This window comes from Capricornis sumatraensis, chromosome 5 (genome assembly GCF_032405125.1).
Source record: "Capricornis sumatraensis isolate serow.1 chromosome 5, serow.2, whole genome shotgun sequence".
Taxonomy (NCBI): Eukaryota; Metazoa; Chordata; class Mammalia; order Artiodactyla; family Bovidae; genus Capricornis; species Capricornis sumatraensis.
Window position 1 is genome coordinate 123,928,562 of NC_091073.1, and position 102,177 is coordinate 124,030,738.

At 48.5% G+C, this 102,177-nt stretch overlaps 1 protein-coding gene across 1 annotated transcript; it reads right to left on the reverse strand.

Annotated features, from left to right (window-relative positions):
* Positions 1–6,747: 6,747 nt before the first annotated feature.
* Positions 6,748–87,681, reverse strand: ESYT2 (extended synaptotagmin 2). Its single transcript, XM_068972752.1, has 23 exons — positions 87,370–87,681; positions 51,342–51,383; positions 49,980–50,114; positions 47,618–47,694; positions 43,823–43,895; positions 43,515–43,604; positions 35,287–35,342; positions 31,190–31,310; positions 28,282–28,458; positions 27,310–27,392; positions 25,780–25,828; positions 24,651–24,740; positions 24,163–24,258; positions 19,429–19,491; positions 15,772–15,846; positions 14,894–14,980; positions 13,000–13,149; positions 11,477–11,862; positions 10,443–10,541; positions 8,464–8,595; positions 7,394–7,499; positions 7,025–7,074; positions 6,748–6,933 (listed from the first exon to the last, which is right to left on the reverse strand). The coding sequence occupies exons 1-23, from the start codon at positions 87,679–87,681 to the stop codon at positions 6,888–6,890; spliced, it is 2,595 nt and encodes an 864-aa protein (XP_068828853.1). The 3' UTR covers positions 6,748–6,887.
* Positions 87,682–102,177: the final 14,496 nt, after the last annotated feature.

The following is a 102,177-nucleotide window of genomic DNA, read 5'->3' on the forward strand; positions in this document are numbered from 1 at the left end:
TGCAGCGATGTGTAGCCCATGACCGGGCCCTCGTGGCTGGCACAGGAAACCCTCCTGGGGTTGCCCTGGTGCTGCCTGGCCTGGCCCCCGGGCCCTCGTCTGCAGTTACTTCAAGTAGAACCCACCAGGCCTCAGAAGGCAGGCACCGCCCGGGGTGGGCATACGGCCCAGGGTGTGCAGGGACCTGGTGGAAGTCTCGTGGGCCAGGCCAGGCATCCTGAAGGGCATCTGGGTCGGGGGGGGGGGGGGCACCTGGGTGCTCTTGGTCACTACATATGGGGCACAGGGCAGCCAGTTTGGGAAAGTTCAGGGCAGAAAGATTAGGGCTTCTGCACATATCTGTATCTTACGCCGCGATGAATGAAAACAGTATTTATAAACTGGCCTGCTTGGGCCGCGGGGAGCGGCCCTCGGAGGCCCCGGCCCACAGGCCTAGGCAGGCCGCGGGCAGCAGATGGCGCCCGTGGGACCGCTGCGCGGGGGCCTGCAGCCGGCGCAGAGCCGAGGCCGCGGAGGCTGCCCCCCACCCGCGCGCGCCAGGCGCCTTCCCACGGACCCCGCGACACGGCCCCCGCGTCCCGCTCGCTCGCCAGGCACGGCTGCGGCCGCTCCGGCCCCCTGGGTCCGCTCAGCCGAGGCCGAGCCGCGTGGGGGCCGCGCGGGCCGCTCTGACTGGGGCTCCGCTCTCGGCCCGGCCACTCCCGGTGGAAGCAGATGACCGACTCCCACGGGGACGGCCGGAAGCAGACGTGCGTCCTCGGCCGGCCCTCGCAGGGCAGGTGTCGCGGTGAGGAGAGAACGGGGACACGCCGCCCTTCCTGCCGTGGGAGTCCCGCTGGAGATGGGCGCTTCCAGCGCTGGGCACGGCCTCAGGCGTTGCGCGGAAGCCACTGGCGGGACCTCACCGCGCGCTGGTGGAAGGCGCCCGAGCCTGCCTGCCCTCCTCACGGCGGAGCCGCGCCCGCGGCGGCGCCTGGCGAGCGCCGGTCACGAGGGACGTGTCCGGTCACCTGGCTCCTTGTGCTTCCGGGTCCCGCTGCCCCGCCCCTCCGGGGCTTCGCGAGCGGCTCCTTGTGCTTCCGGGTCCCGCTGCCCCGCCCCTCCGGGGCTTCGCGAGCGGCCCGGTCCGCGCTCCGTCCTGCTCGCTGTGCTCACGGGAGAGGAGGCGTCTGTGACTCGGCCCCCAGCTTCTGACTCTTCCGTCAGCTCCAGCCTATCGCTGAACTTCAGGGACATTTACATCTCACGGACTGTGGTTTACACTCCAGAGTTCTCCTTCATTCTTCTGATCATTTCTCTTTCCCTGAAAATCACTCTGCTTTCTGTGAATTCTTTGGACAGTTTTCTTTGAACATACTTGCCTCGACTCAGATATTTTCCACTTAGTAGCTTCTTGGATAAATTGTCTAGAAGGCATGTTCTTGTTCACATGCTGCCTCTGAAGTGTCCACTCAGCCAATTTGGTCAGCTAGTGACCAGTCAGAGGTTTCTTTAATACTTTGGGCTCCTCTCCCAGTATTCTTGGGCTTCCCTGAAAGCTCAGCTGGTAAAGAATCCGCCTGCAATGCGGGCAGGGTTTGATCCCTGCCTTGGGAAGATCCCCTGGAGAAGGGAACGGCTGCCCACTGCAGTGTTCTGGCCTGGACAGTTCCATGGACTGTGTAGTCCGTGGGGTCGCAGAGGCACGACTGAGCGACTGTCCCTTTCCTGGTACTTGGGGAGAGCTGGGGGTGGGGTGGGGTGGGGGTGTGTTCAGTGCCCCATCACGTGGTCCTGCTCGGCCCTCACCCCGGCGACAGAGCCTCAGCACAGCTGCAGGCGACCGGCCAACTCTCACGCGCCTGCGCATGAGCACACCTTGCTAGGCGCCCAGGGACGCGAGAGGTTTCCCAAGCCCTCTTTGACATCTATTTCCCAGGTTTTCCTTTAAGATTGTTTGGTCAGTCTCCTGTTGGTCCCATCTGGCCTCACCACCCCAGGGAGCTGCAGCGTGAGAGAACCACCACTGTTTTCGACACGGTGTCCCCAGGACCCGGAGCAGCACTGCTCCGGGGTGGGTTCCGGGGAGCGGAGCCCAGCCGCGCCCGCTCCTGGTCGGGCGCAGGTCTCACTGCCAGTGTGGCGCCAGGCCTGCTTAGGATGTCTTCCATTTTGCTTTCTAATAGCTATTATTGGATAAGACACATAAATTTGTTTTTATAACTGGTCCTTTATGAAATACTTGTTCAAGAGTTTTCATACGATTGCTTAGGTTTTTCACGTTGACAATCTCGTATTTCAAAATGACCTTCTTTCCTGAGACAAAATTTATAACCTGCTTCTGTCCTTGTATTGCCCAGGGTTTCCAGATTAAGACAAAAGCAGACTTCCTGGTTCAATTACTTCTCAGACAATTATACACTGGCTTTTGTCTCAACAGGATTCTTCACTGTGTTCATCAGTATCTTTCTCTTTAGCCATAACTAAGAACTGCCAATTGGTTTTCTTTAAATGGAAACTTATTAGGACAAATTCATGTTATTGTTATTTAAGGTCTGCCAAGTTTAACAAAGGTCCATCTAGTCAAGGCTATGGATTTTCCAGTGGTCATGTATGGATGTGAGTTGGACTGTGAAGAAAGCTGAGCGCCAAAGAATTGATGCTTTTGAGCTGTGGTGTTGGAGAAGACTCTTGAGAGTCCTTTGGACTGCAAGGAGATCCAACCAGTCCATTCTCAAGGAGATCAGTCCTAGGTGTTCTTGGGAAGGACTGATTTTGAAGCTGAAACTTCAATACTTTGGCCACCTGATGCAGAGAGCTGGCTCATTTGAAAAAACCCTGATGCTGGGAAAAATTGAAGGCAGGAGAAGGGGACGACAGAGGATGAGATGGCTGGATGGCATCACCGACTCGATGGACATGAGTTTGGGTGGACTCCGGGAGTTGGTGATGGACAGGGAGGCCTGGCGTGCTGGGATTCATGGGGTCGCAAAGAGTCGCACACGACTGAGCGGCTGAGCTGAGCTGCAGTTTATACATCCTTTATTCAACAGATACCTTTTCGTCACCTGTGTGCCAGGAACAGGGCTAATGTGACTTTGTTTAGCTCACTGGGAGGTAACCTGCCCCCACCCCCACCTGTGAATGGCCCGTGGCGTTCTAGAGTTTCTTGCGTGGGGAGTGGAACCTGCTCACAGGTCACATTTGGGGTCTGAAATGACAGACTGCTAACCCGTTAGCTCATCCTTGTTTATTGATGCGGCAGAAAATATTCCTTCTCACACCACGTGTGAAATGGCTGTGAGAAGATGAAACTAACACATCCCCTCGCCCGAGGCTTGCCACTCTAGGAGCCATTCGCAAAAATTAAACGGTCGTTTCGTTTTGCTTTCTCGCCTCCCACCATGTCTGACACATAAAAGAACCTGGCATCCAGGCCTGGTCCAGGTGATTAGTTTCAGACATTAGCCTGCCATCCTCTAGGTCCGCCAGCTCTCTGCATCCCTTGCCTCAGCGCGCCATCTCCCGGGTTTCCCGGCCCCTCCAGGCGAGCCTGTACTCAGTGACACTGCCTCCGGGGGTTTCCCTCCTTCTGTTCAGACCAGACTCTCTTAACAACTTCGCAGAGCTCTGGCTTTAAAGACTTGTTGTTTCTACTCATGATTATCTTTCAGAAGAGCTGTTTTCAAAACTCAGAGTCTGAGAGAGGCAGAGGAGTCAAGTTATGATGGAAACTAAGGAGTAATATCAGTGAGCTGATACAGTTTTGAAAACAAAAGAATTCACAAATAATATATACAAGTACTATACTACACACACTTCAAACTGCCTGGTTCCACACTAACAATTTTACTTCAAAAGACAAAGGAAGAATAAATCCCAAGCAAGATAACACAAAAAGTTTTATTGAATAAATACATGCACTGTCATGTAAAATTAGTTGAGCAAAAAGGGCATTTTACAATAAAAAACAAAACAAAAAAACCCTCTGCTGTGTTCCATCTGCAGGGGGTGGTCCAGCTAGAATGACCTTAAAGCAACAACCGTGTACAAACAGCCACTATCTGCATTTGGCTTCAGTTCCTGACAAAGGAGGGCTGACCCTTGACGAGGAATAAACTGTGGTGAACTCGGCTGCGAACTCGGCTGCGAGGCGTGTTTTGTTTTAACCTGAAGCAATGCCTCACGCTTCATACTTTAAGGCACAGGATAAGCAATAAAGTAACAATTCAAATTAACCAACATTAATTTTCCTTCCATTGGTTTGGGTCAAGGTAGAAAAGTTGAAGTTCCCTTTTCCCAGAAGAAGCAGTTAGTCAGAACTGGTGACGAAGGTTCTGAGAACTGACTGTCCATCGCCAGGATCATGGAGCCCGGGGTCTGGCCTAAAGCCGAGTCTCAGCTGCCCCACTGGGCACAAAAGGTCTCCTCTGAAGGCCCGTCGGCCACAAAGGCAGAGTCCCGGCCTTGGAGTCATCTCTTCCCTTTACAGAGAATGGCGCTGGCTGCTGGGTCTGTGCAGGCCCCACCGGCTACACAAAGGGTGGGCATCGTGCAGCTAACTGGCTTGGTTTGGGTTTTGCCGCTTTGGTGGCATTTATTTTGCCTAATTGCTTAAGTAAAGTGTTCCACGTAGAACGTGTACTAGAACACGCTGAGCAGGTGAAGTGCGCCGCTGCAAGCCCCGAACACCGGGGCTGGAGGCAGAAGCCACGGGTGTGCTGAGCTTCAGTGGGTCTTTCCCTTCTTTTAGGAATTATGCCAGAAGCCCTTCAAAAACCCTGATTTTTGGGGGGAGCAGCAGGTACCTCATGGCTTGTGGGATCTCAGTTCCTGACCAGGGGTTAAATCCAGGTCCCTGGTAGTGAAACATCCAGCTCTTAGCACTGGACCGCCAGGGAATTCCCACAACAAACCCAATTTTTAAAAAGTCTCCAATAAATCTAAAACCACGGGCAGGCCACTGGATTTAGTAATGACCGGTTTTTCTCCTGCTGCTAAAACACCAGTTAGGTGTTTTCTGTGCGGTCGTCAGGTCTGCAACGCCTCCCACGCTGACGGAGGAGGTGGTCTCCGCTGGGGCTTCGGAGAAGCGTTACGGCCCAGGAAGCTGCAAGGGCACCGGGTCTGCACGGCTGCGTGAAACGTGTTGCGAGGCTCCGGGCTCCACCACCCCCCAGGGTCAGAGTGGGACGGGCCAGAGCTGAGCCCCGAGGGCAGGAGAGGCAGAGCAGAGGCAGCGTCCACAGGCACTTGGGCAGTCAGGCCCCGCGAGCGTCCAGGAGTCACGCGGGACGCACGGTGAGGTCGCTAAGCTCAGAGCCACATTTCCCCCGGTATTTACACAGGGCTGGAGGATGTCCTCATGGCTCAGGAAGTCATCTGCATCCCGCAGCGTCGAATATTTAAAGCTTTCTGCACACGTGCACCGTGTTTGGGGCACGCACAGCTGCCGCAGGCTATGGAATCTCACTTCCCAAGAGGCTTGGGACCTTTATATACATGGATATAAAACATGCTTTTCCTAATCTAAGAAAAAATACTCCCAAATAAAAGTTGTACAACAACATCCCAATACTGAGGTCAGTCATGGCATGAGGTGAGGAAACCCAGTAGGAGGTTACTGACAGCCTGCGGCCGCCGTGCCAAGACCCCGGGTCCCCGCGGTGGAGGCGCCGGCTCCGCCCCGTGCGCATCACACGTGCACCAGCCCCGCCCCGTGCGCGTCACACCAACACGCCTGCGCCGGTGGCGGCTTCCCGCATCATGTCCCATCTGCTCACCCCGACCTGTCTCACAGCCTTTGCAGAGACAACCTGAGTTAGTCTTTCGTTTACAGCTGAGAAAACACTGAAAATTCCACAACAGACTAGCCGCTAACACTCAAGTACTGTATTTCAGGGAAAGCATTATGTATCTGTACTGTTTCATGAATAAGTTGTAACAAGCAACTGAAAATAAACTTAAGACATTCTATTTTATGTGAGAAATTTCAGATTAGTGCACTGTGAACCATGACAATTCTTGTGATATTTTATATTGCTCAGTTATACAACATTTTTCCTTATAAGCGCTACAACTGACTCCTTATAATACATCTTTATATTTCTGAAAGTGTATTTTGCATATATTCTTTTACCATTTATAACGAGCAGAAATATACTAGCATTTACTAATCTTTCAGCTTTTCTTTTTTAAAAAGAAACACCACAAAATAGGTCACTGAGAACTTTTTCCTGCAAAGACAAAAATGATTATTTGTAATAAGAATTTAATAAGTTTTAGAAGAAAAATATATATATATTTCCTTGATCCATTTTCTCTGAATTTCAAACCAGCATGTAGAGATCATAAAAAATAGTCCATTTATATAGCATAGTACACCTCAGTGATATACAAAACAAGGCAATAAGAAGCAGGTCCATACATCGGCTTCCTAGGAGAGACAGCCGACATATAGCTTTACACACACAACAGCTGGCCGCTATGCTATGCACACCGTGACAACTGCTGAAATACTAGAGGAAATTTAAACATACAAAACTTAATGCTAATATTGGCCAAATACGCCTAAAATACCGACATTTTATAAAACCATCACGGGGCCAGTAACCAAGTCCGTGAAATTATGAGAAGAGCATGGGTGTGTCTTTGGGGGCGGGGGGAGGGTGTGTGGGGCGGGGCAGCGTGGGTGTGTCTTTGGGGGCGGAGGGAGGGCGTGTGGGGCGGGGCAGCGTGGGTGTGTCTTTGGGGGCGGGGGGAGGGTGTGTGGGGCGGGGCAGCGTGGGTGTGTCTTTGGGGGCGGGGGGAGGGTGTGTGGGGCGGGGCAGCGTGGGTGTGTCTTTGGGGGTGTGTGGGGGCTGTTGGTGCAGGGCGGGCAGGTGCAGCCGGGGCTTCTTGGCGGCGGCCTACGTCACCACGGGGGGCCTCGTCCCGTCTTCTGTGAGGTCGTACCTGAGACATAGGAAGACAGCAGACACGCGGTCACGGGGGCCAGGCTCCCGAGCAGACTCGCAGGCTCCGCGCCTGTCGGGGGGACACTCACCACTGGGTCCAGCCTTTGGCGAGCTCGTCAGATGCCAGGCCAACCAGCACCTGTCGGTTAGAAAACGCCTACAGAAGTGGCTTCTGGCAACTTGCATTTTGGGTGCCTCGCTTTTCAATTTTTCCACCCGTAAGATCCACCCATGACCTATGGTCGATTATACCCAAGAGGCCCTTCCTGCAGCCAACAAACGGCCTTGCTGGCAGGTTAGCACGCAGTGTCAGTGGAGACGATCCACATCGACCCTGACTCAGACCACTCACAGCAGCTTAGCTGGCGTGGGTCACCCATGTGCATAAATCCAGTCTAAAACGCATACTTTGGGTCAAGAGTTTAGTTTTTGCAAAATGCAGAACTTTTTAAACGTACTTTGCCAAGAAGCCCTTTGTCTTTGGACAGGAAGCCGCCGCTGTTCTTCACGGCCACATCCAAGGTTCTCCTCTGCACGTCTGGCAGTGAGACGCTGAAATCAAAGCTGAAGCAGAAAAAGAGGATCACCCTACACTCCTCCACCCTTTTGCTCTGTTTTATTGTGACTAAAAACTGACATTGGTTTTTGAGTCCACTCCAAACATGATCTTTGTTTCTTTATCGTAGAAGTGATCTCTTCGGCTAGATGTTTAAACCTGGCCCTTCAGGAAGACTGTTTCCCGCGTCCCCCCCCATTATTTCCCAAACACAACAGGAGACTGGAGCCCTAAACGTGCGAAGCTGACCCTGTGGCCCCGGTGTGCACACAGTGCCTGACTCCTGGGGAAAAACCTAGGCTGTGGTGTGAGACACCCGGGCAGGCCAGGCTAGTCCCTCCCCTGCAGACCGAGGGGTGAGAGCTCCGAGCCCCGTGTGAAGAAGACCAGCGCCCTCAAAGCAGCCTTGTGGAGGAGGCATCTGCAGGCAGCTCCTGGCGGCTGAGGCCAGAGGCTGCCGGACAAGCCTCCAGCAGCCAGGCTGGCAAAGCAGAGGACGAGGTCGGAGGCTTCGCAGGGACACGTGGATGTGCTGGTCTTCCCAGAGTGAGCAGCCTGACCCCCGGGTTTGCAGGTGGGTCCCCAAACTTGTAGCGGCTGTGGCTGACCGAGACCGGCGCCTGCTCATTGGTCTCTGGCCTCGGTTTAAGTGCAGCCACAGGTCAGAAGGCACGGTGAGCAGCTAGTACTTTCAGCGACGGAATGTAAACTGGATCAGTGGACGTCAGCATCATTCAACTAGTCGTCTCCCCAGATGCCGGCGGTGTTTGAGCCATGTGGACTGGGGTCCAGCCACATGTGTGCAGGCCAAGGCTGCTGGGGTGTGGTCTGAGGATCCATGTGGTACTCAAATCTATCAACAAGCCCCCGACTGCTCACAGGGAGGTGTTTTTCGGTCAGCCTCCCCACAGGCACCACCAGGCCTTCCTTGAAGGGTGGTGTGGAACGTCCGCCCTGCAGCGTGGACCATACCTCTGATCAAACACGGGGTTCAGCGTCTTCTTCGACACGTGTGTTTTCCTCCTTCCCGACCTCCTCTTGTCTGGTAACAAATACAGGCGGACGTAGGGATCAGAGCCATCCTCAGAGAAGGCGATGAGGTTCCTGGTAACACAGACCAGGGAACACTGGGTGTTAGGTCTAGAAACACGGCAGCGAGCGAGTGAGCAAGCGAGTGAGATCCTGCCCCACACTCGCACTGATCCCAGCGCTGAGGACTCGGGGGGCTACTGTCCTCTCCCCTGCCCCCACGCTCACACGGATCCCAGCGCTGAGGACTCGGGGGGCTACTGTCCTCTCCCCTGCCCCCACGCTCACACGGATCCCAGCGCTGAGGACTCGGGGGGCTACTGTCCTCTCCCCTGCCCCCACGCTCACACGGATCCCAGCGCTGAGGACTCGGGGGGCTACTGTCCTCTCCCCTGCCCCCACGCTCACACGGATCCCAGCGCTGAGGACTCAGGGGGCAACTGTCCTCTTCCCTGCCCCCACGCTCGCATGGATCCCAGCGCTGAGGACTCAGGGGGCGACTGTCCTCTTCCCTGCCCCCACGCTCGCACTTATCCCAGTGCTGAGGACTCAGGGGGGCAACTGTCCTCTCCCGTGCTCACGGGCTTCCAGCAGCCACGGAGGTGGCCTCAGCCTGTCTCTTCAGCCCAGAGTCTGGGGGACGCTCTGACTCCCTGCTCTGCTGCCAACAGGGAAACCACAGCATCGCCCTGCACACTGCTTCACTGGCCCTCCCAGAGAGGGACGCGGTCACCTCCCGGGAGGCCCCGGAGAGGAAGGGATGCGGTCACCTCCCGGGAGGCCCCGGAGAGGAAGGGACGCGGTCACCTCCCGGGAGGCCCCGGAGAGGAAGGGACGCGGTCACCTCCCGGGAGGCCCCGGAGGCCGTGCAGCTGCAGTCCTCAGGACCACTCCCTGGCCTCTACTCAGGCCAAGGATGCCCTCCTCTGCCTTTCGTCCCCCTGAACCCTTCTGTCACAGACACATGCCCACCTCCTCCTTGCTGCTCTTGTCCCAACAACCGGGCCAAACACACCTAGTATTTAACTACAGCTGATCTTGAACTGCACAGAGGTTAAGGACCTATGTGGTTCAGAACCGGCTGATCCCGCGGAGTCAGCCAATGGCAAGTGGTGTAGAGTGGTGATATTTAGGACTGAAAAAAAATCTTCCTGTTGGTGTAGCCACACTGCTCAAACCTACGGTGTCCCAGGCTCAACTGTCCCTGCAGCCATTTCCAACTGCTCACTCATCTCAAGGAGCCCGAAAGCCCAGAGGAGGGTTGTCTGGCCAGCCTGCTGCTCTGGAAGCTCTCCGAGGAAGCACCTCGGCAGCAGGAACACAGGAGGTGCTCAGTAAATAAGCACGTGTTGAACTGACCTACGCGCTCACATAATCATGTTTCTAAACGTTACTAATTTTTCTTCCCTGTTTCCAATACTTTTTCAGAACATCCAAATTTTCATGTCACCTACTTATATCAGAGCTACTAGTGAGACCAACAAGTCTCACAGCAGAGACTCAACAAGCCTCATACAGAGACCGACACGCCACATAAGGGAGAGCGACCAGCCAGCTCTGCACCGTCGCCACTAACAGCCAAGCACGCACAGCGGCACTGCCGTCGCGTGCTGTGCTGAGTGAGTGCACCCCGGGCTGCCTCGGCCTGCTCATCCTGAAAGGCTACAGCTGCTCCTGCCATGACCCCACAGACCCCCCCTGGATCTTCTGAACTGTTAGCTGCTCTGGAAACTGAATCCCCAAAGACACTTCAAAAACAGAAAAATACACCCGTTATTGTGTCTAAAGGCTCAGTAACAGGGGGCACTTAAGGGAGTATTAAAAGCAAACAGAATGGTTGTGAACAGAAAATGTCATGAAAACCAGGATCACAGTCCCTACTCAGAGCCCGCCTGCCCGCTCTGCTCGGCAAGGACGCTCACCTGCAGGCGTGCACGACCACCACCAGCTTGTTCCTCTGCGAGCTGTGCCGGATGGTCAGCTGGATCTGCCCCAAGGGGGACTGTCCCAGGGTGGTTCCGCTGGGGAGACACAGCGGACAGTGAGCTCTACAGACGGCTCAGAGGTTGTGAGCACATTCCTTCCCTCGCATGAGGAGGTGGCAAACCGACGAAGGGGAGCCCTGTCTAAACTTCTGGCACAAATGGACCAGTAGGATTCACATTCCACTCAAGGGTTCAGTATAGCCCAATTCCTAAAAGCTGGGGCCCAAAGTAAAATCAAGACAGGGGCTCTCCTTACAGACATCAACTCTCTGTCTTCCTGAGGCTCTGTCTACCCGGGCGCTGCCCGAATCTGCGCTCCTTTCTCAGAGGCCCCGGCCCCAGCCTCGCGGGTCATCTGATGAGGTCATAGCCCCGGCCTGTCTCAGGCTGAAGCACAGAGCTCGCAGGCGGAGGGGTGCTCTCTCTGTACCACCTGGCCCACCTCACACTAAGCGTAGCAGGGCAGCAGAGGAAGCTGCTTCAAAGGGCAAGTCTCTCTTCCTGCCGAGAGGAAAAGGCTCACATCTGAGGCTCAGGGTAACCACAGACTCTGTCCTTATCTAAGGGAGCCAAGGACACACCTGTGACAAATGGGCGTGAGTAGGAAATCCACACAAGCATCCCCAGACAAAGCGCTGGGTGGTGCAGCGGGCGTGAACCCAGCATGAAAGAGCAGGGCTGTCCTCAACAACAAACACGCCCCACCAGGCCTTTCCGTGACCTGGGCTAAGGTCCAACAGGTCCGCTCTAGATGCTGCCTTCCTGACCTGAGGATCACCCCACTGTTCTTAACTTAAGCTTTAAGTGAGCCAAACACTAGGCACCAGAAAACAGCAGGTTTACTCTGAAAGGCAGAGGCTCAGGGAGCAAAAGGGCCACACTGCCTGAAACCGTCTGGTTAAGACTGCATTCCCCCCCAGAGCCCCTGGGGCCCGAGTCAATTCCGCAAGAGCGAGGGCACGTCTAGTTACTTCTCAAGCTGCCGCAGCCTCTGCCGCAGCTCCTGTGTGGCGATGGGCAGCGAGATGTCTGAGGCGATGCTTGGGGTGGGCTCCTTGACGGAGATGTGGCTGGGGGAGCCGGCGGGGCCCGCCTGGAGGCTGGAAGAGCTCCGGCCGAGGTCCCTTGGGCCCTGCAGACCGGCCTCTGTGGGCAAGCCTTGCTCCTCCATGCCAGGCCTCTCACCACCCCCGGCGACCGGCGTGGATGGGGCCGTGCCGCTGTCACCCGAGCCTGGCGACGCAGACATCTGAGGCCTGGCAGAGACTTTCCTCCCTTCCTTGGACACAGAGGGCCGTTTTACTTGAGCTGAGTGCTGGTGGTCTGGAGGCCTCTCCTGCTTCTCAAGGTGGAGCACCTCGGGGTGAAAACAGACACAGGATGAAAACCGCTGATGCTGGTCACAGGCTCACGCGTGAACAGCTTTAGGGATCCTCATTTGCAAAGTTTCTTTAAACCCTGGCACAAAACATTCAAAGCATTCGACCTATTTAGCTACCCTACCACGTCACAGAAAGTGTAAGACAGGAGTGTGCACACCACTCAACAGTGCAACGCACTCTGGCCTCTGCTGGCAGCCACTCTTGGCAGGGTGGTGGCAGCTTTGTGGAGGAAGAGCCCAGGTCATAGCTCCTCCTCCACAGACCCCCATCCCACCATCTTACAAGTGATCACGGAAAGAGAGGCTGCCAGACTCTGAGGGTCGACGTGCAAGCAGCCCCACCCCGCATGCTCCTTCCGTACCTGCTCTGTGTGTGCACACATCCCCCGAGCAGCCTACACGTGAACACCTGGCATCGGGGGTCATCTCGACAGCCTGAGGCCTCTCCCCAAGTAAAGCTGCAGCCAACAGCCCCAGTGCTATGCTGGCCCCAGGAGTCGGGCTTCCGGACATAGAGCTCTATGATTCGCCACTGGAGACACTGTGGTCCCACCTGGAGGGGCTGTGACCAGGCCCAAGGAGACTGCTTCTACCACACCCTCCACAGACTACTGAATTTTTTAAGAAGTTGGTTCTTCATTTAAATTTGCATTTTAAAAATTGGAGAGTTTTAGCACTTTCCCATATGTTTGCCAGTTTTATTTTCAGCATTTCCTTAGGTACTTACAAATGAATCATTGTCTATTTTGGACAGAATTTGTCTTTCCTGTAATCTCTACCATCTTACAGTTTTATTAAATTCTCCCTTCTGAATGACTTTGAAAATTTAACAATAGCAGAAAACTTTATTGATCCAGATAGCAATACTTTCTGGGCCAAAGGATAAAAAAAAAAAAAAGACTGGCTGGATTCATCTGAAAGTGTGAGGAATGGCTCCGGCCTGCTCAATAGCCAGGAAACACCGCTGCCCTCGGTGTCTGAGCACAAGCCTTGGTCACGGCTCCCCTGAGCTACACAGCCCTCAGCAATCGTCTGCACACTGCCCCTGCCCTGCGTCTGGCACTGTGATGTCCACCCGGGACCCCTCCCCCAACCACTCTGGACACTCAGTACCCTGAGGGCAAGCTTCATCTTCAGAGAGCTGTTGGGACCTGAGTTGCTGAGCTGGAACCGCTGGCTCAGGGTCATGTCCTCGCGGGCGAGCAGCTGGCTGAGTGGGATCCTGAGGTTCCCCAGGGAGCACTGGTGCTGCTCATCTCGCACCTGCCAACACACAGAGCGCTCAGCGTGGAGACAGAGACAGGCCACGCAGGGGGCCCAAAACCTGGGTGCCGGAGACACGGCTCAGCCTCCCCTGCTCAGCCATGTGTCCATACATGGAGCAGGAGGAAAGCTCCTCAGGGAAACCCAACACTGTATCAAGTGGAGCTACAGGGCACCCGTGTCACAGGGCGGCCATCTCCTCCTCACAGGCATACTGAGAATAAGAGATGGAAAGTCTCGTCCAAAGAATCTGCTGCAAAAGCCCTGAGCCGGAGGCAGCGGTCCATGCAGACCCGGAGCTTCGAGAGAAGCGTCTCAAGTCCTGCGAAAATGGTGACGACACCTATTCCTAGTGCTGTGCCAAGTCTCTGCTGGGTAAACATGGGCACTCACGGAGAAGACACATTTCTAAGTTTCTTTTACGCTTTCTATTCAGAATCCACAATACCTGCTTTAAAGGCGTGGCAATATCTGGCTGCTGAATAATAACTTTCAGCTTCACCTCTACAACAGGAGCTATTCCTGTTAAGATTGTCACGCTACAGACCGTTTAAACAAAAAGAGTGAGAACTTTGATGGTTTCATAGACTACACAAAAATGACCAAATGAGTTAACTACACATGAAAACCTAAAAGCCTCATTGCTTATTTTTTAAACTGTAAACACAAAAGCATTTTAGAATGAAATAACTAAGTTTACAGAACTTGAAAAGTTATTGTTGTAAATTCAAGGTCCAGTTACTATAAATTATTTTGTGAGTGGGCTTCCCAGGTGGCTCAGTAGGTAAAGAATCTGCCTGGAATGCAGGAGACACAGGTTCAATCCCTGGGATGCAGTGTAAAAATTATCTTTTAAAATTATTATCCCGTCTTATTCTTTTTCTTAAATTGAAGTACAGTTTGTAACATTAGTTTTAGGTGTACGAACGTGACTGAATAATTTTACAGACTAGACTCCATTTAAAGTTATCACAAAATAATGGCTCTGTTTCTCTGTGTTGCACCACACATCTTTATTCTTATTTATGATGCAAAAATTCTTAATACAATTTTAGCAAATTAAATTGAGTATGTAAAAAGGATACTACATCACAAGTAAGCAGGGTTATTCCCCAAAAAAGGTTTGCTTGCAAGGCTTTCTAATGTTAAATCTTGAAAATCAATAGAGGTTTATAAACTTTAAGATTTGAAAATCAGTACTGCATTTCACCATATTTACAAACTTCAAAAGGAAAAACCACATGATCATCTCAAACATCATAGAAAAGTCTTTGACAATATTCAACATCCACTCATGACAAAAACCTATAGCAAACCAGCAGAAGTAGAAAGAAACTTCCTCCAACATCAGCCTTAGCAACAGGGAGATATCCAGGCTGTGCCTCAGGACCTGAAGGAGGCAGAGGTGTCCACTCGGGCCGAGGCCGGGCGGGCAGTGAGGCAAGGGAGGAAGGGCGGTGCCCTGACTGGGAGCAGACAGCATGCAGCAGCGCCCGGGGCGCCCGCACAGAAGCTACAGAGCAAGCCCGCACAGCAAGGCTGATAGCGACGTCAACATACAAATGCCAGCTGCAGTCCTAGACACCAGGAACAATCAGCCAGAAGGTGAAGACTGAAAACCCTTCCCGCCCTGCTGCTCACACGCACAGCAGGGACACATCTGGTGGGTCCGTGGTGGCAGTTCTCTGCATGCTGTGTGACGTGGAGATATAAACACATCTATGTAAACATGCGAATAAATTACCTCCACTTCGAGCTCCTGGCGCTTGGGATTGTGAATGAAGAAGGTGAAATTTTCCTCCCACACAGGTTCGTTGGTTTTGTACCGAATCTGAAATAAATATCCTGAATCAGCTCTAGGATGTCTTCTGTGGACAAGTGCAGCCAGCACCGCGTACGGAGATGACACCTGTTTTCTGGGCTGTGCTGTGCTTAGCCGTGTCTGACTCTTTGCGACCCCATGGACTGTAGCCCGCCAGGCTCCTCTGTTCTTGGGGATTCTTCAGGCAAGAACACTGGAGTGGGTAGCCTACCCCTTCTCCAGCTGGGCTGTGCTGCTAGGCATCAACTATGCAAGCTGCCGTGTGTCAGGGGGATGACTGCCAGCAGCTCCCAGCCCAGGTCCCGGCCCCGCCACAGCGTGTCATCTGCATGGACAGCCCCCACTCCCCTGGCCTGTGGAATGCTGCTTGTCAGGAAGTTTCTTAAATTAATGGTTAGCAGTCAAAAAAAGGGAGGAATTCCCAAAATGTTTCCTGAAGGTAGCACATGTTATAGCAACAGCAATGTCTTCTATTCAATTCTCATTTCTTGAATTTTAAGTACACCGTTGTCTTTTAAACAAAATATTAGTAGTGCATTCAAAGGAAACTGAGAAGTTTGTCCCATGTCATCTACCCATAAAATCAAGCAAAAACATAATTAACAAATTCATGTCTTTTTCATGTTATTTTTAAGTGAATATATTTTATTCCAAATTAAGCAGCTCATTATCAAATGATGGATTTGAGAATACAAAACAAAGACGTGGAAGACAACAGTCTCAATACCTGCACCCCCCCCCTCCTCAACGGGGCCTGTGGCAGGAAGGTCGCAGGGGCAGTCAGAGCGTCACCACCTTACCTTGCTCTCCTGGGCCGTGTGACCAACGGACATTTGGACGAGAGGGTTTGGGTTGCTGTTTACTTTCTTCCCAGACTATCCGAAAAGAGAAAATAGATAAAATCAATAAGCATGTCTTGAAATAGGGATTACTAAAAATGGAATTCCTGCTTGTATTAAGTCACTTCTATTTACTTCTGATACTTCAGCTACAGGGAGTATCTAGACACGATTTAAGTGGAGAACAATTAATTGCTAAGCACCCCCCAAAGCCATAACTGTATCTACATAAAGCAATGAAACTTGTATTTGCAAACAATTTTAAAACGCCAAGGCATTTTACGTTTAAAGCAAGCAACCCTGGAAAAATGGAATCTTCTGAAAATCTTTCATGTTAATCCCAGCTCTGAAAACTCAGGTAACGAACGGAATAAAGAGAGACAAATGGAAAGAGAAAGGCACAGGAAGGACGAGTGCGAGAGCCTGCGGTTCAGAACAGGTTTTTCGGTTGGAATCTTAAAAATACTAACGTGTCAGAGGCATGTTTTTACATTTTTAATTTAGTATCTTCTGGTTGAACATGTAGCAATCATCAAATCTTGCTTACCAGCTGCTAAGTAATTTTGACTGGAAGAATAGACATCAATCTAAACTGCATTTAAGCAGATACAAATGCAATGAGAAACATTCAGGAATAAGTTAAAATGGTAAGAAGCATACTTTAGTACAGACAGCTGATAGAAGAAAACACGGTAAAATGCAACATATATGAGGTTTATTTATAACTTAGCCCCACAAGAAGATGCAGTTAAACATTTGTGTTAGTGGAAATTAGAAGAAAGTCACAAAATGTTTTTAAGTTAAGTAATTTTAGAGTCAATCCTCAACACTGTAGCAATGACAGACGTGAAATTTATGATTATTGGAATAAAACATTACTAGCCCGAACCTACTGTGATAATCTAGTTTCTGGTTCAGCTTTCTGATGTGAATTAATTCTGCAAAATGAAATAAACACTGTTAAAAAAAAAAAACAAGGCTACAGACTACTTCGGGAGAATACTAATTTCCCCCTAAATCCACTCCTCCTTCCCTTAATGTGAGAGCCCTGGGGCCGTAGCTGAGCACACATCCTGTGCGACAGCGATACTGTTTCTGAATCTCCCTTGTGGGAGGTGTGGCCCCATAATGGTCTAGGGGTCTTGCCTTTGCTGTGTGCCCCTTTTGGCTGGAGGTATGGAGCACCACAAGCCACAAGTCAGCATTCGGTGGCATCCAAGGGAAATACACTTCTGTCTCACTTAAGCTACTGCTACTTTTGTGTCTTTGATACTGAAGCTAACTTTATACACTTAATTAGTCTCTGAAAAAGTAGCCAATCGTCCCTATTTACTGTAGCTTATCAATTTAAATACATTCCCCCAGCCCCTTGTCTAAACACTCTAACATTTCTGAAAACAAAATGAAATTTACAATGGTGACTTTAAGTGCCTGCTTTGGGGCAGACCTATAGCAGAATGGCAGCTGTCACTGCCTCCCCCAATTTATTTTGCTTATATTTTCCTTTTATGTGTGTGTGTGTGTGAATGGCATCCTGAAAAACGTTTATCCTAAGTCTAAAAATTCTTTCAGTAAGTGTAAAATAAACGCTATCAAACCTTAACTGGCACCTTATTTTCTTTCTTTGTTGTTGTTGTTATTTAGTTACCAAGTTGTGTCCGACTCATTTGCAACCCCATGGACTGTAGCCTGCCAGGCTCCTCTGTCCATGGGATTTTCCAGGCAGGAATACTGGAATGGGTTGCCATTTCCTTCTCCAGGGGATCTTCCTGACCCAGGGAATCAAACTACAGTCTCCTGTGTTGCTAAGTTGGCTTTTACCACTAGGCCAGGAAGGAAGCCCCTGGGTTCTGTCTCAGTCGCATACAGAATAACAGTGTTGAGTCATCCCTCGGTATCTGCTGGGGCTTGGTTCCAAGACCCCGTCAGGATGCCAAATCCAAAGATGCTCAGATTTCACTTATGAAATGACCTAGTATTATCCTCTGTATAATTTACGTCGTCTCCAGATTATATGCACTACCTAATAAAGTGTGTAAATGCTACGTAAATAGCTGTAAACACAATGTAAATGCTGCTATTTGGAGCTTTCTGTAGATTTTTCCAGGGTATTTTCGATCCTAGATTGAACTTGTGGATACAAAATCCACAGATACCGAGGGCTGACTGTCCTGAAATGGATGATATTCTGGATGCTATGAAAAAAGGTTACATCAGTGACTAAGTCTTATCTCAGGACGCAATATTCAAAATGCTTCAGCACCAGACAGACACACAGGGTATAGTGAAAACAGGAGCTTTTAAAGTCAGACTGTCTTAAATCTAAATCTTAGCTTTTCTCTACTTGATTACTAAGATCTACAAGTATTTCATTTATTTGAACCTCAGTTTTCATGGGCGTAAAACCATTTCCAGAACCGAGTTGTTAGGCTTAAATAAGGTAACACAATAGCAATTAAAAATATACGGATTCTGCTAGCGACACTGGGCACTTTAAATGCACAATCTCAGTTAACAAACTCGGCACTCCCGCAGGGGTGAGAACGTCAGCTCCGCTCCGCTCCGAGGAGCAAAGCAGGGAGGCCTCTGCTGCCTACTGCAGGGCCCACTGACGAGCGGCTGGCTGTGCAGGGGTTCAAGCCCTGCAAGTCTAGTCTAACTGGAGAGCCTTCATTCTAGCCATCACGCTCTGCAGGTCAATAATCTTCCCTTACCAAAGAAGCGGTGAGCCAAGGCTGTGGAGATGTTCCTTCCCAGTGTTCTGGTAAGGAAACACCCCACTAATCAACTAGTACTCCAAAGGAGATCCACCTCCCCTCCTCAGTGGAGTGTGCTAAGGGCTTTCTAAATCCTGTATCAACGCAGAATGCTAGTCTTCCTCTTTTGAAGTTTAACTTATTCTTCTGGATGAAACGGATCAAAACCCACTGTTGATTCCTTTGCATAGAATTAAAAGAACTACACTGAACTCCTCCCGCATTCCCCTAAATATTTAAGCTTAAAATAAGGCCTCAAAGAAATCAGAAAAAAATAGTAAAACATTTTTAATTTAGCAAGAAAATACATGCGCATGTCGTTTTAAGAAGTGGAGCTTAGTTTTCAATAAACCTCATTCAATGAGATTTACAGCTTCTTGAAAGATCTGCCACCCAGCGAGCAGCACCAAAAGCCCGAGGCCACCGACCCAGAGATGGCCCTGGTGTGGCATATTGGAAGAGGCGATTTTTTAATGGGAAGTCACAGTGCACTGGGCACACATTCTAATCATAGTCTAAAATTGGTTACGATTTTAAACAGAACTTCTATCTCAGCATTTTCACAAACTCAAATCCAATTAAAGTACAGATGATTTAAAAGCATCTTAGACACTGCTGCCTAAGGCCAACAGGACAAAAGTCTAATTGACCACGTTGATATCTTACAAATTTATCATCAAAGTTGATTTAAATTCTTCTAACTACTAAATTCTTTAACAATAAAAGTAGCCTCTCTTCAACCAAACAAGCAATTATTACTCTATTACTTTGTGAAGAATCTGTCAATAAACCTATATGGGTTAAAGCATCATCTCTTTCAATATGTTTTCATCAACTTTCGAAGGGAAAACTATTAGTTTACCTTTAAAGCTTTCTGAATTGCAGCCTTCTTCAAGACATCAGGGTTAAATTCTAATGGGTTACTCTTTCAAGTCAGAAGAAAATGAATATACCAAGGGTTAATAAACATGCAATGAGGAGTTTATGTTAAGGTTAATGACATGAAAACTTATGAGAACAAAAATTTTTTTAAACAAAACCCACAAAGAATTACACAAAGAAACAGTAAATATTAGCTGTAAAAGTATCTTTATGTCCAAGATTTTCTTAGACTAAACCTTTAATCTGTAAACATTAAAACAGATCAGCCTCTACATCACTGTTCTTTTATTCCCACCCCTCTCGTCTTTGGGATTTGAAAAATCCAAAAATGACACCTGAGGAAAGGGTTCTGTTTGGTCTCCTTAGCTCGAACAAACCCTAGGATTTGTCCCTTGAAAAAAATCGTAACGTTTCAACCATAATTAAGCTGAAGGTTTCATCTAAAGTACAAATCAATGGGCCAGAGACGCCCCAACTGCTCTCCAGCCAATCATATCCTGGAAGAGCAAATGGTACCTTTCTTCCTTCTGAATTTTATCCTCTCATGAAAAAAAATCACAGCAAAGATGGGACCTGATCTACCTCATCCCCTCTACAAGCAAGCAACGCAGAAACGGATCAGACCATCTCAGAAGCTCCCCTCGCTTTAAAGTTGTACTATTCCATTGTAATTATTTTTGTGGGCTTCACGTCCTACTTTTATTGGTTTTAAAAACTCATTACTTTATTGCCCTCAGAAAGGCAAGATAGAGTTGTTTTGCAAGATCCTTTGAGGATTACCATTTAAGATGAGAGATTTTATCACCCGAGTTGGAATTAACTTCAAATAGAGTGTTATTCTTTATGAAGCACCCTGGAACAGTGGGTCCAGCAGATCCCCTTGGGGTGGGGCTGGGCCGGGCTGGGAACTGCAGCCCTGAGGCTGAGGAGAGCTGAGTGCAGACATCGAGAACCCATCCTGCAGCTAGCTCCCTCTCTACAGACGTGACCTTACTGCATGCGTGTTACTCCAGCGTGCACCAGCTGACGTGATGCAAGGAGAGAGGCTCTGGTGTGGGCTAAGCGAGCAAGAGGAGCCATGTGAGGGCATGGGAGGCTGCCCAGGCCTGGGGCGAGACAGAGCTCGGTGGGGGCCCAGCGTGAAGCCTCTGGACATCACTGCCGGCACTAGGGCGACTCACCACCAAGTCACCTGCGCTGTTCCCAAGCGCGAGCTGAAATTACTTTTGACAGAGTGCGGAGGAGCACCTCGCCCAAGGGCTCCACGTCACACAGCCAGCATCTCTGCAGGTGGAGTGGGCATCAGTGCAAACAGCACTCCTCCCAGACGGACTCCATAGACAGCACTATGAACTCACAGTCTGAGTGAAGCGGTAACAAGTTCACTTTATACGAGGATGGACTAGACAGGAGGGTGGAGAACTGGGCTCCGGGTCACACGGCTGAGTTCAGAGCATCCTGGCTCTGCGGCTTCCTAGAGGCAACCCTGGTCTCTAATCTCAGCACCTCATCTAAGAAGGGATCCCGCTGGCCTGAGACGCAATGAACTCTGCACGCAGAGCCCTTGGATAGTGCTCGGGAGATGCATGTGGTCACGGAGGCCTTTATGAGTCAGAAAACACCCTCTTGTTCCTCTGGCCAGAGGAGGAGGTCCAAGTGCTGAGGCCACAGGATAAAGAGGCCCTTTCCAGCTTGGGAGCAAGGTCTGTGTGCTGAGTTTTCCAGACGGGACCAGGGGTGAAAGCACATTCACGGGACTGAACAGGAGGAGTGTTTTGAGCAGCAGAAGGTACCAGAGTGTGGGGCTGGCAACCACCCAAAACCTCCGCTGGAAATAGCAACAGGCTCAGCCTTTGGGGACAGCTGACAAAGGGACAGATCTACAACATACTGAAAACCAGAGGGGGGAAGTGATCAATCTATCCAGATTCATTTTGCAGGACTTTTTGGTGACACCTATATTTGAATCATCACGCAGAGTATGTGGTTTTGATAACTCAGGAGGAAAGTTAGTTTGGATAAATCAACACCTTAGCTAAATATAACAAAGCAATTAAAAAAATTCCGACACAAGGTCAGAAGCATTTCCTATAAAAGGAGCAGCTACAGAAAACAGTAGCTATACAGCCAGCTCGGCTGGCAGGGCAGCAGCTTCCAGCACAGGCCCCACTGGGACACTCCTGGGAGCGACCGGAAGCAGCAGCCAGAGGCACAACCGCCGCCTCCTGACCCCCCAACAGGAGGGGGGACAGCAGCCCACCCGCCCCTCGTTTGGCTTGACTGTCTTCATCCATTAAATGGGACAAAATGCTGCTCCCCGCCCCCTTTTTAAAAAAATAAGAATAAATCGAGTATGCATGCTGAAATAAAAATGAAACAAATGAGCCTTAAGAATCTCACTAGCTATTTAGTTAAATCAATAATTAGTTTCTAGACTAAGGACTAAGCCATCGGCTTTCTCTGAGCCCGAAGCAAGGAAGACTAACTCTGCTAAAAGGACCAGAACAGTGCCAGGAGCCTAGGCTCCAGAGCACAGACTCAGGAGACACAGGGGTGAAACCACTTCCCAGACAAAGGTCAGAATGCTCAGCTACCCACCCCGGGAATTCTGGGAGCTCCTTAAAAGCAGCGAATCGTAAAGGCAACATACACTTCTTCCCCCAGGAGCTCCGCGGGGGAGAAGGCGCATCTTCAGGCAGCAGTGAGCGTCTGTCTCACCACTGTTCACGGGGCCTTTATGGAAAGCCAAGCTCTGATACCCCTTGTGTCTGGTCAGGAGGAGAAAGGAGATTTAAGAAAGATTTCTGAAAGCTTGCAAAGAAATATTTACATCTCACATTGAGATGAACCGTAAGAAAATCCATTTTAATCATTACAGCTTCACTGTTTCCTCAGATGATTTAAAAAAAAAAGAATTTTCAGGGCCAGGAGCAGCGTCAGAGCCCAAGGCTCCTCCATGGCTCATCGGGCTGGTCCACCTTGGTATCAGATGCAGTCAACAATGTTAGTTAAAGCAGTTACGTTTCACAAGACAAGCACGAGAGCAGCACTCACAGGAACGGAAAGCATGCAAGACGGAAAGGCATGCGCGTCATTCCGGCACCGAGCAGACGGCACTAATCCCCAGTCCACATTCTAGCAGCCTCCACCAAACACAAGAAGGAAGAACACTGAGAACTCACAAATAGTGCTCTATAGACTGAGGCAGTATTTTCACAAAACACTAGTCCCGACGCTCGCCTCTCTTTTAAGTAGCCACACCCAAAGTTTCCCTCGTAGATACTCTTGGGAAAGTGGAAATGGGAGGAGAAAGCAAAGAATGGTGGGTTGTGGTCAATGGAGGCACAGAAGCACTAAACCCAGGATGCAACAGGCAGAGTCAGAGAGCCGCACGGAGACGCGGGGGCGCCGCACACCCCCGTCCCAGCAGGCCCACGGGTGGGGCTGCTCAAGATCTCTGCCTCTGATGGTCAGAGCACACTTCATGCACAGAGTGGCCTTCTAACAGCAGGTTGACACATTCACGTTCCTTTCTGTCTCTTGCTTACGTGACACCATTCCATTTTAATTGAATGTGACAAAACACACAGTTCTCAAGAGAAGCCCCTTCGCCACTCCTCCCCTCTATTCTAAAACATACAGCAAACTCAGTCCCATCAGGCACTATGAAAGACTTCAAAACTTAACCTGTGTTTAAAAGCAAAAAGTTCTACCGCACAAGTAATTCTGCAGAAAGGTTAAACCTTCACTGAAAGAAAGGGTACAATTATACACGTTCATAAACACAGTTAACATCTTTGCAAAATGAAAAAAACAGATGATCAATCAGATTTTACTTGTTAAAAATTTTAAATAAAACAGAGATGCACAAAATACATCAAGTCTGCTTTTCAGCAAAGCCAAATAATGTACCATTTAAACCCTGGAGAAGTGCTGAACAGAATTAGGCTGTGCGTTTCATGAGGTAAAGGGACAGGGTGGTGTGACCACGGTCAGGAGGGACGCCTAGGCACCCACCCGCAACAAGGATGCACGCAGTGGGCCCACACGGGGCCCTCAGGTGACTGGGCACTGACCACCACGCCGTCTCAGAAGGAAACACCCTGCCTCTGGAGACAGCAGTCTGTAACAAAGCTGGCCTCCAGCACGATGAAATAGAGCAGACAGGCCATCTGTTGGACAGGGAGACGGGCTCTAAAACGTGCTGCTGCGGCGGTGAACTCCGGCGGCAAGCCAGCGCCCTCAGCGTGGGGGCAGCGCCACAGCAGGGCTGGCTCGCTCGCCTCCTCCTCGCCAAGCGCTGGCACCATCTGTGAAACTGTCCTCCACGGAGCGTGCTCGGGGCTAGAAGCCGTGCGCAGGGCATCCCTGCCTCCATGCGGCCCCTCACCCCGCTGTGCCACAGCCGGGGGGATGCCAAAGGGATTCGATTTTCATCTTCAGGCATGAATTTCAGTAATCAGCACTTTCCCACAGGGTATTTTCTTTCCTAACTACTAAGTGCCTTCTTTCCCTGTGTACTAAAACACGCCAGCGAATTCTGACCACCCTGGGGAAGCCAGGAAGGTGGAAGTAACACTACATTCATGAAGGGAGTGCAGCTGTATCCCTCTCCACCGCTGCTCTCCTGGGCTGCAGGGAAGGGGAAGCACAGCAACGCGCACAGAGCACATGGCTAAACCCAGCAGGAGCCGCTGCAGAAGCCAGCACCTACCGGAAGGTTCCGGGCCGAGTCCAGGTACAAGATGAGCAGCGAGGAGGATAGCCCGTCGTCGGCTTGGTCTTTGTCAGCTCTGATGTCTGTCAGCACCTACAGCGGAAGGGAAAAGCCTCAGCAGGTGGGTTTCCAAGCTTCCTGTTTCTATCTAATTATGCCTACACTGCTCAAGAAAACAAGATGGAGAAATAAGCATCCTATATACGCAGCACAGAGAATGAACACGACGAGACTCCGCTCAGGTCACCGTGCTCAGGCGACCTGAGGCTCCCCAAGCCCCCGAAGGGCACCCGAGCAGGAGACCCAAGGCCTCCGAGAGCCTGTGGACGCCTGCAAACCCCCGCTGGCTCTAATCTGCGCCGACGCCACCACGGCGACGCACAGCACGAGAGTCGGGTCACTGCTCCGAGTTTGTGAGTGAGCAGCACAGTTTCCGGCACTAATCTTAGGGCCAGGACTGCGGGCTGCCGGGGCCCCTCCAGCACCTGCTCAAGGTTCGACGCGTCGGGCATGAGCGTGAGCCACTCCAGCTTCAAGTGCAGCTTGCCTCTGGGCACCTCGTCCAGGGTGAACCACTGCGGAGAAAGTGAGAGCGGTCAGCCAAAGCCCTCCTGGACCAGATACGCGAGATGAGCAGTCTCTACAAACCCAGAAGTCCTGCCACTTTTAGCTCCAGGCCTGAGAACGAGCGGCTGGCCCCAGAAGCTGACAGCAGGGGCCGCTCTGTGTGTTAACGCACTGACTCCAATGCCATCCCTGTCTGACATGCAAGGACTCAAATGTCCTCTCGTACCACCCAGCACTACCAGGATTCTACATATGGACATCCATAGAATTTAGGGGCCAAGAAAGAATATAACATTGATCCCAAGCACTGAGTTCCAGTATCAGACATGCGAACAAGTGTGCTTTTCCTCATGACTATGTAACAATAATCGGTTCACACTTGTTTCAGCTTACAAGCCATCAAGCTGTTAACTGAGGACGGTGCTCAAATACTCGGCGTTAGGAGAGACGTCCGAGTGCAAGGCGTGTCTGGGGGGCCCCGTGCAGCACACGGCACACAGCAGCAGGGCCACTGCAGACGCCTGTCCAGGGTGTGCTGTGTGTGGCTGAGAGCGGCTCTCACAGGGACTTGCTTAACTGTGCCTTACTTATCCAAATCTTACCCATCTTTTAGCAGCCATCACAAACTTGCCTTTTTATCCTTTTTATGCTGACAGCAGCATCTTGCTTGCAGCAGCGTCTGTGGCTGTCAGTTCATGATGCGTTTGTGGAGGGTCTTTCCTGGGATGATGTCTCATCACCTGCACTGCGCCGCTCTGCTATGCCCCCAACCACCTTTTGATGCCCGATTCTCGGGAGCTCTTACCAGACTCTGCCCTGACCCCGAAGCAGACCATGCCTGCCTGACACAAAGTGGGCGTGTGTTTGGACCCTTGGGGATTTTGTGTTTCTGGCAGGTGCTGATTTATTTTCACTTCGCTGGTACTGGAAGGCCTAAGTTCTCAACATCTGTGAGCGGCTGTTAAGTTCTCAGACCGCCGGGGATGGTGGCAGCGGATACTCGCCATCAACACTCACGAAACAGAACAATACTCAAAGGAAACTTACTTCATCTAAAAGGCGCTCCTTTTCAACTTCAATGAGATCAATCATAAGACTATAGAAATAACAATATAACAACTTTAGAACACAGAAAACCACTTCTGAAAACTGAAATTAACTTAAGCATTACTCTATGAAAAAGTACTCCAGAAAAGCAACAGAATGCTACAGTTTATCAAGAAACAAGCTCCATCCTGCAAGATTCCACCCGGGTGTGAAGTGAGCAGGGAGCACGCAGCGCTGCACGGCTGAGGTCAGGGCTGGGAACACTGGTTCTCCCCACAGGCAGTGATCTGGAGACGACCCCGGCATGCGGGCATGTGTACAGGGGAGCGGCTGGGCGGGTGGGTCTACAGGGGAGCCCCCGGGGCGGGGCAGGCGGGTCTACAGGGGAGCCCAAGATGTGCGGGGCGGGCGCATTTGACCAGGGTGGGTGGGACGTGCTCTGTCTGAGCGACACCAGCTGCTCCGGATCAGGCTCCGTTGCGGTGCGCTGAATCAGGCGCTGACCGCCTTTCTACCCTGCTTCCTCAGCTCTGACCGGCACCTTCAGGGCCACGAAGGCCTCTGCCTCGTGCCTGGAACGACCCCAACAGCCCGTCTCACTTCCCTCAATAGTCCTGCTCTGCTGGGAAGCGTGAGGCAGCCCGGAGCCAGAGACGAGCAGGGCGGGACAATCGCACGCCTGTCTTCCGCAGCCCCTCCTCTGTCCCTGCGCACTGCCCTGCATGGCCCCGCGTCCCCTGCTCCATTACAGACGCCCGGGGCCCAGCCAGCCCCCGGTCTCAGCCGCTGACGCCGGGATCTAACAGAGGCTTTACTGCAAATCTCAAATCTCATCTGCTCGTTGCCTTGCTTACACCCTTTTCGTTGTTCTTTGATAAAGGGTCTCGCAAATGAATTCTGAGGTCACAGCCTAACACACAGGCCACCCTGGATGAAACCAGACCTGTTCAGTGTCATTTCCCCTTCTATCTTTTTGCCACAAGAAATTCAGTTACACAGCATATATAACTATATAATCTATATAGTTATAGATCAGGCTAAAGTGTATTTTTTGATAGTTCATATTTTTTCAGCTGTACATGTTCAGTTTAAGTAAACAACTCAGTATTTATTTTTCCAATATATAGGCACAATGTAAATTACCATCTATCCCCACCCCCATAGGCCAATAACAAATCAGAAGTTCACAAACCTGTTTCTAGAGCCCGGAGCCCAGCGGCCTGCTGGGTGCAAGGCTGGGGAGCTGGGCTGCGTACGGGGCCACAGTTGGTGGCTGAGCACTTAAATGGGGCAGCACACCCAAGAAAGTGAATTTCAAGTTTTGTTTAACTTAGCTTTCCTTTTCTTACTTACATGTAAAACTTGTTTTAGGAACAAAACATGTTTTAAGAGGTCTAAGGTGAAACAAACCTGGCATCAAAAAGCCATTTTAACACACATGTAACATGTAATAAACCTGCTCTGATGTTACAAGTTTAAGAGTGACTATCAAAGAGGAAGAGTCCACACCCCTGGTCACCGAGGACTTACCTTCCGAGAAAGTCGTCCTTGTCTGGGTCTTCGTCAAAGAGCTCGATCTCCAGTTCCTGTCCGGGATGTTCATAGACCAGAGCCTGGAAGGTACCGGTGCACGGCTGTCTCACCCTCACAAGCGTAACCGCAGCTGACGTCGGCGCCAGCAGCTGCTCCGCACCCAGGCCCCACAGTCGGACCCGAGACACGGCTGATGGCAGGAGTCCCGGGGAACTCCCCTTGCACACGGCGCTGCGCTTGCTCCCAGTCACCGGGGCTGCAGCTGCGGACGTCTCTCCCCTCCTGCAGCAGCCCTGGTCAGCGCTGGGCCCTCACCACCACTCAGAAGTTGGGAGGTCCGGCAACAGACTGGCAGGGAGGACCAGAAGCTGGTGGGGTAGAAACTGTACCCCCTTCCAGTTCTTTCCAAGCCGCATGCCCTGTGATACAGCAGCTCCCTCTGAGAAGCATTCTCTGGAGGCATCTTGGCCAAGTGCACTGAATACGGCCCCATGACACCCAAAAGGCACTGGTTACAGTGCTGAGCCCAAAGGCCAGATCCCTCGCGTGGAGACATGAGGGCGTCTTCTCACGTGAGTGGCTGTACCTGGGACATGGAGAGATGTCCAGATGCGCTACATGAAAACTCACACAGCAGCACACAACTAACCTCATCGTGGAGCACGCTTGTGTGTTAGTGGCCTGTTCTTTACTGAGATAGCTTAATGTGATTAAGGTTTAAAATTGTGTGTGAGGTAGGGATACAAGGTGAAGTATGTGTGAAGATGTAAAATCAAAGCAAAGAGAACTGCGCACTGAACAAGCACGCCACCAGCACACAGCGGGGGCCGGAGCGGACCCCGGGGAAGGGCAGGAGCGGGCCCCGGGGAAGGGCGGGAGCACACCCCGGGGACAGGCGGGAGCGGACCCCGGGGAAGGACTCTCAGCACCCACCCCTCACCTCACACTGAGCACTCCCTACTCCCTCACCTCATACACCTCGTTCCACTTCGGACTGAGGTTCTCCTTGATGACCTTGCTTTGGAAGATCTGGTTGCCAACTCGAATCACTCCATAGGGGTCTGACTTCCCCTTGACAAGTCCCTTAAGGTAAGTGTCTTTTCCCTGGAGATCCTGAGCTTCAATAAAATGTATCCTCAGGACACCCTGGAAAGAAGAGCGAGCAGACTATTCACCGGTTCACCCGCAGACCTGGAGCAAAGGCTGGCATGGGGACATGACAGAGCCTCTCCCCTGTGCAAAGAAGGCAAACACGAGTGCCTCAGGGGCAAGACCACGGGGCCCAAGGGTCTGACCAGAGGCCGGGGACGGAGGAGCCTGAGTGAACTGCTGACCCTCCTGGGGAGGGAGGGGCCCCAGCTGGGCAGGGCCGGCGGCAGGAGCCAGGCAGACGACACAGGGCCTCGTGGGCCCGGAACAGTGCGGTGTCCTGGTAGGAATTCCACGGGCGGTAACTGCAGTGGAGACCAGCACCCAGGGATGTAGGTGACTCTTCCTAAGTCCTTCATACGCACCGATCACTGAGCTGAATTTTTAGAATAATCCTATGAAATACTGTCATTAAACCTATTTTATGGATAGGAAACTGAAACTCTGAGATACATACATTCACAGACAACATAGTTCTCTTTCCCTAAGATGTTGCTTAATTGGTAAAAAACATCCACCCATATTTCTTTCAAGGTAAACACAAGTGGTAAAGTTATCTTTTGAGGGGGTGGCATTCTATACCATAAATACTTTAAGTTACCAGGTACTGTTCATGAACCAATCAGCATAGGATGACACATATTTTTACAGATCAATATATGCAGATGACACCACTCTTATGGCAGAAAGTGAAGAGGAACTAAAAAGCCTCTTGATGAAAGGGAAAGAGGAGAGTGAAAAAGTTGGCTTAAAGCTCAACATTCAGAAAACGAAGATCATGGCATCTGGTCCCATCACTTCATGGGAAATAGATGGGGAAACAGTGGAAACAGTGTCACTTTATTTTTTTGAGCTCCAAAATCACTGCAGATGGTGATTGCAGCCATGAAATTAAAAGACCCTTACTCCTTGGAAGGAAAGTTGTGACCAACCTAGATAGTATATTCAAAAGCAGAGACATTACTTTGCCGACTAATGTCCGTCTAGTCAAGGCTATGGTTTTTGCAGTGGTCATGTATGGATGTGAGAGTTGGACTGTGAAGAAAGCTGAGCACCGAAGAATTGATGCTTTTGAGCTGTTGTGTTGGAGAAGACTCTTGAGAGTCCCTTGGACTGCAAGGAGACCCAACCAGTCCATTCTGAAGGAGATCAGTCCTGGGTGTTCATTGGAAGGACTGATGCTGAAGCTGAAACTCCAGTACTTTGGCCACCTCATGCGAAGAGTTGACTCATTGGAAAAGACCCTGATGCTGGGAGGGATTGGGGGGAGGAGGAGAAGGGGACGACCCAGGATGAGATGGCTGGATGGCATCACGGACCCGATGGACATGAGTCTGAGTGAACTCCGGGAGATAGTGATGGACAGGGAGGCCTGGCGTGCTGCGATTCATGGGGTCACAAAGAGTCGGACACGAGTGAGCAACTGAACTGAACTGAATGCTTAGACACTGTGGTCACATGTTTAAGCAGCATGAAGGGTGGGTCCGGGCAGGCTCAGACGGTCCCCAGTGCCCACCGAGCACAGAGCCCGCAGCCCAGGAGCACGAGGATCCCTGTGTGCAGAGGCAGGCCTGCGTTCTCCGAGCCGAGGACGCTAAGTGAAGGGAGAAAGACATCCCCACTTCACCCGTGTCCCATCACACCTGCTGAATGCCAGCAATAGACTAACGGGGATGTGAGCACTGGGGTGCTGTTACTTTGAAAAGAGCAGGACTGCTCATGAATGTTGGTCTGTGCACTGTTACTAAGATCGAGCTTACTAGAAGGGTAACAGGCAGGGGGAAAGGCTGGCTACTCTACTTCATGAAACAAACTGTGAACTGAGACCAGACACCACGTGACAGGCTGCCCACTCTGCCTCTGGGGCCCACGATCGGTGAGACCACACGGGCAGGACGCAAACCAGTAGGAGCAGCCCTCCGAGAATGTGCTCTGGACCTCGGGCAGGATTCCACACCCGTGGCTGCCAGGCCCTCGTGGTCTTGGGCTGAGGTTGTTTACTTTACTGAAATGAAGGTGCCTCCAAGATGTGTGGTCACCTCTGTGTGTGAGGTGCCACCCCAACCTACAGATGAAGACACTCTGAGGAATGCACTCCCAGACTGAAGCTGCCGCCAAGCCCCAGGCCGTGACTCAGCCCAGCCCTGCCCGCTCACTCCGTCCGGGGGCTTAACACCCACGGCACGCCTGCCGCATCCAACCCTGAAGCACTCCAGACAACGGCTCCTCACGCCTGGCAGGAGCCTAGCACAAGGTTCCCAGCTCAGGCTAAAACGTACATCTTACACACAAGCAGAAAGTGCTTTCTGAGGCAGTAAATAAGTTGTCACAGCTGTCCTTTACAATGTGCAGTGACATCTGCAGAATTAAATTTCTGTGAGTACCTCTGAGGTTTAAGAACTGCCCTTAAGTCTCCGAAAGCTTTAGGCCAAGTGGCCCTTCAGTTCAGTTCAGTTCAGTTCAGTTCAGTCCAGTCACTCAGTGGTGTCCAACTCTTTGCAACCCCATGAATCGCAGCACGCCAGGCCTCCCTGTCCATCACCAACTCCCGGAGTTCACTCAGACTCACGTCCATCGAGTCACCTCCTAAGGATGGGCAGGACAGACCACTTTTACAGCATCAAGATCCACATGGCAAGGTCATTGTTAGGAGAAATACAACACTCAGCACCCATGTACGTGAAAAGTTCCTTCAGTCTATTTTAAGTGTTAATGAGCACATGCTTACCTTTGGTACAGGAAATCGCAGCTGAGCTATCTGAACTTCGCTGACAAGAGGGACTGTGATTCGATTGGGAAGCACCAGATAGTTTGATATTATATCCAAAATGATAGTATCTGATAAACCACTGTTAGGTGGGAGGTTAAAAAAAAAAAACAACGATCAGACACTTCATGTTAGTTACCACCCGTAACAGTGAACTTGGCATAAACATGATCCAATATCCCACCAACACATCAGAGCAAGTTCTCCTAACACAGTATTTATGCTGCTATGGTGACAATTATGTGGGATTTATTCTAAGAACATGAGGTAATATTCTGGCTACATTTCTCAACGTCCTAAATCACACTCATACATTTCCACGTAACTTTATCATTGATTTAACACTGAATATACATTTAATTAAATTTCTTATTTTAACATAAACTTTCAAACATACATGAAAGTGCAGAGAATGTGAAAACAAGCATTTACTCGTTTCACATTTATTACATCAAATTCATCTTTCTTGTTTATATGCAGAGCTCCTAACGAAGTAAAAGAATTTACAGTTCGTCCTCCTTTGCACTGTATCAGGTACTGAATTCCGTAATCAATCTGAAACAGTACACGCCACTGCACATTCAGTAGCAGGAATAGAGCTGTGGGGGCTAAAGAAACTAATGTCCTTTCAACATCCTTTTTGTCTCTTCTTTGTGAATGTGTGTAAATGGAGAGTCTAGGGTCTCTGCAACGCCACTCCTGAGGCACAGAACCTGAGCTGCATGGCTGTGTGAGAGAGCCTTTGGCCAGAACTGCAGTCCTGGGAGAAACTGACTTCTCGCCAGTGCTCCTCAGATGTCAGCATTGCGGACAAGGCAGATGTAAGGGACCACAGCCGGAGCATTCCCTGGGACACAGTGACAGTCCTATCGCGCCCTGAGGGACGGCTGTGCGAGCGAGCCTTTGGCCAGAGCTGCAGAGTCTTAGGAGAAACTTACTTCTTGCCAGCACTTCTCAGATGTCAGCATTACGGACAAGGCAGATGTAAGGGACCACAGCCAGAACATTCCCTGGGACACAGTGACAGTCCTATCGCGCCCTGAGAGATGGCCGAGCCTCACTGCAGGCTGGGGTCCAAATGTCAACAAAGGCGTGGAGGCTCAGGGCCAGCCCTCTCAGCTCAACGTGGGAACCACGTTCCCCAGACAGCTCCGCTCTTGTGAAGAGGCCAGTTAACCAGTGTCTACACTCCAGAGGGACTCGGAGGGCGTAAGCTGCGGACACTGGATCGGTGTTCCCCAAGCTGACGATGAAGTGGTCCCTCAAAGCTTTAGCACCCAGCATACTTACTTCAGGCAATCTCCCTGCAGAAGCACGAGTTTTGTTTATTTCAAAAAATCTACTGAGACAGAAGGCCCCTCACTGCTGACGCAAGTGCTTCCGGAACCTGCTCGCTGCCCCGGTGGTGGGCTGCGCCTCACCTCCCGCTGGTGCCCGTGCCCCAGCAGAAGGCCCAGCTGGCACCTCCACAGACGGCTCCCGAGTGGGGCTGCACACCCCCCGAGCTGCCGTTCCCCCCGTCCTGACTGCAGCAGGGCTCAGCACACAGCACAGCTTCCTCACGCCTTCCGCCCTCCCAGTCTTCCTGACCCGGCCCTGGGCATCACCTACAGCCTTCACCTCTCACACTCAGGTTAGGGCTCCTCACTCAACAGTGGTGGGGAGAGCGAATATGCGTGGTGAGGTGAAGTGACCCAGGCATCCTGCCACCTCCTCACACCTTGGCTTCTGCTCTGCAGTCAATGCAGGGAGCAGGCAGACGTTCATTTAGTAAAGCTTGGGGTAAGATTTCATTATGTTAGGTTCAAAGTTATTAAATATTTACTTTTACAAGATAAAGGCCTGCCACAGCTGTTGCTTGATAAGATCTTCACAAAATACTGGCCCAAGTTTTACGTTAAGTACACATGCATATATTTTACCGCATGAAATGTACATAATTATATATAAATTATGTCATATGTGCTGCTCAGTCGCTTCAGTCGTGTCCGACTCTGTGCGACCCCAGAGGCAGCAGCCCACCAGGCTCCCCTGTCCCTGGGATTCTCCAGGCAAGAACACTGGAGTGGGTTGCCATTTCCTTCTCCAATGTCATATATAAATATACGTAATTTCAAAGGAGTATTTTACTACATTTCTTTTATACCATGGCCTCATTTTTGCATGGCGTGTCTGTTTCCACCTGTATTTCTAATATATATGCATATAAATTCTTAACAATATATGCAATCCTATATAACCCTAATATATAAGAATGTTTTCTATGTGTATAGAAATCTATATATAAAACAACAGCTTGAAGGTCTGTCTTCACATAAATCCACGAAGTGAGCCGAAGCTGCGTCTGCACGTGTGTATCAGTGTGTCCTCGCGTATGTGCGTTTCTCCCTTTCCGCTGGTTTGGGACTGACTCCAGAGCTGCGGGCTGCGCCCACCGGCTCTCTCTGCCACAACGCTACTGCAGAGACGCCTGGCAAGCACGGGTCACGGCACTGAAGGCAGGCAAGCAGAGCGCGCACTCTTCTCTGCACTAAGGCACAGCAGGGACTTGCTGCTCTGGCCACTGACCGGCACCCTTTCCTCCAACTCCTGGAGCCCTTCCTTTGGGGCACTTCCTGTCCTTCACTGCAGCTTTGCAAGGAATTCTCTGCCTCCTCTCAGGGTGGGCACGAGACCCAGACCTGATCATCAGAAACAGGAAAACTTGTCCAAGGAAAGGTAGAGCAACAGAGGTCAACTCTGGAACTTCAGCTGGAACCAGAGGGACATTTGCTGGAATCTTCTACTGAGGTTGCTAAGCATGCCACAGCATAGAATCTAGAAGCTGCTACTTCACAGCAAGAGCCTGCCTGGCAACAGAGCCACACACAGGGAACGTGGGTCAGGAGCCATCCCGTGGACGCCAGCGCCTGGCCCCCTGGCCACCTGACAGGGCCGCAGGCCACACAGCGCCCGGAGCAGGCGCTCTCCACACGCTTGGCGGATGGAAGAACAAACTGTGTGTCAAAACCTTTACTCGCTTAACGAAGACCAAGTGAGCTGGGTTTGTTCTTGAAAGTAAGAATCCTAATCAACCCTTTTACAAAATTCTTTTAAAGCTGTCCTTTCCAAGAATCTTTTAAAAATAACGGTACTTTTCTATATCCAAAAAATCATAGTACCTAAAAAAGTCTTATTATTACAACTATGCCTCAGTTTATTAAAGCCTTCATTTTTTCCTGATAATGAAACAAAATAAAATTCTTTCTAATGGCCACTTCAAGGAGATAATACATACAAAGGAACAGAAAAAAAAGCAGCCTGAACCAAGGCTTTCATAATGCAATTTTCTAAGCGAAACAGGGAAAAGAGCCTCACAGATTAACAAAGTGTCCACCAGGAACACGCCTAACTGCAGCCAACACTCAGCGCACTGTAACCTGAAAATGCAGCGGTGAAGCCGGAAGAAGCGAGCTTCCTGCTTGGTGGTGACTGACGGTCTGCCACTGTCGCCTTCCGTCTTGGAGGACAGACGGGCTGCAGCCTGACTAAGAAGCCTCACCGCCCTCACCGGAGGGACGTGCCCCAAAGGCTTCACTGCTCGTGGGGAAGGAGTCCTCAGGTTCAGACACTAGAGCACCCGGAACAGCAAAGCCCCCCAGCGTGCCCCCCAGCCGCGTGGCGGAGCCGACTCCTCCCCGCCCTGGAGGAACGCGTCAAGGCAGAGAAGGCAGCAAGGGATGGGGCGGCACAGCTTCAACGCAGCCAGAAAGGGCTTGTCTTGAAACATATAAGCGTGAAAACTTTTTAAACTTTTCTTTATTTTTCTGGGATATTAAAACACCAAAACTGGAAAGACACCTCGTGACAAATGAAATGGCTCCACTCAGCCCCAACAGGGCTCGCGTGCAGCTGCAACCCAGAGCCTGAGGCGCAACTCGGGTTCTGGAGCCTGAGCGCCCTGCCTGAGAGGCAGAGACGCGGCCCAGGAGACGGCGCTCAGCCGCTGGGCTGTCTCACGACGCCGACAACGCACATGCCATCAGCAAGCTGGCCACAGGGCACGACAGAGTACTTACTTCAATCCAGGAATGTCGAGAAGATTAGTCAGTCCTGTCCAGTTAATTTCTAAAAGCTGTTTTTAAAAAAACGGCAAATATAGTAAGTATGCAAACTACTTCTAATTATCATTATCAAATTATACAAGTCTGTTTCTTTATAAATGAAATCGGTTGCTCAGTACATATGCCCTATACCTTGATTTTCACTTTATAAAATATCAAAGCTGTTGTCCCTTATTGGTACTGATAGCTTGCCTGTTCTTATGTTTTTTGATGTCATAATTTTCTCCAGTAAAATCGTAATTATTTATATACCCACCTTCCTATTGATGAGCACTTAGAATATTTGCAGTTTATCTTTTTTGTAAGTAATGGTCATAGCAAACACCCTCTTCCCACAACACAAGAGACGACTCTACACATCTACATAAGCAGATGGTCAACACCCACATCAGACTGATCATATTCTCTGCAGCCAAAGATGGAGCAGCTCTATAAACAGTCGGCAAAAATAAGACCGGGAGCTGACGGTGGCTCAGAGATCATGAGCTCCTTATTGCAAAATTCAGGCTCAAACTGAAGAAAGTAGGGAAAACCATTAGGCTATTCAGGTATGACCTAAATCAAATCCCTTATCATTACACAGTGGAAGTGAGAAATAGATTCAAGGGACTAGACCTGCTAGAGACAGTGCCTGAATTACTATGGATGGAGGTTTATAACACTGTACAGAAGGTGATAACCAAAACCACTCCCAAGAAAAAGAAATGCAGGAAGGAAAAGTGGTTGTCTGAGGAGGCCTTACAAATAGCCAAGAAAAGAGAAGCAAAAGGCAAAGGAGAAAGGGAAAGATATACCCTACTGAATGCCTAGCTCCAGAGAATAACAAAGAAAGAAAGTGAAAGTGAAGTCGCTCAGTCGTGTCCGACTCTTTGTGACCTCATGAACTGGGGCTCACCAGGCTCCTCCGTCCTTGGGATTCTCCAGGCAAGAATACTGGAGTGGGTTGCCATTTCCTTCTCCAGGGGAACTTCCCGACCCAGGGATCGAACCCAGGTCTCCCGCATTGCAGGCAGACGCTTTAACCTCTGAGCCACCAGGGAATAACAAAGAGAGATAAGAAAGTTTTCTTAAGTGAACAATGCAAAGAAACAGAGGAAAACAATAGAAAGGAAAAGACTAGAGATCCCTTTATAAAATTGGAGATACCAAGGGAACATTTCATGCAAAGACAGGCACAACAAAGGACAAAAATGGCAAGCATCTACCAGAAGCAGAAGAGATTAAGAAGAGGTGGTGAGAATACACAGAACAACTAGACAAAAAAGCTCTTAATGACTCGGATAACCACGATGGTATGATCACTCACCTAGAGCCAGACATCCTGAGGGGCCCTTAGGAAGCATTACTATGAAAAAAGCTAGTGAAGGTGATGGAATTCCAGCTGAGCTATTTCAAATCCTAAAAGATGATGTTGTTAAAGTGCTACACTCATTATACGAGCAAATTTGGAAAACTCAGCAGTGGCCACAGGACACGAAAAGGTCAGTTTTCACTCCAATCCCAAAGAAAGGCAATGCCAAAGAATGTTCAAATTACTCTACAATTGCATTCATTTCACATGCTAGCAAGATTACGGTCAAAATCCTTCTAGCCAGGCTTCAGCAGTAAACGAACCGAGAACTTCCAGATGTACAAGCTGGATTTAGACAGGGAGAGGAACCAGAGATCAAACTGCCAACATCCGCTGGACCATGGAAAAAGCATGGGAATTCTAAAAAAACATCTACTTCTGCTTCATTGACTATGCTAGAGCCTTTGGCTGTGTGGATCACAACAAACTGTGGAATATTCTTAGATGAGAATACCAGACCACCTGACCTGCCTCGTGAGAAACCTGTATAGGAGTACGTCAAAGCTGTCTATTGTCACCCTTGCTTATCTAACTTATGTGCAGAGTACATCACAGGAAATGCCAGACTGGATGAATCACAAGCTAGAATCAAGACTTCAAGGAGAGATATCAACAATCTCAGATATGCACATGACACCACCCTTATGGCAGAACGTGAGGAGGAACTAAGGAGCCTCTTGATGAAGATGAAAGTGGAGAGTGAAAAAGTTGGCTTAAAACTCAACAATCAGAAAACTAAGGTCATGGCATCCGGTCCCATCACTTCATGGCAAATGGATGGGGAAAAAGTGGAAACAGTGTCAGATTTCATTTTCCTGGGCTCCAAAATCAATGCGGATGGTGACTGAAGCCATGAAATTAAAAGACACTTGCTCCTTGGAAGAATAGCTATGACAAAACTAGCCAGCGTATTAAAAAGCAGAGACATCACTTTGCTGACAAAGGTCTGTATATGCAAAGCTCTGTTTTTTTCAGTAGTCATGTATGGATATGAGAGGTGGACCATAAAGAAGGCTGAATGCCAAAGAATTGCTGCTTTTGAACTGTGGTGTGGAGAAGACTCTTGAGAGTCCCTTGGACTGCAAGGAGATCCAACCAGTCCAAAAGGAAATCAGCTCTGAATATTCATTGGAAGGACTGATGCTAAAGCAGAAGCTCTGATACTTTCGCCACCTGATGTGAAGAGCTGATTGACTGAAAAGGACCCTGATGCTGGAAAAGTTTGAGGGCAAGAGGAGAAGGGAGTGACAGGATGAAATGGCTGGATGGCATCACTGGCTCAGTGGACATCAGTTTGAGCAAGCTCAGGGAGATAGGGAAGGACAAGGAAGCCTGCTGTGCTGCAGTCCATGGGAATGCAGAGTCAGACATGACTTAGCAACTGAAGGACAACAACAACAAAATGATTCAGTGAATATCTTTTCACACACATGTTCTCACAGAGACGAGCATTCAAAAAGTGGAAGCTCTGGTCAAAGATATATGTTCATTTTTTTATGGTGATATACACTACCTTGTTGTTCAGTTGCTAAGTCGTGTCACTACCTAATTGCTCTAATATTGTACCAATTTACATTTCCATCAAAATTGTATGAAATGCACTTTCTTTACAGCCACACCAAACACAGATGTTAAAAATCAGTCTATTTGGCAGTTAAAGAATGGTTACTCTATCACTATTTCAAACAGCATTTTCCTGATATTTGGAGAAGGGAACAGCTATCCACTCCAGTATTCTGGCTTGGAGCATTCCCTGGACTGGACAGTCCCATGGGGTCGAAAGAGTTGGACACGACTGAGCGACTTTCAGTTTTTTTTTCCTGATATTACTGGGATATGTTCCATCCATTTAGTCAACTTTTGTATTTCTTTTGCTCATTTTTCTAGTGGGTATTTCGGAGAAGGCAATGGCACCCCACTCCAGTACTCTTGCCTGGAAAATCCCATGGACGGAGGAGTCTGGTTGGTTGCAGTCCATGGGGTCACTAAGAGTCGGACACGACTGAGCAACTTCACTTTCATTTTTCACTTTCATGCATTGGAGAAGGAAATGGCACCCCACTCAACTATTCTTGCCTGGAGAATCCCAGGGGCGGCAGAGCCTGGTGGGCTGCCATCTCTGGGGTCGCAGAGAGTCGGACACGACTGAAGCGACTTAGCAGCAGCAGCAGCAGCAGCAGCAGCAGCTAGTGGGTATTTATCTTAGAAGAATAATTTCTCTATAGTTGGCTGAGATTCCATTAAACAGATGTGGACAGGTAAAAGTACCGATTAAAACACTGCTTCTCCTGTCAAGATGGATACTGCACATAACGCAATCACTTGTGCTTTATGCTGTAGAAGCCGCTAGTGAAACTGCATGACCTCTATTACTCACATACGCGAGTGGCAGAGCTGGGGAGTGAGCAGTTGTAAGTATGAGCTGAAGGGTCAAGATTCCTCTGGACAAACCCAAACTCAAAAGCAACAACTCTAATAAAGTCCTGAGAAACTAACCTCCATAGGGCTCCCCGGTGGTTTAGTTGCTAAGTCGTGTCCAACTCTTGCGACACCATAGACTGTAGCCTGCCAGGCTCCTCTGTCCATGGCATTCTCCAAGCAAGAATACTGGAGTGGGTAGCCATGCCCTCCTCCAGGGCATCTTTCCAACCCAGGAATCAAAGCCAGGTCTCCTGTCTTGCAAGCAGACTCTTTACTGACTGAACGAAGAGGGAAGCCCCATGGACGCCCTAGACCGCGACTGTGATCTCTGGATGTATCTTCCACTAAAGGGGACAGGGGACTTTGAAGAAATGGCTGATTCTGGGTCTGGGGCAAAAACTGGTAACAGGAGCCTGGGGCATGTTGCTGAGTCAGAGGTCAAAGAAACTCTCAATGGCCCTCCCAAAGGGCGATCGCGCCGAGGGACTACAACCAGATTGTACACTCGGGGGTACCAGGGCGCCCACTTGCAGGACGCTGGTCAGAACGATGGGAGGCACCCGAATGCTACCCAAGTTCAGAGAAGCAGAATACTAGGGGGACGGAGAAAGAATCCACAGAAGGACAGACTCAGTTGAGTTTGAAGACATATGAATGCAAGAAGGCAGGCTCCAGGCACGCCTGTTCAAGGCTCTGAAGGGGGAGCTGGCCTGTCCCTGAGCACAAGGGAGGCCAGAGGACACAAGATCCAAGCTGGAGGGCTATGGAGGGAGAGGAATGTGAGTGACTGTTTGAGGACGAGACTGAGGGTGTGTTACTGAACAGGTGTCCAGGTATGTGAGAGAGAGAAGTTCACCCAGCCCTAGGGGCAGATAGAGGAAAAGCAACGAAAATTAGTGCCCTCCCCATCAGCCCGCAGTCTGGATGGATCTCCCTTTGGGAAACTGAAGAGCCAGTGGGAAGTGTTTCCAAAGGACAGGAAATTACCTCTTTCTGAAGGTTGAGAAGTAGCAGTGAGGGAGGGGGCGGGGGTGGGGTGGGGAGGGGGCGGGGAGGAGACCCCCTGCACCTGGAGCCTCAGCAGCCTGAGCAGGTACAGGAGCAGGGCACCCTCAGCCTGAGCGCCCTCTGAGGGCCTGTGGGTCCAGCAGAATCCGAACCCAGAGACACTGCTCATTTCAGCGCTGCCTGCCAGCCTCCTACACAGGAAGTGTGTTACAGACAGACTGGTGGCTCTGCCCTTCCCCAGAGCTTTTGAATTTGCTGGTCTGGGCTGGTGATAAAGGTCACGAATGTTTTTCTTATGCTTTAACAGCCCTGAGACTTCCAGCTTCCACTTGTGATGCAGCAAGCTGGGAAGAGTGTCACTCCTGAATGCACAGACAGCTGAGGTGGCAGGCGAGCCGGAGCAAGCCCTGAGAGAGCCAAGACAGAAAAGCAGGAGAGGCAGACGGGCTGTCCAGAGGCCAGGGAAGAACTCCTTCTGCACCACACAGCTGCAGGGTGCTGAGAGCAGGCCAGGCCCTCCTGGGACACGGGGAGGGGGTGGGGGGGCTGCCGCTGAGAGCTCCAGCACCCTGGCGGTGCGGCAAGAAGCTCCAAAATAATGCAGGGTATCAACCCCCCTCCAGGAAACTCAGAGAACATCTGGCAGGATAAATACCCCCAAACTCCCCAGGGGCCCCATTCTGGGCCCTCCTCAGCGCAGTGGGCTCCGAGGACCCCCCTGCCAGTTTCTGCCTCATCACCTCACTGCAGCTTCCCACAGAGGGTGGCAGGATCAGCCTCCAGGACCCTCGTTCAAACGCTGTGTCCTGCCCACTCCTGGTCTCAGGGCCAAGGACCTGTGCCTGGTGCAGCTGGAAGGGGGGGCAGGCCAGGACAGAGGGAGACGGGGAGGCTCGCTCCTCCTTGGGGCCATGGCAGCTGGGACTCTGGCCTGCGGCCTGAAGGACCAGAGGCCACAGTCTCGGGGGGAGAGAACGAAGCAGGCAGAACAGGCCCGAGAGAGGACGGCAGCCCCAGTGGCCATGCGCCGGTCGCCCTGTTCCTGACGCTCGGCTGCAGCCCCTGCATGGGCTTCACGAGACAGCAGGACAGGCTCCTTCTGCTTTTAAAGCCCCCTTCCTCCTCCTCCTTTGCTTAATGTACATCAACTGCTTGCTCCTTGGAAGAAAAACTATGACAAATGTAGACAGCGTACTAAAAAGCAGACGTCACTCTGCTGCCAGTGGTCCATCCAGTCAAAGCTATGGTTTTTCCAGTGGTCATGAATGGATGTGAGCTGGACCATAAAGAAGGCAGAGCGCCGAGACTTTTGAACTGTGGGGTTGGAGAATACTCTTAAGAGTCCCTTGGACTGCAGGAAGATCAAACCAGTCACTCCTAAAGGAAATTAGTCCTAAGTATTCATTGAAAGGACTGATGCTGAAGCTGAAGCGCCAATACTTTAGCCCCTGATGCGAAGAGCTGACTCATCTGAAAAGACCCTGATGCTGGGAAGGACTGAAGGCGGGAGGAGAAGGGGCTGGCAGAGGATGAGATGGTTGGATGGCATCACTGGCTCAATGGCCATGAGTTTGAGTAAGCTCTGGGAGTTGGTGATGGACAGGGAGGCCTGGCGTGCTGCAGTCCATGGGGTCACAGAGTCGGACATAACTGAGAGACTAAACAATAACGTCAATTGCTGGAGTCCTAGCTAGATGGATTCAATTTCTTTTCACAATCACTCTTAAAGGAAGATATTAATTCCATTTTATAGATGAAGAAACTCAATCTGTAGATCACAGACTCAGAAGACATGTGCTTTGCTACCGGGGAGGACCCCTAGGATAAACACATTCAGAGTGAACCCAGACCACCTCCTGGAGAAGTTCTAGAAAAGGCCTCCCAATTCAGTCTAGTCTAATCCACACTCCTGAGATGAACCTAAATGTGACCTAAGGATTCTGAAACACCCTCAAGAGTATACCACAGAGGCAACGCCAATAATGTCAAGTCAGCATGAGTGGGTGGCCACCAATTTCTGGGACATGTCCAAGGGCAGACAGTGGGTCTCCCTGGCTCTTCCCAGAACCTTCATCCAAGCTTACCAAACCTTGACCTCTGCTGTCAGGACCCCACCAGAACGCTAAACCTACATAGAGGAAAATATTTTATTTGTTAAATACTTGAAGACTTCTGTATGCCAGGTACTATACTGAGTGTTTTTACCCACGGACATTTAGTTGTCACATCTAATCTTTTACTGGAGGTATTACTGTACTCTCCATGTTACTGATGAGGAAACTGAGGCTTACAGAAATCAAAAACAGTTGGGCCTCAGTGTCCAAGGGTTCCAGCTCCATCTCCTCAGATTTAACCAATCATGGATCAAAAGTATTCAGAAAGAAAAAATATTCCTGAAAGTTCCAAAAAGCAAAACTTGAATCTGCTGCACTAAGGCAACTATTTACATAGAAGTTATACTGTATTAGGTGTCACTACTGATCTGGAGATGATTTAAAGGATGCAAGAGGCTGTGCAGAGGTTATGAGCAAACACTATGCCATTTACTAAGGAACCTGAGCATCTGTGGACCTTGGTTGTGGGAGTCTTGGGACCGTCCTCTACGGAGACCGGTGGCGGGAGACGGCAGTTTGATCAAAGAAAAGGAGGAACCGAGAGTGGGAAGTGAGGCTGGGAGGCCTGCGTCCATCACTGAGCCTGAAATGGGGCAGCGCATCCGTCCATGCGCTCCACGAGGGCAGCACTTCAGAAACTTGCAGTTTTGTTTTTTATAAAGCAAGTAGCAATCTAAACAAATCAGCAAGCAAAACGATGTACAAGAGTTTCAAATTCAAAGATTCCCATAGGTCTCAATCATCTAGTCAAAATCCCAAAATCTTCGTTTCTCATCGGGGTGGGGAAGGACTTGGTAGACGGCAGGGAACTGTGCTCTCATATTTTCCAGATGAAAGTGACCGAAAAAGTCCCTTTTCTCTGAAGACTGTGCTTAGGGGCTGTAATTCACCATGTAAGGGTACCAGTGATTCTCAACCTCTCACAGCCACATCCTGCTTTTCTGAGTACTAAAATTTCATTTGGAAATTAATATTATAACTTTATTTTTATTTTTTGGCTATGCGGCATGCAGGATCTAGCTCCCTGAACAGGATAGAACCCTCACCCCCTGCAGTGGAAGTATTGAGTCTCAACCACTGGACCACCAGGGAATTCCCAAACGTATTAGTTTTATGAGGAAAAAGTAGTCTATCAAGAGATGTTGAAGCATAAAGAGGTGAAAACATATAGGATTCATGCCTCAAAGGGAATAAAGTGAGATGAGCTCTTTCTCTTCACTCCGTTCTTTGGCATGTACACATTCTTGTCAGTGAGTGGGAAGAAGAGAATGAAATAAACCTTGACTTACTGGCTTTCTAAGGAAGAAGATAGACAAAGCTCCTACTAAGGGCATGTCTCCAATCAATGGTTCCAGGATCACCCGCATTGTACCATGAATCTAAATTTAAATGGGAAAACAAAACATTAATGGAAATAATTTCACAGGCCCTTATTGACTCAAAAGGAGAATGCAAGATCCTGACAGTGACTCCTGAGCACATGACTTCAGGTTTCTCTAACTTCCAAGAAATTCTGAGTTAATAAAAACTTCACAATTTTCTTTCTGAATAGAGCACAGAGCATCTGAAAATAAAATGAAACTTAAAAAAACCTTACCTGTATACTCTGCACACCAGCTCTACAAAAATATCGCTTGATCTCCAGATCGATCTCACAATTCCCTACAAAACTAGCAAAGAAAAAGTTCTGATTACACTCTCTTCACAATCACAGACCCAGGCTCTACAATCTGAATACAGTGCTAGTAAAGCCACCAAAGCTGGGCTGTAGGCGGGCTGCAACCCGCAGGCCAGCCGGGCCAGGGTTCCAGCACCTGGGCCGCGGCAGCCGCAGCCCCCAGGCTCACCACGGCCACACGGAGGGCGAGGTGGGCTGCCTGGCCAGAGGCCTTGTTACAAATGTCACTTCTCAAAGGGCAGCTTCTGGAGCAGTGTCTTGATGGAGTATAGTTTTCATTTGTCTCATAAATAACTCTGTTTAAAACATATACAAAGCTTAGGCCATATTTCATCACAAACAATGTGCCCGGGCTCCCCCACCGTGAGAAACCAGCAGTGCTCAGGCCCTCAGAGACGTTACACCTGTTTTGAAGTATCAGTTTTACTCAGCGACTGTCCCTTCAATCGTTAATGCGAACACCCATGAACGCTGTGTGACGCTGCATGTAAGGCTTTGCCTATCTTCATAAAAACGTGACAGGCCCACGATGTTTTTGTGGATCCTGAATGGTCTGATGCCCACCCTTGATTCCAGAAGTGGGCCATCCTGCTCCTGCCCTGGAGCACTGGGAGGAACAGTGTCCACAACAGACAGCGTCCAAGCACATGAGCAAGACACCAGCAGAAGGCATCTGGGGTGAGTCTGCCAGCAGTCGCTCTCCTGCCGTGAGTCACCACCTATAGATTCTTTTGGTGAAGGAGGTGCACACGATCAAGGACACATTTTGGCAGAAGGCTGCTAGCAGTCACAAGAAGCAGACATCTTTGTTAACGATTGTAGAGTTTTTCTAGCTATGAGAAGATGAAAGAAACTGGGCTCATAAAATCTTCTCTTGAAAATACCGAACTGCTTGAAAGTCAGTTCTGCCAGTTTTCCGAGAGCACAGAGGGCCTCATTCCTGGTCTCTGCTCTGAGCTCCTTCCAGGGGTGTGGAAGGGCAGCGACCACGGTGGCTGGTGACCGCATCCTTGTAGAGGCAGATGGCGGATGGCAAGTTTTCTCCACACACCCTAAGATGGGATCTTGTTATGTTATATTCTCTCTCAGTCACTCCCTCCCCAGCTCTACAGGCAGTACTCTAGTTACAGTTCTTGTCTGGAACATAGGGAAAGGTAGAATGCAGACTGCTTCAGAGACGTAAAGATCTGAGCTGCCTAATTTGCATACGCTGCTGTGTCTGCTGAAACCACAAAAGCCAGACTGCAGTCTTCAAAATGACACCAGGTAACAGACTCATTTCAGTGTTTGCTTAACAGACGTGTGCGAAGGGCTCCCTCAGTGATGGAATGAGAGAACAAGGTTCCCACCCCCTGAAGCTCGCCCTCAGCCTTGTGGGCAGCCTTGCCAGGTGCAGCTGGCCCCAAGGCAAACACGGGGCCACCTCTTTAACTCCACTCATGACAGCAGTATTTGCAGTGGTGCCAAATGTGTTGAAGACGCAGAGTTTTCCCATCACATTACATCATCGTAACACTCTCTGTTTCTTTCTAAAATAAAGGCAATTGGTGCGGACTCTGTTCATTTACTACATTAATACACTTTAGAAACTCAAAGATGACACGATAAAAAAAATGACCCTTAATCAAAACAAAACCAACCCTGCTGAGCCGTGTCAGTCAGCAGCTGGCACACAGCTGGGCAGGGGCCTCACAAAGCCATAAGCAGGTTCTTGAAGGACAAAGACAAGAGCCAGAGAAGCCCTTTACCACCAGGGAAGGCACTTGGCAGATCCCTAATCAATTTCTCCCAATTATTTTTTATCGTGGTAAAATATACATAACATTACCATCTCATGCATTCTGAAGTGCAAGGCGGTGGCATTAAGCTCACTCAGGCTGCTGTGCAACCATCACTACCATCATTTCCAGAACTCTCTTCATCCTGCAAAACTGAAAGTCTATGCCCATCACTCAGTGACTTCCATCCTCCCCTCCCCAGCAGCCTGCAGCCTGCTCTCTGTCTGTGTGGGTCTGCTCCTCGAGAGGTCTCCCACAGGCGGAATCACACACCATCTCTTTGTGATTGTCCTGCTTCGTTTAGCATGATGACCCCAAGCTCCGTGCACCCACCGTAGCTGGATGGACACGGCCCACTGTGGGATCTCCTTCTCTGTACAGCCTGAACGACGCTCCCCTGTACGCACACAACACGCCTTCTTACCCGTCCAACAGTCAGTGAGCACCCGGGTCGCCTCCATGTCTTAGCTATCGTGAAGAAAGCGGCCGTGGACTGAAGTACACAACTACCCCTCTGGGAGTTTGTCTTCCGTTCCTCGGGGTATGCACCCAGAAGTGGAAGTGCTGGGTCATATAGTGACGGTTTCTTGTTTCTAAGGAGCGACTACTCTGTTTCTACAGCAACCGTGCCCTCTGTATTCCCACCATCAGTGTGCTGGGCTTCCGATCTCTGCACATTCTCACTCACCATTCTGGGTTCATAGCTGCAGTCTGATGGGTGTGAGGCGCCGCCTCCCAGTGGCTTTAGCAGTGGTGTCCGCACCCCTCACGCGCTTGTGAGCACTAGTCTATCTGCTTTGGAGAAACGTCCATTCCAGTCCCTTGCTCATTTCTGAATCACATTGTTTTGTTGTTGTTGTTGTTGAGTTATAGCAGTTCTTTATATATTCTGGATCTCAATCCTTTATCGTATATTTGATTATATGCATATATCTGATTGCACTGATTCTTTACATTACTTCTAGTATTGGCTTTTAACAATATTAAGTCTTCCAAACCACAAACATGCGCTGTATCTCTGTGTATTTACGTCTTCTTTAATTTTTCACATCAATGTTTCGTAGTAGTCATTGCACAAGCCTTTCACTGCTGTGGTTAATTTCTAAGTACTTTGTTCTTCTTGCTTCTACCGTAAATGACATTTTCTTAACGTCCTCTCTGGACGTGTTTGTTGTTAACGTATAGAGTTTCTGCGCTGATTCTGTCTCCTTCTACTTTACTACTGCTTCTTCCCCAACAACGTATGCGTTTTGTTTCTTTCACACCTAGTTGCTCTGGAAGAGCTTCCAGTGCCGTGCTGGACAACAGTGGTGACAGGGGGGTCCTTGCCGAGCTCCTGAGCTCAGAGGAGAGGTTTCAGGTTTTCACCACTGAGCGTGCTACTTGCTGGGGACACATGCCAAGCATTCCAAGCCCAATAAACAAGCCCATCAGGCTGACGTCTGTGCCCTAAATGCTTTTATCATGAAAGTGATGGATTTCAACAAATGCCTTTTCTGCATCAACTGAGATGATTAGGCGGTTTTCCCCTTCACTCTTATTAATGTGGAGTATTACATCAATCACTTACGATGAATCATTCTTGCATTCTGGAAATAAATCTCATTTGGTCATGGTGTATAATCCTTTCACTATGTTGCTGAGTTCAGTTTGCGAGCATTTTCTTGAAGATTACGGCATCAGTGTTCACAAGGGATATGGGCCTGTAGTTTTCTTGTAGTGCCTTTAATTTTTTTTATTTTAACATGTTCTACGAATGGCAATTATCTAAGCTATCAGGAACTAAAGCCAGAAATAGCTAAGTTCAGATCCTCAACAAGAAGCTAGTCCAATTCCATCAAACAGCAGTAAGATATGCGCTCATTATATTCTCTACTTTATGGGCATAGCTAAGTGACATCACACATCATTAACGATGACAAACACACAAACTTACCTAATCTGAAGGTCCAAAATAATCTGCCTTTTATCCACATTTTCAGTATACACCTTAACACCATTGATCCTGAGGGGCTGAAACAAAAATTGGCTTCTTTAAAACATAGGAAGGGTAAAGAACACCAACCCCGTGACCCAGCAGAGCTGAGAAAACGAGCCTGGGTCCCAGGCCTGGGCAGGAACACTCTGCTTCAAGGTGCTGTCGTCTCACCCCCCGTGCGCCGGGGCCTCTGGCCCTGAGCACCCTCATCTGTGAGGCACTCAGCAGGGCCCTGCAGGCTGAGAGCGGCCCACGGGGCGCGGGGCCAGCAGGCCACAGAACGCTGCCTAGCTCAGCAGGCGCTGGGGCCGGGGCCCGGCTTCACTCCCGCCCCAGGCCCTCAGTCTTTGTCTCCCCCAGGGGACTCTGACCCGCTCCCTCCCGCACCCTTAGTACCCTGTCTAAAACAGAAGTTCTTCTCATTTTATCTTTATGTCATAACTTTCTATTTTTTAATATTTTTATAAAAATGGGACTTTTTGAGTGAATCAAAAATGTTAACTATATTTTCAACAGACGATACAGGCAACAAGGTGAGAATCAAATGACTATAAAAAGAAAAGGCAGACAATAATAAATATATTTCAACATCATTTCAGAATCTTTTCTCAATTTGCTGATTTGAGATCCCCTTCTAAGAAAGTTCTCAATATGACAGCTGGGCACGAAAACTCGAGCTGAAGAACCACCGGGTCCCCACGCCCACGCCGACGGTGCGGGTGTCCTGAAGTCTGACCCCCTAGTCGGCCGCAGGAGCACACTCCGGGCCCACGCTGCCACCACCCCAGGTCGCAGGGTCCCTGCATCAGACGCCTGGGCCCCCTATTCCTAGCAGAAGTCCAAGCGCCCTGTGACACTGAGCTCTCTGACCAGGCCTGCGCTGCTCTCAACATCCTCACCCTTCGTCAGCAGTAGGTTAGAAGCACACACACAAACATAAATGTAATTCTTTCTGGGACAAACTCAGCTGGAGCAAGAATTCCAGATGTGCACGCACGTGAGCGCGCCTGACCAAGAGACACAGCCTGCCGGCTGGAGACTTATTTTACAGGAGGAGAAGGGGGCGGGGCGGGGGAGGACACGCCTCCGAAAGCGTCTGCAGCTGTCAAAACACTCGCTATTCACCACCTGCCCCTCACAGAAAACCTTGCCACCCCCATTTCACATTCACGTGGCATTCCGGTTTCTAACTGTGCATTCCCACTTGTCGTGGTCCCTTTAGGGGACTGAGGTCAAGTGGAAATGAGAGGCAGTGTCCCACAGGAGTCCTGCGCTGGCCCCATGAGCTGAACAGGGGCCACATCCAAAATGGCAGCGCGCTGCAGACTCGGCCAAGACGGCAAACAGCTGCACGACCCAGCGGGGTGGGACACGCGCACCTGTCTGTGCTCGAAGAAGACGGGCCTCGCCAAGGAAAGGCCACCGACACCTGGGGGTGTGGGCTGGGAGGGGGCCTGGGACAGGGGCACAGCAGGGATCACGGTCCTCTGCCCCGCTGAACCGCCGCCGGGCGGGAGCACCGGCATCAGGACACAGCGCGGGGAAGGTGGACACAGCGCGGGGAAGGTGCTCGCAGGGCGGGGAAGGTGCTTGTGGGGCTCTGCAGCCGTGACCCGTGGCTGGAGAGTTAGGATCCTGCAGGGTCGCAGTGTAGCCAAAAAATAAAAAAAAGTACTGTTGGACTCTGAACTCTTATTAGGCATAAAAACAATGTTATCTTGAAATGAATATAAAGTTATGTGTCAATTATGCCTCAATAGAAAAAATGCTACCTTCAGCGGTTGCTAGTTATTGTGAACACTGACTTAAAAAAATAAAGAAGGAAACTAGCTGTTATGGCAGTTCCGAGGCTTCCAGCAGTGCTGGAGTTAGCGGCCCCCCTCTGTACATAACTTGAGCCCAAGAACAAAGTCCACCTTTCCCTTCACGGTGTCACTAACGCAGGGCTGCGGGCCCAGCACTGGAGCCCCGAGCTGCTGCTCTGGAGCACGGGGGTGGGGGTGGGGGCTCCTTCCCACTTGTGTTGATCATTAGTGAGCCTCACAGCAGCCCCCCTCCAGCAGGACAGTACGAAGGTAACTGTGACGGGAGAACGTGCGGGTGAGGGGCCCGCAGATGGACCTGGCTGGACTGACAGAGACACCCCAGCGGACGAAGGAGGCGAGGTCCCGATAGAGCAGAGACCCTGAGACAGGAGACCGGGGAGGACCTGCGCACACAGCCAGCCTTCCAGAAAACAGCTCACTCCAGAGAACAACGTGAGGTGGCTGAGCGTTCTCTCCAGTGGCACGAAGGTAAGAGAGCCTGGGAGGGAACATACCTGCTGCCCCAGGTCCACCCTCGTGAAGCTGAAGGTGCTGAGGTGGGTGTGTGCGCCCCGCACGGCCGGCTCTATGGTTTCTCGAAACAACTTCTCTATAAACTGGCAAATAAAAGGCCACATGTGCTTTACAGTCTGGAAAAGAGAAGGAGCTCAGGTTAAACATGGCTCAGCTGGGAAAGAGTCTGCCTGCAGTGCGGGAGACCTAGGTTCAATCCCTGGGTTGGGAGGATCCCCTGCAGAAGGGAAAGGCTACCCACTCCAGTATTCTGGCCTGGAGAATTCCATGGACTGTATAGTCTGTGGGGTCACAAAGACTCGGACATGACTGAGCAACTTTCACTCACTCAAATAAATAGTACAGTACCTAAATCATCATGAAAAATCATGCTCGTACAGTTTACCAGAATTTCTGAAAGGCAAAGTGGGGGGGCGTCCTTTTTAGTTAGGCAAAAACAGCATCTAAAATTTTAAAATGTATCATGACAATAAACTACTGGTTAACTGACCAGCACACTGCAGGGATCAGTTACTCTAGTTGAATGTTCTGTTTATACACATCAGCACATTTAGTCACTACTAACAAGTCAGAAAGGGGCGTCCCCAGTGGCCCATCAGTAAACAGTCTGCCTGCAACGCAGGAGCCACAGGAGACGAGGGTTCAATCCTTGGGTCGGGAAGATCCCTTTAGAAGGGCATGGCGACTCACTCAAATATTCTTGCCTGGAGAATCCCATGGACAGAAGAGCCTGGTGGGTTACAGTCCATGGGGTCAAAGAGTTGGATGTGACTGAAGCAACTTGGTATGCACAGACAGTCAGATAATCCTGTAGCTTCAACTCAGCGCTAAAAACTTCCTAAAACTGTGTTGCTCTTAGCAAACATTGATGAGTTGTCTTTAAGGATGGACTAACTTCCAGTGATTACATTACGGGTAATCATTACCTACATTAGTTTTTACTATACAATTCTAAGGATATATAAAATACAGAGATAAGAGAGATCTACTTCAAAGTATAATGATTTAAAAACATAACCTTTCTAAAAAGGCTAGATTTCTTGGGAGTTATTCCCCTCTTCGTAAGAATGTTCTAAAATTTTCACTTACGACTACCATCAAAGTGAGGAGATACAGGGCCAAATGTCCAACTATGAGAGTATTGTTAGCTTTCTATGTCAAAGACACAGTCTGCATTGCTTAGAAAGGAAAGTAATGTCTCAGTTATTTTGAGAGCAGAAGCCAACGCGCTAAGTCCAAACGCACTCACATACTGTCAACATCCAAATCCCCAAATATGGGAAGGTGGCATCTCACCCCCGAATCCCCACTGATATCTGGTGTTTCGTGCACTCTTCTCTTACCTTATTTAGCCATTCTGCTCTCTCAGTGTCTGGAAAATGAACCTAAGAGAAAAACACACACACGACTTAGCAACTCCTGACAAGTCTAAGTAAAATCTCCCCCAGGCCAGTTGGTATTCTTACTGTATATCTACTCTGTGTCTGCGGTTCTTTCACCCAGTGCTGGGAAAGCTTCCACAGAAGCGTGTGGCCCAGGCTCTCATGTTGTGAGGACGCTCTGAAACCCCTGCCCACCTCCCCGCTGGCCTCAGGAGCACCCGCAGAGCCCGAAACCTCGAGCTCATCCCTTAGCACCCCACCCTCCGTAGGCCTCCAGGCTCAGAGCCTCAGACGCCCACCTTTCTCTTCCCCTTCTGGCCCAAAGGATCCGGCACACAATGTTCCTTAATTGGCCCCTTTCCACAGAGTCTCCCAAGCGAGGATTATAATTACAGTTCTCCATGATAGGGCCTGTATACTGGAGAAAATAAGTGGAGGGGTAGGGAAAAAAAAAAAAACCTACTTAGAAATAGCTGAGAAAGTGCTTTCTTTGTCATTAAAACAACCCCTGAAGAAAAAAGGCTAAAGCAGTTTTGAGCAGGGAGTGGTCTGAGAAATGCTTCCACGCCCCTCCAAGAAAGAAGAACACGCTGGCCACGCAAACATTCTGAAAACTGCTCTGGGGCCCTGAGACAGCCTGGAGTAGACTGGAGTGCGGCAGTTTTGTCCAGGGGACTGGGGTGGGGGTGGGGGGGTGGGGGGAGGGAGGCCCTGGCACAGCCACGCCGATGTGTCTCAGTAACACAAGCTGCAGGCAGTCACAGCCAAGCCCCATCCCAGCCTCGGCTGAGCGCAGCTGCTCTGGGGTATGTGCCCAAGAAGATAAGAAGATGCTTCCTTGAGGACCAATTGCACCTCTCAGGCTTGGTCCCCGAGCACAAACCAGGGCACAGGGCCATGACCCGCCAGGTCCTGGCTGGCGAGACCACTGTCTCCACGTCTGCCGGGGCTGCACAGCCCCGCCTTCCTCGCGCCCGCACGCCTAAGACCGGCCCCTTCACGCCACAGGATGGGAAGCCTTCCATCTGCCTGAACCCCAAGGGCGGGCGGGAAAGCCGGCAACAAGTTTTCTAAATTAAGTTTTAGCTTGAACCCATCCTGGAACAAAACCAAACAGATGGCAACCTTCCAGAATTAAGGAAAAGGCTCAAGAGTTGAGAAAGATGATGCTTAAGAAGCAGAGATTTAGGAAAGGATGCTGGCGATGCTGCTCCTGCCTGGAGGTCACGTCGCTGCAGAGGAGCCATTTCTACCTGAGGGGAACCGGAGCAGCAGAAGGACTGCACTTCCCCCAGAGGCAGGAAGCGTGCGGGGCTGGAGAAAGCGGAGGGCTCGCCAGACCAGCCAGACTAGGCTACAAGAGGGGTGGGGGCTGGGGGATGACGAGGGCAAGGTCTCTGCAAGGTCGTTCAGGTGAACGCTTCGGAGGAGCAGCCAGTGAGGAAAGGCGGACGCTGAGGGCGGGCCAAGGCACACACCATAAACCTGCCCTTAGGGTGGCCTCTGGAGAGCAAGGCGGACAACACGACTGAACTATAAGCTATTTTTGTGTTTGCCGTTCAGTCACTCAGTCATGTCTGGCTCTTTGTGGCCCCACAGGCTGCAGCAGAAATCCGGGCTTCCCATCGCTCACCATCTCCTGAAGTCTGCTCAAACTCACGTCCATGGAGTCAGTGATGCCATGCAACCACTTCTGTATAAAATCATAAGAGTGACTACCCTTTGAGCTCCCCAGGTGGTGCTAGTGGTGAAGAATCTGGCTGCCAGTGCAGGTGATGCAAGAGTTGGGGGTTCTATCCCTGGGTCGGGAAGATCCCCTGGAGTAGGGCATGGCAACCCAGTCCAGTCTTCTTGCCTGGAGAATCCCATGGGCAGAGAAGCCTTGCGGGCTACAGTCTACGGGGTCACAAAGAGCTGGACATGACTGAGCTACTGAGCACCAGACTGAACTACCATTTACTGAGTATAAACTGCTATCTATGCAGCAGGTGCTACGCTAAGTTAGTCAGACACATTCCCTGAGTTGATTCTTACAACAAATCTGCAAATTGGGACTATTACTCTCGCCAATGTACAGGACCGCTCCTAGTGACAGATGGGGGTGAAAAGCAGGCTGTCTGCCTGTGCTCTTGGCCCCTCTGCTACCAAGGGAAGTGGCAGGTGCATGACGATCGCCATTCACAGAGCCTGCCGAACCCTCAAGAGAACACACCCCCTGAAAGAGCGGAACCTGAAAGTCTGACTTCATGCCTTAAAATGTACGCGATCCTGAGTGGTAGCCAGAGGTAGAAAATGTGTGTTTCATGGTGATTATCTAGAGTCGGACCATAAAGGCTGAGCGCCGAAGAGCTGATGCTTTCAAACTGGTGCTGGAGAAGACTCTTGAGAGTCCCTTGGACTGCAAGGAGATCCAACCAGTCCATCCTAAAGGAGATCAGTCCTGGGTGTTCATTGGAAGGACTGATGCTGAAGCTGAACCTCTGATATTCTGGCCACCTGATGCAAAGAGCTGACTCATTGGAAAAGACCTTGACACTGGAAAAGACTGAAGGCGGGAGGAGAGAAGGCTGGCAAAGATGCAACGGCTGGATGGCATCACTGACTCCATGGACATGAGTTCAAGCAAGCTCCGGGAGATGGTGAAGGACGGGGAAGCCTGGAGTGCTGCAGTCCACGGGGTCGCAGAGTCGGACACAACTGAGCGACTGAGCAGCAGGAACCTACACCCCAAAGGCTGTACAAAGCCTGAAACAGCTGACGGCAAAGCACAGGAACCAGACAGCAGCTCACAGTAAAACACTGCTACCAGGCCTAGTGTTCCACCCAAGACTCGGAGCAGAGCAGGTCAAGACTGGTTCTGCTCAACATTCAAGCCTCCACAGGAAAGCGCTAGTGTCCATGAACACGCAACAACAGTGAAGAAGTAACGACAAAACCCCACGTGCATCCATCCACCCTGTGAACCAGCAATCCCATCTCTCAGAATCTGGCCTAGGAAAACGACGCATGCGCAGCACGCCGGGAGCGGCCACCACCGCCCCGAGCGGCCGGGGGGACAGGCGTGCCCACGCGCCAGGGCTGCGCAGCTACGGGAGCGTGGAGCGGCCCCAGGCGGGGGCTGCCAGAGCTGCTGGAGCACTTCGGTGGAGTACCTGCCAAGATTTGTTTTCAGTGAAAATACAGAGAAAAGCAGCTACAACTGGCTACCATTCATTCAGGGGGGTGGGGTGGAGGGAAGAGGTGTATATAATAAAGTTTTAAAATAAAAATGAACAAAAACTTACAAACACAGTTCTCAAGGAAGGGGACGAGAGAGGAGAGACGAGAGCAGGGAAGGGCCCCAGGTGGAAGTGACCTCCCCGGTCCTGCTCCCGTCTGGGTCTGGGGCAGGCCAGCCGTCCCACAGTCACCGCACAGACAGGCCTCGCGGCTCACCAGCAGGGGCGGGGCACGTCCTCAGCTCCCGCCTCCCCGTCCAACTCTTCAAATCCTCAAGACACTTACATGGCTCCTTTCTACTTTCCCAGGGTCGGAGAACTCCTTCACAGACCAAACGAGGGACTTCATTTCCCAACTGGGCCCTTGTCAGCCCCTCTGTCTTCCTGTCAGTTCAGTTCAGCCACTCAGTCGTGTCCGACTCTTTGCGATCCCATGGACTGCAGCACGCCAGGCCGCCCTATCCATCACCAACTCCCGGAGCCTGCTCAAACTCATGTCCATCGAGCTGGTGATGCCATCCAACCATCTCATCCTCTGTTGTCCCCTTCTCCTCCTGCCTTCAATCTTTCCCAGCATCAGGGTCTTTTCCATTCAGCAGCTCTTCGCATGAGGTGGCCAAAGTACTGGAGTTTTTCAGCTTTAGCATCAGTCCTTCCAATGAACACCCAGGACTGATTTCAGCTTCAGCATCAGTCCTTCCAATGAACACCCAGGACTGGTTGGATCTCCTTGCAGTCCAAGGGACTCTCAAGAGTCTTCTCCAACACCACAGCTCAAAAGCATCAGTTCTTCAGCACTCAGCTTTCTTTATAGTCCAACTCTCACATCCATACATGACTACTGGAAAAAGTGTAACTTTGACTACACGGACCTTTGTCAGTAATGTCTCGGCTTTTTAATACACTGTCTAGGTTTGTCACAGTTTCTCTCCAAGGAGCAAGTCAGTACAGTGGACCAAATTCACCTGTGCAAATATCATTCAATGAACTTCTACTCTCAATGAAAGCAGTTCAAGAAATTACTATGTTTGGTAATAAAGTATTGCCAAACTTTCCAATTAATGAAAATGTACTAAACAGAGGTCACACATTCTTAAAAACACTGGTATGTTTCTCTGTGTACATATAAACATATACTTTTGTATATGTTACACATGCTTATAAGTGTACAGAAAAACTGCAAAAATATCAAACTAGTGTAAAGAAGCGGAATGAGGCTTTTACATTTTCCTCTATTTCTATACATGAACTACTTTTCCAGTTATTAGTCTAACTTAAGATTAAAACCAAGAATTTTCTAACACAGAAAGTAGTATTTTATATAAGTAACTCAAACTGTGTAACAAGAGTTTTCATAAATTGATTTTGAACATATTGATTATATCAGCGAGAATACTTGGAAACAAGACTTTCTTATAATACAAGTAACCTACTCTAAATCTGATTCAAAAAAAATTTTTTTTCTGAATCCTCAAGTTTTAAAGCTAAAGTTTGACTACGTTGAAACACCTTAATGATCAAATACAATAATTACTCCTGTAAAACTATTCAAAAATATAATATCTGCCTTCTCTAACATAACGTGATTTCTTCAAGTTCACTGATATTCCTCAAGCCATTCCTGCGAACAAACCACCAACTCCTATGCATCCTGTCACACACCTCAGGCAAAACACACCAGTCCCTTGAGTCACCTACACCTAATAAGAGAACTTCTCTACTCACCACCATGCACCAGGAAGGGTACAGTTCACCGGGTGTAAATTCTGATTCTGTTACTGCATCTTCACCACTGTGATATTCCTTAGTCAGTGCAGTCGCTCAGTCGTGTCCGACTCTCCGCGACCCCATGAGTCGCAGCATGCCGGGCCTCCCTGTCCATCACCAACTCCCGGAGCTCACTCAGACTCACGTCCATCGAGTCCGTGATGCCATCCAGCCATCTCATCGTCTGTCGTCCCCTTCTCCTCCTGCCCCCAATCCCTCCCAGCATCAGAGTCTTTTCCAATGAGTCAACTCTTCGCATGAGGTGGCCAAAGTACTGGAGCTTCAGCTTTAGCATCAGTCCTTCCAAAGAAATCCCAGGGCTGATCTCCTTCAGAATGGACTGGTTGGATCTCCCTGCAGTCCAAGGGACTCTCAAGAGTCTTCTCCAACACCACAGTTCAAACGCATCCATTCTTCGGCGCTCAGCCTTCTTCACAGTCCAACTCTCACATCCATACATGACCACTGGAAAAACCATAGCCTTGACTAGACGGACCTTAGTCGGCAAAGTAATGTCTCTGCTTTTGAATATACTATCTAGGTTGGTCATAACTTTCCTTCCAAGGAGTAAGCGTCTTTTAACTTCATGGCTGCAGTCACCATCTGCAGTGATTTTGGAGCTCCCCAAAATAAAGTCTGACACTGTTTCCACTGTTTCCCCATCTATTTCCCATGGAGTGATGGGACCAGATGCTATTCCTTAATCTACCGGAAATGTACAGACAGTTCTTTTAGAAAAACAGGTTGAAGAAGTCACTTTTAAGTTAGCTGGGTCTGGCGCTGTCCAGGGCCAGGGACATAACGTAGACCTGGGTGCTGGCATGTCCTTGGAGGCTCGCACTGGCGAGGACGGGTGTGCCCACCAGCCCGGGAGAGAAGCACAGTGCGGGCTGTGGAGGGCCTGACGCTGCCTCTGAGAGCCCGTGAGAGAGACTCGGGAAGAGAGTGCACGACATGGCTTGCATGGGGTTAGCTGGGGTCTGCCATGCAAAGAACGAGAGCATTCTGAGCAAAAATAATGGAGCATGCAATTTACTCTGGCTGGACCAAGAGAAGGGAAGAACAGTAGGAGCTGAAGCTGGAAAATCAGGCCCGGACCCGCCCGATGTGCCTTCTGCGCCACACAGAGAGGAGTGTGGGTTTTGTTCTACTGGCAGTGGGTCAACCTGGGGCTTTTTAGGAGGAAAATTACATAAGATTAATATCTGAGGAACTCTATTTTGTAACTACCAGAGGAGAGGGCAGAGAAACCATCTGCACAAGTAAGCTTTCAAGGCAAGAGAACAGGCTTACATCACTAAAGTTTATATAAGAAGAATTTGAAAATCAAGCCATCTCTTAGTAAAGAATCCCAAGACATTCAACAATTCTGTGGTTTTCAATTTATAAGAGATTGTTTCAAAGTGCCAAAGAAAAAGAATATTTCAAAATTGAAGAAAGTAAACCTGTTACCACATTTTAATTCTGTTTACTAAGTAAAAAATCTGCTTCTCACTAATACATACTCACAGACATTTGTTTATATTCCACAAAACAATTTAAAGTAGCAAAAAAGTCAGAGAGATAGGTAAAGATGTACAGGGAAAATAGAAAATGTGTCCCCAAAGCATTGAAAAACAATGAACACATGTCATTTGGTTCTAAATCATTTTAAAAAATCCAAAGAAGAAGAAAATCCATTCAAATCTCTATGTCTAATTATGAAACATGCTTTCACATTTATTATTCATAGTATCTTTACAAACTAGAAATAACCACTGTAGGAGCACTGAAATTCTGACTTGACTTAAGAGTTGACACTAAGAAATCTCTTTAATCTTTTCTTCAAAAAGAACAAAGGCATATTTTTTATTCTAATGTGATGTTGATAGTATCAAAGCTGCTTGCTTAGGGAAAATAAATCCAAGACACAACACTGACTGTATGCCAGAACCCTGCAAACAATGCCTTTTTTTTAGTCCTCACAACAACCTTGTCAGCGGTCCATGTACCACCTAACAGATGAGGAAACACAGTCTCTCCAGGGATAATCTGTTCAAAGTCCCGAGGAAACAAGTGAGTTAGAGGGAAGAGGCCCAGACCCCGATGACTGTAAAGTCCTCCCTGAAGCATAAAGGATGGAACCAGTCTACACACAGCTGACATCTTCTACTTAAATCCTATCTCCCCCATTTCTGAACATGAGATAATGTTTGGAACTGAAGCTAAACAGAGGACTCTCTTCTGGGAGACGCTGCTGATGGTCAGCACTCGTGCAGACATCTCTGTTCACCCCAAGACAACCACACAGTGTGGCCCCGGGAACCCTACTGAAACCCCACGAGCACCATTAGCACTGAAACTGCGGTGGCAAGTAACTCACTCCTTTATTTAAACATCTAAAAGAAGGCAGTCAATGTCTGGTGCCAGGAGCCAGTCGCTGGACTGGTTTCCCCCGTGTCTCTCTCTCTTTCCTCTTTAACTTCAGGCTGAATTTCCACCTGGGGCACGGAGGCTCGCCAAGTCTACTTACTTGCCCTGGCTGTTAAGATTCGCGCGATTATCCAGAGTGAAGTAAGCCAGAAAGAAAAACACCAATACAGTATACTAACACATATATATGGAATTTAGAAAGATGGCAATGACGACCCTGTATGCAAGACAGGAAAAAAGACACAGCTGTGTATAACGGACTTTTGGACTCAGAGGGAGAGGGAGAGGGTGGGATGATTTTGGAGAATGGCATTCTATCATGTATACTATCATGTAAGAATTGAATCGCCAGTCTATGTCTGACGCAGGATACAGCATGCTTCGGGCTGGTGCATGGGGATGACCCACAGAGATGTTATGGGGAGGGAGGTGGGAGGGGGGTTCATGTTTGGGAACACATGTAAGAATTAAAGATTTTAAAATTAAAAAATAAATAAATTAATTTTTAAAAAAAAGATTCACGCGAAAGGGAGCCTAAGGCGAGGCACCCTTAGATATTCAAGCGAGCACCGGTGGCCCAACGTAGTTGGTGCAAATTCCTTGTCTGGAATTTTATTGGTCTTCCACGTAATCCAAGCTATTCAGCCCTCTTCCTCCACTTAATTTTTTACTACACTATTTCTTCCTAATCTAATCTTACATTAATAAATAAACAAGTCTTTCCTCGCCAACGCAGTCCACCCTTCGAATTCCCTGGATCCACCGGGGCCGGAACCCGGCAGTCTGGGAAATCGAAGTAAAGATGGCCTATCTAAGCTACACCGGAGGCATTACTGATTTAAGATCTTTAAGTAAAATACAAAAGATAATGGATAAAATGATCAATTTAGAAATGAAATGTCATTAAACTTCAAACAGTAAACTGGCCAATCAAGCCAGGACTGCCTGGAGAAACCAGGATCTGGGAGATGTCAATGATGGGGAAAGACAGACACCAGTCCAAGAGAAGGCCAGAAACCGTGCTCCCTCTCTGGACCCTGGGTCAATCAGACACCTACTGGTCTCTATGCCAGTGCTTTCAGAACACCGCCTGTGACTGGCCTGCTGTGATGAACTGGGGGCACGCGGAGCGTCTGTATGAGGCCTGGAGAAAAGTCCCTCAAAACCTCTTTATGCGATGTCATTATGACGGGAAAAGAGCATCAGAGACACTAACAAGCAGACACTGGCGAGAATTTCCAAATAAGAAGGTGTGAACAAGGGCTGGGCGGCGCCGGCACCTGCAGGCCCGCCAGCTGCTCCCAGCACCGCACAGGGGGACTCTGAGCGTCCTCAAGACTGGCTGCGGAGCGTGTCAGGAGAAAATGGCTCAGACGCAAATCGGCATCAGCTGCATGTGTGGCCTCTAATTTTTCTACATTAAAACGTCTTTATCCATTTCGCGTGGGCTATTAAACCATCTCTGCCTTTAAAGCCTCACAATCCCCAGTTCCCGTCTGCTGCCTCCCACCTTCTCCAGAGATTCGGTGTGCATGGAAATTGGAAAAAGAGGGCCAAGGAATCTTGATGGTATTTTTTTCTAAATGCCGGGACACTTTCTTCTAATAGCTACTTCTATAAAGAATAAAGTATTCAAGACTAAAAATGTGGGGGAAGAATGTCTCTCAGAACCTCTGTCAAATGGTAGCAGCAGGCCAAAATACTCCTTTGGAGGGTAAAAGAATAATTCGGTTCATCTATGTCTAGTGCACAAAAAAGGAGGCAATCAATCCACAGTCACACAGTAAATACAGCAATTAATATTTCTCAGCACCCACAATTACTATTCCTTGGCTGGTCTGATCAGCTTTGTGCAGACTTTGATTGCTCACCACTACCTGTTTTTGCAGATCAGGAAACAGTGAAATGAAACTGAAAAAGCTGGGCATGGGGAATCTCCCAGTGGTCCAGTGGTTAGGGCCCCGTGCTTCCACTGCAGGGGCCACGGGCTCACTCCCCGGGCAGGGAACTGGAGTCTCATGTGCCACATGGCATGGCCAAAAGGAAAAGAAAGCAAGGTCTATCCCAGCACGATTTCCACAATCAGGAAAGCTGCCCAAGCTATGTGAAAACCAGCCCTTACTTCTGATTCACTAAAGAGAGTGTCACTGTGAGGCCCCTATAATCTCATACATCTGCTGTGTTAGACACACTATTTATCTATCCATTTAATTTTGAAGGGGACTTAAATTTCATTGCATGCATAGAATGATTAAGGGGATTTAAGCCAGGACTCAGAATCAATGGCTGGGTCAAAACAGGGATAGAAGAAAACAAGCAAAACCAAAAAAAAAAAAAAAACCAACAGGGATGCATCATAGCGTCCACCCAGGAGAACAATCAGACATCCCCCTTCATCAAAACACTAATGCCAAGAGGGTTAATGCCTTACATACAGATGCATGTTAGTGATATTTTTCAAAGACTTGAAGCATATTTTAATAAAATTCTAAAGTCATGGACATATTCTTTCTGTAAATGCTAAAAAGAAAAAAAAAACTTACACAAGGAAATTACTTGACAATCTTGGTTTAAAGTTGAGGTTTTGGCATGAGATGTATCTCACAAATTAAAATGAGTCCAACAACAGGAAACATGTCTTCTCATCTCCTTTACTAAACACATAAGACAATATGGTTGTTTTTTATTTTAAATTCAAATCGAGAGCTACCATTCAAATTTACAAGCTTACATCTTGACTGGAATGGACATGAAGATAGAGAGGTAATTACTGCGCTGAATTAACTGGACACATTCTGTACTAAGTGGAATCAACGCAGCTTTTTTCTGCTATAAAAATGAAAAGGAAAGGAAAAGGGAAAGAAGGGAAGGAAGGAGGAAGGGAAGAAAGAACCTATGAGACCATGACGTTGTGATGCTGGGGTTAAACTTACAGATGACAGAACGGACAGGTACACCAAACATCCACATGGAATCAGAAGTCACCTTATGTTTGCAATTTTACTATAAATTTTTCATTTTCAAGAAATAGGCTTAGTACCATGCAATATTTATTAAATTTTAAAATACTCTTCTAAGGAGAAAAAGCAACTCTGTAATTAAACATTAACATAGAGTCACTTTCAGCAGTATTTCCATTCTGTAGATATCTACACAATTATCCTGGGGGAAAACCACCATTGTAATAAGTGTAGCAAAATCTTAGAGCTCTGAGAAATTATGCTGGCAAAACGTGTGGGAGTTTTCTTGGGGGGAGAGGTGTTTGTTTTGGTTTTGTTTTTTCAAATGCAAATTCAGAAAAGCCATGAATGAATCTTTTGATTTACAGTAAAGAAATATATATTTCTAAAAGCTTAATTTCATTCTCTCACACTGACACAAATATCTCAAAAGTTATGAGAATGAAGTTAGAGAAAATTATGAACCTAAAATCTTATTGTTTTCTCCTTTTATTCCTTTATTTGTATGCAATGTAGAAACAATAGAGAGTCAAGCACCTGAAAACCCTGAGACTTTTTCCTGAATATAATCATTTATCTTTATTGGAGGTTTGAGACGAAAGTTCCAGTACATCCCTCAGTGCTTGTCTATAATTAACTGTGATCATGGAATACAGAAATACCTAAAAACAAAAATAAAAGAGAAACCCTTCAGTTTTGGTGTTACACTGATAACCCAGGGAGAAATACTATAGCTTACCTTATCATTCTTTGTTTTCCACACAAAAATCTCAGGGGAAAAAAAAAATAATAAGAAATCTCAGGGGAAAACACTACAAAATTTTTTATATATCTCTTGATCAAATCCCAAATTCTGTGCAATTTTTCCTAGAAAAACCCACTAGTTTCTTCACTATAAATGCATAATTATATAGAAACCAGTAACTAGATCATAAGATCACTCTCAATTTTTTTTCTTTTGAAATAATTACAGATATTGCAAAAGACCAATATTACAAAAGAAAGTCCCTGTGTGCACGTCACCCAGACTTCCCCAGTGGTTACATATTATACAACTAGAGTACATCACAAGAGGGAATGGACGGGTGTCTCTGTTTATCTCCATTTATCTATCAACCCATCAGCACCGTATCTATCAATCATCAACCCATCACCATCGTATCTATCAATCACATCACCTCTCTCATTTTCTATCACCTATCTACCGACCTCTATCATCTATCACATGGGTTGTCCAAGCCACAAGAACCGCACAGTGTCTGATTCCACAGGCATGGACATCCAGAAAAGGGAGGCCTTGAGACAGAAGGGAGACTAGCTGTTGCCTGAGGCTGGCATAAGGAATGCAGAGGGAGTGGAGAGTGAGTGCCAGTGCTTATGGACAAAAACATTCTAAAATTAGATTTTGATGATGGTTACACAATGCAAAGGAGTACGTCAAGGCTGTATACTGTCACCCTGCTTATTTAACTTCCATGCAAAGTACATCACAAGAAACGCTGGGCTGGAAGAAGCACAAGCTGGAATCAAGATTCCTGGGAGAAATAGCAATAACCTCAGATAAGCAGATGACACCACCCTTATGGCAGAAAGTGAAGAGGAACTAAAAACCCTCTTGATGAAAGTGAAAGAGGAGAGTGAAAAAGTTGGCTTAAAGCTCAACGTTCAGAAAACGAAGATCATGGCATCTGGTCCCATCACTCCATGGGAAATAGAGGGGGAAACAGTGCAAACAGTGTCAGACTTTATTTTTGGGGGCTCCAAAATCACTGCAGATGGTGACTGCAGCCATGAAGTTAAAAGACGCTTACTCCTTGGAAGAAAAATTATGACCAACCTAGATAGCATATTCAAAAGCAGAGACGTTACTTTGCCGACTAAGGTCCGTCTAGTCAAGGCTGTTTTTCCTGTGGTCGTGTATGGATGTGAGAGTTGGACTGTGAAGAAGGCTGAGCGCTGAAGAATTGATGCTTTGAACTGTGGTGTTGGAGAAGACTCTTGAGAGTCCCTTGGACTGCAGGGAGATCCAACCAGTCCGTTCTGAAGGAGATCAGCCCTGGGATTTCTTTGGAAGGAATGATGCTAAAGCTGAAACTCCAGTACTTTGGCCACTTCATGCGAAGAGTTGACTCATTGGAAAAGACTCTGATGCTGGGAGGGATTGGGGGCAGGAGGAGAAGGGGACGACAGAGGATGAGATGGCTGGATGGCATCATGGACTTGATGGACGTGAGTCTGAGTGAACTCCGGGAGATGGTGATGGACAGGGAGGCCTGGCGTGCTGCGATTCATGGGGTTGCAAAGAGTCGGACATGACTGAGCGACTGAACTGAACTGAACTGACACAATCTTGTGAATATAACAAAAAACTCAACCATATACAGCTGACTCCTGAACAGCTTAGGGGTTAGAGGAGCTGACCCTCTGCCCAGCCAAAAATCTGCATATGATTTACAGTCAGTGCTCCGAATCCTCAGTTCCAATGGACCGTGGATCATGTAGTATTGCGTACTCATGCAGATCAAATATTTCCCCAAATAACAGCAAAACCACGTAAGTGACTGCAGAGCCCCAAGGCAGACCAGTGGCTTGCCTCAGAGCTGTCGGTGGATCAGCCAGTAAACGAGGACACGCTGGTGATGGCCTGGCCTTAAAGGACCCCTGGCCCACTCACTGGTGAAGGAAGAGCCGAGTCACACCACTGGGGCCCCCCGATGATTCCTGAAGTTAAAACCTGCTTATACACCAGAAGCAAAACACTTCCTAAAGCCATAAAACTATGAAAATAAACTGCGCTGTCATACGATCCACTGTGTACATACAACCACCAACGCTTGTCCTTCCTGACGGCCAGCTGCTCCTTCCCTCAGCACCTCTCGCTTCCTCCTCAGCGCGCTAATGCCCGCTGCCCACCTGAAAGCAGCCTCTCCCCCGTCTGCACTGCCCTGCTCGCCGCTGCCCTCCCTGAAGGCCCGACTCCTGGCCCGTTTGCTGTTTTACCTCTAAGGCCGTGCAGGAACCTGACAGGTGAACCACTGTGCTTCCTCCCCACTTGGCAGGCGAAGAATCTGAGTTCCAGAAAGCGGGCGCTGGCCAGAGGCCACGAAGCACAGATGCGCATGCCGAGGCTGTCCTCCAACGCAGCCCCAGCGCCAGGCCGGGTCCTGGGGTCCCCGAGGCAGTGCCAGGCCAAACTGTTCCAGGGGCAGGTTCTCGGCCCCTCCTTACACAGGAGGGGCTCTAGTGAAAAGTCCTAAAACCCATTTTTCAGAACTCTTTTCTCCATTATTTATAATAGTCCCAGTGTTTTCAGGGTGTCTTTGTCCTGAAGCTACGAAGTATAAAGTGCAAGAAACAGTACTCACCACTCGTAAAGATACAAGTCCCCTAAATGGTCAAGCTCAACAGGCATTTCCAAGAGTGGACCAGACCTGCTAGGTGGCACCTCACAGGTAAAGCAAGTGAAGCCCTGGCTCTAATTTTTCTACAGCTGTTTACGTCAAGCCTCACTGCTTAAAATGTACCTCACACCTTGGGCAGTATTTTCCTGAAAACGACAATTACAACAAACCCCCAAAACCATGAAACCCACCTAAATTTAAAATATTTACCCAGAGAAATATTTTGAAACAAATTACACATCTAAAGCTCAACCTCTGCCCTCTTTCTTCTAAACCTATCTCCCAACAGAAAGTATCTGTTCTTCCAACTTTCACATGGAATTATACTGGAGTTCAAATCTGTTTCTTCCCTAAAAATAACACTGGCTTCCAGATATGACGATCAGAGCACCTTGCATCAGCCCATCTGCTGAGAACATGAGAAACCCAGAACAGGCCAGAGTGCACGGCTGCCTGAGGTCACAGCGCACTCACGGCGCGGAGGACGAGGACACAGGGCAGAAGGCACGCGGGGCAGCGAGGCAGCACTCTGCGGTGCCTGTCCCCCACCGCTGTGGCACCAGGGGCTGAGAAACCCAGAGGAGTGCAGCTGAGAAGCCAGAGGAGCCGACAGAAACCTCACCAGACCAGGGAGAGGGAACTGGAGTTCAGGCCGGCTGAGCGACACTGGGGGCCCAGACCCTGGGTGGGGGGGGCTGGAGTGGGGAGGAGAGGCCAACTAAGCTTCCCTTCAGGCATCTGCCAAACTCCTGAGCTGCTGAGGGCAAGAAGCTAGCCTCTAAAAAGCAAACTAGAGCTTTTGGCAGGTGTCCTGCACTGAGAAAGCACAGCCTGGACCCTGACAGGGACTGGAGGGGCCCGGTCAACAGGGCAGGTCCTCTTCTGTTACAGCCTCCACAGTACGGAGCCCAGCGCCCGGCGCACAGGGGGGTCCAGACCAGCGAGCACTCTCCCCCGTCCCCGCCCTCGGCCACCTCCAGCCTGCTGGGCTACAGCGTCTGCTCCCCCTGCCCTTAGCGACTGAGGTGCAGATCTCCGAGGAGGGGAGCGAAGACGGCTCGGGGCAGTGGCAGGGCTGGCACACGTCCGCAGCCAGTTCCCAGGGCTGCCGACTGCCAGGGCACACTGGCCCAGCACGGCCGTTTCAGGCTGCGAGACAGCCTCGCCCTGTGAAGCTGGGAGGAAGTGCGTGTGGGAAGGCGCATCAGTCACTGGAGAATGCAGATCTACCCACGGCGACATTCCAGGTCACGCGCTCTAGGAGGACTTCCAATCAAAACACAAAATGATACATGTTTGCAGGCAGGTGCAGGAATTAGAACCTTCCTGCATTGCTGGTGAGACTGTAAAATATTCCCACCATTATGGAAAGCCGTTTAGCAGCTCGTCCAAAAGTTAAACCCATCAATTCTACTACTAGGTATACACCATCCAAAACGGAACACAAGTATTCAAACACAAATGCGAACATCAATGTTCAGGACACAACTCATAATAGCCAAAAGACAGAAGCACCCCAAGAAGTTCTCAAAGGATGAGAGGATGAACAAAGTGGGGCATACCTGTGCAATGGAACACTCTTCAGCCATAAAAGCAGCAGCATGCTGTCGGACAAGATCTTAAAGATGTTACGCTAAGTGAAAGAGAACAGAAGTTCAATATTGTATGATTCCATCTATATGAAACATTCAGAAAAGGTAAAATTATAAAGACAGAAATATATGTGATGGCACAACCACAGGGAGGGTGAAACGTGGCATGACTGCTAAGGGCTATAGACTTTCTTTTGGGGTGATGAAAACTCGGGGAACCAGACAGAGGTGATGGTTGCACGACACTGTGAAGGTACTAAATGACCTTGAATAACTTTACGTTACTTGAAACCGACTGCAGTAAAAATAAAACAAATGAACTATCATGCCAGGAAAAAATAAGAAGAAAGCTTAAACACATGTTGCTAAGAGAGACAGAAGCCAGCGTGAGAACACTACACAGTGTATGACTCCAACTCCCTGAGGCACTGGAGAAGGAAAAAGGTAAGTGGCCACCACGAGTTCAGGGATGGGAGGAGGGAAGACTAGCATAGAGCCTCCTAATGTGACACAGGGACTTTACTTAATAATGTATCACACTGTTTCAATAATTGCAACAATGTAGCACGCTAATACAAGATGCTAACTCAAGAAACTGCCTGCCGGGGGGATATGGGAACTGTATCTGCTTGACTTTTCTGTAAAGCAAGTGAGTACAGAAAACCTGTTGCTGTCCAACTTGCATTAAAAGAAGTTTTAATGTGAGCTTTTCAGGTAGAAAGAAAATGATCCCACACAAAAACATGGAAATGGAAGGAGGTCTTGTCACAATTATAGAGACTAAAAATGCTCCAAGTCTATCCTGCTGCTTAACACAAACCTCAGGAGACTGATGCTGCATACGCAGTGAGCCAGGCCCCAGTGCAATGAGGGTGCTCTCTGGGCCAAGGGTGGGGGGGTGCAGAGGGCGTGGTTGCAGGGACATCCCCTCTCATTCTTGTGAGACTGTGGTGACAGCTGAACCCCCAGGCCTGAGTCTCCTCCTCTTTGAAACGTAGACATTATTAACATAAAAATTACCAGATTGTTGTTCAGTTGCAAACTCATGTCCAACTTTTTCAACTCCGTTGACTGCAGCGCATCAGTCTTCCCTGTCCTTCACTAACTCCTAGAGTTTGCTCAGATTCACATCCACTGAGTCAGTGATGCTATCTAACCATCTCATCCTCTGTCGCCCTCTTCTTTTGCTTTCGATCTTTCCCAGCATCGGGGTCTTTTCCAGTGAGAAGGCTCTTCACATCATGTGGCCAAAGTATCAGAACTTCAGCATCAATCGTTCCAGCGAATATTCAGGATTGATTTCCTTTAGGATGGACTGGTTTGATCTCAATGCAGTCCAAGGGATTCTCAAGAGTCTTCTCCAGTATCATAGTTTGAAAGCATCAGTTCTTCAGTGCTCAGCCTTCCTCATGGTCCAACTCTCACATCTGTACATGACTACTGGAAAAACCATTGCTTTGACTAGATGGACCTTTGCTGGCAAAGTGATGTCTCTGCTTTTCAATATGCTGTCTAGGTTGGTCATAACTTTCCTTCCAAGGAGTAAGTGTCTCTTAATTTCATGGCTGCAGTAACCGTTCACAGTGACTTTGGAGCCTAAGAAAATAAAATCTGTCACTGCTTCCACGTTTTCCCCAACTATTTGCCATGAAGTGATGCCATGACCTTACCTTTCTGAATGTTGTTTCAAGCCAGCTTTTTCACTCTCCTTTTCACCCTCATCAAGACCCTCTTCAGCTCCTCTTCACTTTCTGCCATTAGAGTGGTAATATCCGCACACCTGAGACTGTTGATATTTCTCCAGGCAATCTTAACTCCAGCTTGTGATTCAGCCAGCCTCTCATTTCCCATGTTGCACTTTGCATAGAAGTTAAATAAGCAGGGTGACAATATACAGCCTTGACGTACTCATGTCTCAATTTGGAACCAGTCTGTTGTTCCATGTCCAGTTCTAGCTGTTGCTTCTTGACCTGTTGCTACACAATTCTCAGGAGACAGGTAATGTGGTCTGGTAGTTCCATCTCTTGAAGAATTTACCACAGTTTATTGTGATCCACACAAAGGCTATAGCTTAGTCAATGAAGATGTTTTTTTCTGGAATTCCCATGCTTTCTCTATGATCTGGGCTTCCCTGAAAGCTCAGTTGGTAAAGAATCTGCCTGAAATTCAGGATTCCTAGGCTCGATTTCCAGCTTGGGAAGATCCACTGGAAAAGGGAAAGGCTACCCACTCCAGTATTCTTGGGCTCTGTGATCCAAAGAATGTTGGCAATTTGATCTCTGGTTCCTTTGCCTTTTCTAAACTCAGCTTGTACATCTGAAAGTTCTTGGTTCATGCACTGCTGAAGTCTAGCTTGAAGGATTTTGAGCATAACTTTACTAGCATGTGAAATGAGCACAACTGTACAGCAGGGTATGTCTTCTTTGGCACTGCCCTTCTTTGAGATTAGAATGAAAACTAACCTTTTTCAGCCCTGTGGCAACTGGTATGTTTTCCAAATGTGCTGACATTTTGAGTACACCACTGTAACAGCATCATCTTTTAGGATTTGAAATAGTTCAGCTAAAATTCCATCACCTCCACTAGCCTTGTTTGTAGTAAAGCTTTCGAAGCCCCACTTGATCAGACTCAAGGATGTCTGGCTGCAGGTGAGTGACCACACCATTGTGGCTATACAGGTCATTAAGACCTTTTATTTTATATTGTGTATTCTTGCCACCTCTTTTTAACCTCTTCTGTTTCTGTTAGGTCCTTAGAGATCGTGCCCACCCTTGTATGAAATGTTCCCTTGGTATTTCCAATATTCTTGAAGAGATCTCTGGTCTTTCCCATCCTATTTTTTTGCACTGCCTACTTAAAAAGGATTTATCTCTCTTTGCTATTCTTTGGAAGTCTACGTTCAGTTATGTGTATCTTTCCCCTTCTCCCTTGCTTTTTGCTTCTTTTCCTTCCTCGGGTATTTATAAAGCTTCCTCAGACAACCACTTTGCCTTCTTCCATTTATTTTTCTCAGGGACTGTTGCAGAGAAGCCGCCAATTCTGACTCCATGTTGGCACTGTTTCTTTGACTTGCCTTTAGTAGCTTCTGTATAATCACACAGAATGGCCTGCCTCAGAGAACGCTGCCCCTCTGCCTATTAAACGGAAGCGCCTCTGCTCAGAGCCCTGTCCACCTGCAGGGGGCACAGAAGAAGAAACTAACACATTCTCTTCCTGAGGCACACCATTCTAGACAGTGTTTGCAAGACTGATGGCCTTATTTGGCTCTCATCCAAGGTAAGGAGCAGCGGCTGCGCTTTGCTAGAGCAGCCGTGAAGAGATACCCCACGCTCAAGGTAAGAGAAACCCAAGTAAGACGGTAGGTGCTGCAAGAGGGCATCAGAGGGCAGACACACTGAAACCATAATCACAGAAAACTAGCCAATCTGACTACATGGATCACAGCCTTGTCTAACTCAATGAAACCAAGCCATGCCGTGTGGGGCCACCCAAGACGGACGGGTCATGGTGGAGAGGTCTGACAGAATGTGGTCCGCTGGAGAAGGGAATGGCAAGCCACTTCAGTATTCTTGCCTTGAGAACCCCATGAACAGTATGAAAAGGCAAAATGATAGGATACCAAAAGAGGAACTCCCCAGGTCATTAGGTGCCCAACATGCTACTGGAGATCAGTGGAGAAATAACTACAGAAAGAATGAAGGTATGGAGCCAAAGCAAAAACAATACCCAGTTGTGGATGTGACTGGTGATAGAAGCAAGGTCCAATCCTGTAAAGAGCAATATTGCATAGGAACCTGGAATGTCAGGTCCATGAATCAAGGCAAATTGGAAGTGGTCAAACAGGAGATGGCAAGGGTGAACGTCGACATTCTAGGAATCAGCGAGCTAAAATGGACTGGAATGGGTGAATTTAACTCAGATGACCATTACATCTACTACTGCGGGTAGGAATCCTTCAGAAGAAATGGAGTAGCCATCATGGTCAACTAAAGAGTCTGAAATGCAGTACTTGGATGCAATCTCAAAAATGACAGAATGATTTCTGTTCATTTCCAAGGCAAACCATTTAATATCATGGTAATCCAAGCCTATACCCCAACCAGTAATGCTGAAGAAGCTGAAGTTGAATGGTTCTATGAAGACCTACAAGACCTTTTAGAACTAACACCCAAAGATGTCCTTTTCATTATAAGGGACTGGAATGCAAAAGTAGGAAGGCAAGAAACACTTGGAGGAACAGGCAAATTTGGCCTTGGAGTACGGAATGAAGCAGGGCAAAGGCTAATTAGAGTTTTACCAAGAGAATGCACTGGTCATAGCAAACACCCTCTTCCAACAACACAAGAGAAGACTCTACACATGGACATCACCAGATAGTCAACACTGAAATCAGATTGATTAGATTCTTTGCAGCCAAAGATGGAGAAGCTCTATACAGTCAGCGAAAAAAAGACCGGGAGCTGACTGTGGCTCAGATCGTGAACTCCTTATTACCAAATTCAGACTTAAATTGAAGAAAGCGGGGAAAACCACTAGATCATACCTGGGAAAACCAGGTATGACCTAAATCAAATCTCTTATGATTATACAGTGGAAGTGAGAAATAGATTTAAGGGACTAGATCGGATAGACAGAGTGCCTAATGAACTATGGACGGAGGTTCGTGACATTGTACAGGAGACAGGAATCAAGACCATCCCCATGAAAAAGAAATGCAAGAAAGCAAAATGGCTGTCTAGGAGGCCTTAAAAATAGCTGTGAAAAGAAGAGAAGCGAAAAGCAAAGGAGAAAAGGAACGATATAAGCATCTGAATGCAGAGTTCCAAAGAATAGCAAGGAGAGATAAAGCCTTCCTCAGCAATCAATGCAAAGGAATAGAGGAAAACAACAAAATGGGAAAGACTAGAGATCTCTTCAAGAAAACTAGAGATACCAAGGGAACATTTCATGCAAAGATGGGCTCGACAAAGGACAGAAATGGTATGGACCTAACAGAAGCAGAAGATATTAAGAAGAGGTGGCAGGAATACACAGAAGAACTGTACAAAAAAGAGCTTCATGACCCAGATAATCATGATGGTGTGATCGCTCACCTAGAGCCAGACATCCTGGAATGTGAAGTCAAATGGGCCTTAGAAAGCATCACTATGAACAAAGCTAGTGGAGGTGATGGAATTCCAGTGGAGCTATTTCAAATCTGAACGATGATGCTGTGAAAGTCCTGCACTCAGTATGCCAACAAATTTGGAAAACTCAGCAGTGGCCACAGGACTGGAAAGGTCAGTTTTCATTCCAATCCCAAAGAAAGGCAATGCCAAAGAATGTTCAAACTACCACACAATTGCACTCATCTCACACGCTAGTAAAGTCATGCTCAAAACTCTCCAAGCCAGGCCTCAGCAATACGTGAACCGCAAACTTCCAGATGTTCAAGCTGGTTTTAGAAAAGGCAGAGGAACCAGAGATCAAATTGCCAACATCCACTGGATCATGGTAAAACCAAGAGTTCCAAAAAACATCTATTTCTGCTTTATTGACTATGCCAAAGCCTTTGACTATGTGGATCACAATAAACTGTGGAAAATTCTGAAAGAGATGGGAATACCAGACCACCTGCTCTGCCTCTTGAGAAACCTGCAGGTCAGGAAGCAACAGTTAGAACTGGACATGGAACAACAGACTGGTTCCACATAGCAAAAGGAGTACATCAAGGCTGTATATTGTCACCCTGCTTATTTAACTTATATGCAGAGTACATCATGAGAAATGCTGGACTGGAAGAAACACAAGCTGGAATCAAGATTCCTAGGAGAAATATCAATAACCTCAGATATGCAGATGACACCACCCTTATGGCAGAAAGTAAAAAGGACCTGAAAAGCCTCTTGATGAAAGAGAAAGAGGAGGGTGAAAAAGTTGGCTTAAAGCTCAACATTCAGAAAACGAAGATCATGGCATCTGGTCCCATCACTTCATGGGAAATAGATGGGGAAACAGTGGAAACAGTGTCAGACTTTATTTTTTGGGGCTCCAAAATCACTGCAGATGATGAGTGCAGCCATGAAATTAAAGATGCTTTCTCCTTGGAAGGAAAGTTATGACCAACCTAGATAGCATATTCAAAAGCAGAGATATTACTCTGCTAACAAAGGTCCGTCTAGTCAAGGCTATGGTTTTTCCTGTGGTCATGTACGGATGTGAGAGTTGGACTGTGAAGACAGCTGAGCACTGAAGAATTGATGCTTTTGAACTGTGGTGTTGGAGAAGACTCTTGAGAGTCCCTTGGACTGCAAGGAGATCCAACCAGCCCATCCTAAAGGAGATCAGTCCTGGGTGTTCATTGGAAGGACTGATGCTGAAGCTGAAACTCCAGTACTCTGGCCACCTGATGCGAAGAGTTGACTCACTGGAAAAGACCCTGATGCTGGGAGGGATTGGGGGCAGGAGGAGAAGGGGATGACCGAGGATGAGATGGCTGGATGGCATCACCGACTCAATGGACATGAGTCTGAGTGAACTCCAGGAGTTGCTGAAGGGCAGGGAGGCCTGGTGTGCTGCGATTCATGGGGTCACAAAGAGTCGGACACAACTGAGTGACTGAACTGACTTAATGACCCTCCCCCATCTCTGATCTGTTGCAGAACCTGGCATCCAGGCCCGATGGGATGGGTATTCCGAGGCATCTCCTTCATCAGCAGGCTCCCTGAATGAAGCCTCTTTCTTGCCTCAACCCCTTGTCTCTTAGACTCACTGGTCTGCTGTGCTGTGAGCAGAGTGAGCTTGGACTCAGCGACAGGGCGGTTTTGGTCACTGACTCCTATAGCATGTTGTAAGCCTCTGTCCATGGTTCCTCAGGCCCTCTGTCTACCAGATCCAATCCCTTGAATCTATTTGCCACCTCCACTGTCACCAACCACTCCAAGGGATCTGATTTAGGTCTAGTGGCTTTCCCTACTGTCTTCAACTTTAGCCTGAATTTTCCAATACGGAGTTCATGATCTGAGCCACAGTCAGTTCCAGGTCTTGCTTTTGCTGACTGCATTAGAGCGTCTCCATCTTCGGCTGCAAAGAATACAGTCTGATCTCGGTTTTGACCATCTGGTGATGTCCATGTGTAGAGGCGTATCTTGTGTTGTTGGAAAACGGCGTTTGCTATGACCAGTGTGTTCTCTTGACAAAACTTTGCTAGCCGTTGCCCCGCTTCATTTTGTACTCCAAGGCCAAACTTAAGCTGTTATTCCAGGTATCTCTTGACTTCCTACTCTGCATTCCAATCCCATATGATGAAAAGGACATCTTTCTTTGTTGTTAGTTCTAGAAGGTCTTAGAACTGATCAACTTCAGCTTCTCTGGCATCGGTGGTTGGGGCACAGATTGGGATCACTGTGATGCTGAGTGGTTGGTCTTGGAAATGAACCATGCTCATTCTGTTGTTTTTGAGACTGCACCCAAGTACTGCATTTTGGACTCTCTTGTTGACTATGAAGGCTACTCCATTTCTTCTAAGGGATTCTTGCCCACATCAGTAAATGACTAGATGAAGTGATGTCTAATCCCCAATTTCTTCCTCACCACCATCAAGAGAGGGCAGAGAACTCACAGACTTCCCAGTTCAAAGTCTGTCGCAGACCCAGAATAAGTGCTGGCGTGGCCTGTCCCTTCATCCCTAAGAGGCGGTAGCAGGTGCGCTGTGGCCGTACCTGGCTTCCTCTACGCAGAGCGCTCGGAAGAGAAGCCGCGCACGGTGAGCACTAGCGCATGCACCATGTCCCTCCTTTTTTCGGCCGTGCTGTGTGGCTGGTGCTATGTTAGTTCCCTGCCCAGGGTCTGAGCAGTGAAAGCGTGGACTCATAACGACTGGACGGCCAGGGAACTCCCTTTCCTCACTTTCCACCTCCTGATTTCCTCCGGGGAGCAAAGGCCTGTCCTGGGGCCTCTGGTCTTTTTACACTGTCTACTCATTTCCTCCATTTCTCCACTTCAGGCATGGTCTCAAGCACGCACTGCCTGCACACTGAGGTATCCGGCTATGCTCCTAGGTCTCCCCTACCAGCCCCTGGCTGCTGTCGGACAACTCCTCTAAGAACTCCTTCAGGGTTCTTAAGCTCAACATTTAAGAGAGAAGATAACCATCTCCCACCCCTATCCCTAGGCCTCCAAACTCCTGCTCCTACTGAATGGTTACTGGCGAAGGCCATCACGCGCACTCCCCCAGGGGCTCAGCTGGAGTGGAGCCGCCTTCCCTCCGCCAGCCCAGCCCAGCGGCCCTCCCTCCAGGGAGCCGTCAGGGCCAGGCGCTGCTTCCTTCCTCCGGCTCGGAGCCGGTCCCCACTCTGTCCCCTCAGTCTCCTTGGTCATCACTGCCAGATTTATCTTGCTACACATCCAGTTTTCAAACTGGGACATGCCATTGCTTTAAATGTTTCGGTGTTTTCCTGGCGTTGTTCAGATCTGGCCCAAACACCAGCAGCGAGAGGCCCTGCTCCGCTCCTCAGCTCCTGACGCAAACACTGTGGCCCAGCTGGGCCACGCTGCATCCAAGGGCTCAGCTCCTCTCCGCCGCCTGCACCCACAAGGACACACGTAATTCCCAGGCACCAGGAGAACGGCAATGAAGGGGAATAGTCACAGTACTGAACCCAAGACACAACATGAATCTGAGCCCAGAGGTCCAGTGGAGGGAAAGGCCTTTCAGAGCAGATGAGACAAAGCTGAGACATCGCCACTGCGCTCAGCTACCCTCCTGCTGAGTATCCAAGACGCAGGGATACGGGTGGCCCTGCAGGAGATGGCCACGTTTCATTCCTTAGGCTCGTGTTTCCTTACGAGACAAAAAAAACGACTTAGCAGATGTGATAAGTTAAGGCTCTTGAGTTGATGAGCTGTCCTGCATCCTGTGTGGGCTGTGATGCAATCACACACGTCCTCTCAGGTGGGCGCAGAGGCGGAACAGACACAGACAGAAAACAGAAAGTATGTGAGGACTGAGCAGCTGCCGGCGGTGAGGGTGCGGAGCCACGCACCCAGGAACGCAGCTCCAGAAGCTGGGAAGGGCCTGTCGATCCTCTGGTTTCAGCCCTCGGGAACTGCTTCCAGACTTCTGGCCCCCAGAACTGTAAATGATAAATCTGTGCTGTTTTAAGCCACCAGTTTGCAGAGCTTTTCTCCGGTGGCCCCAGTCCCGGGAGCAAGCCAAGGGGGCTGCTCCCTTCCCCTCCTGCCCATCCATGATGAAACAGCCCTCAGGTAAGTCCCGCTAAGACTATCCCTCACACACACAGCAGTGTTCATGCTTTCATTCCCCCAGTGTAAAACCACAATCAGATTCAAGCTATTAAGTAAAATCAACACTTTCTAACAGCTCCAAATAGTTTTTTTAAATCTATGTATATGAAAAACATAATTAAAAATTATTTTCATTTCTGTTACAGGTTATATTTGGCTTTTTGGTTTTAAAAATCTGGTACATTAATTTAGCATTAATAGTCCTTACGTGTTCACTTGCCATGCATGCAAATGTTTATGGCACAAATGAAATAAATGAATGATGTCAGTAGGCAGCTCACTTCAGATACGTATATTGGCGACCCAGGCATTACCCGACCATTTATAATCGAGTGGAGAGAGTCCTCGTATTAGTAGTTCACTGTTTCAACCACTCACTAGGTTTTCTGTGCAAACTCCTTGCAAACTGTCAGATGCTGCAGCAGACAGAGAAAGTCGCTGTCTTCAAACTCTTGACCCACAGCTACAAGACTAAGCACTTAACTGCATGACTGATGCGAAACAGCTCTGTGAGGAAACAAGCAGAGCATCGCCCAGGTGAGTAGCCTTCCCCTGATGCTGGCGTCTCAGAATATGAGTGGCAGACTCGAAGCCCAGCATCTCACGCGCACTCCAGGGCAGAATTTATGGCACAAAGCAGGCTGGGGGACGTTGTCTCTCCTCACCACTGGATTCGCCTTCTGCAGACCCACCGCACTCTAAGAAACCCGAAACACAGCCCACCAGACGGGAACAGAAGGAAACAACTCCACACCTAATGCAAGTTAAATTGAACTATTATAGTTGGCCCGAAATTTTACTGTTGTTGTTCAGCTCAGTCGTGTCCGACTCTTTGCGACCCCGTGGACTGCAGCATGCCAGGCTTCCCTGTCTTTCACCATCTCCTGGAGACTGCTCAAGCGCATTCCTTGACTCAGTGATGCCACCCAACCATCTCATCCTCTGTCATCCCCTTCTCCTTTTGCCTTCAATCTTTCCCAGCAGCAGGCTCTTTTCCAATGAGTTGGCTCTTTCCATCAGGTGGCCAGAATATCAGAGGTTCAGCTTCAGCATCAGTCCTTCCAATGAACACCCAGGACTGATCTCCTTTAGGATGGGCTGGTTGGATCTCCTTGCAGTCCAAGGGACTCTCAAGAGTCTTCTCCAGCGCCACAGTTTGAAAGCATCAATTCTTCAGCACTCAGCCTTCTTTATGGTCAAACTCTCACCTCCAGACGAGACTACTGGAAAAAACATAGCTTTGACTAGATGGACTTTTGTCAGCAAAGGTCTGAAAGACATCTCTTTGCTTTTTAATACACTGTCTAGGTTTGTCACAGCTTCTCTTCCAAGCAGGGTCTTTTAATTTCATGGCTGCAGTCACTGTCCACAGTGATTCTGGAGCACAAGAAAATAAAGTCTGTCACTGTTTTCATTTTCTCCCCATCTATCTGCCACTAACTGACGGGACCAGATGCCATGATCTTAGTTTTCTGAATGCTGAGTTTTAAGCCAGTTATACCACTCTCCTCTTTCATTTTCACCAAGTTCCTCTTCACTTTCTGCCATTAGGGTGGTGTCATCTGCGCATCTGAGGTTATTGATATGCAGTTTCAAACCCCTACTTTAGTCCCCAACCAACACTTACTCACAAGGGGAAGGAAATGAGCACACGAACTTAAGGTTTTGCGTGACAGTCTGGGAATGGAATGAGCTCCGGCCATCTGCTGTGTCAGGGCGGCTGCTGCAGCAGAGCGAGGGCAACCACAGCCTCAGGCAGGAGACGGGGACAGAGGACGAGGCGGCTCCGTGGACCGAGTCTGAGCAAGCTCCAGGAGGCGGTGAAGGACAGGGAAGCCTGGCATTCTGCAGCGTTCATGGGGTGACAAAGAGTTGGACACGACTGAGGGACTGAACAGCAGCAGGACAGAATTTGTTTTAAGGAAGAGGCAGCGAGGATGAGGGGTGATAACACAGGCTCCTTGGGTATTACTTTAGGACGTTCAGAGAAAAAAGAGAAAGAAAATACAAGGAATATTTTCAAGTGCCACTCATAATAAAGCATTATGGTGGATAAACTCTTAACAAGAACACAAACAACCCCAGTGAAACAGAAACGAAGCGAACCTCCGTCATTTGCCTGCTCCAGCTGAAGTGGGGGAGGCGGTGGCAAGGTGAGAGACACGCCTCAGGCAGCAGGAAGCTTGCGGTTAACAGCCAGCCAGTTCAAAGGAGGCATCAGCAGGGACTCCTAAGCCCAGGGGACCTGCAGCCACCCTGCCAGCCTGGGGCCTTCCTTATTCCAGCCTCAAGAGCACAACATGCAAGCCGAGACTCCTGTCAGTGCCCACCTCACGGTGTCGGAACTAAGGTTCTGAAAGGGGTGCTGACCTGTCAGAGAGCACAGAGCTGGGAGTGGGTGGGCCTCAGACAGGAACCCACACGGGCCAGACCGAGCCTGCTGATCGAGTGTGTGTCCGAGCGGCAACGCCGTCACGTGTGACACAGGCCCCTGAGGGTGACCCACGGCACTCAGTGCCCAAGGACTGCCAGGTAACACTGACGACGCCCGTCACACAGCTAGCTATTTTCAGACGAGATCAAGGACAATGCAGTGAGCCCTCTCAGCCATTTCCAAACAACCATCCCTATGCTGCTACCGTGTTACAAAAAGCAATGACTTGGCTTACCCAACTCTCACTTGCCAACACAGCACAGAGGAAGAAAAGCCCTTCGAAGAGTAACTGCGTGGGAGCACTCTCTTCTTCTAAAGGTTATTTACATAAGAGGGGATCTGGATAAATCTACCGTGCTTATTTTAACGTCACACTATTCAAAAACAAACACTGCCCTCTAAAGCTAGACTTCTGCTTATAAAATTACTATGCCACTCTTAGGAGTTCAAAAATAGTTCATATATCCTGGACAGATTACATGAATGGCTCAAGCAAACCATCTTTCGTTAACTTGAAAAGGTAAAAAATTAAATATCTCAGACTCTAGTTTTATCTTTTCTTAACCTTCAGTAACTAACAATCTTATTTTTGGAATCTGTACATGAGACAATTTAAGTAAAGCATGGCCCTACATAAACAAGACACTATTGCAAAAACCAGGCATGTTTCTGAAGAATAATGACATAATGTTCACACCATAATGCTTAATGAAGGCAAATACAACAGACACATACATCCATGGACCTCCAATCATGTCAATACTGAAGATTCAGAGAATCACCAACACACTAATAATGGCTATCACTGGTTAGCAGGACGGCAGGTAGCTTTTTTCCTTTTATTCTTCTCCAAAGCTTGAAATGCTCTACAATGAGTATGTGTTCTCATACCGGAAAAGCATGTTTTTAAAACTTGTCTAGCCCTAATATAAAGGGCTTTCCCGATGGCTCAGTGGTAAAGAATCTGCCTGCCAACGCATGAGTCGCAAGAGACACACACAGGTTTATCCCTGGATCAGGAAGATCCCCTGGAGCAGGAGAGGGCAGCCCACTTCAGTATTCTTGCCTGGGAAACCCATGGACAGAGGAGCCTGGCAGGCTGCAGTCAGTCCACGGGGTTGCCAAGAGTCAGACAGGACTGAGCCCCTGAGCACACAGCCACAATGAAAGGAATACGAGACCGCATATTCATTCAGAGTGGAGAGATGAAGTCCACTAAGCGACTGAACGAAGAAAGAACTGCAAGCTCAACGTCAATGACATTTTTGGAAATAATAAAAAAGAAAGAATAATAAACACTTTCATATTAGTATTTCCACATCTGCCGTTTGTGCGGTTATCACTAACTCTCAAGTATAGTCACCAGGTACGACGACGACGTTCTTTAAAAAACAAAGTCACTGCTGCTGACAGTGCCATCACTCTGATGTTTTTCTGTGCACATCCTGCTGTAATCCATTTAATAGACACAGATGTTGAACTACAGGTCTCAGAGGCATCCACTATGAGTAATCACAAGGCTGCCTTTCCCAAAATAGGCAAAGACAGGACAACATAAAATTGAAGTTATATGCACAGCTAGCTACATCTACAAACCCTGGAATAAAGGGTTTAATCCTTACCAATAAACCCTTTCACAATACACTGCTTTAAAGAGATGCTGCTGCTGCTGCTAAGTCGCATCAGTCGTGTCCGACTCTGTGCAACCCCACGAGGCTCGCCCATCCCTGGGATTCTCTAGGCAAGAACACTGGAGTGGGTTGCCATTTCCTTCTCCAATGCATGAAAGTGAAAAGTGAAAGTGAAGTTGCTCAGTCGTGTCCAACTCTTCGGGACCCCATGGACTGTAGCCTACCAGGCTCCTCTGTCCATGGGATTTTCCAGGCAAGAGTACTGGAGTGGGGTGCCATTGCCTTCTCCTTTAAAGAGATGAGCTATTACTTAAACAAATGCACAAAATGCTCTAAAAGGCAGACTCTTTTAAAAAAATGAACATATCATTTTACCAACTGAAAGATCTAATAAAGGTTTGCCTTTCTTTTTCCATATGAATGTTTTAATACACTTTTTTGATTTAAGAAAAATGAGTATGTATTATTATTTTTTAAAAAAGAAAAAACCGCTAGTGCACACTATAACTAAAATTAGGATTATTCCTAGATTTGTGTTATTATTAGCTATAAATTCCTGAGTTTAAGGCCTTGTCTTACTTATCACCTAGTACAGTACATGGAACATAGCAAAGGTTTAATAAATACTGGCTCAGTAAACAGATGAATCAATAGAAGCTCATTTTTGATTCCCACACTTAAGCTAGGCTTGTTACTTAAAATATCATTTACTCTAGGAAAAATTCACCAAAATAGTTTCCTTTAAAAAAAACTTATAAGACTTTTGTTAAACAACAGTTAAGCAGGGAAAAAAATGAAGCAAAACCACTGACAGGGAGAAAGACCATGAGAAAACTTATGAATTAAACATGTTAAATGGAAAAATGCCATGCAAGACAACTACAGACACTATTTATACAAGAACTATGCCCCACCCAGTTCCAGAAGAACACAAGGTGACTCAGGGTTTACAGCACAATGAGATCCTTAGGAGTAAAAGGGCAGAGTGTTTGAGGGAAGGTGGCCGGGCACCTCCAGCAGCGCCCTCCAGGCGCTGAGCAGCGCAGCGCTGAGCGCTCTGCAGCCAGGGGAGGAGCTCTCTGGACGGCGCAGGGCTCCATGTTCCGACCTCACAGCCTGGCTCTGAATACATCACGCAGCCTCCCAGAGACATGGGAGTGCCGCCCTGACAGGTGGTCCAGGCCCCAGTCTGAGCACCTCCGCTCCTCACCCCTGGGCCCAGCTGACAACTCCCACCTTACTTACAACTCCCCCCCAGCCCCCGCCCCAAGGAAGAGCCCAGGGATCCACTGTGCTGTCCTGCTGGGCTCTGACACGCGACACCTCCACCCTGAGACACGCCCGATTCTGCTGTTCCCTCTTATTCTTCAGTGCCCTTTAGGGTGTCCATACACACCCCCCACCAACCACTCTCTGACCACCAGGGCATCTTCACACCACACCCCACTGCGCAGCTGCCTGGAATAAGCACACACAGGACGGGAAGGTGACCTCTAACGCGACTGGAGATGGTGGGTCCTTAGAGCTTTAAATGAAGACGGAAAACTAATCTGACACAGTGTTGGCATGGAAACCAAAAAAGAGAATAACAAAACAACAAAATCCAAGAGTCTACAAATGGTACATTCATTCTAAAGTCATGCTATGAAGAGTTTCCTGGTGGCCCAATGGCTAAGACTCCACATTTCCAGGACTCCCTGGTGGCTCAGTAGTAAAGAATCCACCTGCCAACGCAGGACACAGGGGTTAGATCCCTGGTCCCGGGGGACCCCACATGCTGTGGGGCAACTAAGCCCTGTACCCCGACTAGTGAGCCTGTGCCCTAGAGCCCGCGAACCGCAGCTACTGAGCCCTCTCACCGCCAACTCCTGAAGCCCAAGTGCCCTAGAACACACGCTCAGCAGGAGGAGGCAGCACGGTGAGACGGCAGAGCCCTGCGGCCAGAGAGCGGTCGCAGGAGAACGGCCACGCGGCAGCGAAGGCCCCACACAGCCACACAATACATCAAATAAACATGGAGAACTGTATCGTATAAAAACTTCTCACGTCCACTGCAGGGAGTACAGGTTCTAGCCCTGGTAGAGAAACCAAGATACTGCATGCCACATGCTGGTGGCCCAAATACAGAAATAAATTAATTAAAATTCTAAAAAAATAGTGGGCCTTAAAAAAATAAAATCATGCTATGATAGCGTGTTAGCTGCTCAGACATGTCTGACTCTTTGCGATCCCACGGGCTGTACCCCGCCAGGCTCCTCCGTCCATGGGACTTCCCAGGGAAGAATACTGGAATGTGTTGCTGTTTCCTTCCCCAGGCAATCTTCCCAACCCAGGGATCCAGCCTGGGTCTCCTGCACTGCAGGCAGATTCTTCACGGTCTGAGCCTCCAGGAAGCCCTATGATACAATGTATCTTATAAAAACAAACCAATGTATCAGCTATATTTCCCAAACACACACAGTAATTACCTATCATTACCCAGAATTACAGTTAAGCGTTTAGAATAACTCACAGCAACCTCCTACAGGCACACACATTTAGGCTATTTATATCTTTGAAGCAAAATCTCTATTCGTTCCTTTAGCAGGGATGCTTAAAGTAACATCTGTTGCTGTTTAGTCACTAAGTTGTGTCAGATTCTCTGTCCATGGGCAAGAGTACTGGAGTGGGTTGCTACTTCCTTCTCCAGGGGATCTTCAAGAACCAGGGGGATCAAACCCACATCCCTGGATTCTTTACCAGGCGGATTCTTTACCACTGAGCCATAGGGAAGTAGAAAGTAACATTAGGTTTAAGGTAAAAATATTTATGGAGTTACTTTTTTCATTCATAAGCCCTCCTCGTTCATTAAGCATTCTTTATAAATTATTCCAAATTTACATTCAAACAATAATTTTAAAAAGTTATAACAGCTTTAGCTGGAATTCCATAAGCAAGGTGGTTTGTGTGGCTTACTCTGTACTATAATTAATCACCTGTTTCACTTATGTTAAAAAGAAATGTAATGTCTATAATATTTTTCAATAGCACTACTGACAAGTAATTCACATACCGTAAAACTCACTCATTTAATGTCTACAATTCAGTTGTTTTTAATCTACTTTCAACATCTGTGATATCATTTAAGGTTAAATATCACAACCAATGTAGAAATCATGAAAACTCACAAAGAATATAGTAAGAGGTTCACCAGGCCTAAGGAGAACACTAAGTGACTAGTCAGTTGTTCATAATTGCTTCTTCACAGGACCAAGATCTATATTTTACACACATATTTAATATAATTTAACACAACATAGTAACTAAATATAATTTAATATAATTACATATATTTAAAATTCCTGTATCTGTTTAATTATTTACAGTTTAGTCCTAGCTCTACATTCTCCAATCTTGAAATATAAAGTGAGGCTAATAGTCACCTAAAGCAGAAAAACCAGATGCATGCATAGATCCTGAATTTAAATCCACTTTTCACCTTGAACTAAAAAATAGGCATTTACTGCTTCATGTCCAGCAACCGTGGAGCCTCTGCTCTAACTTCATGAAGCTCTCAGCGTAACAGCGAGCTGCGGGTGACTACAGCAGTAGCGGGTGCGTAAAAGAAACCCAAGGAATCTCCATCTCTCTTTCATAGCTCTGAGGAGGTTCTAACAGTTTCTCCAAGCACTTAATTGGTCTAGGACCTAAAGCTGCAACTGCAGTTTAAAATAGCTAAACTCTGGGACCTGATGTAGTTACAAGTCTGTTGACGAGTCTTGAGAAACTTTGTTCATAGTATAAATCAACGATTAACACTGAGAATAGAAGTATTTGCCCTTCCTTTACATAAGACCAAAGTGTATTCTTCTCTTTTGCTCATTTGGTTTTTAGTCTACACAGAATAAATTTTGGCTAGACTTAAAATTCTCCTGCACTTCCCAGAAGAACCATGGGAAGAAAGCTCTCCCTAAAGAAAAGCTAGTGCATAATAGTAAAAACGGCAGAACACATAAGCTGACTATGCTTTAATCTCGATCATCAAGGTGTAAGAAGAACAGAAGACCAATTGTCATTTATGGCAGGTTTGGGTTTCTATATTTGCAGCCACAGAATCAACACTAATTGGCAGCAGTGAAAACAGAAAAAGGGTAGACTCCACAGCAAGTTCTAATTTTTCAAATAAACAAAAATCGTAGTGGAAAACCATCTTTACACATCTCTATTAAAAACTCTTCAGAATTTTCTTCACCCACAGTCTAATTTTACAGGTCTCAGTTAACAAAGGATGACCACAGGGACAGCAAAAAGGCCAGTCCTCGATCTGTCAACTCAGACTTGCCAGGTGATTTCCCTGTTGAAGGAAAAAAAGAGTAAAGAAATGAATAGTACTGCGCTTCATTAAAGCTGTAAGATCAAAGTCTTACAGAAATGTCACATGTTAAATGAGAGCTGTTTTTCATATCCTCCTAATAGCCTTGATTTGAAATAGTATATATATTTTTCTCAAGGTATTCGTATTTGTTTATCATCTCATTTTACAGCCAACATAAATTTTTACTTTACTAAATAAAAAGAAGAAAAATTGTGAGTAAACATACCCAAAAGTGAAGCTAGGAAGTGAGCACCACATTACTTCACGTTTTCCTCTGCTTCTACCCTGCTGTGAATCACAGCTGTCAATGGCCCACTAGGAAACCTGCACAAACGCATCTTGTTCAAAGCAGAACACCAACCTGAAGAGCCTAAGTTTGCACAGTAAAAATCAAAGACCTACTAATAGAGAAGCCTCCCCACCTCTGTGCCTCTGTGAGCGGTGTCTAGTGCCGATCCAGTCCCCGGCTATGCCGGAGCAACAGGCCCACCTCTAGGCAGTGCAGCTCACTGGCCTTATTGGGAAAATAACACACGGGTGTTACCATTAAAAAGGTGTTGAAACACCTTCCTCAAACCTCAGACTCCTAGGCTTTTCTTGGATATGATCACAATCAAGTTTTGCATGAATTGTCACAGCAGTTTTCTAAGCAATACAGGTATGTTTAAGTGTATATACGTGTAATGTGAGCGCAAATACAAATTTGATGAACAAGTGAAAAGCTGTGTGAAAAAACAGAAATTCCATACTGTATGAGATGAACACCAAGGTTCATCAGTTTAAGTCACACAGAGGAAAATCCAAGAAAGGAATCTTTGGCTAATCACCCTTTTCTTCTGGTAAAAAAATAATAATTTGTTATGTCCTTCAATATGGTAACAAACATACCTTTTAAATTATTGTTAAAGTAGCATGCATTTCACAACTTTGACAAGCAAATCTGATGTTAGCGAACTGTTCCATAACCAACTATCTATGAATGTCAACACCCCCAATTCCTGTGACTCGACCCTGATTATGTCTGCTGTTTGGGTAATGTCCCTACTCACTGTTTTTGGTTACTTTCTGTAATCATTTAATTTGGGGTAACATAAGACACAAGATGCCACTTGAAAGTCCTCTGCCTTTCCAAAAAGCGCACCTCTGTTCCTGGCTTTTCACACCTGGGTTTCTAAGTTCCTGTTTTTACACTTCACTCCTCGTTTCTGCTTCTGGCGAAAAACTACACCACACTACTTATTCTGACTCTTCCAAATACTACTGGGCACACATCCACCATGTATTGATAGAATTTTAAATTCCCAAAGTCCCTGACTGTGAGATTCTTACTACAACTGCTACCTGTCCTCACAGGCAGCAGCCACTAGGTTAGGTTCCTCCTGACCCTGGGCACTCCAGCTTTCCAACCTGTCTGCTTGTGTCATATACTCCATGACAAATGTCTTATGACTGGAAACAGGGATCACACTCCAAGTCCTTTTCTCCGCTAAGAGAAAACGACCCTTTTGAAAGTCACGGGCTGGCCATTTCCCCATGAAGTTTTACATCAAGCCTAACATGAGCATCATTTATCTTAAAATAAGCACTATTTCCTGTTGCCTGAAACTGTGACACCAACTTATGGTTAAGAAAGCAGGAGGGAGCCAACTCCATTAGTTTCCACATTGCATAAATAAATTATGAGAATTGCTGGGTGTAAAAATAATCAGTACCAGGACTCTTTCCATTCGTGCAACTATTCCAAAACTTCCTGCCCCCACCCACCTAAAATTCGCCTTGGATTCAAGTCTACCCTACATAAAAGCTACTCAGCTCATAACGTTACTTCCAAAGAAGTGAAACAAACCTCCAATTATCGTAACATCAGAGAACTTTTTGGCGGACCCTCACTGCTCAACTGTGTCGGAAACAACCAAGAAATGGCTGAGGCGTCTCAGGGGAGGAGGAAACCGCCCTTCCCGCTCACCGCGGGCCGCCTTCTCCGCAGCAGAGAAGGGAGCGGCGTTCAGGCCCGCGGAGCGCACCAGGCGCCCCGAGCTCCCATTCCAGCGGCGGGAGTCGCGGCACCGCGCGGGGAGGCCTGGGGACGTGGCCGCGGGAGGAGCGCGCGGGGCGCGCCTCACCTGTGCTCGGGACCGCCCGCGCGGGGAGGGGAAGGCGCCCACCCGCGGGGTCTGCGGGCCGACAGTGGGCCGGGGGCTGGGGGCCCAGCGACAGCGGCGGCGACCCCCGATGTACACGGCTCGGACAGACGCCGGCGCCCGGGCTCAGAACGCCCCAGGTGGGAGGGGCCGAGGAGAGAGGGGACCCCAGACCCGGGAGGGGCGGGCGGCCAGGGTCAGGGCCGGGGGTCGCGGCGAGCGGGGACCCCGACTCGGGCGGGGTGAGGACAGGCAGGAACCCCCGACCCGGCGGGCGGGCGGGCGGGCGGGGTGAGGGCCGGGGGTCGCGGCGAGCGGGGACCCCGACTCGGGCGGGGTGAGGACAGGCAGGAACCCCCGACCCGGCGGGCGGGCGGGGTGAGGGCCGGGGGTCGCGGCGAGCAGGGACCCCGACTCGGGCGGGGTGAGGACAGGCAGGAACCCCTGACCCGGCGGGCGTGCGGGCGGGGTCAGGGCCGGGGTCGCGGAGGGCAGGGACCCCGACTCGGGCGGAGAAGTGGCGGGCGGAGACCCCTGACCCAGCGGGCAGGCGGGGACCCGACCCGGGCCGGGGAGGGGAGGGGTCGGGTAGGTACTGCCGACGCCTTCCCGGCCGGGCGGGCAGGCGGGGTCAGGGCCGGGACCGTGGCGGGCGGGCATCCCCGGTCTGGCCTGAGCCAGAGTGAAGGTAGGCGAGGACCCCCCAGACCGAGTGGGAAGGCGGGGTCAGAGCGGGCCCGGGGCCCCTGACGCTGCCCGGCGGAGGCGGGCCGGGGTCCGCGGCGCCCACTCACCCAGGCCGGCAGGTCGCAGGCGCGCACCCCCAGGCGCACGGCGCGCTCCTCGTCCTCCAGTAGCGCCAGCGCGCGGCACAGGCGCGTGGCCTTGAGGCCGCGGCTCCTGCGGCACCACACGAGCAGCCCGAGCGCCAGCAGCACCCAGCTGAAGCTCAGGCCCAGGTAGCCCAGCGCGTACACCGGCAGCAGCAGCGCGAAGCTGCGCGCCAGCTGTGCCAGCAGCCCTGCCACGTCCACGCTCAGCGCCGCGCCGGGGGGCTCGGCCCTGGAGGCGCCCGCCTCGGGGCCCGGAGCCCTGGAGCCGCTCATGGCCCCGCCGCGTACCGCTGCCCTCGGCTGCCGGCCGAGGCGCCTCAGCCCGCGCTGCAGCGCCCCTCTGAGGGGACGGCGCAGCCGCTCGCCCCGCCCGCCCGCGCTTCCGCTCGCGGCGCCGTGTGACGTCAGCACGCAGGGCGCGGCGGTGGCGGTGGCGGCCAGGAGCGGAGGTGTTCCACTGCGGCAGCCGGGCGTGGCCCCGGGCCTGGGCGTGGCCCCGGGCCTGGGTGCGGCCCAACACGGGGTGGGCCCGGCCCGCGTGGGACGTCATCCCACAAGGCCCGCCAGCGCCGCGGTGGCGGGGGTGGGCAGGGCTGGCTGGTGTGTGGCTTCACCGCGCGGGTGGGCGGGGCGCCTCTGACGCTGGGGGGCCGGGCCCGGCGTGGCTGTCGCCTCACGGGCTTAAGAGAGCGGCCCTGAGGCGGAGTGGGCGGTGCTTCGTGGCGCCGTCACGGGTGGGCGGGGCGCCCCTGAGGCGAGGCGGGCGGGTTTTGCGTGGAGGTTGCGGCGTGGAGCGATGCGTCGGCGGACTTCCGTGTTCACCGAGGAGGCTCCGCTCGCCCAGTGACCTGGGCCGCGCTTCGTGCCGGGATACTGCGGAAGAAGCCCGCGCTCCTGAGTTAGCGGGTCCTGACCGCTCACAGCCGACGGACGAGTTCCTGACGGAATTCTCTCCGCGGCCCTGGAGGCGAGGAAGCTCGGATAGGCCGCTTTGTGCGCGAGGGCGGGACTTGTTCTCGCCCGCGGGATCGCGGGGACCCGGCACCCGCCCTCAGCAGGATTTCCGACGGGCGCCCGCGGTTCCCGAATCCCTTCTCTAGAAGGACAGAGCGCACTTGATCGCTGTGTCCGCTTAAACTCAGTCAGGGTAATTGTATTTGCACTCTCAGTTCAGTTCAGTTCAGTCGCTCAGTCGTGTCCGATTCTTTGCAACCCCATGAATCGCAGCACGCCAGGCCTCCCTGTCCATCACCATCTCCCGGAGTTCACTCAGACTCAGGTCCATCGAGTCAGTGATGCCATCCAGCCATCTCATCCTCTGTCGTCCCCTTCTCTTCCTGCCCCCAATCCCTCCCAGCATCAGAGTCTTTTCCAATGAGTCAACTCTTCGCATGAGGTGGGCAAAGTACTGGAGTTTCAGCTTCAGCATCAGTCCTTCCAATGAACACCCAGGACTTATCTCCTTTAGGATGGACTGGTTGGATCTCCTTGCAGTCCAAGGGACTCTCAAGAGTCTTCTCCAACAGCACAGTTCAAAAGCATCAATTCTTCAGCGCTCAGCCTTCTTCACAGTCCAACTCTCACATCCGTACATGACCACAGGAAAAACCATAGCCTTGACTAGACGGACCTTAGTCGGCAAAGTAATATTTGCACTCTAGTCTCCTTAAAGCCAAACAGTTGCAGACGACAGCCTAAGTAAGTTTTTAAAGCATATCCAGTGGTTTCGAAGGATATTTTAATTCAGTTTCTGGCAGCCTTGAATGATCACCTTTAGGAGGGACAGAGACTGGTTCCAAATCAGGAAAGGAGTACATCAAGGCTGTGTATTGTCACCCTGCTTATTTAATTTATGTGCTGAGTACATCATGAATATTGTCACCCTGCTTATTTAATTTGTGTGCAGAGTACATCATGAAAAATGCCGGGCTGGCTGAATAACAAACTGGAATCAAGAATGCCAAGAGAAATACCAATAACCTCAGATATGCAAATGACACCACCCTTATGGTAGAAAGTGAAGAGAAACTAAAAAGCCTCTTGATGAAAGAGGAGAGTGAAAAAGCTGGCTTAAAATTCAGCATTCAGGGCGGCGGACGGGAGGCAAGTTCCCCGTGTGCACGTGTGGAGAAGCTGCTGCACTAGCGCGGCGGTGGGAGAAAAAAATATATATATATATTAAAAAAAAAACAACTCAGCATTCAAAAAGCTAAGATCATAGCATCCGGTCCCAACACTTCATGGCAAATAGATGAGGAAACAATGGAAACAGTGACGGATTTTATTTTCTTGGGCTCTAGAATCACTGCAGATGGTGACTGCAAACCATGAAATTAAAAGATGCTTGCTCCATGAATAAAACGTATGACAAACCTACGCAGCATATTAAGAAGCAGAGACATTACTTTGTAACACAGGTTCGTATGGTCAAAACTATGGTTTTTCCAGAAGTTATGTATGGATGTGAGAGTTGAACCATAAAGAAGGCTGAGCACCAAGGAATTGATGCTTTTGAACTCTGGTGTTGGAGAAGACTCTTGAGAGTCCCTTGGAGAGCCAGGAGATCCAACCAGTCCACATCCTAAAGGAATATTCATTGGAAGGACTGATGCTGAAGCTGAAACTCCAATACTTTGACCACCTGATGTGAAGAACTGACTCATTTGAAAAGACCCTGATGCTGGGAAAGATTGAAGGTGGGAGGAGAAGGAGCTGACAGAGGATGAGGTGATTGGATGGCATCACCGACTCAATGGACATGAGTTTGAATAAACTCCAGGAGTTGATGATGGACAGGTGCCGGGGGCCAGCTTGAGGAACTCCGCCCATGGCAAAGCTCATGAGGAAGGAGGCTTGGCATACACAAAGGCGTGATCAAGCCTCAGGAAACCCCTTGTTCCCGAGCATCTACCCCAAAACCAGAGTCTGTTTTATGCTCTCACCTACACCTCTGACTTTACGGGGGGCTCTCCCCTATAACCGTTTCTCTTGGAGAAGGAGTAAACGTGCAACTCCAAGGCAATAAAAATTCTTTGGCGTGACAAGAGTGTTTCAGCTTACAGACTGCTCTGAAGTTTATCTAGCCCGCCTGTATAGGTTCCTCTGGCCACATGTAATTGTTTACAGCCTCCCAACCTGAGATGTTTTAGACTTACTAAAGGCAAATTCTTTTGAGGAGTTAGAAATTATTAGTACAGTGGGTTGGTTAGGAATTATATTGGTGAAGGGTTTTTCATTTGTTGTGTCAATAATTGCTGCTAATTCCCTGCTCTGGGTGGGACAAGGATGTCTCAGGTCAAACCTCTCTGCTGACAGACTAGCTTGTGTGACAGGATTATCCATACTCCTGCCACATGATTGCTTACTACCTCTTAACCATAAACAGCACAGAGAGTTTTGGAGTATTTTGAGAGTCTTAATTAGCATAGGGCTTTTTCTTTTTGTTGAGTCAATGATTGCCTCCATATCCTTAGGCACCTGGGAATATATTAATCAATGTATTTGGACTATAGAAAAGGAAATATAGTAGTTTTTAAGGTTAGCAATACTAGACTTTTTGAGTGAATGAATTTTCTCTTTTGTAATAGATCACCGTGCTTTGTTATAAATCACTGTGTCCTTGTTATGTAAAAATGTAACTTTATCACTATCTTAAGACTAAACAGATCTTAAGGGGAGCATTGGTGAAAGGATTTTCATTTGTTGGGCTGATGTTTGCTGCTAAATCTCCATGTTCCCTACCCTTATAATGAATATAACTAGCATATAGGAAGAAGTAAATATTAACCTTTAAGCATATAGGAGAAATGAGCATTAACCTTTAAGATTAATCATGTTAACCTTGGGTTAAATAACTCACTAAATAACCCTTTAAATAAATTCCTTTCTTGATTGTAACTCACTACACCCTCACCCTATAGGAATGTAACTTTATTTGGAGGGTGGTGCCTGGTTTAAGAAAAAACACCCTTGGAAAATATAAGTTTCTGGTTATCAGAAAGGAAGGATCATAAAATCCCTAAGACCTTTTTATGTGAAGCACCTGATTTTGATAAAGGTCAGGACTACTGACCCCTGCGTGACTCTGTATTCATCCCTATGTGTAACAAAAGGTATATAAGCAAACCTAAAAATAAAGAAAATCTATCAGTTTCCTGAAAGACTGATTCCCTCATGTCGTTCTTTTCTGCTCCCCGTTTTTCTGGCTGAATTCCCATCTGGAGCATGGGTGCCCTCCAAGTCTACTTATTTGCCCCGGTTTTCAAGCCCACGCGAGAAGGAGCCCAAGGAGGGGCACCTTCCGATATTCAAGTGGCACCGGTGGCCCAGCGTAGATGGTGCAAATTCCTTGTCTTGGAATTTTATTGGTATCCCACGTAAACCAAGTTATTCAGCCCCTTTTCTCTCTTACTATTTTCTGGCTGAATTTCCATCTGGTGCATGGGTACCCACCAAGCCTGTTAATTTTGCCTGGGCTTCTAAGATCGGACGGGGGGACCTCAGTGCCTCCTCTCCTTCAGGAGAACGGGAAGACGCCTGCGGCCTATGTAGGTGGTGATGGGTATCCAATGTGAACCAAGTTATTCAGCCTCTTTTTCTCTGCTAATCTAATCCCTCTCTATCTGTAATTAAATAAGTTATTCCCAAAGACGCCGACTCCGTCCCCCCACCTTCGAATCGCCCTGGATCCACCGGGGCTGGACCCCGGCAGACAGGGAAGCCTGGTGTGTTGCAGTCCTTGGGGTCACAAAAAGTCAGACATGACTGAGTGAACTGAACTGAACTGAACTGAGGCTTTAAGTTGGTAAGGGCAGGAACCATATTTATTATGTTGATCATCATATCTTCAGGCTAGCAGAGTACACGTCACAGCAGGTCCTGAGTGAATAAAGGATATCCCCCCCCCTCATCTGTGAGTCTGTATGTAATAGGTACACATAAGTGTATGTGTGTGTGGCTATGGAGATATATGTAAATATATAATCTCATAACATTGCTCTAGGATCTGAAACATACAACATTAAGCAAGGGCACTAAACCACAAGCAAGGGAAGGAGTGGTTTTTTCTTTCTGTTCCCCAAATTACATTATGTGAGTTATAGATACGTAAAAGGGTGAGTCTCATCCCTTTTGCTAGGCAGCAGCTTAAAGCTGGAAGGCCACCTGTCACTCAAGGCCAATTTACAACCTCAAAACAAGTAATTGCCTTGTTAACCTAGGAAGAAGCATGAGCCTTTCTGTCTTGTGGTATTTCCTCTAAAAAGCTGTAGAATCATATCCTATAGATAAAAATTTGGATGAACATGATCCACATGAGAAATCCTGCATGTCTGTGATAAAGCCTTTGACCTGGCGGCCTTGTTGTTTAGTCCCTCGGTCGTGTCCGACTCTTTGTGACCCCATGAACTGCAGCACGCCAGGCTTCCCTGTCCTTCACCATCTCCTGGAGCTTGCTCAAACTCATGTCTGTTGAGTCGGTGCTGCTATCCAACCATCTCATCCTCTGTCATCCCCTTCTCCTGCCTTCAGTCTTTCCCAGCATCAGTCTTTTCTGATGAGTTGACTCTTCAAAACAGGCGGCCAAAGTATTGGACTTCAGCATCAGTCCTTCCAGTGAGTATTCAGGACTGATTTCCTTTAGGGTTGACTGGTTTGATCTCCTGGCTCTCCAAGGGACTCTCAAGAGTCTTCTCCAACACCAGAGTTCAAAAGCATCGATTCCTTGGTGCTCAGCCTTCTTTATGGTTCAACTCTCACATCCATACATAACTTCTGGAAAAACCATAGCTTTGACCATACGAACCTGTGTTACAAAGTAATGTCTCTGCTTCTTAATATGCTGCGTAGGTTTGTCATACGTTTTATTCATGGAGCAAGCATCTTTTAACTTCATGGTTTGCAGTCACCATCTGCAGTGATTCTGGAGCCCAAGAAAATAAAATCCGTCACTGTTTCCATTGTTTCCTCATCTATTTGCCATGAAGTGTTGGGACCGGATGCTATGATCTTAGCTTTTTGAATGCTGAGTTTTAAGCCAGCTTTTTCACTCTCCTCTTTCATCAAGAGGCTTTTTAGTTTCTCTTCACTTTCTACCATAAGGGTGGTGTCATTTGCATATCTGAGGTTATTGGTATTTCTCTTGGCATTCTTGATTCCAGTTTGTAATTCAGCCAGCCCGGCATTTTTCATGATGTACTCTGCACACAAATTAAATAAGCAGGGTGACAATATTCATGATGTACTCAGCACATAAATTAAATAAGCAGGGTGACAATACACAGCCTTGATGTACTCCTTTCCTGATTTGGAACCAGTCTGTTGTTCCATGTCCAGCTCTAACTGGGGCTTCTTGACCTGTATACAGGTTTCTCAGGAGGGAGGTAAGGTGGTCTGGTATTCCCATGGCTTTAAGAATTTTCCACAGTTTGTTGTGATCCACAGTAAGGTGTGCCTACTTTGGCACTGCCTTCCTTTGAGATTAGAATGAAAACTGACCTTTTCCAGTCCTGTGGCCACTTCTGAACTTTCCAAATTTGCTGGCATATTGAGTGCAGCTCTTTCACAGCACCATCTTCTAGGATTTGAGATAGCTCAATGGGAATTTCATCAACTCCACTAGCTTTGTTCATAGTAATGCTTCCTAAGGCCCACTTGACTTCCCACTCCAGAAAGTCTGGCTCTAGGGTGAGTGATCACACCAATGTGGTTATCTTTGTCATGAAGATCTTTTTTGCAGAGTTCTGTGTATTCTTGCCACCTCTTCTTAATATCATCTGCTTTTGTTAGGTCCATACTATTTCTGTCATTTATTGTCCCCATTTTTGCATGAAATGTTCCCTTCATGTCTCTAATTTTCTCGAAGAGAAAATTTGTTCTTATCCTTACCATGGATCACAACAAACTGGAAAATTCTTAACGCCATGGGAACGCCAGATCACCTCACCTGCCTCCTGAGAAACCTGCATACAGGTCAAGAAGCACCAGCCAGAACTGGACAAGGGACAATGGACTGGTTCCAAATTGGGAAAGGAGTTCATCAAAGCTGTCTGTTTCTTGAAGAGAGCACTAGTCTTTCCCGTTCTATTGTTTTCCTCTATTTGCGTTGATCGCTTGGGAAGGGTTTCTCATCTCTCCTTGCTATTCTGTGGAACTCTGCATTCAGATGGGGATATTTTTCCTTTTCTCCTTTGCCTTTGTCTTTGCCTTTTGCCTTTGCCTTTTGTAAGGCCTCCTCAGACAACCATTTTGCCTTTTTGCATTTCTTTTTCTTGATTATGGCCTCGATCACTGCCTCCTGTTACAAACCTCCATCCGCAGTTCTTCAGGCACTCTGACTATCAGATCCAGTCCCTTGAATCTGTTTGTCACCTCCACTGTATAACTGTAAGCGATTTGATTTAGGTCATACCTGAATGGTTACGGCTGCTGGTGGTTTTCCCTACTTTCTTCAATTTAAGCCTGAATTTGGCAATAAGGAGTTCATGATCTGAGCCACAGTCAGCTCCTGGTCTTGTTTTTGCTGTCTGTATAGAGCTTCTCCATCTTCAGCTGCAAAGAATATAATCAGTCTGATTTCGGTATTTTCCATTTGGTGATGTTCACATGTAGAGTTGTCTCTTGTGTTGCTGGAAGAGGGTGTTTGCGATGACCAGTGTGTTCTCTTGGCCTTTACCCTACTTCATTTTGTACTCCAGAGCCAAACTTGCCCGCTACACCAGGTATCTCTTGACTCCACTTTTGCATTCCAGTCCCATATGATGAAAAGAATATCTTTTTTGGGTGTTAGTTCTAGAAGGTCTCATAGGTCTTCATAGAACTTTTCAACTTCAGCTTCTTTAGCATCAGCAATTGGGGCATAGTCTTGGATTACTGTGATACTGAATGATTTGCCTTGGAAATGAACAGAGATCATTCTGTCATTGTTGAGATTGCACCCAACTACTGCATTTCAGACACTTTTGTTGACTGAGAGCTACTCCATTTCTTCTAAGGGATTCTTGCCCACAGTAGTAGATATAATGACCATCTGAATACATTTGCCCATTCCAGTCCATTTGAGATCCACCAATTCCTACAATGTCGACGTTCACCCTTGCCATCTCCTGCTTGACCACTTCCAATTTACTCTGATTCATGATCCCACCATTCCAGGTTCCTGTGCAGTATTCTTCTCCAGTGGACCACATTCTGTCAGGCCTTTCCACCTTGACCCACAGCACATTAAAAAGCAGAGACATTGCTTTGTGAACAAAGGTCCGTCTAGTCAAGGCTATGGTTTTTCCAGTAGTCAGGTATGGATGTGAGAGTTGGACTATAAAGAAAGCTGTGCACCAAAGGATTGCTGCTTTTAAACTGTGGTGTTAGAGAAGACTCTTGAGAGTCCCTTGGACTACAAGGAGATCCAACCAGTGCATCCTAAAGGAGATCAGTCCTGGGTGTTCATTGGAGGGACTGATGCTGAAGCTGAAACTCCAATACTTTGGCCACCTGATGCAGAGAGCTGACTCATTTGAAAAGACCCTGATGCTGGGAAAGATTGAGGGCAGGAGGAGAAGGGGACAAAAGACGATGATATGGCTGGATGGCATCACCGACTCAATGGACATGGGTTTGGGTGGACTCCGAGAGTTGGTGATGGACAGGGAGGCCTGGCGTGCTGTGGTCCATGGGGTCGCAAAGAGTAGGACACGACTGAACGACCGAACTGAACTGGACTGATGCAACATTCTTCTTTACAGCGTCAGACTTTACTTCCATCACCAGTCACATCCACAACTGGTCATTGTTTCTGATTTGGCTCAGCCTCATCGTTCCTTCAGAAGCTATTTCTCTGCTATTCTCCAGTAGCATATTGGGCACCTACCAGCCTGGGGAGTTCATCTCTCAGTGTCCTATATTTTTGCCTTTTCATACTATTCATGGAGTTCTCAAGGCAAGAAGGCTGAAGTGGTTCGCCATTCCTTTCTCCAGAGAACGACATTTTGTCAGAACTCTCCACCATGACCCGTCCATCTTGGGTGGCCTTACATGACTTATAGTTTCATTGAGTTAGACAAGGCTGTGATCCATGTGATCAGTTTGGTTAGTTTTCTGTGATTGTGATTTTCATTCTTTCTGCCCTCTGATAGATGAGGATAAGAGGCTTGTGGAAGCTTCCTGGGGACCTAGGGATGTATTAAGTTGGTGCAAAAGTACTTACAGTTTTGCATTGTTAAACTTTGCTGTTTGATACCGGAGTACATTCTTAAATAAAGGTGGTTATGTTATGCATGATTTTAATGTGAATTTCTTCCTTTTATATTTTTTGCTAATGACTTGCTACTTACTGTATATTTTATATTTATTTGAAACTTGGAAAATAATATTAAAAAGCAAATTTGAGCAATTTTATTATTCAAATTCAAAATGGGTTGTGAAGCAGCAGAGACAACTTGCAACATCAACACATTTGGCTCAGGAACTGCTAATGAATGTTCAGTGCGGTGGTGGTTCAAGAAGGTTTGCAAAGGAGATGAGAGCCTTGATGAGGAGTGTAGTGGCCTGACATCAGAAGTCGACAGTGACCAGCTGAGAGGATCACTGACACTGATCCTCTTACAGCTACACAAGAAGTTGCTGTAGAACGCAGAATTCTACAGTTGTTGGACATCTGAAGTAAATTGGAAAGGTGAAAAAGCTCTGTAAGTGGGTGCCTCATGAGCTGACCAAAAATTTAAAAATCGTCATTTTGAAAAATCATCATCTCTTATTCTGTGCAGCAACAACGAACCATTTCTCAACTGGACTGTGACATGTGATGAAAAGTATATTTTATACAACTGACGATGACCAGCTCAATGGTTGGACCGAGAGGAGGCTCCAAAGCACTTCCCAAGGTCAAGCTTGCACCAGTAAAGGGGCATGGTCACTGTTTGGTGCTCTGCTGTCCTTCTGATCCACTACAGCTTTGTGAATCCCGGTGAAACTGTGAAATCTGAGAAGAATGCTCAGCAAATGGGTTAGATGCCCTGAAACTGCAGCACTGGCATTGGTCAGCAGAAAGGGCGCAATTCTCCGCGACAATGCCCAGCTGCATGTACAACCAACCTAAGGTGGATGGATTGGGCTACGAAGTTCTGCCTCATCTGCCATATTCACCTGACTCTTGCCAACCAACTACCACTTCTTGAAGCATCTTGACAAATTTTTGCAGGGAAAACACTTCCACAACCAGAGGAGGCAGGAAATGCTTTCCAAGAGTTCATCGAATCCCAAAGCATGGATTTTTAAGCTAGAAGAATAAGCAGACTTATTTCTCATTGGGAAAGCTGTGTCGATTGTAATGGCTCCTATTTTGATTAATAAAGATGTGTTTGAGCCTAGTTATGCTTTAAAATTCATGGCCTGAAACTGAAATCATGTTTGTACCAACCTAATAAAACACTCTGTGCACCAATCTGTCTCCAGCCTCTCTGCTGCCGTTGTGCCCCCACTGAACTTCTGGCCCCTTCCCAGCAGGGTGGAACCATCTCCTTCTGCACTGAGCCTGTCGGCAAACACAGCCCAGCTCTTAGGTTTTGACGGCATGTTACTCTACACCCCAGTCTCCTGTAACCTCTGCAGGGTGCCGCTTACCTTTGGGGCAGACAGTTTTCAGAGGAAAGACGAGCATGATCATGACTGTTCCAGTGCAGAGCTGTAGAAGTTCAGCCTCTGCATTCATCCTGTCTAGTTTCAGAGCAAAGTGCTCCCTTCTCTAAGTTCAATCCGTTCTGCTTTGTTTTAGATTCCCCTCTGGTGGAGGGCTGGGCCTTAATGAACCTTTCCCAGCTTTGTGTCCTCGCTCATTCCCTGCACCTCTTCACTGCAGAGGGGAGGGGCACAGTCGGCCTCCCTTTCATGCTGTCGACTGAAGAAATACACAAAGTGAGACTTGTGAGTGAAGTTTTATTGGGGGCAAAATGAGGACCATAGTTCAGAAGACAGCCTGTAAGATAGTTCTGAGGAACTGTTCCAAAGAGCTTGTCGAGGCTGGGGTGGGGGTGTAGTATATGTGTGATTTTGGTGAAGGAGGTGCATGAAATGGGACACGTTTTGGCAGAAGGTTGCTACTAGTCACAAGGGCAGGCGTCTTTGTTAATGATCGTAGTGCTTTTCTAAGCTATGACAGGATGCAAGAAATTGAGCTCTTAAAATCTTCTCCTGAACATATCAAACTGCCTAAAAGCCTGTTCTGCCAGTTTCCCCAGAGCACAGAGGGCCTCCCTCATTCCTGGTCTCTGCCCTGAACTCCTTTCAGGGGTGTGGAAGGGCAGCTACTGCAGTGGCTGGCGACCTCATCCTTGTAGAGGCAGATAGCGGATGACAATTGTTAGCTGACTCTACCAACCAGACTTGTTTTACCCAAACTACTCAAGACTGCTATTCCTGTGTCTCTGAGATGCTTCTCTGGTGACACAATCATGAATTCTTCATCTGAGTCACCAAGTGGATCTCTTTGCTGTGCAACTAGAGGAATCAGAGAAAGCTTGGTCCTCGTTGGCCCACTTAGATATTACAGTTGTGTCTTAACTGATTGATACCCCTTTAATCTCTCTCTCTGTAAAAGCTCTCGAGAGGCCTCTGCTCCCCAGCACAGAAGGGGCAGTGGTAGGCCTAGCGCTAGTGGCTAGTCAGCCTGGATACACTGGCAGAGACACCTACGCCGGATGTTGCAAGCCAGGTTTCCTGCTGTTGGAGATCTTCTAACCATGGGAAAGGGGAAGGCTGGAAAGAGCCCTGAGGTGTTGGGCTGGCACTGGAGGGAGTATGATGTAAGTGTACAGATCGTGTGCATAGTTCCCAGATCTTGCTCCTAAATACCATTCTCCAGTAAAAGGAACAGTGGAAACAGTGACAGACTTTATTTTGGGGGGCTTCAAAATCACTGCAGATGGTGACTGCAATCATGAAATTAAAAGTTGCTTACTCCCTGGAAGAGAAGTTATGACCAACATAGACAGCTAATTAAAAAGCAGAGACAACGGCCAACAAAGGCCCGTCTAGTCAAAGCTATGGTTTTTCCAGTAGTCATGTATGGATGTGAGAGTTGGACTATAAAGAAAGCTGAGTGCAGAAGAATTGATGCTTTTGAACTGTGGTGTTGGAGAAGACTCTTGAGAGTCCCTTGGACTGCATGGAGATCCATCCAATCCATCCTAAAGGAGATCAGTCCTGAATGTTCATTGCAAGCACTGATGCTGAAGCTGAAACTCCAATACGCTGGCCACCTGATATGAGGAACTGACTCATTTGAAAAGACCCTGATGCTGGGAAAGATTGAAGGTGGGAGGAGAAGGGGCTGACAGAGGATGAGATGATTGGATTGCATCACTGACTCAATGGACATGAGTTTGAATAAACTCTGGGAGTTGGTGATGGACAGGGAGGCCTGGCATGCTGCAGTCCATGGTGTTGCAAAGACTTGGACACAACTGAGTGACTGAACTGAACTGAATTTGAGCAGCAAATTCAAGAATGATGTTGACTGATTACCATCCAGTGAGTAAAACAGGAACCCGTGAGTCCATACCAAGGTACGTAGACAAGTGAGTGTTGAATGTGTAGAAATAAATAATTGGGAGTGATGAAAACTGAAAAATCACCATTTAGCAGTCATCATGGGGCTGCAGTTGAGTTGTTAGTGGAGGCTAAGGATGGTAGTGGAGGCCTTAATACCTGTCACAAGGTACTCTTCAATCTCAAAGGGAAAAACTGGCAGATGTGACCTAGTTGGGGTGGGGGACCAGGGTGGAATTTTGCGTCCTGACTCCGCAAGTGGAGAGGAGCAGAGCAGCGTACCTGGGGCATTTCTGCCAGAAAGCTTGGCCCACGTGTGGCCTGCCAGCTATTCAGACAGATGGGGTGTTCAGGTGCCCTTTTACTTACTGAGAAACTGTGATTGTCTCAGACCCCAGGAGACTGAAAGGATACCACTCCTTGCAGCGTGTGCTCTGGAGTGGGGTCGGGGCCACAGAGGAAATGCCCTGGGGACAGTCTGTGGGTTCGATAGTAGAGCCTTTGCTTCTTGAGCGAGAGGGCTGTGGAGGAGAGGCTGTCCTTACTTTGGGGAATTGGGCACTGGAGTATTTCAGGGCGATGAGTCATCATATCTGAAAGCCTTTGTCAGATGACTCAGAAAAAGACTAATAATGATAGGTAAGCTCAGCTGGTAGCTCAGCTGGTAAAGAATCTGCCTGCAATTCAGGAGACCCTGGTTCGATTCCTGGGTCTGGAAGTTCCCCTGGAGATTGGATAGGCTATCCACTCCAGAACTCTTGGGCTTCCCTTGTGGCTCAGATGGTAAAGAATCCACCCGCAATGCAGGAGACCTGGGTTCGATCCCTGAGTCAAAAAGATCCCCTGGAGGAGGACATGACAACCCACTCCAGTATTCTTGCCTGGAGAATCCCCATGGACAGAGGAGCCTGTTGGGCTACAGTCCATGAGGTCTCAAAGAGTCAGACATGACTAAGTGACTAAGCACAAGCGTGTGTGTGTGTGTGTGTGTGTCTGTGTGTGTGTGTGTCTGTGTGTCTCTGTGTGTATGTGTGTCTGTGTGTGTGTCTGTGTGTCTGTGTGTGTATGTGTGTATATGTGTGTGTGTGTCTGTCTGTGTGTGTGTCTGTGTGTGTGTCTCTGTGTATGTGTGTGTCTGTGTGTGTCTGTGTGTGTGTCTGTGTATATGTGTGTCTGTGTGTGTGTGTCTGTGTGTGTGTGTGTGTCTGTTTGTGTGTGTGTGTCTGTGTGTGTGTGTCTGTGTGTGTGTGTGTGTCTGTGTATGTGTGTCTGTGTGTCTGTGTGTCTGTGTGTGTCTGTGTGTGTCTGTGTGTCTGTGTCTGTGTGTCTGTGTGTCTGTGTGTGTGTCTGTGTGTGTCTCTGTGTGTATGTGTGTGTCTGTGTGTGTGTGTGTCTGTGTGTGTCTGTGTGTGTGTGTATCTGTGTGTGTCTGTGTGTGTGTGTCTGTGTGTGTGTGTGTGTGTCTGTGTGTGTGTGTCTCTGTGTGTGTGTGTGTGTAGAGATGCTTGCTAAATGAGAGATGGGGTCAGGCGAGGGGAGCACGTGCTGTTGAGGCTCACAGTGGGGATCTGGTGATGGAGACTTTTGTGCTCAAATATTTTCTCCAAATTTGAAATTATTTCAAAACTTATTTTTGAAAGTCCCTATTCTATCAAATGGCCAATGTAGAGTGTGAGTTTGATTGCCTCTCTCCCCTGCTTATAGACTGTCCCCTTTTCCTCTCCTGTGAAGTTAGAGGCCTCCTGCAGAGCAAGCAGAGCTCTCCAGCAGACTCATTTCACCTGCTTTACTTGTCTGGCCTGTGTCTCGCCTCACCCAGGGTCTGCACCCTGCACCGCCACGTTGCTCCCCACTTGCTCTCGTCAAACCTCACTGTTGTCCCGCTGTCCCTCCAAGCCTTTGCACCTGCACCACTCTTCTCTGTGTCTGGACTTTCTCCTTCTGTCTTTATGCAAAACTCCCATGCATCTTTCAAAACCCGATTTGTATGTCTCCACTTCTGAGAAGCCTTTTGTTGTAGTGAGTTAATTTTGTCTATACTTGATGCTTGTCTCCATGATCAAACTTATCTACTGAATACAGCTCAGCCCTCAGGAGCCCCGAGGAAGCTCTGTGCCTGTGAGGGGAGCCCTGGTGTTCATTGGGATGTCTGAATTAGGCAGTACACTTGAGATCCCCCAACTGAAGCCAGGCATCGAGTCAAGCCGTCTTTCAGTGTTTACCAGTAATGAA

Bases quoted from the DNA above. Each gene is read 5' to 3' on its own strand.
- ESYT2 (XM_068972752.1), bottom strand. From the start codon at position 87,681: ATGAGCGGCTCCAGGGCTCCGGGCCCCGAGGCGGGCGCCTCCAGGGCC. The intron at 24,259-24,650 runs GTGCTGGAGGGG...CTTCCGCTGTAG, and splicing joins ACGCGTCGAACCTTGAGCAG to GTGCTGACAGACATCAGAGC. The intron at 11,863-12,999 runs GTACTGAGTGTC...TTTCACCCCGAG, and splicing joins AGATGAAGCTTGCCCTCAGG to GTGCTCCACCTTGAGAAGCA.